Below are 115,022 nucleotides of genomic sequence, written 5' to 3' on the forward strand. Positions count from 1 at the left end.
GTTAGAGAATGTTCTAATTTTATTCTTTTACATGTAGCTGTCCAGTTTTCCCAGCACCACTTATTGAAGAGACTGTCTTTTCTCCATTGTATATTCTTGCCTCCTTTGTCATATATTAGTGTGACCATAAGTGCATGAGTTTATCTCTGGACTTTCTATTCTGTTCCATTGATCTGTATCTCTGTTTTTGTGCCAGAAATATACTGTTTTGATTACTGTAGCTTTGTAGTACAGTCTGAAGTCAGCGAGCCTGATTCCTCTGGCTCTGTTTTTCTTTCTCAAGATTGCTTTGGCCATTCAGGGTCTTTTGTGTTTCCATACAAATTGTAAATTTTTTGGTTCGAATTCTGTGAAAACGCTATTGGTAATTTGATAGGGATTGCATCTAATCTATAGATTACTTTGTGTAGTATAGCCATTTTGACAATATTGATTCTTCCAATCCAGGAACGTGGTATATCTCTCCATCCGTTTGTGTCACCTTTGATTTCTTTCATCAGTATCTTATAGTTTTCTGAGTTCAGGTCTTTTGCCTCCTTAGGTAAGTTTATTCCGAGGTATATTTTTCTTTTTGATGCAATGGTAAATGGGATCGTTTCCTAAATTTCTCTTTCTGGTCTTTCATTGATAGTATATAGGAATGCAAGAGATTTCTGTGCATTAATTTTGTATCCTGAAACTTTACCAAACTCATTGATGAGCTCTAGTAGTTTTCTGGTAACATCTTTAGGATTTTCTATGTATACTATCATGTCATCTGCAAACAGCGACAGTTTTACTTCTTCTTTTCCAGTTTGGATTCCTTTTATTTCTTTTTCTTCTCTGAATGCCATGGCTAGGACTTCCAAAATTATATTGAATAAAAGTGGTGAGAGTGGAAATCCTTGTCTTGTTCCTGATCTTAGAGAAAATGCTTTTAGTTTTTCACCACTGAGAATGATGTTTGCTGTGGGTTTGTCATATATGGCCTTTATTATGTTGAGGTATGTTCCCACTATGGGCACTTTCTGGAGAGTTTTTATCATAAGTGGGTGTTGAATTTTTCAGCATCTATTGAAATGATCATATGGGTTTTATTCTTCAGTTTGTTAATGTGATATATCACACTGATTGATTTACGCATATTGAGGAATCCTTGCATCCGTGGTATAAATCCCACTTGATCACGGTGTATGATCATTTTAATATGTTGTTGGATTCGGTCTGCTAGTATTTTATTGAGGATTTTCGTGTCTATGTTCCTCAATGATATTGGCCTGTAATTTTCTTTTTTTGCGATATCTTTGTCTGGCTTTGGTATCAAGGTGATGGTGGCCTTGTAGAATGAGCTTGGGAGTGTTCCTTCGTCTGCAATTTTTTGGAAGAGTTTGAGAAGGATGGGTGTTAGCTCTTCTCTAAATGTTTGATAGAATTCACCTGCTAGGCCTTCTGGTCCTGAACTTTTGCTTGTTGGAAGTTTTTAAATCACAGTTTAAATTGCAGTGCTTGTGATTGGTCTTTATTTGAGATTTTTCTTGTTTCCTGAGGTAAGATTGTATTGCTATAAACTTCCCTCTTAGAACAGCTTTTGCTGCATCCTATAGGTTTTTGGATCATGGTGTTTTCATTGTCATTTGTCTCTAGGTATTTTTTTATTTCCTCTTTGATTTTTTCAGTGATCAATTGGTTGTTTAGTAACATATTGTTTAGCCTCCATGTGTTTGTGTTTTTTACAGTATTTTTTCCCTGTAATTGATTTCTAATCTCATAGCATTGTGGTCGGAAAAGATGCTTGATATGATTTCAATTTTCTTAATATACCAAAGCTTGATTTGTGGACCAAGAAGTGATCTATTCCTGGAGAATGTTCCATGTGCACTTGAGAAGAAATTGTATTCTGCTGCTTTTGGATGGAATGTCCTATAAATATCAATTAAGTCTATCTGGTCTAATGTGTCATTTATGGCTTGTGTTTCCTTATTAATTTTCTGTCTTGATGATCTGTCCATTGGTGTAAATGGGGTGTTAAAGTCCCCCACTATTAATTGTTGATTTCCCCTTTTATGCCTGTTAGCATTTGCCTTATTGAGGTGCTCCTATGTTTGGTGCATACATATTTACAATTGTTCTATCTTCTTCTTGGATTGATCCCTTGATCATTATGTAGTGTCCTTCCTTGTCTCTTGTAACAGTATTTTAAAGTCTATTTTGTTTGATATGCGTATTGCTACTCCAGCTTTCTTTTGATTTCCATTTTCATGGAATATTTTTTACCATCCCCTCACTTTCAGTCTGTATGTGTCCCTAGATCTGAAGTTGGTCTCTTGTAGACAGCATATATATGGGTCTTGTTTTTGTATCCATTCAGCCAGTCTATGTCTTTTGGTTGCAGCATTTAATACATTTACATTCAAGGTAATTATCAATATGTATGTTCCTATTGCCATTTTCTTAATTGTTTTGGGTTTGTTTTTTTAAGTCTTTTTTCTGCCGTGCCTCTTTTGTTCTCTTCTCCTGTGGTTTGATGACCATCTTTAGTGTTGTGTTTGGGTTGCTTTTTCTTTCACGTGTGTGTATCTATTGCAGTTTTTGGGTTTGCTGTTCCCATGAAGTTTTGATATAGCAGTCTATATATGTACAAGGTTGCTTTAAGTTGCTGGTCTCTTTGCTGCCTAGAGAAGTTCCAGCATTTGTTGTAAAGCTGGTTTGGTGTTGCTGAATTCTCTTAGCTTTTGCTTGTCTGTAAAGCTTTTGATTTCTCTGTAGAATCTGCACGACAGCCTTGCTGGGTAAAGTATTCTTTGTTGTAGTTTTTCCCTTTCATCACTTGAAATATATTGTGCCATTCCCTTCTGGTGTGCAGAGTTTCTGCTGAAAAATCAGCTGATAACCTTATGGGGATTCTCTTGTATGTTATCTGTTGCTTTTCTCTTGTTGCTTTTAATATTTTTTCTTTGTCTTTAATTTTTGTCAGTTTGATTAATATGTGTCTCATCATGTTCCTCCTTGGGTTCATCCTATATGGGACTCTCTGAGCTTCCTGGACTTGAGTGAGTGTTTCCTTTCTCATGTTAAGGAAGTTTTGGGCTATAATATTTTCAAATATTTTCTCAGGCCCTTTCTCTTTCTCTTCTCCTGCTGGGACCCCTATAATGAGAATGTTGGTGCATTTAATGTTGTCCCAGAGGTCTCTGAGACTTTCCTCATTTCTTTTCATTCTTTTTTCTTTATTCTGTTTTCTGGCATTGATTTCCACCACTCTGTCTTCCAGCTCACTTATTCGTTCTTCTGCCTCAGTTATTCTGCTATTGATTCCTTCTAGGGTATTTTTCATTTCGGTTGTTGTGTTATTCATCTCTGTGTTCTTTAAATCTTTGTTAAACATTTATTGTGTCTTCCTGGTCTGTGTGTCCATTCTTTTTATGAGATTTTGGATCATCTTTACTTTCATTACTCTGAAATCTTTTTCAGGTAGATTGCCTATCTCCTCTTCGTTCAGTTGTTCTTCTGGGTTTTTATCTTATTCCTTCGTTTGCAACATATTTCTCTGTCGTCTCATTTTGTCTAACTTTCTATGCTTGTGGTCTCCTTTCCACAGGCTGCAGGATTGTAGATCCTCTTGCTTCTGGTGTCTGCCCCCTCGTTGGTGAGGTTGGTCCAGGGGCTTGTGCAGGCTTCCTGGTGGGAGGGACTGGTGCCTGCCCTCTGGTGGATGGAGCTGGGTCTTGTCCCTCTGATGGTCAGGGCCGTGTCAAGGGGTGTGTTTTGAGGTGGCTATGAACTCAGTACAACTTTATGCAGCTTGTCTTCTGATGGGTGGGGCTGTCTTGTTTGGCCTGAGGCTTTCCAGCAGTGGATCTTGCAGGTTGTTGGGTGGGGCCGGGTCTTGGTGCTGAAGTGTGGACCTTCGGGAGAGCTCACTCCAATCAGTATTCCCTGGGGCTTCCACTATCAGTGCCCTTGCCTCAACAGTGAGCTATAGTCAACCTTTGCTTCCCCAGGAGACCCTCCCTAGGTAGGTGTAGCCCAGGTTCCTATGGAGGTACTGCTTTGTGCTGGGTCCCAGTGCACATGAGACCTTGTGTGCACCCTGCAAGAGTGGAGTTTCTTTTTCCCCTAGCCCTGAGGATCTCCTTCCCTCAAGCCCTGCTGACCTTCAAGCTAAATGCTCTGGGGGTTCTTCCACCCAATGCCAGACCCTCAGACTGTCTTGGAGGGCTATTTTTCTGTGGGAGTGTCCCTTTGTAGCCTGTGTGGATCTAATATTTTTTGGTGTGAGGGTTGTTTTTAGTATAGATGTCTGCCACCTCTTTCCTCCATGTATGCTGGCCATTATCCCCTCTGATAGGAGGTGTGACTGATGTTGTGGTGACCAGAGCCTGCACTGGATATTGAACAGGGCCTCTCCTTTGCTCTGTGGTTGTCCCTGCCTGTCAGGGGCAGGGTCTGCTCCCTAGTTATTGGAGTAGAGGTCCTCAGATCTGTTTCTTAGCTGGGTTTCCGATCTGTGGTGCAAGGTAGTTGGGATTGGAGCACTCCCACTGGGAGAGAAGCCACTGTTCACCTGTGGGTGTGGTCTGTTGTGTCACCTTTCACCCATTGTGCGACCTCTCATATTACACTGTTGTTGGCACTGCTCTCAGCCCCACCTTAACCATGGGCATGCCAGCAACTGGCCCTGGTGTCTCGCAGACGTTGCTTTCACCAGGCCACCAGCATAGCTCCACTGAAGTCAGGTCCCAGGATTGCAGTAATTATGGATCTGGACCCGCTGTGGGCACGATGGGAGCATCTCAGACTCTGGCCTGGCCCAACCCTCATGTGTATGTGCCCACAAAGTCTACAGCTGCTAAAGCTAGACCCATCTTGGCTATGGGAGCACTCATTGTCCATTCAGATGTTCTGTAAGTGCTGGGTTTACAAAGCTGGTCACAGGGGTGTCAATTTGTGGTTTGCCCAGCTGCAAGGAGAGATTTCAGCTTTTCCTCCTTAGTTGCACAGCCCCTGGGGCTCAGCTGTGGTTTCAGCCCCACCTCTGAATGTGGGCCACCCACAGGGGTCTGTTCCCGAGGCTGCCACGGAGCACACAATTCCTCCCCGGCAAGGAGGGGACATGGAGGTGATGGTGGCTGGGTTGTGAGAGTGCCCGCTGTGGTGGGGACAGTCTTCAGAGGAGGAGGTGGCAGCAGCTGGGGTCATAGGAGCCCGGGTGGGGATGGGTTGTGCCGGGGAGCCTGCAGCCACGGGCACAAGAGAGCAGGCCCCGGCAGGAGCCCTTCCTAGTGCCTGGGGAGGCAGCAGCCGGTGTGTGGGGAGAGGCTGCAGTGGTGGCCCCACCCCTTGCGCATCACTCAACAAAGGCACTTCACTTCTGTGGCAGTCTGGGTTTCCTACACAAGCATTCCAGGTTGCAGAGCTCCTCACTCCCGTCCCCTCAGGCTGTCTCCTTGCAGCCAACAGCAGTCCCCTCCCTGGGTCTGCTCTCCAAACCCCACGTTCCAGCACCCAGACCCTGTGCACACCAGCGGACACCCATCTCAGGCTGGGGCTCACAGGGCTGTGGCACGGACCATCTGTGTAGGTCTCACTCTGTCCTCCCTGCCACAGACCAGTTGCTGCACTCTCCTCCGACTGCCGCCGAAGCTCCCATTCTGTCCCAACTGATGTCCCCGCTGGAGAGGGTCTTCCCCAGATGCGGGAACCTCTCCTCTCCTTCAGCTCCCTCCCACCAGGGACGCAGGTCCTGTCCCACTTCCTCTCCTCTTCCTTTTCCCTTCTTCTTTCCTTTGTCCTGCCTGGTTATGCAGGGATCTTTTAGGTGTCCGAGGTCCTCTGCTGGTGTTCAGGCAGTGCTTTGTGAGAATTGTTCCATTTGTGGATGTATTCTTGATGCATTTGTGGGGAGATGAACTGCACATCCTCTGAGCCCTCCAACATCTTGACTCCTTTTTCACTTGCCTCATTTCCGTCTACTGTGTTCCTACTAGGTTTTCATAAGCATTTATTTTCTCTGGGGCTTCTCTGAGTGACTTCACCTTTTTCTTCCAGGTCTTTTCTTGAGTTTGGTCAGCTTGAATTTTATCTCCTCCAGTGATTTTGCTATTTCCCCTAACTTTGCACATCTTCATATGGGCCTCCTTCATATGAAGCAATGGAAGGAATTGCTTCAATGAGTTGTTTTTGGTTTTTTTAAAAAAAAATTTGTGATGAAACACATGCTTCTGTTCTCTACCTGCTTTCTGAAGACCTTTTTCTGGTGAGTGTTCTTCATTAGATGGTAAGTTTTGTTCCTCTTTTTCACACTTTTTAAAAAAAATAACACCTGCTCATAATTATGCTTGAGTTGCTTTTTTAGATCAGACACTCACTCATGGAACTGTAGAACAGCTACTTGCTGGAGGTTCCAATGGAGCAGCAAGTGTAGGTTTCACCCAACCTCCGAGTCTCACAATTCTAATATTCTCTCTTTCTCGGCTGCCAAATAAGTGGACTGTTTTCTGGAAGTGTGGAATGTGTGTGTGCAGTTTCACAGCCCTGGTTCTTCTGATTCTCCCAGGAGTGCCATCAGCCCTGGTCCCTCTCCTTCCCTTTTCCCTTGTTGAAAAGAAGGAACAGGCTTTCACACTTCAGTGTGAGCCCCTCGTGTGGGGAAATGAATGTTTTCTGGTGCCTTCTGAGGCTGGGTGCTGCTGGAACCTGTAAGCACTGGCCATCCTTTATCACTTCATTCCTTCCCCGTGGCCTCTGCCCCCTCTCAGCTACTTCTGGCAGCTTCAACACATTGTTTCCATCTGCAGCTTCTCTCTCCCTCCTACTTACACTGAAAATGCAGGGTTCAGGGCATGAAGTTCATTTTTTGTTTCATTTTTCTGGTTTCTCTTCTGTGACTTCCAAGAGAAGCAGGGAGGGTTGCTATCTAACATGCCCATGTTCATACTAGATGTCTGGTCTTCCAGGGTTGTTTTTTCCTTTTTCTTTCTTTCTTTTTTTTTTTTCCTTTGGTTGCACCACACGGCATGTAGGATCTTAGTTTCCCGACCAGGGGTTGAACCCGTGCCCCCTGCAGTAGAAGCATGGAGTCCTAACCACTGGAGCACCAGGGAATTCCAGGATCACTTTGCTGTACACCAGAAACTAACACAACACTGGAAATCAACTATACTTCAGTTTAAAAAAAAAATTTAAGGAAGGGTAAAAAAAAGACAGAGAGAGACCGAAGACTGGAAAAAAAAAATGCACCAAAAAGTCAGAGAAGTTATTTCAAAAAAACTCCAGGTGATTTACAATATTCTTTTTAAAATTCTTTTTTTTTTTTTTTTTTTTTTTTTTTTTTTTTTTTTTTTTTTTTAAATTTTATTTATTTATTTATTTATTTATTTATGGCTGTGTTGGGTCTTCGTTTCTGTGTGAGGGCTTTCTCTAGTTGTGGCAAGTGGGGGCCACTCTTCATCGCGGTGCGCGGGCCTCTCACCATCACGTCCTCTCTTGTTGCCGAGCACAGGCTCCAGACGCGCAGGCTCAGTGATTGTGGCTCACGGGCCCAGTTGCTCCGCGGCATGTGGGATCTTCCCAGACCAGGGCTCGAACCCGTGTCCCCTGCATTGGCAGGCGGATTCTCAACCACTGCGCCACCAGGGAAGCCCTTAAAATTCTATGTTTTCTAAATATATATTACTTTTACAATGAGGAAAAACTATTGAAAAAGCAACTTGCTCATTATTTTCTCCCACTTGACCCTGTTCTTATTTCGTTCTCTGTCTTGGTGGATGGCAACCCCTCCGGCCACCACAAACTGGGCAGGAATCCTGAATCATCCCATGCCCTCCCTTTCCTTATTCCCCACCCCAAATCGCTTTTGGCCCTACCTCCTAAAGAGCTCAGACTCCCCCACCCTCACCAGGATTGTTGTAACCCTCTGTCCTCTGGGCTCTTGAGTTGGTTCCCATATTCGTCTCCTCATCCCATCTTGAAACCACCTTCTGTATGAGCTGGACCACTCCCAGCCTAAACACTTCCATGGCTCATGGCAGCTGCAGAAGAAAAATCGGTATACAAGTACTCAAGGCCAGCCCCAGTCTGACCTGACTCTACCTCTCCCAGGACACACCTGTCACACTCCTGTGTCTAGGTAGCCTGCATTCTGCATTCACAGTACCTGGAGGTAGGAACAATCATCAAATTATGTAATAACTGGCACACAACAGACTCCAAACAACCAGAGCACATGCCGGCCATGCCAGCTGCGGTGGGCTGACTGGATCTTCCCTGCTGGGAATGGAACAGGTGTAATGCACGAAGCGTACGGGAAGGGATTCAGCCTGGCACCCAGTTCCAAAGAGAACCAGTTCTAAGCCATGCTAGAAAAATGATGATTTGTCCTGGTTTAGGAGTGTGAAAGGGTAGGAATCTCAGATTCCTACACGGCAACCGTGACAATATCCAATCCGTGTTTTGATTGTTTGAATAGCATTTGGTTTGAATAGCATTTTCTGGGTCACCTCTGCACTTTCACTATTTCCTTGGATTCTCTGGTCACCTGATCAAGACAGCTGGAGCAGATGACAGCCCCGTGTTGTAAAAAGCGGAGGGTCTGTCGGGTCAGGGCTTTGTTTGGATACTTTTCCAGTGAAGCTATTCAAATTCACACTCCACTCATCAGTGGATGAAATCAGTCACCTGACTGCTGTTAATATTATTATTTGTTAAATCCTTGCTAATTTTGGAAGCATCTGCTTATTTGTAAGATTCATCTTTTTCTTCTGTGTATCACACATTTTGTGAACTGTTGCTTCTTTTGTTTGGCCCATTTTTCCCTTGGGGTTTCAAGTTTGCTCTGCCTTGGGAGCATTAGTGCTTTACATCACCCGGGATCTTGTTAAAATGCATGCTCTGATCCTGTAGGTCTGGGGCTGGGCCTCCTGACAAGCTCCCAGTGATGTGATGCTGTTCCGTGGGGCCCCTTAAGTAGCAAGGTCTAGATAACACCCTCTCCCCAAACCCCACCATCAGGAAACACCCTGCCTGGTTACTGCCTGTCCTTCAGGCCCCAGCCCGGCCTCATCTCCCCCTGGAAGCCCTCCAGGTCCCCCTGAGATGGGATAAAAACCAAGCACTCCCCCCCTGATGATGTTGGTCAGCTCGGCCCATGTCCTGGCCTGACTGTCACCTGCCAGGAAGCAGGCAGCGGAGGGGGTCGGCACTGTTTCACCAGAATCCTGCTCTATGCCTGGCTTCCGGAATATAATAACTCTTTTCTGGATCAGTGAATGAATGGTTGCTTGCTGTGTTTCTCTGTGCCTTTTACAATCTCACTAAAACATTTTGAATCCTCAGACAGTAAACATCTTAGGTGTACTAGGTATGCGTGTTGAGAGCCACTTCTGTACCTGCGCTTGGCAAAAACCTGTCAGTTTTCAGAATTCCCTGGCGGTCCAGTGGTTAGGACTCCGGGCTTTCACTGCTGAGGGCCCAGCTTCAATCCCTGGTTAGGGAACTGAGATCCTGCAAGCCATGCAGCATGGCCAAAATAAGAAAAAAGAGAAGAAAAACACATGTCAGTTTCACTCTTGGAGAGCTGCTGTGAGCCTCCGGTGAGCTCACCTATGCCCTCCAGCCCCTCCCAGGCGTCCATCTGTGCACCGAGCAGGGAAGGCGCTTTGAACTTTTCTAGCCCCTCCAGGATGGAGACGGCCATGCGAGTGGGTCACACGTGCGGTGGCCCGGGGGGCTGGTCTCATGATTCCTGAGCTGGTCGGCCTTGCGTCATTCATCAGTAAGGCCTGTGTTTCCCTCGTCCCGTGAAACTAGCTCACATGCTGAGCCTCAGGCCTGCTCTTCTAAGGCTTCCATGGGGCAGCTATGTGACTGATGTGGGCAGGGTCCCTCTGACAATCCCCTCCCTATAAGATCCGGATGCTAGCGGCCACCTGACCATGGGCACTCAGGTTTGCATGACACAGGCTATGCTTATCTTTCTGTCCCAGCACTTGCCGTGTTGCCTGACAGGTAGCAGTAACTCAGTTGATGTTCTTTCATTGAATATATGAACAAATGAATGAATGAAAGCATTCACTAAGCTGAAGTCTTCAAAGCAATAGGAGGTGTGAGTAGCAGCAGTTTTTAACATCTTTAAAAGAGAAGAAAGTGAATCCAAGCAACAGAACTCCACCCCCCACCAGGAACAGCAAAATTAAGGCTTTCTTTTGGGTCCTTTATTGGGGAAACCTCAAGTAGATTTTTAAAAAGCAGGTAAATATACAGTCAATCAATTCGTCACGGGGAGAGGAAGAAGGAAGAGGTATTCCCTGCAGCTATGGTTAAAACAAACACGGGGCTTATCTATTTGCTCGGTCATTTGTCCAGTCATTGAAGAAATATTTAGGGAGTGCCAGCTGTGACCGGGTCCTGTCCAAGGCCCTGGGGATTCCGCTGTGAACGGGTCAAGGGCCCTATCTGTGGTCGCGGAACTTGTGGTCTGGCAGAGAGGATTACACTCCAGATGACAAGCCAGGTAACATGAAAATGCCTAAACTAGAGTAAGTCCCCTACACATGAACGAGTTCCGTTCCGAAAGCACGATCGTAAGTCCAATTTGTTCGCAAGTCCAGCAAAGTTAGCCTAGGTACCCAATCAACACAATCGGCTATAGAGTACTGCACTGTAATAGCCCTATTTGCAACAGTGCCCAGGTTGAATAACCCTACATACTAACTCAGTAGAACCTAGTTCTGTCTATACCCTGGAGCTAGCTAGAGTTCTTCTAAAAATGTCAGTTCCTGGGCTCCTTCCTGGACAATGACATCAGAACCTCAGGGGTGAGGCCTTTTGGTTCTGCAGATGCACCTTGTGATCCAATGTGCGTCCCCAGCTGAGAACAGCGGCCTCCACCAGCATCGACCGTAATGGTGGAAATCGTGGGCTGGGGAAGAAGGCTGGTATTTGGGGACTTTTTACATTTCTTGCTATTGCCCAGCATACATTTTTTTTCTAACACCGGCTGCCAGTGGCAGGGGGTGGAGCGGGGAGGAGCCTGAAGACAAAGCGCTTTTTGTGGTCTGCTCAGAGCCAGGGCCTCCCTCTGCGTGCTGGCGGTTTCCAAGTCTGCCCTGGTGCCCAGGGAGCAGGCCAGGGCTCTCTTCTGCTCCCTTTCCAGAAGCCTCACTGGCCATTTACACTTGTCACTATTAGCTTCAAACCCCACAGGAACTGCAGGTGAGTTTTCATTTCATCTTTATGAAAACTATGGAGGTAGAGGGTTAATAATAATCATCAACATCATGCTGTCTTACAGGTGAGAAAACTAAGGGCTAGAAGAATTAGGGGAACTAGTTGGAAAAATGGCAGAGCTGGGATTGGAACGCAGAATTTATCAATTCAAATCCAATGCAGTCTTCACTTTATTCCATTGCTTTCCGGAGCCCATTTGTTCGTTCATTCATTCATTCGTTCAGATGGCATTGAAAATTTGCTCTGTACCAAGTATGGTTTTAGTTGCTGGATAAACAAGTCTTAGAGAGTTCCTGTCCTCAAGTAAGGGGAACAGATCCTCGGGATACAGTGTGATAAATGCCCCCGGAGGAGCATCATGGAAGTCACAGGTCTGAGTAAGGGTCTGTTCATTTATTCACCGCTCTGTTAACATATTGGGGGAGAGAAGGGAGGAAGGTGATGACCATGTGAACCCGAGTCAGTGAAAACTTCTCTTGTTTCTCTCCTTAGGAAGAAGGCAGACATTTTTCTTAAACGGGTTTTAAAATTTTTTCTTGTCACCTCTTGAAAAACACGCGTGTGTGTGTGTTTAACTACTTGTCACTCCACGGGTCACTGTTAGACTTTATGAGGGAAAAGCAGCTTTTGGCTTTTAAAAGGGACGTTTCCATCATGAGAACAGAGTAAGCCAGGTTCCTTGGCACAATCGCTGTAAGGCTATGCAACCAAGGAGGTTTTGCTTTGCATTCCTCACCAGGTATTCTGACTTTTTTTCCACCCTCTGAGGTCAAGAACTAACTGTGAGAATGATTTTTATGTTTTTATTTCTCTCAGGAAACCTCTCTTCTCCAGCCAGGTCCTGTGTTGATCAAACACACCTTAGCTGTCAACACTGATGACTGTGATAATTGGAGATCCGATTCCTCTTCCTGATCCTGTGGCCTGAACTTGAATTACAGTTACTGCTAGGAGCCAAAAGCATTGTTTCATGGAATAAATACAAGCTTATTATCACTCCCAGTTGAATCCAGTTCGAGGCCCTTGAAGATCAGGCCTTCAAAGAGATAAGATTTGTACATAACACATACGTGTGGAGACATTGCCATGGGCAAGTCACTGAACCCATGAGTATCAACTTCCTTATCGGCAAGATAAGGGTTTGGAGAAGACCCCCCATAAGAGGTCTCCTTCCAGCTCCTGGAAGGTCGTGTAACCCCAGGTTTGGATTATCACTGCTTGTGCCCCCCCACCCCCCGTTCATATGTGGAAGCCCTAACCTACAGCATGATGGTGTTTGGACGTGGGATCCCTGGGGGTAACTGGGTCTAGATGAGGTCATGAGGGTGAAGCCTCCTGACGGGATCAGTGTTCTGATAAGAAGAGGAAGACACACCAAAGGGCTCTCTCTCTCTCAGACACACACACACACACACACACACATGCACGCACGCACACTCTCGGTCATGTGAGAGGTCAGCTGTCTGCAAGCCTAGAAGAGAGAACTCACCAAGAACCTAATCTGCAGGAACCTTGATCTTGGGCTTCCAGCCTTCAGAACTGTGAGAAAATAAATTTCTATGATTGAAGCCCCCCCAGCCTGTGCTATTTTGTCACAGCAGCCCCAGATGACTTACACAACTGCACTGGGATTAAAATGCTCGGAGGGAGTTCAACTAAGTGAAGCCTGGACTTTTCACCTGCTCTGCATTTTCGGAGGCACCCCTCCGTTCAACACATATTTTATTCCTGAGCGCTTCCTGGGTGCCCCACCTGTGCTGGGCGCTGGGGACGTAGAGAATAAACACAGTCCCAGCCTGCCAGGATCCTACAGGCCAGCAGGTGCGACAGCCATGGAAAGAAGCCATTAACCCGGCTTTATAACAAATAGAGAAAAGAACCGTGAGGGGCACGGGTCAGGAGAATGAAGGGGAGGTAGGGAGCATTTTCACAGAAACATTTTAATATGGAAGTTAATTCTAAAGCGCTTCAACCAGAGCTCCTCATACTTTTTTTTTTTTTTAATGAAACATGATTATAAAGGGACAGAGGACCAATTATAAAGGGACAGAGGACTGCAGTGGGGAAGCCAAGCCCTGACGTGAAGAAGTGGCGAGGATTGTGCTGGTGGACAGAGCACTGAATGGGGGCTTCCTGGCTGAGGGAGCTCATACACTACACCTGAAGTGGGCCATTTCCAACATCCAGCCCTTTTATTTTTATTGAAGTGTAGTTGACTTACAGTGTAGTGGCAATCTCTGCTGTACAGCAAAGTGACTCAGTTATACTCATATAGACATTCTTTTTTTAATATTCTTTTCCATTATGTTTATCACAGGATATTGAGTATATTCCCTGTCCTATAGATTAGGACCTTGTTGTTTATCCATTCTCAATGTAATAGTCTGCATCTACCAACCCCAAACCCCCAGACCATCCATCTCCCTCCCCGCTTCCCCCTTGGCAACCACAAGTTCATAGCGACACAGGCCTTCATCAGAAAACAAGAAAAACCTCAACTAAACAACCTAACCTAGCACCTAAAAGAATTAGAAAAAGAAGAACAAACAAAATGTAGAGTCAGCAGAAGAAGGAAATAATAACCATCAGGGAGGAAATATAAAATAGAGATTAAAAAAACAACAGAAAAAAATCAACAAAACCAAGAGCCGGTTCTTTGAAAGGGTAAACAAAATTGACATACCTCTGGCTAAGCTCACCAAGAAGAAAAGAGAGAGAACCCAAATAAAATAAGAAATGAAAAAGGAGAAATCTCAACTGATACTGCAGATATACAAAAAAACCATAAAAGAATACTATGAACAATTACATGCCAACAAATTTGACAACCTAGAAGAAATGGACAACTTTCTAGAAACATACAGCCCACCCTTTTTGAACGCACTCCCCTTCGCCGCGGGAACTTGGCTGTGGGCATCCCACGGGGCCGCCTCATTTGGTGGAGCAATTTCAGCAAACACAACCCCAGGCAAGCCTAAGGGAGGGGAGGGGCCACCAGGCAGGGCCGCCTTAGGAAGGGCGCTGTGGGCTCCTGCTTCTCCCTGGGGTCTACCCGGCAGGGAAAATGGTGTGGGCCCAAGGGAGCGCGTGGAAGGGACAGGAAAGGCGGTGACGGACCCCGGGGAACGCGCGGGGAGGTGCGTGGGGGGCAGGAAAGGCGGTGACGGACCCCGGGGAACGCGCGGGGAGGTGCGTGGGGGGCAGGAAAGGCGGTGACGGACCCCGGGGAACGCGCGGGGAGGTGCGTGGGGGGCAGGAAAGGCGGTGACGGACCCCGGGGAACGCGCGGGGAGGTGCGTGGGGGGCAGGAAAGGCGGTGACGGACGCAAAGGCCACACCCACAGCCGGCATCTGCGACGCGGAGAGGCTGTAGAGATGAGCGTTGCTTCACCTGGCGTCCGGCGGGAGGGGAAGCCCGCGCGGATTCGACGTGCGGCCCCGGAGCGGCGGGAGAGCCCGTGTGGACCCGGTCACGGGTACGCGGCGGTGGCGGGGATGGCGTGGGCGCGGCACCGACTGCTCCCAGCGCGCGGAGACCAGAGGCGGCCAAGCGGTGAGACAGGGGGCGCCGCTCCGGGTCGGGAGGGGCCGGGGGCGGGGCGGGACGGAGGCGGGGGCGGGGTCAGGGCCGAAAGGAGACCCGGGAGGCGGGGGCGGGGCGGGATGCTGGGCGGGACGGGACCGCGGGGCCCGGGCCGGGGTCGGCTGGGACGCGGGCCGCGAAGCAGGCCGCCGAGGGTGGGAGCGGCACGCCAGGGGCTCTCAGGGACGAGCCTGAGGGTAGCGGCGCGGCTGATTTCCGGGGACGGAGAGCCTCACGTCGGGGATGCCCTGCAGGGGTCGGACTCCACTCCCCCGGGCCTCCTGCTCGGCGCGTGGGACACCTGCGCCCGCCTCCGTCCTCGTCCCCCGAGGGGGCCTGAGCGCGAACACCACTTGACCCAGGACCTCCCGGCTGGCTGCCACCTGCGCCCCCGACCCCACCTGAGCGGCCAGGGACCGCGCCCCCCAGCAGAGGCTTCCAGAAGCTGCCGCGGGGGAGGGCGAGCTTCTGCTGTGCCCCGAAAACATCGGCAGGCATGGGGATTCCCGGGGGGGGGGCGGGAAAAGCGGAAAGGAGGGGTGGCAGCAGGTAGAGGGACCAGTGAGGGCTGTCAGAGTGACGTCATGAGAACCGCGTGGCTCGGGGACCCCAGGGGATTCTGCGCTGGTGACTTCTGCAGGGTCTCGTCCCTCCCTTTTTTCACTCCGTATATCTTCGGTTCTCCAACAACTCCCCGAGGAAAAGTGTTCAAAACGTTGCGATTCCAAGCTTCAACCTGAGGCGACTCCTGGAAACACCCCGGGCCGGGTGGATGTCCGGAGGGCTGCGATCTGCACAGGAAAAAGGAAAAGAATAGCGGGTGCTGTGATCCCTGCGGGGGTCCAGGCAGTATGCTCTTGGCTTGATAAGGGGTGATTGGGGTTCCGGAAAGGAGAAGGGCGGTCCTACACAGCTGAGAGCTGTGAACATGTTGCAGCTCAGTCCATCTCACCAGTCTCTGAGTTTCAGAAATATTTTCCGTGTCGTTCCATTTAGCGGTTTTGGACTATTACGTACATACGCTGTTGAGATTTTTTGTTTAGTTTTCTTTCCCGAAGGATTTACATTTTTCCTCTTTGGAATATCCTAGAACAGCTGTCATACAGTGTTTCTTTGGTAGTCCCTTACGTTACTTTTTTCTAAATCAAAACTGAAATGCAGCTAGATTTTCTCTTGATCGCTTATGATAGTGAGAGACAAAATGACCCATGAAGATGATAATATCAACCATTTGTGGGATGCCTCTCCTGCATCCAGCATTGTTCTACGTTCCTTCTCTATTCTGTCCTCTGAGGTGTTGTGCCCCTCCCTCCCCCGCCCCCCCGCCATTGGCTCACACCCCAGACCACCCAGCTGCTGACGGACAGAACTACGACAACCGAGTCAGTCTGGTCCAGTTTCCATGCTCTTCCTCCTAAAGATTTCGGCCACTGAAGCCAACAAAAATAGTTTCATAAAGAGTGAAAACCAGCAACAAAGGAAAGGAACTTGGGCGTTGGGTTTTCGTTCTTGTTTCTCACACGTCTTGCGCTCCAGGTGGGGTGCGTATAAGCAGAGAACTGATTCTCAGATGGCAGAAGGTCGAGGAGGGAGAGGCATGGCGTGTGGGTCCCACGGCCTCTGTGTGGTCAGTGCGTGCATGTGCATTTCCCCTCGACCCTCGAGGACCTGGTGACCTCGGTTTAGATACATCTTTATGAAAGGGGGCACGACGCTCCAGGAAGGCGGGAGCCCCGACTGCAGGGTCCCAGGTTCTAGCTGAGTGGCTGTGGACGACTATCGTCCACCTTGTGCACTCCAGCTGCCTCACCCTACAAGGGGGGCGGCCGGGGATCTGGCCTTGAGCATAGGATTTCACACTGCTCAGGGGGGCTTACAGCATTACCCACGCCAAGGACTAGACAATTAGATGCCCCTGTAAATTATAGTACTGGTTTATATTACACTTTTGGCCAGAACTTCTTTTCCAGTCTCCAGATGGACCCTCCCTTCAGCAAATGGGCAACAGTCACTCCAGCCTCCCCTAGGAGCTTGTCACTCACTTCTGTATCTATCACTCGAGTTCATGAAAATTGGGTTTTCTCCCCACAAACGAGTACCTGTGAAGCCTAACTTCCGCTTCAGTTTCTCACTGTCTCGCTGTGTCAACCATGGCAGCGTGATGATGCCGAAAACATATAGGAAACATCTTAAACCGTGGGATAAAAACACCCCCAATCACAATTACAGGGATCAGAACAGTCGAAAACTTTGGACTTTTCCCAATACCTTAAGTGTTTCAAAGTGGATTTCTGCAGCGAAGGGCGGGACCCAGCTCTTGGTTTCTGCAGGCAAAACCTTTCCCAATGAAAACTCCAAGGTCACCACGGATTATCTGCACAAACACATCTGGGGCCTTTAGGAGACTGTCGGAGAAACAGTCTGCAAGTAACAACTTGACAACAAAAACAAACAAGACCAGTTCCAAGTGTCCAGATGCACCACTCTGGACACACCCACCAGTCCTTCCTACGAGCAGTGGCTGTTCATAAAGAAACCCCGGGTACGGTCAGCGTGGGACCTTCACGTGTGCGTTACCATCTGGCCCATCCAGGTTGCAACCCAGAACACAGGGGAGCAGCCCAGAATGGTGACGGAAAGGAGGTCAGAGGGGTGTCCTTACACTCTCGGTTCACCGTTCCCGGCTTCTTGTGGCCCCATTCAGACTCAGATGTCTACACCTTCTGCCAAGCCAGAGTCCACAGACCCTGGATGGCTCTTCCTCCCTACCCATTGCAGACCAGGAAGCTGCTGACGGAGTTCTGATTAGGAAGAGGGTTGAAAGTTTTCGCCCAGGAGGTGCCTTCCCCAGCCTCAGGCTTCTTCCCTCGCCCTCCCTCTTCTTGCTCCAGGGCAGCCCGATGTCCCGCTTGTCTTCACCCCTAGCATCCCTGGCTCCGGCGTCCCGACATCACCAGTGCCTCCCCACAGCACAGTGCATGACCCCCTGCACAAGAGGCTTTACGGGTCACTGTACATACTCGGCCCCTCTCCCTTGCCGAGAGTTTTCCTTTGGTCCTGCTCCTGTCTGCAGGTGGGTCCTCCCTAGGACCCTGTGTTGCTGCTTCACTTTTCATAACTTTGCACTAAAAGGTGAGCTGCCTAAGACCCAGGTCTTTGTCAATTTTGTCCCCTGATGCATTTGGGGGGCTTAAATAGTGCCTGACATCTAGTAGATGCTTCATAAACATTTGACGAATTGAATTGGATTGAACTGAGACCTGTAACTCCGCAGAGCTGCTCTGTCTGGGTTTCTGGCCCCTCAACAGGTGAACACTTCCTCCCGCAAGGTTGGAAGAGCTCTGAAGGGTCAGCCCTTCCACCCTCCTATGGCCTTACAGGATGTGTTCCAGGACATGAAGAGCCTTTGCTTTTCTCGTAGTTGATCAGCTGGCCAGGGTCCTGAACTTCGCTCCCAACTCAGCCGAGTCTCTGGCTTCCTCAAAGCCCTATAGGACCAAGTGCAACTTGCATAAATAATGAAATGTCCGGGTGCTTACTAGCTGCAGGTTGTCTGTACTGGTACATTCCATGCCTTAGCTCACTTAATCTCAGCAGCTCTGAAAATGGTGTTATTCTTACCATTTCACAGATCAAAAATAAAACCCCGAGGGACTTTCCTGGTGGTCCAGTGGTTAAGACTCTGCACTCACAATGCAGGGGGCCTGGGTTTGATCCCTGGTCAGGGAGCTAGATCCCGCATGCCGCAACTAAAGATCCCGCGTACCGCAACTAAGACCCGGTGCAGCCAAATAAATAAATTAATTAAAAAAACCAAAACCCTGAGGTTTAAGGATATTAAATTAGTGGCTCCAAATCCATTAGTGCAGTGTGGGACACTGGTGGAAACCCAGGTCTGTCTGACTCCAAATCCAGCATCTCTGGCCCTTTCATTTCTAAAGGGTCTGCTCAGTATTTTAGTCAGACAGCCTAAAGCAGCCATCCTGAAACTTTTTCATCTCAGGACCCCTCTGTACACTTAAAAGTGACTGAAGACCCAGAAGAGTTTTGTTTCTGTAGGTTATGCATTTGAAATTAAAAGTGAGAACATTTAAAAATATTTGTTAACTGATTTAAAAATAACACTAGAGTATTGCATGTTAACATAAATGTTTTTATGGAAAATAATTTTACTTTCCCAAACGAAATATCTAGTGAAAATAGTGGCATTGTTTTACACTTTTGCAAATCTCTTCAATGTCCTTAGCAGAAGACAGCTGTGTTCTCACAGCGCCTTTTGTATTCAGTCTGTTGCAATATGTTGTTTTGGTTGAAGGACTGGCAAAACTCTGGCCTCACATAGATATGTAGTCGGAACAGTGTGGAGTATCTTAATATCCTTCTCACATAATTGTGGACATCCTTCTTTGATACTATGCCAAAATCCAACAAATGGCAGTTTCTTAACGATGAATTGCAACGTAAGATCTGAAAATGAATGTTTCTTACTCTGTTACATGAAAATGTACTGGTCTATTTGGTACTTGGAATGGGTCTTTTGCCCTTGCATGATTTTGTATCATTCTGCATCCATCATTTGGAAAATGCTGGTTCACTGAGTCATGCAAACCTTCTCAGTATACGGTGGAAAGCCCCACCATACACTCCTGGGAGGATGAGAGTGGAAAAGGCAATTAATGTTATAGTGTATACGTTTTGACCTTGCAAATTCCCTGAAGGGTCTCATGGACCCTCCAGGGGTCCCCTGACCATACTTTGAGAACTGCTGGTCTGTAGTATAAATTGAATGGTCATTGACCACAAAGCCCTGTGAGAGGACACAAAAGAAATAAAAAATTAAATCCAATGATCCTAACACTTAAAAAGAAAAGTATGTTTAATTCAGTATGTGAAATTAAGGAAAGGCAAACAAACAAACAAACAAAAAAGTCAGTGAGCACTTAAAAGCAGTAAGAGAAACGAAACACTCTGGGTCTCATTCTCTGTTTGTGTACATATGCGTGAGTAATGATGACCAATCTATGCAGCTACTCATGACTGCAAGTCACACCCATGCCGTGGCTCCTAGACCAGCCTCCTGTGAGCGGAGCGTAGCTGGAGAGTCTGGGATGACGAGAAGCATGTGGGGAAGAGAGGCAGCAGCGAGGAAGAGAGGCTTGGTGGAGGCCTTGAAGGAAGGGCAGGATACAGTGTAGTGGGGGAGTGTGTCCAGGTTGAGACAGGACTACAAACTGTTCCCTCCAATCTCCCTGAAGAAAGGTGAACACAGCTTGCAGTGTGGGCAGCCAGTCAGAGCCAAGGGCAGGCTTCCGAGGGGGCCACTCCGGGTCTGAAATGGCACTGGACCAGGGTGGCTTGCGTGTGCTGCGTTGGCCAGACTGAGCTGTAAATGTGCTTCTCTGGCACTGTCCAGCTCTGTCATCTCTCCCCTACAATAAACCTACTTCACTGAAGTACACTTTATATGCGTAGAATACACACACAGCTCTATAACTTCCACCCAAATAAAGAACTTCTCCATCGCACCAGTAAGTTTTCCCCGTGCCCTTTCCCGTTGAATATCTTTCCACCCCTGTGCTCAGAGGAAACCACTATTCTATCTTTGTTCACCACAGATTAGTTTTATCCACTCTTGAACTTCATCTAAATGTGATCAATCACTCAGTAGGTATGCATATTGTTTTTGAGAGTTATCCATGTTGTTGCACTTATCAGCAGTGCATTCTTTTTTTTTTTTTAAAATCAGTGAGTATTTTACCCTAAGTATACCGCAATTTGTTTATCTGTTTTCCTGTTGATGGACTTTTGGGTTGTATCTGGGTTTTGACTATAATCTTCTGTGGATACTATGAACACAAATGCATGCAGTTTGTTTTCTAGGGGATAGCCTTGGGATAGAGTTGCTGCGTTGTATGCTAAGTGTATGTTTAACTTTATTGGAAACAACAGCAGAATACACATTCTTCTCAAGCTCACATGGAATGGTCACCAAGATAGAATACATTCTGGACCATAAAACACACTTTAACAAAGATAAAATAATAGAAATTGTACAACATCTGTTGTCAGACTATGATGGAATTAAACTAAAAATAACAGAAAGATATCTGGAAAATCCAAAAATACATGGAGATTAAACAACACACTTCTAAATAACACATGGGTCAAAGGAGAATTCTCAAGAGAAATTTTAAAATATTTTGAACCAAATGAAAATGAAGACACAACTTATCAAAATTTGTGGAATGCAGCCAAAGCAGTACTTAGACAACATTTATAACATTGAATGCATGCATTAGAAAAGAAGAAAGATCTAAAGTTAATAATCTAAGTTTCTACCTTAGGAAACTAGAAAAGGAAAAGCAAATCAAATCCAAAGTAAGTACAAGAAAAGAAATAATAAGAGAGCAGTAAAATAGAAAATAGGAAATCAATTAAACCAAAAACTAGTTCTTTGAAAAGATCAATAAGATAAGCCTCTTGATAAGCCTCTAATCAGACTAAGATAAAACAAGAGAGAACATAAATTACCAATATCAGAAATTAAATTGAAACCATCAGTACAGATCCTATGGACATTAAAAGGATAATAAAGGAATACTGTGAACAACTTCTATGCCCACAAATTTCATGCTCTAGATGAAATGGACGAATTCCTTAAAAGACACAATTTGCCAAAACTCACACCAGAAGAAATAGCCAATTTGAATCAGCCTATATTCATTAAAGAAATTGAATCAATAATTAATAACCTTCCAAAACAGAAAGTACCAGGCCCAAATGGGTTCACTGGTGAATTCTGACAAACATTTAAGGAAGGAATTGTAATAATTCTCTACAATCTCTTTCAGAAGACAAAGGGAATACTTCCAACTCATTCTGGGAGGCTAAAATTACCCTATTATCAAAACCAGATAAAGACATTACAAGAAAAGAAAACTATAGACCAATATCTCTCATGAACATAAATGCAAAATTTCTCAACAAAATATTAGCAAATAAAATCCAACAATGTATAAAAAGAATTTTACACCACAACCAAGCAGGCTTTATCTTAGCTATGCAGGAGTGAATCAATATTCAAAAATCAATTAATGTAATCCATCACATGAACAGGCTGAAAAAGACAAATCACATGATTCTATTAATAGATGCAGGAAAAGCATTTGACAAAATCCACCACACCCACAACACAGAGTTCATGATTAAAACTCTCAGGAAACTAGAAATAGAGAGGAGCTGCCTCAACTTGATAAAGAATATCTACAAAAATACCTACAGCTAACATCGTATTTAATGGTGAGAAACTCGAGGCTTTCCCATGGAGATCAGGTACAAGGCAAGGATATCCCCTCTCACTACTCCAGTACTGGACGTTCTATCTATTCAATAAGACTAATAAGCAAAAGAAAGAAAAGGTATACACATTGGGGAGGAAGAACTAAAACTGTCTTTGTTCACAGATGACATGATCATCTATGTAGAAAATCCAGAAGAATCAACAAAAAAACTTTTGGAGCTAAGTGCTTATAGCAAGGTTGCAGGATACAAAGTTTATCAATTTGACATAAAAATCCATCTTTTTTTATATATCAGCAATGAACAAGTGGAATTTGAAATTAAGAACACAATACCTTTTAATTAGCGCCCCGCAAAATGAAATACTTAGGTATAAATCTAACAAAAGGTGTACAAAATCTATATGAGGAAAACTACAGAACTCTGATGAACAAAATCAAAGAAAAACTGAATAAATGGAGAGAGATTCTATGTTTGCAGACAGACTCAATATTTTGAAGATGTCAGTTCTTCCCAACTTGATCTATAGATTCAATGCCAACCCAATCAAAGCCCTTATTTTGTGCATGTTGGCAAACTGATTGTAAAGTTTATTTGTAGAGGCAAAAGACCCAGAATAACCAACACAATACTGAAGGAAAAGAACAAAGTCAGAAGACTGTCACTACCCGACTCCAATACTTACTGTAAAGCTACAATAATCAAGGCAGTGTGATATTGGTGAAAGAAAAGGCAAATAGATCAAGGGAACCGAATAGAGAGCTCAGAAATAGACCTGCATAAGTATAGCTAACTGATCTTTGACAAAGGAGCAAAGGCAATACAGTGGAACAAAGATAGTCTCTTTAGCAAATGGTGCTGAAACAACTGGACATTCACATGCAAAAAATGAATCTAGACACAAATCTTATACCCTTTACAAAAATTAACTCAAAACTATAAAACTCCTAGAAGTTAGCGTGGGAGAAAACCTACATGGCCTTGGGTATGGTGATGCCTTTTTAGATGCAATGCCAAAGGTACCTTCCATGAAAGAAATCATTGATAAGCTGGACTTATTAAAATTGGATACTACTACCCTGAAAAAGACAATGTCTAGAGAATTGTAAGACAAACTGCAGACCTTTAGCAATCTGGTGAAGGACTGTTATCCAAAATATACAAAGAACTCAAAACTCAACAACAAGAATACAGACAACCTGTTAAAGTGGGCCAAAGACCTTACCAGACACCTCACCAAAGAAGATATACAGATGACAAATAAGCATAGGAAAAGATGCTCCACATCATATGTCATCAGGGAAATGCAAATTAAAACAAAAATAAGATACCAAAACACACCTATTTGAATGACCAAAATCTTGAACACTGACAACACCAAATGCTGACAAGGATGTGGAGTAACAGGAACTCTCATGCATTGCTGGTGGGAATGCAAAATGGTCCAGACACTTTGGAAAATAGTTTGGCAGGTTCTTACAAAACTAAACATATGCTAACCATACGATCTAGCATTTGTACTGCTTTGTACTTACCCAAAGGACTTGAAAATTTATGTTCATACGAAAACCTGCACCCAGATGTTTATAGCAGCTTTATTAATAATTGCCCAAACTTGGAAGTAACCAAGATATCCTTTAGTACGTGAGTGGATAAAGAAACTAGTATGTTTAGACAATGGAATATTTCAGTGCTAAAAGGAAGTGAGCTATTAAGTCATAAAAAATACGGAGGAACCTTAAATGTATAGTACTAAGTGACAAAAGCCAATCTGAGAAGACTATACACTGTATGGTTCCAACTACATGACATTCTGGAAAAGACAAAACTATGGAGACAATAAAAAATCAGTGGTTGCCAGGGAGTGGGATGGAAGGATGACTAGGCAGGGCAGAGGGGTTTTAAGGCAGGGAAATTACTCTGTATGAGTCCATAATGATGAATATATGCCATTATACATTTGTGCAAACGTGTGCAAAACCGAGAGTGAGGTCTAATGTAAACTAGACTTTTGGTGTTTATGATGTGTCGGTTCATTGTAATGATGTGTAGGTTCATCAGTTCTAACAAACATACGCTCTGGTGGGGATGTTGATAATGCAGGACAGGAGATATATAGGAAATTCTGTATCTTCCCCTCAATTTTGCTGTGAACCTAAAACGGCTCTAAAATTTTTGTGTTAATTAAGAAAAAAAAAAAAAAAAAGATGTCTAGTATGTTTAGGTCCCAAGACATTAAGGTGTGGTCGAGACCATCCTCTGCTCCGAATGCCTTTCATTTGTAACCCTTGCTGGAAGAAGGAAACCAAGGTTGGTGAGGTTGGTCTTTATTACCTTTAATTGGATGATTCCTTCCCTGTTTCTGATCTTCCCCCTTCCCAGGGTCCTGTAGATCCTCCTGTTTCCTGGGCTCTGCCCCTTGAGCAGCCTTCTGGCCCCTCATCTCAGATCAGCTTCATAACCCCACTCCCCTCGCAGGGTGCTGCCCCCTCCTGACTTGCCGTCTCTTACCGTGGAATCAGTGGTTTGCGCGTTATCCACGTGTTCACCAGAGACCTGTGAAGAAGCCCCTCTGGGTCAGGCTCTGTTCCAGGCGCTGGGGTCCCAGAGGTGCTCACAGTGAGGGCCTGCCTTGGTGGAGCTTATATCCTGCTGAAGGAGACAGACAGTAAACAGCCCCCCAAACAAGGAAAAGAGTTTGGATGGGGAAAAGAGCAGTGAAGAAGGGCCATGGGGAGTGACGGGTGGGTCCAGGGAAGCCCTCTCGGAGGAGCCCCCTTTGTCTGCAGATGTGACCGTCAGGAAGGAGACATTGATAGCCTCAATCACCGGTCTCAAGGGTAGTCTGAGGGCCTTTTGATGTCCTCTTCTCCGTATCTTTTACATCTCCTGCTTGTTTTCCTCTTTCACTGTACCGTCCTTCTAACACCCCAGCATCCTGGGGCTCTCCACCAGTCTGAACTCACCATCTCACTGTGCCCCCAGGGATGCGCCGCCCCCCAGCCCTGTGGAAGCGTACCAGGAAGCCACATTTTACCCAAGGGCACTTGTTAACCCCCCAAGTTAGAGCTGAGGAGTCTGACAGTAGACTCTCCACACTTAAGTAATCGGGAGCCCAACTCCATTGACGTAGACGTTAACCTCAAGTGAACAGCTTGTGTTGAATTATATCCTATTTGGAATTGACTGGGTTGTCCAGGGATTTTCAAGCCTTGAATATATACAATTTTAAAAGGTGGTCCTGGTGTGGTAATGACTCAGACCCCTAGCAAAAGCAAACACAAATCTTTTCTGGAGAAAATTATTTTCACTAGCCTCAAGACAGTCTTCTATACAGTTTTTAAAATGCACTCTCCAGTGCACATCCAGGAAAACAGCTTCCAAGCATTTCAGACAAATCAGGATCATCAGAGGTAGGCTGTTTACTAGGTAGGCTGATTATGAGTAATGAACTAAAAGCAGTCTTTGAGATGCCTTCAGGAAACAGAATTTTATAAAAAGTCATTAACAGCTTTGAAAAAGAACCCAATAGAATTTCTAGAAATAAAAAAATACACAGTAACAACAGCAACAAACTCAAGGGACAGGTTTAGCAGCAGATTCCATAGAGCTGAACACATAATTAGTGAACTGGAGGGAAAGTCAGAAAAAGCTACACATGGAGCAAATAAAGACAAAGGGTGAGTGACGTTAGGGAGACCTGGTGATAAGGTCTCACAGCTGCGGAAGGAGAAGAGGGGAAGTTCGTTTCCAAAAATTTCTGGACATTTCAATGCATTTAATCTCCAGCTGTATGATAAATAAGAAAAAACAGAATTGACTTCATTGTAAAGACGTTAAATCTAATTATGTAAAAAAAATATTTTTAAGTCTTAGCATTTTATGTGCTACAGCTTTTTGAGATGGAGAATTAAACTTAGGAAGCAAGGTTATTCCCAGACACAAGTAGATGGAACTTAGGGACCATGACTATTAAAATACTATTATTAGAGGCCCTGGAGTTGTCCTGTTGCTGTGATTTAAGCGAGTAGATAAACTCACAGAGGGAGTAAGTGTGGAGTCACTTGGAATCCTGGAGAATCCTCGCTCACTAACTGATGAACTTTGTGACATTTGATGTTTCGCTTTGCCATTGGCAAAATGGTTCAGATGTCTTCCCTTTAGCCTATTGTGCGGTTGAAAAAGATTTCTCAGTGAAACGTCCGGAACAGAGCATGTCCCGTGGTGGGGGGCTCCAGGGCTGGAGGGTGGTAACTGTCACAAATAGTCAGCTGAGTTCAAAGTGCATGTGGAAAGTAAACATGAACTTATTTACAAAAGAGAAACAGACTCAACAGACTTAGAGAACAGACTTATGGTTACCAGGGGGGAAGGTGGGGTGGAGGAGGGATAGATTGGGAGTTTGGGATTGACGTGTACACACTGCTATATTTAAAATAGATAACCAACAAGGACCTACTGTATAGTACAGGGAACTCTGCTCAATACTCTGTAATAACCTAACTGGGGAAAAAAAATTGAAAAAGAATAGATACATGTATATGGATAACTGAATCACTTTCCTGTACACCTGAAACTAACACAACATTGATAATTAGTATACTAATTACTAATATACTCCAATATAAACTAAAAATTTTTTTTAAATATTAAAAAAAAAGTTCATGTGGAAAGTAAACATGCAAGAATCGCTAGGAAATACCTAAGCAGAAGGAAATAAGGCAGAAAGAACAGAATATAAAGTCAGACATGGACACGATTACACATGGGACTTAATATGAGGAAGGAGCATTTCAGATCAATGGAGGGAGATTTTCATTCAACAAACAGTGAACAACTGGCTGGCCAGCTGGAGGAAAATAAGTTTGGATTTCCATCCAAATTTAGTCTAGAGGGATCAAATATTTTACTTAAAAAATAAGAAAATATGGGGAAAGGGAGGGAGAAAAAGGCCTTTCTAAGCAAAACAAAGCTCAACAAACTGTAAAAAGAAAAATCAAAAAATTTTTAACTGCCTAGGGGGAAAAATTTCATACTCAAAAACAAACAGGGAAGAAGATTTTTTATTACCTACAATAAGGAACTAATAAATATAGGATTGTAAAAGCTATAATACACAATTTAGAATTATATATCCACATGTACAGTAGATGTCCCTTTGTGTAGAAAGCAGGGGCGCTTTACACTATATTTATATATGCGAGGGTGTCCCCTCCCTTCTCAGCTCCTTGCTATTTTGGTTGCTTCGCATCGAAGTGTTTTAAGGAAAGCCTCTTCTTTTTTTTCTTTTAACACTCCACACTTCCAACACAAGGGGCACGGTTTCGATCCCTGGTAGGGGAACTAAGATCCCACATGCCACATGGCGGTGGTTAAGTAAAAAACAATAAAGAGAAAAAGAAAAAAAAAGAAAGAATGCTTAATTGAGACCTCAGAGTACCATCCCCTGACCAGCCGTGCCAACTTGGATTGATTTGTAGTGACTGTGGACACTGTATTGAAAAGGATTCTATGATTTCATCCAGACTCTGGGAAAGATGCTCAGTTTGGAACTTCCCTGGTGGTGCAGTGGATAAGACTCCACTCTCCCAATGCAGGAGGTCCAGGTTCGATACCTGGTCAGGGAACTAGGTCCCGCATGCATGCCGCAACTAAATTTGCCTGCCACAACTAAGGAGACTGCGAGTCGCAACCAAGGAGCCCTGGAGCCGCAACCAAGGAGCCGCCTGCCACAGATAAGACTCGGCACAACCAAATAAATAAAAATCAATCAATTAATTAATATTAAATTAAATATTAATATTTAATAATATTAATAATTAATAATATATAATTAATAATATAATGTTAATATTATATTATTAATATTAATATTAATATTAATATTAATATTAAAAAAGAATCTTGTAAAAAAAAGAAATGCTCAGTTTCATTAATGATATCTGTCAGGGATAGGGAGGAGGTAGAGTGCAGTGGGAAGCATGGATCTATATGCCTCAGTGTCACCTGAGGGCTTGTTAAACCACAAACGGCTGTGTTTTAATAAGTCTGGGATGGGGGCCCCAAAATGTGCATTTCGGAAAGCCTCTTCTTAAACGGCAGTGCTTTCCCAAAGTAAGCAAGTAAGGTGAAAATCAAGCAGTAAAAAATTATCCTTGAAAAGCCTTTTTTTTTTTAATTTTAAAAATATATTTATTTATTTATTGGCTGCTTTGGGTCTTCGTTGCTGCGTGTGGGCTTTCTCTAGTTGTGGCGAGCAGGGGATACTCTTTGTTGCAGTGCGCAGACTTCTCGTTGCGGTGGCTTCTCTTTGTCGCAGAGCACAGGCTCTAGGTGCGCAGGCTTCAGTAGTTGTGGCACGCAGCCTCAGTAGTTATGGCTCGCTGGCTCTAGAGCGCAGGCTCAGTAGTTGTGGTGCACAGGATCAGTTGCTCCGCGGCATGTGGGATCTTCCGGGACCAGTGCTCGAACCCGTGTGCCCTGCATTGGCAGGTGGACCCTTTTTTTTTTTTAATATAAATTTACTTATTTATTTATTTTTGGCTGCATTGGGTCTTTGTTGCTGCGTGCGGGCCTTCTCTAATTGCACTGAGCGGGGGCTACTCTTCACTGCAGTGCATGGGCTTGTTGTTGCGGTGGGTTCTCTTGTTGCGGAGCACGGGCTCTAGGCGCGTGGGCTTCAGTAGTTGTGGCTTTCAGGCTCTAGAGCGCAGGCTCAGTAGTTGTGGCTCACGGGCCTAGTTGCTCTGCGGCATGTGGGATCTTCCAGGACCAGGGCTCGAACCCGTGTCCCTTGCATTGGCAGGCAGATTCTTAACCACTGTGCCACCAGGGAAGTCCCTGAAAAGCCTTTGAAATGAAACATGCACAAACACAGCTCAGGGGCAGGGGAGTGGGGCATGTCAGTGAATACAAAATGCATCCGGGTCTGTTTTGGCAAAATCTCAGGATTACCAGTAGACAAGCCCAGCAGTTCTTCTAGGAATTTATTTATTTACTTGTTTCACATAAGTGAAACATTCTATGTGAGAGGTTTTCATTACAGAGTAGTAGTCCTAACAAAAGGTGGAAAAGAAACAGCTGGTAAATTGTGGTCCACCCTTGCTGTAGGATGCTCTGCAGGTGTGGAAAGAATGAAGAAGAGCTCTGTGTACACAGGCAGCTCACTCTCCAAGGTATCTTGAGAAGCAAGATGTGGGTCAGAGCGAGAGGATGTTACGGTTTGTTAAAGTGTGGGGGGAAGATACTCTTATTTGTTGAATATGTACAGAGAACTTCTGGAAGGACACCCAAGAAATGAATAACCTTGGTTCTCTATTGGATAGAGAGGATGCAGGAGTAGGGAGGTGGTTTATCACTACCTACCTTTTAATATACGTTTAAAAATTGAACTATGTACATGTATTATCTAGTCCACAAATTATTTCTCAAGGCTACTATAATCAGAAAAAAAAGGCTAACAACTTAATAGAAAAATGGGCAATGTATGTGACTAGATAGTTCCTGGAAAAAGAAATATGCGCAACATAGGGAACTCTACTCAATGCTCTGTGGTGACCTACATGAGAAGGAAATCCAAAAAATAGGGGATATATGTACTGCTGTACGTATAAACTAGCACAATATTGTAGAGCAACTATACTCCAATAAAAAAACAATAAAAAATTAAAAAAACAATAAAAAATTAAAAAAAGAAATAGACACAAATCACAAATGGCTTTTAAACTTATGAAAGCATGCCAAGGCCATCACTTTAATGAGAGAACCAATTAGAACAATACTAAGATTTTTTTTTCAACAATAGATTAGTATAGATCAAAAAGTTGGATAATACGGTGTGTTGGGAAGGTTATGAACAAATAGGCATTCTCATATGCTGATGGTGGGTGTGTAAACGGGTATAACTTCTCTGTTGAGCTGTGGGAAATATCTGATAAAATTCAGAATTCACATACCCTTTAATTCAGTAATTCACTTCTGGGAATTTGTTTTAAATCCACCCCGATATTTATGCCAAGATGGATGCACAAAGGTGTTCATTGCGGCATTATTAATAGCAGAAAAGACTGAAAATAACCAAAAATGTCCTTCTGCAGCCTATTTAAAGAATAGGTTCATGCAACAATAAAATATGTGGTTAAAAGATCCACAATCCAACAGTAAAAGATGGTTCATCGAACAATAAAAGAATAGAATAATAAAAGAATAGAACAATAAAACAATAAAAGAATCCAGTGGTAGACTAGAATACATGAGTCACGTAGAGCAGGCCAAGTCTGTGTGTGCTTATGTACTATGCTCTCCGAGATATTATAAATAACGTAAAAGGTAAGTTGTGAAATACCATGTACAACATGATATCTTGTGTGTAAAAAGGATGAGGGAAATATATATGGGCTTGCGTAAGCAGAGAATAGCTCTGAGTGCTTTAGGGACAGTGGCGGTCTCTGAGGAGGGAACTCTGGACCTGGGGGTGGGGGGCACGTACCTGTGGAGGGGACTCCTATGAAACAGGCTTGCTGCGGGGCGAGGGGCTGTTAGAGGAGAGCTTTGAAAATGAGCCAGTGGCCCAGGGAAACATGAGGTTGGGAGGGGGAGTGAAGCAGAGGGTATATTATTTTTCAGTGCACGTTTATTTTCAAAATTTTAAAAGTAATGTGGCTTTATAGTATGCTCAGGGAAATGCAACAGCTTGTTCATTTTTATGTGTTTCCAGTCTTTTTATATGTATCAATGTCCACTGGATGTTCCTGCTTTTTCACTTACATGCATTTCATGTACATTTTTCATGTGTATTACAAGTAATGTTTGCCCCTGATACCTATCATTTTATACACTGAGATATCACCCACATCCTTCAGGATGACTACTATAAAAGTTTTAAAGAACAGAAAATAGGGGGCTTCCCTGGTGGCGCAGTGGTTGAGAATCTGCCTGCCAATGCAGGGGACACGGGTTCGAGCCCTGGTCTGGGAAGATCCCACATGCCGCGGAGCAACTAGGCCCGTGAGCCACAATTACTGAGCCTGCGCGTCTGGAGCCTGTGCTCCGCAACAAGAGAGACCACGATAGTGAGAGGCCCGCACACCGCGATGAAGAGTGGCCCCCACTTGCCGCAACTAGAGAAAGCCCTCGCACAGAAACGAAGACCCAACACAGCCATAAAATAAAAATAAAAATAAATAAAAATAAGCAAAATTTTAAAAAAAATAGAAAATAATGTGTTGGTGAGGATGTGGAGAAATTGGAACACGTGCACTGTTATTAGGAGTGTAAAATGGTACAGCCACTATGGACAACGGTATGATGGTTCCTCAGAAAAATTAAAATAGAATTACCATATGATCCGGCAATCCCACTTCTGGTATATACCCAAAAGAACTGAAAAGATATTTACACACCCATGTTCACAGCGGCATTATTCACACTAGTTAAGTGGTGGAAACGACCCAAATGTTCATCAAGGGATGAATGGAGAAACTAGATGTGGTCTATCTATACATGTAATGGAATATTATTCAGCCTTAAAAAGGGTTGAAATCCTGTCACATGCTACAACATGGATGAACCTTGAGGACATTACACTAAGGGAAATAAGCCAGTCGTAACAAGACAAACACTGCATGATTCCACTTATATGAGGCATCTGAAGTAGTCAAAGTCTGGAAAGAGAAAAGAGAATGGTGGTTACCAGGTGCTGCAGGGAAGGAGATGGGGAGTTGGTGATTAATAGGAGCAGAGTTTCAGTTTTGCAAGATGAAAAAGTTCTGGAGTTCTGTTGTGCAATAATGTGAATATCCTTAACACTACTGAACTGTACACTTAAAAGTGTATATTTTTTAATTTGGTAAAAGGTGATAAAGTTTATGTTGCGCACTTTTTGACCACATTTAGAAAAAAAAAAAAAAACTGAAAGCAAACCCAGAGACAAAAGCTCCATCTCTGAAATGAAGTGAGCTCAAGACAAAGATGAGATACTTGGCAGATGAAACCAACACTCCCTTTAAAGAGCTGATTCATGTGTTTAATGTAATTGCTAGGAATAGTTGGAGAATGACTCCTGAGTATTGCTGTAGAGCAGCTCGGAAAGGCATCCACACTGAAGCGAGCCACGCTCGGGCCGGGTACTGTTCTGAAGTCCCGGGGAAGGATTCCTAACTGAGACCCCTCTCTTCTGTTCCCTCTGATTTAGAAGACAGCAGGCAGAGGGTGGCCTAGAAAAATAAGGCCACACCGTCCACAGGGCATGTGTCCCCAGGCCCCCTAGAGGGCACCGGATGGGATAACTTCTCAGGAGGCCAAGACGGCGGTAGAGGGCGGGTCCCAGCCAAGCCCCCCGTGACACCCCAGGGTACTTGCGTCACGGTGGAAGCCTCTGGGCTTTCTCGGGGGAGCAGAACTGCAGGAGCCAGTGGACACCGAGGGAGGCGACCCTGCCTCTCTGGAACTCTTTTTCCACAAAAGTGACCAACTGCCCTTGGAGCCTTCACTTACCCTTGGGAGGCTGAGGCCTCTGTGATTACAGTGGCTTCAAAAGCTCTGTAAACGCTGACGGATGTCTGCAATGCAAGCCCACATGTGGCGCGGAGAAGCAGCTGTTTGGACGTGGGCCGTCTTCGGGGAAGCCTAACTCCCACCAGAGCCCGGCCTCCTGTAAACCCGAGGACCTGCAGGCCCGCCACCCTGACCACGGGGCCTGGGACCTCGTGCCGCCCTATGTTCCCTGATCAGCCAGGAGCACAGGAGGAAGCCCGCTGGGCTGTGCAAACAGCAGCGGGCAGGAAGTGAAACAGCCGTGGAACGGGGACCTGGACTTCGAACCTGGATTTCCCTGGGACTTGGCTTTGACGTCTCAGAGACTCAGAATATGCCTAATATGCCTATCTTGGCGGTCACCTGACTTTGTGAGACATTCGATTGGGGTCTGGGGCCGCCAACCGTAAAGGGACGACGGCGTCCTCCCTTCAGAGCAAAACCCGCCCGTTGTCGCTGGTCCCCAGGCAGCCTGGACCGCAGAGCCGGAGCTCAAGGGCGCCTGCAGCGCACCTGCCCCCGCGCACCTGCCCGCCCTCCCCGCCGCCGGCCTGCCCCCGGGGCGTGTCGCCCAGGGGTCCGCCCAGTCCTTGCGAGGCTGCCTCGGTCGCCCTGAGCTGCGGCCCAGGGTCCGGAGGGTCCGGAGGGTCCGGAGCCGCAGCTGGAAGATGCGCCCCGCGGCTGCCGGTGAGTGCGGGAGGAGGGAAGGGGGACCCGGCATGGGAGACTCGCCCCCTCGCCCTACCTGGCACCTGGCGCGCTGAGCCAGAGGTGGAGGCGGCACGGGGCGGGAGGGAGGGTCCTCTCTTAGCCCTGGGGTCAGGAAGGCGCCACGCGAATCGAGCAGGGGCAAATCGGCTGGGGTTTCCCGCCGCCCTCCTGCCGGGCGCCACTGCCCCAGCTGCGTGCAGGGCCGGGGTGCGGGCACGTCAGTGACTGGCGTTTTGCCCGGGAAGTAGGTGTTGGCTGAGCGCAGCTAGCACAGCACCCAGTGAGTCCCAGGGGGAGAAGGCTCCCTCCCGCCGAGCGCAGGTGCCGGCAGGGGCGCGCCCCGCCCCCCGCCCCCATCTCCGACCTCCTGGGCCAGGAGGGGGGCTGCCGGGCGCCGGCTAGAGGCACTTGGGGACTCCAGCTGGGGCTCCTCGGGCTGCCGTCAGAGGTCATTCGCCGCAGGTCCACCTGACCAGCCAAGGAAATGATGAAAAGTGCGGAGACAGGGGGACAACCCCTTGTAAGTCACCAGCCTGTGGGTGGGTGAGAAGTGGGGACTCATTAGCATGGACTGTCCCATTGTGCCTTATTATAACCGTTCCGGTAGCATCTTTTTATAAGGCTTCCCCCCGCCCCCCACACCATTCTATCAAACTACTTGAGCCTGAGAAGATTCGGGGGGAAAAGCAGGAAGGAGGAAAGAAAACCTCCGACTCTTTCCCGAGCCGGTTCATCTCCCAGTGGCTCGCCTTCCTGACGGTGGCCTCCGTGTGCCTCTCCTGCCTGCCTGCCTGCGTATGCAAGGCGCTCTGGGGTCCCGGAACCGACGGCCTCTGACACACATTCCCTTCCTAATTGGTTTTGCTGTTTCTTCCTATAATCTGAGGAATCTGGATTCCTCCCAGGGCAAGGCAGCGTATTGTGCAAAAATTAAAAGTTCAAAACTGGGAAGTTCTCTTGGCCTCTCTAGAGACGAGCTCCCCACCTCTCAGTGGCAGGTCATTGCCTCCAGGTGTGTGTTTGACTCTGTGGTCTCCTTCCTTCCTAAGTGGCGTTCTGGTTGTGTGGTCACACTGCAGAAAGTTCTGAGCACCCCCTTTCTGCTCCATCCCCAATGGGTAGGAAAGCCAAATTTTAAGACTTTTTATTTGTGTAAAATATTCAAGTTTTCTACAAAACCATTTATTTGTGAACAGTACTGTCTCTGGTAACTTGTGTGCATCGTAGGATAAATGCAAGGAGATACGTATCTCTTTTCTTGGGAGAAAAGATCTCCCTTAGGGCACTGACTTTCATTACAGCTATTTTGGAAGAATTTTTTTCATTATGCCTGTATTATATACTTATCGTCCAACTTTACTGCTCACTTAGTGGAAAACGCTGAATATGATCAGGTGGCTTTCCCTGCACCCACAGCTTTTCCGCATGCAGCCTAGTAATTCATTTATGAGCTGTGTGGTCCTTTCACATCAAGGTTTGAGGTCACACCAGGTTTGCATATATCCGGCTGCGTGGCTGTCAGAGAAATTACTCACAGAAGCTCAGCGCCACATGGCTTTTGATTCTGTGAGCTCAAGATTAGGTAATGCTCGTGGAAGCAGCGTTTCCCTCGATGCTTCAGTCAAGCCCCAGGTCTGTCCCAGGTAGGGGCACAGCTCACAAGAAGGACATTCAGACTAAAGGGATGAAGTAAAGTAAGCCACCGCCACCCTTCACAAGCTGGAGGAAGCTTCCCAGAGCAGTCACCCTAATTCCTCAAAGTTAAGGGCGTTGGCATGTGAACTTTGGAAGGTGGGTTACCTTGCAAACCTGCTGAGGTGTTCAGCTGTGACACTTCCCAGCCCTACTGCCAAAAAGCCTCCGTCAGCAGGACAGGGACAGCCGTGGACACTGGGGCCAGCAGAGCCTGGACCCACAAAGCAGCTGCACCCCAAGTCTGGCTTATCCACCCCTCAGGGACGAGAGGTGCAGGCGTGGCCGCCTCAAGGCGGGGGAATGTGGGTTCCTGTGGGGAGGTGGCCAGTGACAAATCTCATCATCCACTTCACGTGGAAGGAAATCCCTCCAAAGTGTGTCCTTATGGGTTCAGAACGGCCCTCTGCAGCGCCCCTGGATTGGATGGGAGGGGGATCCCGGAACCCCCCGTTACCTGTAGCCTGCCTTCGTGTACACTGGCTTCAGGACTGCTTTGTCCTCCAGCCTAAGTGAAGTGTCAGGGCCAGCCTGAGACCCCCAAGAATCTGAGGGTGGAGTGAGGGTAGGACATACACACATGCGCCCTAAAAGAGAGCCTCTGGGGAGGGAGTTCCGGCTTCCTACCTGTGCTCGGGATTGGCCTTTGCTCTAATACTCACGGCGCCTGCTGGGTGGAAGTGCTTAGGATGTGTCCGTGGGCTGATGTCGACTTTATTACCTTATGAGAAAAGGCCGGATCCTGGTCACAGAGCCACAGAAGGTTCGCGGACTCTGTGTACTTCCTCTGCCTTCCCCCTCAACTCTGAAGCTGCTGGACCCCTTCTTCCAGGGCAGGCCCTCCCCCCACCACCTCCAGAGCTGTCTTAGCTGAGTCCCTGAACCCTCGCCTTTCCCAAGACAAATCCTCCCCCGTGCCTGCCCCATCCCGGGTGCAGGGTCCACCGCCAGCCCGTGCCCCATCTTCTCACGCTGAACTGGTCCCAGTGCACGCTGCTGGGCCTGCCTCCCTCCCTCCCCGAGCTTGTTCTGGCTCCAGTCATGGCTTCTGCAGCCACTGCAGGAAACCTGGCCTGGGGTCCGCCGCTGCGCCCCTCACCTGTGGCACAGACGCTTTGTAGCCTTCCCAGGAGCCCTGGAAAATGTCCAGGGAGGGGTGCCTGTGGTCCCACAAGCCCGGGGTTCACAGTGCTCCTTGTGAGGACGCGTGGGCTTTTATTCTCTCCTCGTTGTCTTCCCTGTGACTTCCACCCATGTGTCCTTGTTCACCTGGGGACCAGACCGTGCCTCCCTTGCATGCGGGGAGGAAGGTATCTGAGAGGTGACATCGTGCTCCCTTTCAGTCACCTCCGAATCAAAAGCAACTCTTCACTCAAAGATCTCACGTGTGACATTCAGAAGATCCGAATAATCTCTGCTTTGCCAATTTTCTTCAAATACGACACTTGGATAAAATAGTCTGGCTGTGATTCGACACACAGGACACTGCACTATTGTCTTTGAACCTGAGACTCTTATCGATGCTGAATCCATGTTTCCAGCAGTCAGATCACACTGTTCACTCAGGGCACCTCCAGCGGCGTTTTCCGGAACATCCTGTGACCCTCGCACCGTCCTAGGTATGCGGGCACAGACCTGGAGGGGAGAGCCATGGTGGGCGGCGCCGACAAGGCGTGTGAAGGGCTGACCTGAGGGTGCCTGTGCAGGCTTCACCCAGGAGGCCACAGAGCCGCACTGGAGTCCTTGAAGGAGGGGACAGATGGCCAGGGGTCTGGAGGAGAGCGCCCTGGGGGCAGAGGGACAAACTCGTACCCAGGGTACAGCTGGAAAGGGCAGCCACGGCGGCGGGTCGGGTCAGCACGGTTGGAGCACAGAGCACACAGGAATTTCCAGGACAGCACGCCGGCTTCACCTGCTGTTCTCACTGTGTTTCCTGTGGCTGGTGTTTCCGGCTCGGAGATGTCCCTCCATCCTAGGAACTGCAGCGGCCGAGCTGTCTTAGGCATTTCCCAGCAGGAAGCCATCTCTGCATTACGTTCTAACCATCCTAGGGACTGCATAGTTTGGAAACGAGAAAGAAATAATTGATGTCGAAATACGCACTTGAAAAAAGACCGAGTGGTCCAGGTGAGACAGAGGCATCCCGTTTCACCGGGATGACTACCTAAGCGAACCAGCCGCCCCCCAAGCACCAGCAAATACTGACCCGATATAACCTAACCAGTGCGGGGAACCTCTAGGTGCTAGGCATCAAGAGAGAGCCTAGATCCAGGGCTCAACACGGCCGGACTGACAGACAGAGGTTTGCGTTTCATCACCGCCCGGAGAGAGAGGACGCCCCGGGCTCGGTGCTGGAGGGCTGCGGCTGCACGCTGGGAAAGGGGGCCGGGGACACGCACTGGTCTCCGCTCAGGGCTCTGGGCGGGGAGACACTAGCCCCCTGACACCCCCTGGGTGTCCAGCCATTCAGGTCAGCTCCGACACTCAACACCCACAATAAGCTCCAGAGCCCAGGGGTTAAGGACAGTGCCCTCCACGAGCTGCCCTGTCTTCAGACGCCAGCCACGGGCTTCGGGGGCCGCCCGCACTTCTGACCAGCTGGCTACAAATCTGGGGGTTCCCACAATTCCTGCGGGGTTCAATAATTTGCCAGAACAACTCACAGAAACACTGAAAGCATCACTCTGCTTAAGATTACAGTTGTATTCTAAAGGATACAAGTCAGGAGGACCAGCCAAACGCAGGGACGTACAGGGTGAAGAGGAGTTCCGTGCCCACAGCCCCGGGAATCAGGGCGCGTCCCCCGCCTGGCTCACCAGTGTGTTCCCCACCAGGAAGCCCCCCAAGCTCCTGAGTCCCGAGTTTCATTGGGGGCTTGTTCTGTCATTGGTCACAGGACAGCTTGCCTGCCCTCTCCCCTCCTGGAGGTCGGGGGTGGGGCTGAGGTGTGGGCTGGGTCTTTCTGGACTGGCTGGCCCCTCCCCGGAAGCTATCCTAGCACCCACCCTGAGCCACCTCATTAGCATAAACCAGGCGTGGCCGAAAGGGGCCCCTTATGAACAACAGCCCACACTCCTATCAGGAAATTCCAAGGGTTTTAGGAGTTCTGTGCCAGAAACTGGGATACAGATGAGATATAGTCTTTATTCTACCCCTCTGATAGATAAGCACCCAACACGGGGAGCACGTAGGTTCTCTAGCAGCGAGAGAGAAGAGCTGAGATGCTGCGGGCCTGGGGAGACCGAGGCCGTAGAGATGAAGCAGAGTCTCTGGAGGTCACCCCAGCAAGACTGGCTGGTGGATCCCACTGAGGGCTGGCAGGGAGACGTATGGAATCAGGAAGAGGCCCGGACATCTGACCCTGTCCTGGGCAAGAGGTGGCGCAGGAACAGATTCGGGGAGCCGGGGAGAATCCAGGGTTTCGTCTGGGATGTGCTGAGTGTCAGGCCCTGCGAGACATCCCGGGTGCTGAGAGGGGTCAGCAAGGGGACAGCTTGTCGGGAGCTCAGAGGATGGCCTGGGTCTCAGTTCATCGGGGATCCTGCGGAGAGACCCAGGCTGCACCGTGTGAGCGAAAAGCCAGCAGAGACAACGTGGGAGACACCCCCAGCCCGCCCCGGGAGGGTGGGTGCTGCCCAGGGGGGACATGGACGGGTCAGGACCGTCCTCAGGGGCCTGGGGCTGGCAGCCTGGCGGCTTTGGAGGCCTAGACCAGCACAGCTGCCCTGAGCCGTGGGTGGAAGGTGAGGCCTGGAGGCTGATCCAGAGGACGGTTGTTTCCAGATGCCTGGCCTGAGAGGGGACAGAAATGAGGCAGCTGAGGAGGGTGTGTGGTCAGGTGGGCGGGCTCTTCCTCTCCCCTCCCCTCCCCTCCTCTTGTTTTACCCTCTTCCTTCCTTCCTTCCATCCATCCACCCATCCGTCCTCTTCTTATTTCTTAGGACTGGACATATCAGTACACAAACGCTGATGGGGCCATCCCTGAGGTCCCTTTACGCAGGGCCTTGGGCCATCCCTGAATCTTGGCAGTTTTGGTAATCCTGCACAGTCCTGATCTGTGAGCTATTTAAGGAGTAAAATCTGAAAGACCCGGAGGCAGATTGTCTGTGAAGGGACAGAGCTGTCGCCTAGGCCTCCTGTAACCCAGGAGCGGGGCAGTGCCTTTTCCTGCAGAATTGAGAGGCAGGTTCTGGAGTCGACAAATTCTCTGCAGGGACTTTCTGCCGCCAGGAGCCTTGGGTGTCCCCGCAGCCGTGTCTCTGAGGATACTGACAGCCTGGGGACCTTTTCCAGTGTCACGGGGCGGTTGTGTGCTCACGGACACCAGGTACCGTCCTCAGCACTGCTGACACAGCAGTAAACAAAACAGAGCTGCCCCCGCCGCCCCCCAGAACTTCCGTCTGCTTCCAGGAGCCTCCAGCGGCTCACGAGGGAAGGGCCGCTTCTGTCCTTAGGCCCCTGTCAGGGCCGCCTGATGAGTCCTTGACCTGAGCCTTTGAGGAAGCTCTGAGACTCAACACAGCAGCAAATAGGGAACCTCGGCCTGGACCGCTTTCACATCCTGTTCTTGGTACCCGTTCTTGTGGCCCCACTGAGTGGCCCCGGGCCCTCACCAGCCCACCGCCTCCCGGGGTGATTCCCCTCAGGGCATCCTGCTGACACAGGTGCAGGGATGCCATCCAGGGAAGGCCGAGGAGGAGAGGGTCCGGAGGGGAGGCGCCCAACGTGTCTTGTCTTGTCTGTCCACAGGCACCCTGAAGGCAGCGTTCTTCATCTTCGCCTCCCTGTGTGCCTGGTATTCTGGGTACCTGCTGGCAGAGCTCATTCCAGATTTGCCCCTGTCCAGCGCCGTCTACAGCATCCGGAGCATCGGTGAGAGGCCTGTCCTCAAAGGTGGGTACCACAGTGGGGTCCAAGCAAGGACTCCCAGCCCAGCTGCTGTGGTGAGACTGGGCCCTGACCTCAGCTCTGCCCCTACTGGCCATTTATGTTGATGATGATGGGGAGGGAGAGGGGAGGGGAAGGAGGAGGGGGAGGGGAGGAGGGGGAGGGAGAGGAGGAGGGAGAAGGGGAGGGGAGGGGGAGGAAGAGGAAAAAGCCTCTCTGGTAGTTCCCATACTATTCCAAGGTAGGTACCCCTCCTCATGCCTCATGAGACCCCAAGGCAAACCATGATGTTAAGAAAACAAACTTTATGGGCAAGATGAGTTAAATAAAAATATGTGTTGGAATTAGGAATGAAGTAAATATAAAATATCCACTAAAAATTACACTGGAAAATGTGTGGGACTCTAAAGTAGTCATCTGCACCCTTTTTCACAATCTCATGGTAAATAAGTGTGTTAGTGTATTTTTAACACAGAAATAAACTATACAAAAGGAATTTGCAGAAGTATAAAGAACTGGGTAATGATTTTAAAAATTTGTAAAAAAACCATTTAATTACCTTTTGTGTCCAGGAAAAAAAAAAAAAGAACTTTCCAGAAATCGACTATGATTGGTGTTTTTATTTTAAATAAGGTTTTCACAGTGAATTTGCTTGTAATCAGATAGATTATTGCATATGGATTGTGGACGAGGCCCAGTACCGCGGGGGAGACCCCATGTGTGGAGGGCATGGGAGCTGCCCTCAAAGGGCTTGCTTTCTCATTGTCTCCATTTTTACGCAAAAGGTGAACTTGGTCCTGGTTACAGGCTTGCCTCTAGGAGCTGCCTCTGAACTGGTGTTTTTAGAAGGGCTCGTTTACATGGTTTCTGATTCCCACCAGTGGGGGCCAGGGAGGACCTGTCACCCTCCCCCGTGACTGAAGCACATCAAGCTTTGGGAACCCAAGGGTGGTGGTGAGAGCCGGCCGTGACACTGCATCCTGACACCTGCTGGCTTGGGACCTCCACTCTGGGGGGACGCGTGACTGCTTGGGGGCTGGACTCAGAGTTTGGAGGTTGAGTCTTTGATTCATATTCCAGTGCTCACATGAACGAGAGGTTAAAAGGGGACAGCGTGGTGCATGGGGCCAGGCTGGCTTTGCAGCCAGCCTTACCCCATGCTGTCATCAGCAGTGTGGCCGGGAAGATGCTCCCCAGGGACATATGCCCCTTATCCAGGTGCTGCCCCCCTCCTGTGCCTGCCAGACAGGCAGGAAGAGGGTGCTTTCCCCGCCTTGGGACCAGGCTCCAGGACGAGCTCAGCTTCCGCAGGCTGCAGGGCTCTGGAGACCCTCCGCTACTCCGGCCCTGCCCATTGTTCTACGTTCTGCAGTCCCCCAGGCCACGTGCAGGGGACACATCCGCTCAGAATCGGAAGCAAAGGATCACGTTGAGACGTGAGATCAGTGTTGGGCTCTGAGCAAAATGAACCTCGGATACCGAGGCTCTGAGCACTGAACCCCCGTGGCCAAGGCCCCCCCGAGTGAGACGACCCACTCCCACCTCCTTGGGCTGGCTCCCCTTTATCCAGGTTTAGCTTTTTCCACTTCCTTATCTTTTCTCTTAAAATGGCCCATTTCTTGACTCAGCTGTGGAGGCCCCTGATCTTGGCTTCCGATTTCCATGAAGTTAACTCTTACCCTGCAAGTCCAGCTCTCCTGGGTTCACACCGTCTGTCCATAGGTTGGATGTTGCCTCCCCTCCGTTTCCACGCGATTTTGCACTCATGGGCAAGTCCCACTGGCTCGTGCTCATTTTTTAGACATGGCCCGACTCTTCCTGGTCAGGATCCTTGGGAGCTGCTGGAATCTGCGTGGGCACCAGCTCTCCCTGCTCTGGCCTCCCTGCCTCTCCCTGTTCCTCGTGTTTCATGCGGGGGGATTAGGTCTCACATTCAGTCCCTCGACTTTGTGGAAGGTTCTGTGCTCGCCGCCGGGAAAGGACAGACGCACGGTCTCCCTCCCCCGGCAGGGCTCAGCTTCCCAAGTCTCCCCTCCTCGAACTACCTCTCCCCCTTTTCTCCCCATTGGGCTGCCCCCCGCAGGCCTACAAGCCCTGCACTTGCCCAGCTTCAAGACCCAAGAAAGTGCCCAGAGTCAGTAACGCAGACATCATTGGTCTGATGGATGGGGGAGCTTGCACGTCTGGAACGAGGTCTTGGAGCGACACCCCACCGTGGGCGCCGGAAGCGGGCAGGACCTGGCCGCAGTCTTTGCTCCTAGGGGCAGGGGGGAGTTTGGCAGTTACAGGGGAAATTGGCCTCACATTGGCTCATCGGTTACCAGGGAAACCGGCAGAGGGCCAGGCCCCTCACCGCCCCTCTGATAAGAACAATCACCAGCTGAGCCTGGGGCAAGCATGTAGGGAGGTCAGTCATGTGATTGGGGTGTCGGTGAAGCAGGCCCTGGTCAAGCAGGGGATGGGCAGAGAGCAAGAGGACAGGCACCTCGAGTGGCCTGATCCCACTCCCCGATTCTCACCTCTGTACCAGGGCTGGAGGCAACCTGCCTGCCACGCCATCACTGCCACGGCCCAAGCCTCCCTCATTTTGTTGATTTCTCCCTTTATCTCCACTTCCCTCTCTGACTTCTCTCCCAGCGCTCGGAGGCGTCTAATGACACCTTTCTGTTTGAACACCTAATTGCAGACCAGGCTGTCCTGTTCTGCCAGCCTGCATTCCGGTGCTCTTACAGACCTGGCTTTTGGTGTCACTCAGCACCATGCCCAAGGCCCCGTCGTGCTCTGGGTTGCTTCTCCTCGGAAGCTGCTCACAGCTGCATCACGCCGGGGCACGAGTCCTCGCATTTTCCTCCTCTTTCCCTCTTGGGGGCTGGGAGACGGCTCCGCATTGCCTCTAGCTTATCACCACACAGGTGCTGTGCGGGGAACGCCCTCACAGGTCTCCCTGTGGACCTGGCTGAAATGTTCTTTGGGATTTACATACGCAGGAGTGGAGCCATGGCGTGTGTGTCACCTTCAGGTGACTCAGTCGAGCCCGACGCCTTTCCAGAACGGGCCTGCCTGCCAGGCTTCTGTCTCCCACCGTCCTCACCAACACTCGCGTGTCCCAGCTTTCTGAGTTTGCCAGTCGGACAGGCATAAAGTGGCAGTTCACTGCTGTGATGGGCATTTCTCAGGTTTCCAGTGAGTTTTGGAACACCAAGCCGGGTTATGACTACTACAATCACCCCCCCGCATCCATGGGGGATTGATTCCAGGACTCCCACGGATACCAAAACGCACGGATGCTCAAGTGCCTTATATAAAGCGGTGCAATATTTGCACATAACCTACCCACATCCTCCCGTATACTTTATTTTTTTCTCTTCTTTTTTTCTTCCAATCTGATTGAGATATAATTGACATACAACGCTGTATAAGTTTAAGGCATACAGCATAATGGTTTGACTTACACACATCAGGAAATGATTATCACAAGTTTAGTGAATATCTGTCATCTCATATCGATAGAAAATTAAAGAAATAGAAAAAAAAAATTGTGATGAGAACTCAGAGGGTTTACCCTCTTAACAAACCCTCCTGCACACTTTAAGTCATCTCTAGATTACATACAATGCCTAATACAATGTAAATGCTATATAAATCGTTGCCTGCAGGATGCAAATTCAAATTCTGCTTTTTGGATCTTTCTGGAATTTTTTTGGAATCTTTTCAGTCCCTGGTTGGTTGAATCCAAGATGCAAACCCTCGGAAAGGAGTGAGGGCTGGGCATGTTTCTTTCTGACGGGCAGGAGGACGGACAAGGGACAGCTGAGCGGAAGAACCCAAACTCCCTGGAACCTCTGTGTGGCTTGATCCCGTTCCCTTTGTCTCCTCCGGCCACGCTTCCCCACCCCACACCAGTTTGGAACCTGCTGCCCTGCCTTAGGCCCCTGTCCTGGAGGTGCACTTAGAGATCATACTCAGGGCTCACAAGGCCTGTTGGTCCCGGTGCCAAAGAAAGAAGGGCAAGTAATGAATGTCTGCAAGTTCAGCTTCACAGCTTATTTCTAGGAGAAACAAACTTTATATTGATATGTGTGTGTGTGTGTGTGTGTGTGTGTGTGTGTGTGTGTGTATCACTGAATCACTTTGCTGTACACCTGAAATAAACATTACCTAGAAACCATATATCCAGGACTTCCCTAGTGGCGGCAGTGGTTAAGAATCCGCCTGCCAACGCAGGGGACACGGGTTCGAGCCCTGGTCTGGGAGGATCCCACATGCCGTGGAGCAACTAAGCCCGTGCGCCACAACTACTGAGCCTGAGCTCTAGAGCCCGTGCTCTGCAACAAGAGAAGCCACCGCAGTGAGAAGCTCACCCACTGAAACGAAGAGCGGCCCCCGCTTGCCGCAGCCAGAGAAAGCCCACGTGCAGCAACAAAGACGGAACACAGCCAAAAATAAATTTAAAAAATAAATAAATTTATAAAAAAAGAAGCCATATATCCATATATATATATATATATATAAAACTGAATCACTTTGCTGTACACCTGAAACCCACACATTTTCAATCAACTATCAGCTATACTTCAATAAAAAAGAAACCATTCACTTGCTATTTTTACAATATAGCGATATATTTCAGTATTATTTACATTATATTAAATATATAAAGCTCTTAATTGATATGTTTGCAGGCACAGCCCTTAGCTAAATCATAAAAATGCAGATTGTTTTCTAAAGCTTCCCAACATTTTTGCAAAGAAATGCTCTTTCGCCTTATGGCCCTCTGCTTCCCTGTTACTCAGAGGTTTAATTTCTCATCCAAGTTTAACTTCTCTCTGCTCTCTGAGTTGCGTCGTGTACTTACTGATCAGACCATGTGGCTGGCACAGGAGAGAGTCGGCACACAGGGTTAGTGGCTGGGAAGGTGGCTAGTTACACCTGTGTAGTCGTTCTTAACTGTTCAGCCTCAAAAGCAGCGTGGGTGATGCTTAGCCATGGCTCCGGAAGATATGCTGTCTCTCTCACCCCATAGGAATCTTTCTCCCACTCGTTGGCAATGTTAGCAGACCCTGTTTGCTTCTGTGTTTTCAGCTGGCTTAAAAATAGAGTAAAATACCCTTTCTGGTTTCCTTCCCTACCTCCCATACGAATCTGCTGTCATTCTGTCTCCAAACTACCGTGACCCGTGGGGGTCAGGCGGTACGTGGCGTCCTCGTGACCTTATCTTTTAAGCTCTGCTGGGGCCGGGGCTGTGTTAGACCATCCACCTCTGTGGGTCACAGCACCCCTGTCTGCACGCCCAGCGCTCGGTGAGGACCGAGGTCGAAAGGGTCATGTAGCAAGGGCACTCCGACAGCATCGTGATGACGGCATAGGGCCTGGAAATAATGTCCTTCTCCAAGAGCAGGGAGCTGGTTCAGTGAATCTTGAAGGCGTCCTGCCAAGAACAGCAGGGGCCAGTGAGCAAGTCTGTGTGCTTGTCAGGGAAGGCTCGCCTACATTAAGGGAAATGCAGGTGGCAGGCAGAATGAGTGTGGATCCCACTTTAAGAGGGTTCTCTCTAGATTGAGTACAGAGCTTTCTCCACTTATGATGGGGTTGCATCCCAATAAACCTATAATGAGTTGAAAATATCATAAGTTCAAAATGCATTTAATACACCTAACACACTGAACATCCTTGCTTAGCCTAGCCTACCTCAACCATGCTCAGAACACGTACATTAGCCTACAGTTGGGCAACCTCGTCTATCACAAAGCCTATTTTCTAATTGTGTTGACTATATCCTGTAATTTACTGAATACTGTACTGAAAATGAAAAACAGAAGGGCTGTCTGGGTCCAGCATGGGTGTCAGGGTATCGGTTGTTCACCCTCCTGGTCCTGTAGCTGATGGGGAGCTGCAGCTGCCACTGCCCAGCATCACGAAGACATTGGACCACACATCGCTAGCTTGGGAAAGGATAAAAATGCACAATTCGAAGCACGGTTTTTGCTGAAAACATGTCCCTTTTGCACCATCATAAAGTAGAACCATCGTAAATCAAGCACCATCTGTATACATACTCAAGACATCTACAAACTCAGGAAACAGGGCACACCTAACTTTTAAACAGTATGTTAGTTACATTTTCAAGTACCATGCTCAGTGTGTTTTTAGGTAAATTACTTCTAAATTCAAAGTAATGAGCATTATCATTAAATTTTTAAAAAACTGAAATAAATACACTTCAGTGTTCAAAACCGGGAAAGATTGAGCAGATACCGTATTTATGGCACTTTTTCACATTAATGGTCGGACCCCTTGCTTTAAATTTAGGTAACTGGAGATTGAGAAAAAACATATTGAGTATATTATATGAAAATGTAAGTGAGGTAACATACTATTTGTATATGTTTAATCCATGTTTTCCAACATTGCAGATGCCCTCTGCAGGCATAGAAAAGTCTGGAAGGAAATATACCAAAAGGTAAAACAATGAAGATTCTGTAGAGTGAATATACGTAGGATTTTTTTCCTTCCTTTTGCCTGTCTATTACTTTCAATTTTTTTCTTCAGAAACTAGATAAGAAAAGATAAAATCCCAAGGTCCTTTGATATTTAAAAAATTAGAATCCACAGGAGGAAAAATTGGTAAAAGTAGACCAGAGCTGCAGTAGCACGTGTGCAGAGAGCCCTGACTCAACGTCCCTCTTCCCTTTTGCAGGAGGGAGCAGGGTTCAGTGTCTCTGAGTTTTCTGCCAAAGTAGGTGCAGATTTCTGCCCCACGAGGGGCCAGATGTCCATTCATTCGTTACTGAACTAAGCTTGGGTCTGCTCACCCGCTTGCAGTAAAGCCAGTCTACTGACACCTGGTTGTGGTGAAGGAAAGTCCAGCGTTTATTGCAGATGCCAAGTGAGGAGTCCAGGCAGCTAGTGCTCAAAAGAGCAGAACTTCCTGATGGGTTTCAGGGAAGCATTTTTAAAGGCAAGGTGAGGGAGAGAGTCTTGGAGTACATGATCAGTTTGGGCAGAGTTCTCTGATTGGTTGATAGTGAGGTAAGGGACAGGGTCACATTTTACCAATCCTCAGGCAGCAGTAGTTCTGGAGGCTACATGCTCATGGTCATCGAGTAGTTAACTTCTTCCACTTGGTGATGGTTTTAGCACCTGAAAAACAACTCAGGAATATTTTTCAGATACTGTTATCCATGTCCTTCAGGGAGGAACTAAAGATTCTGTGATTGCCATATGGCTGATTTACTATTTAAATTGTTACCAGTTCGACTGACCCAACTGCTATTTTGGTCACTACATGTTCACATCCTTTCAATCATTAATTCCTTTTTTTCTTTTTTTAATTTTTATTTATTTTTTTAATAAAGTATCGTTTATTTACAACATTGTGTTAGTTTCTGCTGTACAGCACAGTGATTCAGTTATATATATATTCTTTTTCAGATTCTTTTCCATTATAGCATATTATAAGATATTGAATGTAGTTCCCCATGCTATACAGTAAATCCTTCTTGTTTATTTTATATATAGTAGAATGTACATGTTAATCCCAAACTGTAATTTACCCACACACACCCCACCCCCCCACCATAGGGTAGCTTTATTTTTTTTCTCTTTTTTAAACATCTTTTTTGGAGTATAATTGATTTACAATGGTGTGTTAGTTTCTGCTTTATAACAAAGTGATTCAGCTCTACATATACATATATCCCTATATCTCCTCCCTCTTGCATCTCCCTCCCTCCCACCCTCCCTATCCCGCCCCTCTAGGTGGTCACAAAGCACTGAGTTGATCTCCCTGTGCTATGTGGCTGCTTCCCACTAGCTATCTATTTTACATTTGTTAGTGTATATATGTCCATGCCACTCTCTCACTTTGTCCCAGCTTACCCTTCCCCTTCCCCGTGTCCTCAAGTCCATTCTCTACATCTGCATCTTTATTCCTGTCCTGCCCCTAGGTCCTTCAGAACCATTTATTTTTTCAGATTCCATATATATGTGTTAGCATATGGTGTTTGTTTTTCTCTTTGTGACTTACTTCACTCTGTATGACAGACTCTAAGTCCATCCACCTCACTACAAATAACTCAGTTTTGTTTCTTTTTATGGCTGAGTAATATTCCATTGTATATATGTGCCACATCTTCTTTATCCATTCATCTGTCGATGGACACTTAGATTGCTTCCATGTCCTGGCTATTGTAAATAGAGCTGCAATGAACATTTTGGTACATGACTCTTTTTGACCTATGGTTTTCTCAGGGTATATGCCTAGTAGTGGGATTGCTGGGTCGTATGGTAGTTCTACTTTTAGTTTTTTAAGGAACCTCCATACTGTTCTCCATAATGGCTGTATCAATTTACATTCCCACCAACAGTGCAAGAGGGTTCACTTTTCTCCACACCCTCTCCAGCATTTATTGTTTGTAGATTTTTTGATGATGGCCATTCTGACAGGTGTGAGGTGATACCTCATTGTAGTACTGATTTGCATTTCTCTAATGATTAGTGATGTTGAGCATCCTTTCATGTGTTTGTTGGCAATCTGTATATCTTCTTTGGAGAAATGTCTATTTAGGTCTTCTGCCCATTTTTGGATTGGGTTGTTTGTTTTCTTGATATTGAGCTGCATGAGCTGCTTGTATATTTTGGAGATTAATCCTTTGTCAGTTGCTTCATTTGCAAATATTATCTCCCATTCTGAGGGTTGTCTTTTCGTCTTATTTATGGTTTCCTTTGCTGTGCAAAAGCTTTTACGTTTCATTAGGTCCCATTTGTTTATTTTTGTTTTTATTTCCATTTCTCTAGGAGGTGGGTCAAAAAGGATCTTGCTGTGACGTATGTCATAGAGTGTTCTGCCTATGTTTTCCTGTGAGAGTTTTATAGTGTCTGGCCTTACATTTAGGTCTTTAATGCATTTTGAGTTTATTTTTGTGTATGGTGTTAGGGAGTGTTCTAATTTCATTCTTTTACATGTAGCTGTCCAGTTTTCCCAGCACCACTTACTGAAGAGGCAGTCTTTTCTGCATTATATATTCTTGCCTCCTTTATCAAAAATAAGGTGACCATATGTGCATGGGTTTATCTCTGGGCTTTCTATCCTGTTCCATTGATCTATATTTCTATTTCTGTGCCAGTACCATACTGTCTTGATTACTGTAGCTTTGTAGTATAGTCTGAAGTCAGGGAGCCTGATTCCTCCAGCTCCGTTTCTTTCCCTCAAGACTGCTTTGGTTATTTGGGGTCTTTTGTGTCTCCATACAAATTTGAAGATTTTTTGTTCTAGTTCTGTAAAAAATGCCACTCGTAATTTGATAGGGATTGCATTGAATCTGTAGATTGTTTTGGGTAGTATAGCCATTTTCACAATGTTGATTCTTCCAATCCAAGGACGTGGTATATCTTTCCACCTGTTTGTATCATCTTTAATTTCTTTCATCAGTGTCTTACAGTTTTCTGCATACAGGTCTTTTGTCTCTTTAGGTAGGTTTATTCCTAGGTATTTTATTCTTTTTGTTGCAGTGGTAAATGGGAGTGTTTCCTTAATTTCTCTTTCAGATTTTTCATCATTAGTGTATAGGAATACAAGAGATTTCTGTGCATTGATTTTGTATCCTGCTACTTTACCAAATTCATTGATTAGCTCTAGTAGCTTTCTGGTAGCATCTTTAGGATTCTCTATGTATAGTATCATGTCATCTGCAAACAGTGACAGCTTTACTTCTTCTTTTCCAAATTAGATTCCTTTTACTTCTTTTTCTTCTCTGATTGCTGTGACTAAAACTTCCAAAACTATGTTGAATAATAGTGGCAAGAGTGGACAACCTTGTCTTGTTCCTGATCTTAGAGGAAATGGTTTCAGTTTTTCACCATTGAGAACGATGTTGGCTGTGGGTTTGTCATATATGGCCTCTATTGTGTTGAGGTAAGTTCCTGCTATGCCTACTTTCTGGAGGGTTTTTATCATAAATCGGTGTTGAATTTTTTCAAAAGCTTTTTCTGCATCTATTGAGATTATCATATGGTTTTTATCCTTCAGTTTGTTAATATGGTTTATCACATTGATTTGTGTATATTGAAGAATCCTTTCATTCCTGGGATAAACCCCACTTGATCATGGTGTATGATCCTTTTAATGTGCTGTTGGATTCTGTTTGCTAGAATTTTGTTGAGGATTTTTGCATCTATGTTCATCAGTGATATTGGCCTGTAGTTTTCTTTCTTTGTGACATCTTTGTCTGGTTTTGGTATCAGGGTGATGATGGCCTCGTAGAATGAGTTTGGGAGTGTTCCTGCCTCTGCTATATTTTGGAAGAGTTTGAGAAGGATGGGTGTTAGCTCTTCTCTAAATGTTTGATAGAATTCGCCTGTGAAGCCATCTGGTCCTGGACTTTTGTTTGTTGGAAGATTTTTAATCACAGTCTCAATTTCAGTGCTTGTGATTGGTCTGTTTATATTTTCTATTGCTTCCTGGTTCAGCCTCAGAAGGCTGTGCTTTTCTAAGGATTTGTCCATTTCTTCCAGGTTGTCCATTTTATTGGCATATAGTTGCTTGTAGTAATCTCTCATGATCCTTTGTATTTGTGCAGTGTCACTTCTCCTTTTTCATTTCTAATTCTATTTATTTGAGTCGTCTCCCTTTTTTTCTTGATGAGTCTGGCTAATGGTTTATCAATTTTGTTTATCTTCTCAAAGAACCAGCTTTTAGTTTTATTGATCTTTGCTATTGTTTTCTTCATTTATTTTTCATTTATTTCTGATCTGATCTTTATGATTTCTTTCCTTCTGCTAACTTTGGGTTTTTTTTGTTCTTCTTTCTCTAATTGCTTTGGGTGTAAGGTTAGGTTTTTTAGTTGAGATGTTACTTGAGGTAGGATTGTATTGCTCTAAACTTCCCTCTTAGAACTGCTTCTGCTGCATCCCATAGGTTTTGGGTCGTCGTGTTTTCATTGTCATTTGTTTCTTGGTATTTTTTTGCTTTCCTCTTTGATTTCTTCAGTGATCTCTTGGTTATTTAATAGTATATTGTTTAGTCTCCATGTGTTTGTATTTTTTACAGATATTTTTCCTGTAATTGATATCCAGTCTCATAGCATTGTTGTTGGAGAAGATACTTGATACAATTTCGGTTTTCTTAAATTTACCAAGGCTTGATTTGTGACCCAAGATATGCTCTATCCTGGAGAATGTTCCATGAGCACTTGAGAAGAAAGTGTTTTCTGTTGTTTTTGGATGGAATGTCCTATAAATATCAATTAAGTCCCTCTTGTTTTTATGTATCATTTAAAGCTTGTGTTTCCATATTTATTTTCATTTTCGATGATCTGTCCATTGGTGAAAGTGGGGTGTTAAATTCCTTTACTGTGTTTGTGTTACTGTCGATTTCCTCTTTTATGGCTGTTAGCATTTGCCTTATGTATTGAGGTGCTCCTTTGTTGGGTGCATAAATATTTACAATTGTTATATCTTCTTCTTGGACTGATCCCTCGACCATTATGTAGTGTCCTTCTTTGTCTCTTGTAATAGTCTTTATTTTAAAGTCTATTTTGTCTGATATGAGAATTGCTGCTCCAGCTTTCTTTTGAGTTCCATTTGCATGGAATATCTTTTTCCATCCCCTCACTTTCAGCCTGTATGTGTCCCTAGGTCTGAAATGGGTCTCTTATAGACAGCATATATATGGGTCTTGTTTTTGTATCCATTCAGCCAGTCTGTGTCTTTTGGTTGGAGCATTTAATCCATTTACATTTAAGGTAGTTATCGATATGTATGTTCCTATTACCATTTTCTTAATTGTTTTGGGTTTGTTATTGTAGGTCTTCTCCTTCTCTTGTGTTTCCTGCCTAGAGAAGTTCCTTTAGCATTTGTTGTAAAGCTGGTTTGGTGGTGCTGAATTCTCTTAGCTTTTGCTTGTCTGTAAAGGTTTTCATTTCTCTGTCAAATCTGAATGAGATTCTTGCTGGGTAGAGTAATCTTGGTTGTAGGTTTTCCCCTTTCATCACTTTAAATATGTCCTGTCCCTCCCTTCTGGCTTGCAGAGTTTCTGCTGAAAGATCAGCTGTTAACCTTATGGGGATTCCCTTGTATGTTATTTGTTGTTTTTCCCTTGTTGCTTTTAATATTTTTTCTTTGTATTTAATTCTTGATAGTTTGATTAATATGTGTCTTGGCGTGTTTCTCCTTGGATTTATCCTGTATGGGACTCTCTGCGCTTCCTGGACTTGTCAATTATTAATTCTTGAGCCAGGCTTTTGTGACTCAGGGGAGCCCTGGGAGACTACAGCTTTTCTACAAACAAGAGGCAGGCAGAGGCCTCTGTGGTGGCGGTGGGGGATCTCTCTCAGGAAGGCCCCATAGGGTCCTGCTCGGTTACACTTTTGTTCAACAACATTGATGGAGCAGCTGCTTGTGCTGCACACAGACTTGATGCTGGGGTTACAAAGTAAAAATAAATAGACAACATCCCTGTCCTTATGGAGAAGCTTTTAAAGAGGAAATTGCAGGATATTAGGCAGTGATGAGGGCTAAGAAAAAGAAAATAAATCAGGGCAAGCTGGGCAGTGCAGGGTGGGTTGGGGCTTTGGTTAGTGATGGGGATGAGGTAGGTAAAGGGGAGGAAGATGTGAAGGGCTAAGCACGATGTTGGGATGCACAGGCCCCAAGAACTCTGTGTCCTCCTGGGCACCAGGACTGGGTGTGCACCTGCATCCCTGTGTTCACCAAGCAGTTCAGCCCCGGTCCAGCTCAACCCCCAGAGCACTCGGCCATCACAGCGCTACCTGTGTCCTGATTCCCCCCAACAGGGCCTTCCGGCCACTCTGCTGGCTGTGCTTCTAGCCAGATGTGCTAAAACAGAGGAGCGCAGTGACCCATAAAACAGCACGTCCCCAGTCAAACTGCGGGAGTGAGAGCACTTTCTGATTTTTTTTTCTGGAGACTCGGGATTTAAACTGAACCCAGCGCAGGACAGTGGGTTCTGTGGGTGACAGAGGACAGTCACACCTGTGAAAGGGGGGAGACACGAGTGGTAGTGATTGGCAACGAGGCACCCAGCAGTGGGAGATACAGAGGGTACCCAGCGCCAGCTGACCCCAGTCCTCCCCAAGTGCTGACCCCTGTCACTGGGCATGACATCTCCAGGGCCTGCCAGCACTGACATAGCAGCCCAGGCAGAAAAGCTCAGCATCTCAAGCTCGAGGGAAAGGAGAGGGGTCAGCCATGGCTAGAGTGGTTGTCAGGGGTGTGTGTGTGTTTCAGGAGTGTAAATGCAGAAGCTGGATAGATGCTCCATAGGCTACTTCTTGGTTCACCAGCACTCTTAGACCCAACTAATCTTTCTTTAATTGGAATACAAAAGACTATGCCTTGCAATCCAAGAATGGCAGTCATGACGATCAAGAGTGATTTCCAACCCTTCTGAAATTGTTCCGCCTACTCAACATCCCCTCCCTTTGGCATATTACTATTTGAAGGCAAAAGCAGGTTAAATTAACTTTGTGTCTTCCCGGTTTTCCCCCACTGCTACTGGGACTTGCTGGTGTGAATTCTTGGGACAGAACAGCTGCCGTTCACAGTCAAGCAGTGGGTTCACCTGATCAATAGTGCATGACGCTAACTGTTATATTCCTGTTCGTTACAGCCCCAGCCCCAAAAAGGCAAAAATGTGACCACTGGACCCCGTGTCCCCCAAACACCTACGCCTACCGGTTGCTCAGTGGTGGTGGCAGGGACAAGTATGCCAAGATCTGCTTTGAGGATGAGGTGTAAGTACTACAGTGGGAAAAGAAAACCTAGCTCTCCCACTTGGTCCTTTCCCTTCTCTGAGGCTGACCAAGCAGCAAGTCTGCCCCAGGAGAGAAAGGCTTCTTCTTGACCTCAGGCAGAGGCTGGGGGGCATCCGAGGGGAACTGAGAATGCCTGCCATGCCGAGGGTGGGGAGATGGGACCCGTAGATTGGTTTTATGTGTCCCGTGTTGAACTTTCATTTGACAGCAGTTAGCAGAAAACTCAGTACATATTTTGTACTCTAGCCCTTCAAAGTCAGGGAAACATCAGAACTCAGCGGACACGGCTGTCCTTGCATCTGTGTTTTGATCCTCACCCTCACGGGTTAAAGCCGGTGTCGTCTCTCCCTGCAGCCCCACCCCCTACGTAGCTCGGTTCAGGTTCTGTGCGACTGCCTTATCCTTGACAGCCCAATAAACCCTGGCACTTGGAAGTGTCCTAGCTCAGTGTATTCCATGGCTAGGGTTGCCATAACAAAGTACACAGACAGGGCATTTTAAACAAAAAACATTCATTCTCTCTCAGTTCTGGAGGCCGGAAGTCAAGATCAAGGTGTGGGCAAGGGCTGGTTCCTTCTGAGGCTGCAAGGGAGAGTCTGTCCCATGCTCCCTCCTTGGCTTGTAGATGCCGACTTTGCCCTGTGTCTTCATAGCGCCGTCCCTCTGTGTGTGTGTCTCGATCCAATTTTCCCCTTTTAAAAGGGACACCAGTCATTTTGGATTAGGGTCACTCTAAAGACCTCATTTTAACTCAGTCATCTCTTTAAAGGTCTATATCCAAATAAGGTCACATTCTGAGGTTCTAGGGGTTAGGACTTCACCATTTGAACTTTGAGGGAACACAGTGCAACCCACAACACCGAGCTTAAGGATGGTTTGGGTGATTAAGTAATGATTACAAATGAGAGAAAATGTGGTCTGTTCCTAACCCTGAGTAGGAAGTCATTCCCAATTATCCCACCATTTGCCCCAAACCAGGCACACCTTCCCTTGTTTTGTTGGTTGGCTGTTGCCCACAGCACTTGGCACTTGCTGCATTTCCACCCCTCCACTCTCAGTCCCTTGGTCTCTGCACATACCTTGTTCTCCCAAGGAGCGGGCAGCGCGCTCAGAGAGGGGGTCGGATTCAGCTTCGTACACCTTACACAGTCCTGGCATATCCCCTCATTCAATATTTGGGAGTTAGGTAGAAAGAGCCCCTTCACTCTGCAGGTCCATCATGTCTCTAAGGCTCCCTTTGCTCTGCCAGACAGTTTATTGATAAACATTCATCCACCGATGAACTCCAGAGGGTGAGGCACTCAGCAGAGGGACCATGACGTGGAACACGTGGCTCCTGCCCAAGGAGCTGACGTCACAGTTCAGGCTTCTCCGTCTCAACCCCATGGACACCCTGCATGGTAGGGGCTGCCCTGAGCATTGCAGGGTTAGCAGCAGCCCTGGCCTCCACCCACTAGATGCCAGAGAACACCCATCCTCCCCCCCAGCTATGACAACCACACAGGTCCCAGACATTGTCACACGTCCCCTAGGTGGCAAAATCCTACCCCTCACCCCATTAAGAACCAGTGGTATAGTTGGAGAGAACAAACAGAGTTTGCAAATGTCCATAGTAAATGCTGTATGGTAATTGTGTGTGTGTGTGTGTGTGTGTGTGTGTGTGTGTGTGTAATTTCAGAGGTGATGTCCTGATGAATGGGATTGTCAGTGAGGTACATTGAAAACTGAGCCGGATCCCTTGGCAAGGAAGAGGCGGGAAGACCTGGGAGGGGTGGGGACAGTGGGAGGGGGTCACTCATCCAGAATCACATCGCCAGAAGGGGATTATTCAAGCTCAGATCCCAGAGCCCGGGATTTGCCCTGCTCCACAGTGCCTGACACCTTCTCCCGACCATGGCATAGGAGCTACTGCATCTTACCTGGTACAAACCAACTCACTTATACTTTAACTTCATAGAACTCTGTCTGAGGTAGGTACCATTATTATTCCCATGATACAGATAAGGCAACTGAGTCACAGAGAGGTTCAGTCACTTGCCCCTCATCACACAGCTGTTAGTGACAGAGCCAGGATTCCACCCTGGCAAACGTAGGGTCTGCTGGGTGGACCAACTTGAATCCAATAGTCTAAAGGAACAACTAACCCTCTATACGAATGTGTAGAACCAAAGGTAGCTTGCCTGCTTCAAACAGTATTCTAGATGTTTTTCAGAATTCAGTGCAGAATAAAGCAGGATAAGCACAAACAAAAGCAAATTAAAAGGAACAGGAATCAATGAGCCAGACGCCAAGACACTTGCTGTGGTTTTAGCGTTGTGTTTCCTCCTAACAGGTCCCTGGAACAGAAAGTATGGGTTGCAGAGATCTCGTTGTTTTACAAATAAAATATACAGGTTTGGGAATTCCCTGGCAGTCCAGTAGTCAGGACTCCACGCTTTCACTGCCAAGGGCCCGGGTTTGAGCCCTGGTCAGGAAACTGATATCCCACAGACCACATTGTGGGGCCTTAAATACACACACACAGGTTTATGTAGAAAGACAAGAGGTTTTTTGCCATTTGCTTCATCCCTACAACCAGCATGTCCTGGGCGCCTGCAAATGTACCTCCCCCAGGGACAGCCCCCTCCATCTGTCAGCAGAGTCTCCCTACTCACTCACACCCATACCTCTAAACAGCGGGTTTACATTACAACTTCCTTGTTTCCTGTTTTCAGCATTATCTGCTGCCTTGCCCCTCGGGAGGTCAGCTCTTTTCCACTATTACACAATTCCTGTCCTCTTTCCTTACCATTGTCCTGATTAAGTTACTATACTGTCATCACGGTTTGAGCAAAATTCATCATTTACATGATTATGACTGTGAAAATAAAATTCAGAGAGTTTACTTGATAGGAATATTTTACCAAGGGAGAACCCAACTCCTGGCAAACAAGATTTCCAAATGGAAGGCGGTTAGGCGGCGTGGCGCTCCGTGGCCACGGCTCGGCTTATAAAGTTTGAGTAAGTACAGTGTTTTCTAGTGTGATTTGTTACTAGAAACTTATGTGCCTTTGCATTGCATGAGCTGACTTGTTCATAAGTGCAAGGTCATGCTGACATAAAGAAAGCTTAGGTTTTGTTTAAGGTCAGAGTCAGCATTTGGGGGACATCGGGGCAGTTTTAAGTTTTGGTTGTGTGACTGTGAAGGTCCACCTAGGGATATATTCAAACTGTGGCCTCCAGTTTCTTTTTTTTTAATACTTATTTAATTAATTTATTTATTTGGTTGTACCGGGTCTTAGTTGCGGCAGGCGGGCTCCTTAGTTTGTGGCATGCAAACTCTTAGTTTCGGCATGCATGTGGGATCTAGTTCCCTGACCACAGATCGAACCCGGGCCCCTTGCATTGGGAGCGCAGAGTCTTAACCACTGCGCCACCAGGGAAGTCCCTCCAGTTTGGTTTTTTTCTAACGGGACTAAGCAGATGTTCTTCAACTGAAGCATGTTGTGTACAATAGTTACGTTTTGTTCGTTTATTGTTGGCTCGCTTGGTTTTCCATGAACTTACATCATTTTAATCCTTAAACTTTCCTCTGGTTAAAATAAATCTCTCACATCAGATATTTACCAACTTCATCTGTGAAGCTTCTGTCCCTCTCCAGTCAGCCAGGTTACCCTGCAGCTACTGTGCGGCTGTCATTCGGGGACCCCTCTCCACCGCCACTCTGGGGGTGACCTTTGCCTCCCTCTCTGTTGTTGGAGTCCTTGTTTCCTGGATACGGTACTTTCCACTTTCTTAGTTTCCACCCTTGTTCTGCTGGAGCACATCTTCCAATAACATCCTGAGAAAAGGGTACAAGGGGAGGTAATATTTTTAAAGATTCTTCATGTTTAAAATGTATTCATTCCCACCAACGATTAACTGATAGTTCGGCTGAGGATAGATTTCTCAATTATAAACAGCTCCCACTTTGAATTTTGAAGTCTTTGGCCTGGAATTAAATGACTCTCACTCTGGCAGTGTTCGAGTGTGGTGACCGTGAGAATGCACTTCTCAGGTTTCTAGTGGCAGGTAGTTCATTGACCAAGAGTTCCAGTTGCTGCATTGTGAAATCCATAGTAAGTTTGCTGGAGGCCCGGCTTCCCCTGGCTCCTCCTAGCCAGTGACTGAGACCTGTTACAGAAAAAATATGCATGACACTTCGTGCAAATGGTCAAGCCAACTTTATTCAAGGGGCAGTAAGCGTAGGGACCACTCCTGTGGGGTCTTGTAGGGGAGAGAGATTGGATTCAACTCCAGACACATCATGGGCAAGAATTTACAGCCAAGGAGCAGGGTGGAGATTGTGGATAGAAAATTACTAAGAGGAAGCATCAGGGTTGAGGGGATTCTGGCTAAACAGGTTAACAAGATTCTGCTGAAGGCGGGATGGGGCAATCAGACACCACCTGGAGGGCGGAGGCGGCTTAAGAAACTGATTGAATATGGACGGTGATCAAATATCAAAGGTGGGGCTTTCTGCTTAAACTGACTTAGCAGAGTTCTTGCTAAAATTGGACAATGCAGAGATGAACAGAAGTCCAAAAGTCAGGTCTAGTTTAAAAAGAGTTTGAGGGGGCCTGGGTAGAGTTTAGTCAAGGAGAGAATCCTTATCAGAACCTTGAGATACCAGGCAGCCCCATTCCTGGGCCACACAGGCTCAGCTGAAGCCCAGCTTGCGTTCCAAGATGCCCAATGGCCTTGCCGAAGTCTCCTGAGACTGCCTGGCAGCCTAGGACATGCCCACCCCCAGCTTTTTCCCTCTCCTCCCCTTAGGGTCAGGCTTGAGTTGGGGTCTGACAACTCGCCCTGCTTAACCCCACCCCTCTCATCTTCTCTCATAGGTATTTCCCCTAATAAAAATTCTAGTGCATTTAACCCTGTTTTGGCATCTGCTTTTCAGAGGACTCAGATTAACACAGTGAGAATGACTGTTTCCTCACAGTCTGTCCAGCAAGGCATGTTGACTAATATTTTGATTTTTGCCATTCTGAGAGAAGAAAGTTAGTCTTCAGATTAGTATTTTATTGCTCTTGCTGTGAGTGAATCCAGGGTCTTTTCATGCTAAGAACGGCTGTACAGTCGGCCCTCCCTCTCCACAGGCTCCACATCTGCGGATTCAACCAACCATGGATCACATACTATGTTTATGATCCACGGTTGGTTGAATCCACTGGTGCAGGTCTTACAGATACGGAGGGCCGGCTATGGAACTTGAGCACCCGTGGATTTTGGTATCCGTGGCAGGTCCTGCAGCCAATGTCCTGCAGATATGGAGGGATGACTATATTTATTTTCTGTGAACTGTTTATATCTCCTGCCCATTTTTATTCCTATCACTGGCCTTTTTTAATTGATTTATAAGATTCTTTATGTATTAAGGTAGTTAGCCCTTTTGTGTTATAAAACTGTTCTCCATATTTTGTCTTTCCTTTTTTAGGTGACATTTTTAAATATGCTTATGCTTTAGTTAATACCTGACCTTTAACAAAGCAAAGAAAATACACACCATATAGTGAAAGCAAAAATTTAAAAATTTGAAAAGCAGCAAAACCAGAAAACAACCCAATTATGAAGGTATCACAAAGAACAAATATATCTCACATATATTAAGTGGCCTGTAAAAATGCCAATTAAAAGGAGGCAATTCTTAGATTGAATCACAGCACGTAAACCCCAAATTATGCTGTATATTAAAAATGCATACATACAAGAGAGTTGAGGTCACAGGGCAAACCACCACCCTGAAAACTGGAGAGACAGGCAGATTCATCAAATCACAGATCACCCGGAGCAGGGAGCTCAGCTGGATCCAGCGTCCGGTAGGAACCCTTAAAGGGTAAGTGACTAATTGCTGGAGACTGAGCTTGGATGAGCTTGAGAGATTAACTCCTGGAGGCCAAGCCCTGGAGGAGCTCCTACACCTTCCTGAGTTTCTCCTCCAGGAGCCCTACCAGGCTTTCAGAGGGAAGACTGAAGAAAAAAAATCCCCTCGTGCTTCTGGCAGTGGTAATGGGAAAGTAGCCATTTTTGAAATACGTCCACAGTGTTCTGTTCTTCTTAGCAGGCCTGCCTTCAGGGGAAACTGTTTTACCAGAGTCTAACCAATGAAGGTTTTACCAAAGACTAGCCAACCTGGGAGAAGGAAATACCCAACTCCAGGCCCCTCTGGCCTTCCTGTCTCCCCTAAGGAGTGAAAGAAAAAAAAAAAAAAAACCACTTGTGAAGGCCACAGCTCAGGGGCACAGGCTCACTAAAAGACTGAGACCTGATCCCAGGACTATGGAACACTTCCTCATTCCTGACGTCTTACTACCACATAATAGGGCTCCTGTAAAGTAACAAGGGATCACAGCTGAAAAGAACTGAAAGTCTCAAACCCAATGTAAAAGAGTCTATAGGGATACCCAAGAAAGAGAGGAGAAATGTTAGCCTCTGACACCTACAGCAAATAGTAAACAGAGCCTAACTCCCGGCCACGTGAACATAACATTCACACTAAAGACCTATTTACCAAGTATACCATGTCTGGCTTTCAACAAAAAATAACAAGACATATTAAAAGTAAAAAACCACAGTTTGAAGAGACAGGGAAAGCATCAGTACCTTGCCCAAATATGGCAGAAATTTTGGAATTAGCATACCAGGAATATAAAACAGCTATGATTAATATGCTAAGAGCTGTAATAGAAAAAGTGGACAGAATACAAGAACAAATGAGTAATGTAAGCAGACAGATGGACACCCTAAGGAAGAATGAAAAAGAAATGGTGGAAATTAAAAACACCATGACAGAAATGAAGAACCCCTTTTATGGGCTCATTAGTAGACTGAACACAACCAAGGAAAGAATCATTGACCTTAAGGATATGGCAATAATACCTCCCATACTGAGAAAAGAGGAAGAAAAAAAAGAATTAAAAACCTGAAAAATAAAAAAGAACAGAATATCCAAGAACTGTGGGACAACTACGAAAGGTATAATACATGTAATAAGAATACCAGAAAAAGGAAGAGAGAAAGAAGCAGAAATATTTGAAGTAATATTGTTGAGAACTTTTCAAAATTATCCACAGACCCCAAACCACAGATCCAGGAAGCTCAGAGAAAACCAAGCAGGATAAATACCCCAAAATGTACACCTAAGTAAATTGTATTCAAACTAGAGAAGATTAAAGACAAAGAGGAAATCTTGAAAGTAGCCAGAGGCAAAACCAACAACAACAACAAAATAAAACGAAACAAAAAAACACTTTACTTATAAAAGAACAGGATAGGAATTACATCAGGCTTTTCTTCAGAAACCATGCAAGCAAGAAGAAAGTGGGGTAAAATATTTAAAGCAAAGTGGCTGTACCATTTTACATTCCTATAAGAGTATGAGAGTTTCAATTTATCTGCCACTATATTCACCAGCGCTTGGTATGGTCAGTCTTTCTAACTTTAGACATTCTAATAGGTAGGCAGCAGTATCTGACTGTGGTTTTAATTTGCATTTCTCTAATAACTAATGATGTTGAGCCTCTTTTCATGTGTTTACTTGCTGTGTGTATATCTTACTTTGTTAAGTGCCTATTCAAATCTGTTCATTTTTAATTGGGTTGTTTTCTTATTACTAATTTTGAGGTTGGTTTATATGTTTTGTATTCAAGTTCTTTATTAAATATATGATTTTCATATAGATTCTCCCAGCTTGTTTCATGTGTTCTTCTTCTCTTAACAGTATTTATCAAAGAGCAGAAATTCTTAATTTTAATGAAGTCTAATTTATCAATTTTTTCCATTTATGGAGCATGTTTTTCATGTCATATCTAAGAATTTTTGTCTAACCCACAAAATTTTTCTTCAAAGCGCTCCAAAGTTTCTTCCAGACTTCTAGAAGTTGGATAGTTTTAGGTTTTCCGCTTTATATGATATACCCATTTTGAGTTAATTTTTGCAAATGGTGTGAAATATGAATTGTAGTCATTTAAAAACATGGCTACTTAATTGTTCTAGCACCATTTTTCATAATACTGTCTTTCTCTACTGAATTCTTTTTGCACCACTGGCAAAAATCAAGTGACCATATACGTGTATATCGAATTCTGGACCCTCTGTTCTCTTCCATTTATCTGTTTGTCTGTCTCTTCACTATATGCAGTAATTTTGATAACTATAACTTTACAGTAAATCTTGAAGTTCAATAATATAATTTCTTCAATTTTGTTCTTTTTTTTCAAAATTATTTTGACTATTCTAGATTCTATTTCCATATGAATTTTTGAATCAGCTTATAAATGCCTACACAAAAGCCTACTGGCTTTTTTCTTTTTTTTCTTTTTTTCTTTTTGAGATTGCATTAGATCTCTAGATAATTTGGGGAGAACTGACATCTTAGCAATATTGAGTCTTTTACTCACCTCAATTTATTTAAATCTGATTTGTCTCAGTAATGGTTTGTAGTATTCAGTGTATGCATCTGCAGATACTTTTGCCATATTTATCACTAAGTATCTCATACTTTTATGCTATTGTATATATTTTTTAATTTAAAATTTAAAAGTTAAAAAAATTAAGTTAAAAATTTCAATCGTTAGTTGGTAGTATATAGAAATACAATTGACTTTTTTTTTTTTTTTTTTAAACTGGGATAACAGTGGTTTTAGCAGTGCTCTTTTTTTTTTTTAATTTTATTTATTATTTATTTATTTATTTATTTATTTATTTTTGGCTGTGCTGGGTCTTCGGTTCGTGCGAGGGCTTTCTCTAGTTGCGGCAAGTGGGGGCCACTCTTCATCGCGGTGCGGGGACCGCTCTTCATCGCGGTGCGCGGGCCTTTCACTATCGCGGCCCCTCCCGTTGCGGGGCACAGGCTCCAGACGCGCAGGCTCAGCAGCTGTGGCTCACGGGCCCAGCTGCTCCGTGGCATGTGGGATCTTCCCAGACCAGGGCTCGAACCCGTGCCTCCTGCATTAGCAGGCAGATTCTCAACCACTGCGCCACCAGGGAAGCCCACAATTGACTTTTATATAATGATCTTGTATCCTGCAACCTTACTAACGTCACTTATTAGTTCTAGTAGCTTTGTTGTAGACTCCACTGGATTTTCTACATAGGCAATCATGTCATCTACGAAAAAAGAAAAAAAGGCAGTCATAACACTTCTTTTCTAATCTGCATGCCTTTGACTTTTTATGAAGATAACGTATCATTGATTCTAAAACTTGACAGAGGATGCATGCACTCATACAGATGCACACACACACACACACACACACACACACACACACACACACACACAAGATCTTCAGTAATATTTCACATTTCCAGGAAGGTCAATCTTCTTCCTGGTTTTAGGACACAATCCCCTTGAAGCTGGCATTTCATATTCTCCAATTTAAAAGTAAAAATTAAGTGAGGTAGTTTAAGGGATTTATTTAAGGAGATAAGCAGGGTTACATTTTGTGGTTGGATAAAAGCATCTCCAGGTGTCCGCAAAACCTCCGTCAGAGCACTGATGGGGAGAGGACGCAAGGAAGCTGATACCAGAGTTGGGTCAGACCCATCTCTTATTCATCCACCTCTTGTACCTCATTTTATTTCCAGCCAGCCGGTTTGAATGTGTCCTTCATGTTTGTCAACGCTTCTCTTGTGTTCCTCTCATCTCATCAATTGTCGAAGCCCAGCAAGTATACATCTTCAGTATCTCTTCACTTTGCCATCTCCTTTCTCATCCCACTTCTCATCTCCTTGTTCATGGTCTAGTAAGCTTCATCAGACTATGAAAGTAACTAGGTTTTGTGTGTGTGTGTGTGTGTGTGTGTGTGTTTGTCTCCAGACTTTCTGGCTCCTATTCCATTCTACTGGTTGTTGTACTCCATATTTATAAAGTGGGAGAATGAATGCCCACCCATGAGGAGCTTGAGGATTCAGTGAGAGAATGTTTGCAAAGAGCCTGTGCTAAACAAACACTGGTGTTTCTCTCCCTGGCCATTTGTATAAATTATAAGACTAAATGCAGTTTCCAGGTTCCCTGAGGGACTCAGGCTGTAGAGATGTGTGGGGATGGATGTGTGTGGAACGAGTGTAGGGGTGACTTTCAAAGGAGCTGGGTCAAGGCCAGTGCGTATCTACAAGGAAATGGTAAGTGACAAAGGATGGACGGTGATTTTGCCAAGAGAGGATCTTACAGGGCAGGGAGGGCTACTAACTGCTTGGTGAGAAAGGAGTTCTTTGACCGATGCTTATCTACATTTCAGGCTCATAGGAGAAAAGACTGGAAATGTTGCAAGGGGAATAAATATTGCCATTGTCAACTGTAAGTTATTAAATGTTTTCTTTAAAACTCCTCTAAAAGCTCTGTGATTGGATATTCAGTGGTACCTTGGGTTTCTTTATGATTTTTGCACACGATCTAGTCTAGGTTTATATTTTAATGCATTTTAAGAGTATATATTTAACTATTTTTTACAGTGCCTCACTTTAGAGATTTGTGGTTCTACCAAAAAACTGAAATCAAATATAAACCGATTTTAAAAAAACAAAGAAGGACCTGCAGAAGTCAGGGCTAAAACCAGATCAGCAGACCTGGGGGTACAGACACCTTGGAGTTGGGCCTCACGTTTGCTCTGATTCCTGGTGGCCCAGCAGAAGGTGACACCAGTTCCTACCTTTGTCTGATAAAAGGGACTCAGGGGAAGCACAGCCTGGCCTCCGCTTAGGCCTGGAGAAAGAAACATCTGTCACTGTTGCCAATGGCAATAGTAAGAACTGTAGTAGGTTTAGGGAAAGGGTTTCCCTTGGTGTCTGTCCCGATGAGCAAGGTGAGCACATAGCCCAGTGACAGAGGGCTGCAGGAACCTGAGGAAAATGTGCCTGGTCTGCAGGAAAAGCTACAGGGGGCAGCAGAAAGAGCTTCTTGCCCTTTCTGCCCACCTCCCTTTACTTTGCCCTGGCGTTTGTGGGAAAAGGCAGGTGCACTGGGAAAGAACGTGGGCGTGGATCCAACCGGAAGCAGGCGGGAGGGGTGCCCTGGGCAGCCGGTGTGAGCCCTGCCTTCCTGACCCGAATCAGTGGGGCCCCCTCCAGGGAAGGCGGTCCTTTCCTTCAGGTGGGACCACGGCAGTCATGCTTCCCGGGAAGAGACAGACGAGGAACACGCTGTTTTCAGAATGTGCCCTGAGTCCCCACGTACCTTCTTTTAAAAACTGTTTCTCTCATTTCCAGATGTGACTGGGAAAGTGACAGCAACACAGTATTTTGATATGTACGAAGGAGGTAAGGAAACTCTTTTCCTCTTAAAATTAAAATGAATTATACACATAAATTAGGATTAAAAAAAAGCACAACCAAAAACGTCAAACATTCTTATTTTGGCTACCAAAAAATTTGCCGGAAGCAAATATTTTCTAGAACTGTCTTACATAAATCCTCGTAGTCTCTGAGCTCATGTATTAAAGTTTGAAGGCATTATCTAGAAAACATCTTTTCTTTGATCACACTTGTCCTGGATCTTTTCCTTCTGCCCCTTCGTCAGATGATGGGAAAGAGAAAACATCTCTTTCTTTTTTTAAACCAAACATGTAGAATAATGTGATCAGCATCCAGCCCTGAACGTCATCATAATTACTGCTGTGTTCACGGCGCTGGGCGTGGTACACACATTCCTGGAGCCCAGGGTGTCCATCCTCCTCCAACTGTCCCTCCATTCTGGACTCTGGATCTTGACTGCAGTTGCTTTTATTTAACACTGAGAATTACCTAAAACAAATCTTTGTAAACATAATGGAGAGGAGCAATTAGAAGTGCCCGGATGCACTCGGGAACGATGCCGTTAATCATAACTACAAATACAAGCCCCAGTGGTAAATAACAGGGTTTGAGCTGAGCCTTTATTTTCTCCCTGTGAGAAATGGAGGGGTCTCTTAGCAAGGACTTACCCATCCCGGTGTGGTCTGTATGTCTCGTATTTCTCATCAGTGTCCTGGAGCCACTCGGCTCTTAGAGGGTCGTGCCCAGGTCCGGTGCTTTCTTATTAATTGCAAAGAAAAGCCCACCTGTGTTGCCAAAGTCGTTGCCGGTTGGTTTCAAAGCTGATCACTAGAATCTTTATGATCCGATCATGCTGCTTGCCTCACATTGCCCCACCGTGGAACCCACAGGCCATTTACTGCGAAAGCGCTAAAGCATCATTTGCATGGTCGAGAGACAGTTCTAGAATCAGAGGATTCAGAGCCCAGGGCACAGAAGCTGAGAGCAGAAGCACAGCCTCTGGGGCCAGAGTGTCAGCTGACAGAGAAGGTCCTAAGACTGATTTGCATTGACCCGGCAGATAACTCTGGACCGATGACGAATTTTATTCAGAGCGCTCCCTCGAAGTCCCTGCTCTTCATGGTGACCCACGATGATGGTAGCAGCAGGTGAGCGCACAGACTTGTCACAGCAGGGGCGAGAGTCAGGGAAGCCAGCGGGGGGAGGGCAGAGCACCAGGCCTGTCAGGGTCTCTCAGTACATCATTTAGGAGAGGACAAAGCTCCAAGGAGCGGGATGCTTCTTCAAGGAAAAGGAACGGGAAACCATGATGAACAGACTGCATTTCTAGAAAAATGACAAGCTGGTGGAGCACATAAATCCTAGAAACTAAGGAATATTTCCAGGTAGCAAGACAAAGCCACCACTGACCATAAATAAAATAGCAAAGCTAACCCTTGGCCAAAGAGCTAAACCCAGGGTGGGACTTATACACACACACACACACACACACACACACACACACACACACGCACGCGCACACACATGCACACATACACAGTGCTTTCACTAGGGGGAAAATGACCTGGTCAGTGCTTCTCCAAGTGTGCTCTCCTAAGCAGACGTGTGCGTCTTCACTGCCTAACTTCCGAGAACGTCAGAGTGCGTATTGGCATCATGAATTTCCGAGATGGGTCTACTGAACATGGCATTTCCCAGATTTGTTTGAATTCAGATCTTATTCTTTTTTTTTTTTTAATTATTATTTATTTATTTTTGGCTGTGTTGGGTCTTCATTTCTGTGCGAGGGCTCTCCCCAGTCACGGCGAGCGGGGGCCACTCTTCATCGCGGTGCGCAGGCCTTTCACTATCGCAGCCTCTCTTGTTGTGGAGCACAGGCTCCAGATGCACAGGCTCAGTAGTTGTGGCTCACGGGCCTAGTTGCTCCGCGGCATGTGGGATCTTCCCAGACCAGGGCTCGAACCCGTGTCCCCTGCATTAGCAGGCAGATTCTCAACCACTATGCCACCAGGGAAGCCCACAAATCTTATTCTTAAAAGAGCATCTTCCCAGATGGAAGTTCTTTGACATGTGCTTTGAAAGACTCAGATTTAACCCATTTAGGAAAATCTGAACTTATTTTTTCTTTTCCTTTCTGCCCACCTCCCTTTACTTTGCCCTGAATTGCACCTTTCTACAACGGTAGGATTCTTTAGGTTTTGTTTTTGCTTTTTTTCTTTTTTGCTACTGACTTTTTTGAATATGAAAGGGACAGTTTTGACATTTGTTTTCATCTTTCAGCAACTTCTGTCCGCTTTATTTTGTGGTCAGTAAACAGGAGAGCAGCAAGGACCGAAAACTATGTTGGCTGGGGATGAGGAAGACTGAACCCCAAGACCCAGGGCTTTTCAGAATCGAGAATTACAACTCTGTGCCCCAAACTGAGTCTAAATGAGTCCTGGAGGTGGCCTTATGTGTAACTAGAGATGTGACACGCTCAGCCAGCGTGCGTGTTTCCCTCCTGCCTTGCACCTCAGGAGGGCAGGCGCTGCTTTAGAAACCTGTCCTAGGACAGACTGTGTCCTAGCACCACATACCCGAGTCTGCAGGTGAGACATTCACACTCTTCCCCCTTTGCCCCGCAGACTGAAGGAGGACGTTAAGAGGGCCATAGAAGCCCTGGGAAGTAAAGAGATCAGGAACATGCGGTTCAGGTCGAGCTGGGTATTTCTTGCAGCAAAAGGCTTTGAACTTCCTGCAGGAATTCAGAGAGAAAAGGTGAGTGGTTGCTGAACATCCCTTCCTGAAAACCAGTTACCATATGTCCTAGCAATTCCACTAATAGATACATAGCCAAGAGAATGAAAACATACGTTCACACAAAAACTTGTACAAGAATGTGCTATTATTCATAACAACAAAAAAGCAGAAACAACCCAAATGCCTGATTAATAGATTTTAAAATGTATAAATAAAATATGGTATATCCACACACCGGAATATTATTAAGGCACATACAGAAATGGAGTACTGGTATATGCTATGACATGGACGAACCTTGAAAACACACTAAGTGAAGAAAACCAAACACAAAAGGACACATGTTGTATGATTCCATTTATATAAAATTTCTAGAATAGTCAAAATCCAGAGACAGAAAGTAGATTAGGGGCTGCCTAAAGGCTGTGGAAGATGGTGAGTAGATTCGAATGGGTATGTGCTTTCTTGTTCCCGGGATGAAAATGTTCTAAAATTGAGTGTGATGATGGCTGCATGTCTTTGTGAATATACTAAAAACCATTGAATTGTACACTTTAAATGGGTGAATTTTATAGGATGTGAATTCTGTCTCAGCAAAGCTGTTATATTAAAAAGAGATATAAAACTAGGATTCCAAAGTTTAGAATGCACATTCTTCTTCTTTTTAAGCATTAGTTTAAGGTGCTCCATTATCTGTGAAAGAATTGAAGATGGAAAGCCTTAAAGTCAAATCAATCTGAACAAGGAACAAGTGTTCCTTCTGAGCAAGGAACACTCCGATTACCCTGAAAAAAATATATAGTCCTTCTCCCAGAGAATTGAAAACCAGACTTGAGAGTTGTCCCGTCCCATATGGCAGCCACTCGCCAGATTTGCAGATTACATTTAAATTGATTCAAGTTAAATAGAATTTACAATTCAGTTCATCAGTCACGCTAGCCACATTTCAAGTATTCAGTAGCCAAATGTAGCTAGTGGCTACTCTGTTGGGCACGTGGATTAAAGGACACTTAAACCATTGCAGAAAGTTTTCCACGTGTTGAATCAAGTTGCTTCAAATACTGAGTCACATTGAGAGGCAATCACGTACCCTGAGTAGGTTGTAACAAATCCCATCCTAGGAAGTGATTCTCTTTTTTATGACTTTGCTCATAGCTGGCACACTAACCAGCTAGTTGGTTAGATGAATGGATAAATTAAATCTTTTTCTTTCCTTTGCACAGGTCAACCACTCAGATAATGTGAAGAACAGGTATCCGGGCTGGCCTGCAGAGATCCAGGTAGAAGGCTGCATACCAAAAGGACCAAGCTAACGTTGCCCGGCCTCAATAAATGTGCTTTTTATAGACAAATGCGTCCCGAATGGACCACAACTCTTATCCAACTGTCAATATTTGATGAGTATTTTGGGTTTGTCGTCAACCAACCGACCAAAATATTTGCCAGTCGTGTAAAATCTTGTCACACAGACTTTTTTACGCCAGTGTTTATAGAGTGAAGGTAATGAGCCGGACAGCTGAAATGCATGGGAATTGTTCAAGGGGATGCAGTGACTTCACCTTGAAAGGAGAGGATGGGGGGGAAGCAGCCACTGCTTGTGCAGCTGCGGAGCCATTTTACGATTGGATCTATGTTTGACCCCTGTGGTCCAGACAGCTCTGCAGAGAGAAAACCTTTATTCCCCGATCACCGAGCACACCCTCCTTTTGGACGGTCACCTCTCAGGATAAGCAGCAGTCAGAGGGCTTAGCCACCTTCCTGGGTCAACCCCAGGTGAGCTCTTGAGCTCCCCCTGCAGGTCCCTGAACTTATTCATTCCACAAATCTGGGTGCGCCTAACTTGGGCACCAGCGGTGCGGTAGTGAGGAGATTCCGTGTCCGCCTCCATGCTGGGGTGTCACTCCAGTGGCCGGTGGGACCTTGTCTAACAGGGTGGGGGAGAAGGATCTCTGACAGGTGAGCAGGGTCTGCTCTCGGGAGAGCCACTGTACACCCCAGGCTTCCTAGGAGATACATCATAGATCTACGGACCAAGATACCCAGGGACTTGGGGTTAAGAACCTCAAGTCATTGCCAAGTGCCCATTCTAACCTCCCTCCCAAGCCTGGCTACCAGAAATGGTAGGAGACTTTGATACCAGCTTAAGAGTGCTTCTCTGAGTCTCCAGTTTCTCATCTATAAATAGAGGGATTGGGATAGACAAATGATTTTCAAGCACTTTTATCGGCAGGCCTCCTTTGAAAAACATGGTAGCACGTGGCACCCTGAATTTCAGCACCCTTGCAGGATCAAGCCACCCAGATCTCAGTGGCTGACAACAGTGCTGAGGTCTCCTTCGTGTAGTAGGCGACTCGCAGGGCAGCCGAGGCTCAGCTCTGGGTGCCCAGAGCCAGGCTGAAGGAGGGTCCATCTCAGGCATGGAAGCCAGAGAGAGCAGAAGTCCAGAGGTCCCCCAAAGCTCCTGCCAGGGCACATGTGAGCCCTCATCCTTGCACCCCTTTGCCAACCAGGGGGGACATCAACCTTGTGGCAGTGGGGGGTGACTGTCGGCCCCTCAGGGAGCCTGGGCCTCTCTCTCTGCAGAGGGGTCTGCAAACCACTGGATAGGATCTTGGCTGGGGCCCTGTTACGGGCTAGATTCTGTTCCCCCCCAAATTCATGAGTTGAGTCCTAACCGCCAGTACCGCAAAATGTGACCTCATGTGGAAACAGGGTCATTGTAGGTGTCATAAGTTAAAGCAGGGTGACCCTCATTCAGTATGACTGGTGTCCTAACAAAAAGGAGATGTTTGGACACAGACAAGCAATCAGAGAGAACTCCTTTCTGGGTTCTGGATCACCTTGGAGGAGGCCTGGAAGAGGCGTCTGGAGAGCATTAGGGCATCGCTGAAAAGGCAGCAGCACGGAGACCCCTGAGGGGTGATCAGGAGGACCACAGAGGACTCTCCTCTGTAGGGGACTGTCACAGTGGCTGCATGTCATTACACGTTTGTCCAAACCCATTGGATGTATAACCCCGAGAGAGACCCCAACGTAAACCGTGGACTCCGGGTGATAGTGTGCGGTCGTGGATTGTGACGAATGTGCCCCTCGGGTAGGGGGTGGTCAACAGTGGGGTAGGCTGTGCATGCGGGGAGGGCAGGGCGTCTGGGGGAGCTCTCTGTACCTTCCCCTCAATTTTACCGGGAACCTAAAACTGCTCTAGAAAATAAAGTCTATTACCAGAAAACAAAACAAACCAGAAGTTGCCAAGGAAACCGAGCCTTGGATGGGCAACCACCCCTGAACATCTGTCCTAATTACACAGACCCCGGGGAGGTGACCCTAAGCCCTCCCCGCCCCCGTGACCTCTCCCAGGTGTGCAGACCTGCCCCTCCCCGCGGTGGGTTGCGGGGGTGGGGGGCAGGCCTGGAAGGGCAGCCCCTCCCACAGGGAGGGGAGGGGCTCTAGCCTCTGCCCTGGAAAAGACAGGCACTTCTTGAGCTCTCAGCATCCCTATTTCCTAGATGCTTGGACTTCTGACACCACAAAATCAGGAACACGGCTCGTTCCTGACAGGAAACTGTGTCACCAGCTAGGACCCTCCATCGCGCTGCCCACCCCAGGCCTGCCCTCCTAGCATCTGCCCTGAGGTGGGTCACCATCGTCACCCTGATTGGAGAAGTTGGGGCCCAGACAGTGAAGAGTCAGGGGGTTTCCACCCCCAAGCGGCCTCTGCTACTTTGCCCCACTGGCACAAACAGACACTTAGGACTCTTGCCTGTCCACAGACCCCTTGGTCCCTCCATCTCCTTAATCCATTAATCAGGGAGACATTGCATGGTCTCCTCTGTACGACTGAGAAAGCAAACTCAGAAGGAGAGGTCTGGCCGAGGGTGGGTGCATTCTGGCTCCAGATGGCTCGGGGCTGTAAGAGCACTCAGGCCAGCCCTTCCTCAGAGGGTCAGTGGGCCGAGAGGGATGAGGGGCTCTGGCCGGGGATCGTCATCAAGCTCCCCGCAGCTCGAGACCCAGCCCAGCACTTTGATGCCATCGGGATGAGGGGCGTGCCGAGCGGTTGCTGCTCTGGCCGGGGGTGCGGGGTCCTCCTGCTGCCTCCACGGAGGTGGGTGTCGCTCTGTGCGGTGCCTTCACTTGTAACTTTCCTGGAGCACAGACGCACCCGCCCTGTGACACAAGACATTGGCGGTGAAGTCGGCTGCCCAGTTCTTCCCTCCATCCTTCACCTCTGCCCAGGGCCTCTGGATGATCCGGGCAATAGATCCCGCAGGACACAGACCCCGGAGACTCTCCCTGTAACTTACTAATGCCAGGGTTTGAAAACCATTTTTTTAGCCTCTAAATTTCTTCTTTAAAGGGAAATTTGCCTACAAGACAAGTGAATGAGCAAAGAACTGCTCAGGCTTTAGTTTCTAATTTATAATATTATTTTTTGTTTTGGAAAGGATCGCGGGAGTGAAGCCGAAACTGAGTCCGGCTTCCCCCGTCCCGTGCCAGCCCCTCATCCCCGGGGGCTCCTCGGGGTTCCCCACACTCTGGTGATGGGAATGCCTGACTCATCCACCCCCTTTTAGTCACAGCGCCGCCACCGGCGCCGGGAGACCTTTGGGGCCCCCTGGGGTGCATGCCTGTAGTATTGCAGGTGAAGTAACCCCAACCTAGGACCAGAAAGTGGGGCTAGCTCAGGGCTGAGTTCCCAGCAAGAACTCTCCGAGAGCACAGAGACCAACCGAGTAAGAGGGTACGCACTGCACAAGTGGGTTACTGCGGGGAGCTGGGAACGTCCCTTTTTGGCGTGTTCAGAGCTTAACACGGGGAGAGAGTGACAGCACAGAGAATCTCAGAAAGTCCTGCTGGAGAGCGCTGTGCTAAGTGACCGGATCTCCAAGGGTAGTCCGACTCCCACCTCTCTGAGAACATGTTAGCAAAGCAGAGTCTCGGGCATCTGATCCCGGGTGTGGGTGGCAGGGCAGCCCCCCGTGTGTTTACAAGCCCACCAGGAAACTCAGACGCAGACTGTCACCCGGAGTCTGAGGACAACTGCGTAAGTCACCAGGAAGCGCACTGAGTCTTCAGTTTCTTTTCTGTGGCAGGCCATTAGTTTCATTTCTCTTGCTGCTGGAAAAGGGGGCAGCAAGGGGAGGAGCCGTTTCTATAAAAGGGAAGCGGAGGAAGGGAGAGAGTTGGTGTTTCGCCGGGTCTCCACTCTGCAGGTGCTCAGGTAAGAGCCGGGTCGGGGCAGGGAGGGATGCTTCACCACGTCTTCATGCAGCAGACACGCTTTCCTTTTGAAAGGATTTTCTGGTAAGTATAGCTTGGGCCAGAAGGCTGGAGACAGAAAGACAGGCGTCTGAAGCTGCCTGTGCTGGTGCTGGCCTCCAGCCATCCCTGCAGGCAGAGAGCACGTTCTAGAAAGAGCAAGGGGGCCCGTCTCCCCAGATCTGGCCAAAGGCCTTGGGGACACAGAGAAGTGGCTATGGGAACTTCCGTGGAAGGTACACATCTTGGGGTGGGGAGAGAGCTTTGTGCTCTGTGATGTTGTGATTTATAATAAGAAATATATTAACTATAGTCACCGTGCTGTACGTTACATCTCAGAGCTGATGACGCTGTATCGCACTTTTGAAAGTTGCTAAGAACGTAGATCTTAAAAGTCCTCATCACAAGAAAAAAATGTAAGTATGAGGGCAGATGTTAACTCATCATGGTGACTATTTCACAATACCTACAACTGTAGGAAAAAAAGAGAAATATATTATTTGGTCTGTGTCAGTTCCTGACGCGGCGCTCCTAAAACCCTTGGGAGTGAAGAGAGCATTGTCTTCTGTTATGTTAATGAAGGGACTTCAGGTCGTAGTGTTATGTTAATGAGATGGGAGCCGGTTGCCTGGGGAAGCGATCCTGTGACCCGAGGGCTGAAACTTTCAGTCCCACCCCCAGCCTCCGGGAAGGGAAGAGGGGCAGGAAGTTGAGTTCAGTCACTGACGGCCAATGATTTAATCAATCAGGTCTATGTAATGAAGCCTCCTTAAAACCCAAGCGGGTTTGGAGAGTTTCTGGTGAGCATGTGGAGATTTGGGAGCGTGGTGTTCACAGGGAGTATGGAAGCTCCCCACGCCTCCCACGCCTGCCCTCTGGGTCTTTCCATCTGGCTGTTCTTGAGTTAAATCCTTCTATAATAAGCCTGCGGTCTAGTAAGTAAAATGTTTCTCTGTGAGCCGCTCTAGCAGATTATTCAACTCCAAGGAGGGGGTCATTGGAACCTCCGATTGATCTATAGCCAGAAGCACAGGTGACAACCTGTACCTGCTAGCCATTGGCATCTGAAGTGGGCAGTGTCGACTGGGAAAAAAAAACGCACAACGTGAGAGTTGTGAGTTAAGTTTTATTGGGGGCAGAATGAGGGCTACAGCCGACCGTCAGCGACTGCAGTGGAGGGTGACTTCATCCTTGTGGAGGCAGGTGGCAAGTGACAATTTGTAGCTGACAGCAGGATGGGGTGGGAGCTGCTGAGTAGGGCTGAGCCCCCTCTGATAGCCCTGTGACACCTGATGCCATGTCCTGGTAAACAGTATCAGAATTGAGTTAATTGCTTGGTGATGTAGAAAAACACACGCATTGGAACCGGCATCAGAATTGAAGCCCCAGAGCCTGGCCTCAGAGCTTCAGGAGCCCTCTTGCCCATGGCAGTGGTGGCCACCCTCCGTGGTGTCTTGGAAAGCTGGCTCTTCTGAAGGGCGAGGACACCTGATTTCTAGCATTTGCTGATTCCCCTTGTAGCATGTGCCGGTACATGATTATGCCTTCAAAGTTTTACTTGGAGAGAGACAGGTACTGATGCCAAGTCTGCCCAGCAAAGAAACGTTATGTTAGTGTCCTAGGGCTGCCATGGCAAAGTACCCCAGACTGGTGGGCTTAAATATCAGAAATGTATTCTCTCCCAGGTCTGGAGGCTGGAAGCTTGAGGTCAAGGCCTCAGCAGTGTTGGTTCCTCCTGAGACACTGAACAGAATATCTCAGGATGCTGAGGTCACGCAGCCAGCAGGAAGAAATAATCCAGGCCACATGGTCAGCCGTGCCCCATGACCCATTCTGGCAGATTTTACAGGACAAGCAGACATTGAGCTCTTTCCCGCCGGCTCACACGGAGCCAGGGGCTAAGCCAAGGGAAGGTATTGACTTGGATCCGAGAGTAATGACATCTTTCTTCCTCTTTCCTGGAAACTGTGACGAAATCTCAGTGAACCAGATTTTTGTTGTTGTATTCTGCTTTTAGGAGAAATTAATTTCTATTTACTAGGGAAGGAGATGAAATATCCCCACAGGTCTGTGTGAAGGGTCATGCAGATTCAGCACAAATCTGTCAAAGGAGGAAGCTTTAAATGAATTGCAGGGTTCTCCACGACGCGGGCGTGAGCCTGCCCAGCTGTGGAACATCCCAGCAGGGTCCAGGGCTGGTGCAGGTCCTGGAGGCCAGACCCAGGGGCCGGGGGAAGGTCACAGGGAGCTGGGATCCAAGCCCCTGGGACCAGCGACTCCTCTGGGACTGACTGAAGCATGTAGAAAGCTGGAAACACCGGAGAAGCAAAAACAGTCCCAAGGAAGAGGGCCAGGGAGGAGGGGCTGGTCTTCAAGACAGTGTTTCTGAACTCTACCCATGACTAACGGTAATGCTCTGCCTTGAGGTTTCAAAATCGGAATGGTGTTACTGTTTCCTCATTATCGAAGTAACACACTATTCATGAGAGTCCTGAGTCTGTGGGTTTCTAGCCGTGGGACGGTGTCTCGGATGCTTAACTTGTCGGAACCTCACTTCCCGTCTTATAGAAAAATAGGGAAAACAGAAATGAAATCCGACAGCACGTGTGCACGTGAAGAGCACAAAGGAGACACCAGTGTGGTCGCCGAGCCCCTGGGAACTCCACCTGAGCCTCTTCCTGGCCTCGTTCCCTGCCCAGCCCTTCCCAGCCCGCCTGGCCACGTGTCTGGCCAGCTGTCCCATCACCCCGTCCCCATCCCCGACTCCTTCCTCAGCCTGTTTCCACCCACACCCACCCTCATGATGCTTCAGAATCTCCCCTTCACTCTCATAGCAGATGTTGCCAAATTTTCTCCTTCCTGGGCACCCTGACTGTCTCAGTAATTGGTTCATGGTGCCCCGACCAACAGACACGCCTAATAGTTCTATTGATTCATGAGTTAGGTCCAAAGAACTAAGTAATAGTAGGTAACGTGGTGGCCAACAGACATCCCTGTGGATCCTGGGAAGTTCTGATGACCCCAAGTGTAGCTGCCGGTTTGCTGAGGTTCGCCAGGATGCCTGGGTCCCCAGTTTGGGAACACAGTTTTACAGCCTCGTCTGAGTCCCTTTTTTCACCTGTTCATCCCTCATGGGGCTTATCTGTGATGTTAGTAATCTCATCACAATTTGGGGGTGTCTTCCACAGAGGGGGCGCCGTCACCATGGTCCCAGCTGTCCATGTTGGGGTGAATTCGCTCTCCCAGCTATTCCAGGGCTGGGGGGCCTGGAAGGTGGTCAGAAACGAGGGGATGGTCCAGTCTGGGGGGAGGTGGGAGACTGGGCTCGGCTGCACGGCTGTGCCGGTGTGTGTGGCCAGGCCGGCCGGCAGCTCTGGGCTTCCTGACGTGTCCTCAGGTTGAGCCACAACCCCAGCTCTGCCCTGTGAGCGTCTTGCATCTGCCTGGGACTGAGTTACATCCTTTTGTAATAAACTGTCCTCTGCCGGGACGGAGATCAGCACAGCCTCCATCCTTGCAGGTGATGGAGGACACACAAAGGGGCCAGGGATGACTCACAACGATTCTCTCCTTCCCCTTCAGTGGTCTCTCCATCCATCTCCTCCTCCCATCTCCCTCCTCCCATCTCCCTCCTCCCATCTCCCTCCTCCCATCTCCTCCCATCTCCCTCCTCCCATCTCCTCCCATCTCCCTCCTCCCATCTCCCTCCTCCCATCTCCCTCCTCCCATCTCCTCCTCCCATCTCCCTCCTCCCATCTCCTCCCATCTCCCTCCTCCCATCTCCTCCTCCCATCTCCTCCCATCTCCCTCCTCCCATCCTCCTGCCGTGGTCCTCTCTGCCAGTCCACCCTTTGTCCACTCCTGGGCTGCTTCTTCCCCTGGGCTGCTGGTCACGCTCTCATATGTGGACACAGCCCTTTGCCCCTGCACAGATCTAGGTGGGGAGTAGGGGCAGGCAGGGTCCCTCTAGAGTGCTTTGGGTCCTGCCCCGTGAGAGGGAAGGCAGGAAACCCCCTCTCTGCAGGTGACCTCAGTGACACTCGTGTGGGACGGGCCACCTCTCTCCTGCCCACAGCTGCTCTTATGCCCTCAGCCTCTTATCTTTATATTATTAAAGAGCGCTCGGGGCCCCTCACTTGACAGGAGCCTGCTGCCCCATCCTGCCACACAGATGCCCTGACACCAATACTCCTCCACGCTGCACCTCCCAGCCTCTCTGTGGGACCACTGCCTCTTCAGCTGCAGCCTCGCCACCCCCCCACCCTGGATCCTCCAACTCCCACCCCCTCCCCCCAGAAAAGGCAGAGGACATACAGACTCGCCGAGACTAGTTCTTCCATGCCCTGCTCTAAGTTGTTTTAAAAAATGCCACAGTCAAACCATAACACTAGAATAATCTTTGTTAAGGCCTTGGGGACAGGAGCCAACGCGCAAAGCCAAGCCAGAGGCAGCTAGGACCGCCCACAATTTGTCCTGAGCCTCCTGACTCCCAAGGCCAAGGTTGCGTGGGAGAGATGGTCTCTTTCCCTCTTTGACAAAAAGAAGCACTCGATTCACCAGGAGAGCAAACTCCTCCAGCTGGGCCCTCTGCAAAGGAATCTCTTGAGTTTTTATATTAAGGAAGTTAATATAATTTTACTATAATTTCCTTATATTAAGGAGATTAAATAAATCCCTGGATATGTTCTTTTTTTGGGGGGGGGGTGGTGAGAGGAGTGGGCCGTGCCACTCATCTCAGTTCCCCGACCAGGGATTGAACCTGGGACACAGCAGTGAAAGCACCGAATCCTAACCACTAGACCACCAGGGAACTCCGCTGGATATGTCCTTTAGGGCAATTTTATTAATTAAAAACAAAAAAGCAGAGATATTTTGCATGAGATCATATTTTCTCTTGATACTTGCTGGAAGGCTAGGTGTTTTGTAAAACGAATGATTTCACTGGGGAGTATGGTAGCATGGGAGACTGTGAGATACGGAACACATCAAAGGCTAAACCTCAGGGACTCAGAGAAATGAAGAACGGGAAGATGCAAAACAGCTGTAAAAAACCCAGATTTATTTTTGGTCCCCAACCAGAGGGAGGGGCTGTCTGAGAGCCTTTTCCTCTAAAGCTGGCTTAGGCCACGGGGCACTCCAAGGGCTAGGTGCCAGCGGTTCCTGGCCGGGTAGTGCCTGCATCATTCCCACGCAGCCCCAAACATCGGGATCGGCTGACGGGCTGGCTGTGAGGTTGGCCTTCCAACCAATTCCCTCATGAGTTTCTGCTGAGTGATCTCACTGCCCTTCATCCACAAGAGGGAACAGAAGTGCTGGCTTAGGATTTGAACACAGAGGTAAGGGCGCTCCTTCCACTTGACAGCCTTCGCAGGGCTCCCCAGGGAGCAGGGCCAAACCTGGGGATCCCCCTTCGCTTACAGTCTCCGGGTCAGTGGGGCTGACCACTCAGAAGAGTGCAGGTAGAAGACCTTCTCTGCCTTCTTCCAGCCCAAACCCAAGTGTCAGGTCCAGCCCTAACAATGCCAGGAAAGGCCAGGGCACAGCCCAGACAGGACGAGGCAGAGAGGCCAGCCCCCTCCCAAGAAAGGAGGTGCCCCTGGGCTGGGCTTTCTGAGCCCCCCAGGAGAAAGGGGTGCTTCTCCCAGTTCCCTGAGCTCATACTGACCTCAGGACATTTGCACTTATGTTTCCTCTGCCAGGAAGGCTCCTCCCAGGTCCTCAAATGTTTGCTCCTCTGCTCCTTCATTTCCTGTACACGGACACACCCTCAAACAGAACCCCTACCCCCTGACACCTGACCCCTGGCTCTATAAGCCACTACCTTTCTTCCAGACACTTCATCGTCACCTGGGGTTATATCGTTGTTGGTTGGCTTATTTGTTTGGGGGGTGTCCCTGACAGAATGTATATACTAGAAGCAGGGACTTTATCTGGCTTGATCACCACTGTACCCCTATGGCAGGAACTACCTGGCACATAGTAGGTCCTTGTATTAGTTTGCTCAGGACACCATAACAAAGTGCCACAGGCTGGGCGACTTAGACAACAGAAATTTATTTTCTCACAGTCTGGAGGCCAAGAGTCCAAGATCAATGGGTCATTAAGGTTGGTTTCTCCTGAGGCCTCTCTCCTGGGTGTGTAGACGGCCGTCTTCTCCCCGTGTCTTCACGTGCTCTTTCCTCTGTGCACCTCTGGGTCCTAATCCCCTCTTTTCATAAAGACAGTCAGATTGGATTAGGACCCACCCTAGTGGCTTCATTTTACCTCAATCTCCCCTTTAAAGGCCATATCTCCAGTACAGACACACTCAGGCCCTGGGGGAACAGGACTCCAACATAGGAACTTGGGGACACAATTCAGCCCATATCAGTCCTCAAAGCATACTTGTTGAATGAATGAATGAATGAACAAATCACCCTCATTTTTAAAAACACGTCAGTGGCACACACAAAGTTGTGAATGTGCACATGTGCCGTCTGAGGAAGGCAAACTGTTAGGCCCAGCATTCAGAGATGATATAAAATATGAGAAGCTAGGTTAGGACCAAATTTTTTGAGAACTCTATTCTGAAAGAAAACATGACAGGTTTTTAGAAAGGGCAGTGACATGATGAGACCAGGGGTTTAGAAGGAAAAGGGCCACAATGTGTGCACAGGGGCCGCTGTCACGTAGAGAGGACGGATGGAGGGCTGGACTGCAGGACCGCAGCTGGACACGGGGTACAAGTGGACGCCCCAAAGGCCAGCTATGGAGGAGGGGCCACCTCAAGACTCCAATCCTCCCCACTGGTTAGTGCCCTGGGGCTGGCATAAAAAATTCCCCAAGCTCGGACGCATAAAACAAGACATTTATTCTCTCCTGGTTCTGGAGGCCGGAAGTTCCAGGTCGAGGCGTCGGCAGAATTAGTTCCTCCTGGAAGGGTGAGGGAGGATCCCTTCCAGGCCTCTATCCCAGCTTCTGGGGTTCCTGCCCCCCTTGGGGTTCCTCGGCTTGGGGCAGCATCCCTCCAATGTCTGCCTCTGTCGCCCTCTGGCCGTGGGTCTCTGGGTCTCAAATCCTCTCTGCCTGTCTCTTCTTGGATTTCGGGCCCACCCTCATCTCCAAATTCTTATCAGTTACATCTGCAAGTGGCCTTTTTCAAATAAGGTCACATTCATGTGTCCAGGTGGACATGCATTTGGTAGGGGGGGTGGAGCCATTCAACTCACTGTATCCATTCTGCTCCCAGTGGAGGTCATAGCAGGAAAGGGTTCATGACCCAGAGTCGCTGGCTGCTCTCTGGGCCCTGACTTAGGCCAGTAACTGGACCTCTGCGCTTCAGCTTCTTGACCTGGAAAAATGAAGATTAGGAGCTAACACGTAGGGTTGTTGTGAAAATGAAATGAGCATCTTAGAGCAGCGCTGGGTGAGGCCGGCACTCAATACCGCCAGCTCTTTCTAGGGTGCTGACTACCTGATTATAGGCCCCATGGAGAAGCAAGAGACCCAAACAACCATTTCTCCCAGGCTCCGCAGCAGGTTCACCTAGTCTGTGTGGGAAACAGTGATGGCAGGGCAGAGATCGGCTTCACACGGACCCAGGAGGGGCTGCCGGTCATCTCTCCACACCTTACAGTCTCCCGTCCAGTCCTGAACCTCAGGTGACACGGAGCCCATCAGAAGTGACAGCGGGACATTCAAAGTCTCCCGTGGAGGGCTTCCCTGGTGGCGCAGTAGTTGAGAATCTTCCTGCCAATGCAGGGGACACGGGTTCGAGCCCTGATCTGGGAAGATCCCACATGCCGCAGAGCAGCTAGGCCCGTGAGCCACAACTACTGAGCCTGCGCGTCTGGAGCCTGTGCTCCGCAACAAGAGAGGCCGCGAGGGTGAGAGGACCGCGCACCGCGATGAAGAGTGGCCCCCGCTTGCCACAACTAGAGAAAGCCCTCGCACAGAAACGAAGACCCAACACAGCCAAAAATAAATAAATAAATAAATAAATAATAAAAATAAAGGAATTCCTTTAAAAAAAACACTCTCCCGTGGAAGCGTGGAGTTCGCTTGTCCCCAGGCCCTGGGGGCCCATGGAGACCCCGCTTGTGCTCTGCGCCTGCGTGTTGCCATCCGCCCTCCTGCAGACGGGGCCTGTGCTGGGCTACCGGCCTCCCCTGTGTGCAGAGGGTGGGTTGTATGGGGTTGGGCAAGGCAGAGCTGGAAAAAATGCAGCCCTGAGGAGGTCTGCTGGGGGACGTCTGGGCCACGTTCCCAACTTGTGTCTTTGTAGAGCTTGCCAGGAAGATCGGAGGTGCTGAGCAGTGGTGACCGCACCCATCAGCTCCCCAGGCGACAGCTGGTGCCTGAGCCCTACGTGCAGCCCAGTTTCCTCCCAACACCGTCCAAAAGAAGAAATGAATTCCTTCCAGCAGCAGCCACTACGGCCACCGGGCGCAGCACCTGGACAGGTGATGTACCCGCCAAACTGGCAGGGGGGAGGGACGGACCCGGTTTTCCTCGCCAAGGACTTCAATCTGCTGAATTTGAACCATCAGCAGCCAGGAGGAAACAGGGACCAGCAGATGTCCAAGGTAAGTCGGGTGCAGGTATGGTCCGGAAGGGCGCACCCCAGCACCCCCCGGGGGTTGGCGGGGGCGGGGAAAGGCAGGAAACAAAACCTGCAAGTCTGGTCCAGCCCCAGGAGCACAACTGGGGTCCCCCTCTCTCCTGGGCACTTCCAACAAGCACCAGGGACAGACGCAGTCTCTGGGGGCAGCAGTGGCCTTCCTGGACGTGAATCTGGGGGCTCCTTCCTGGGAGCTTTGCCTCCAGCTATGACTAACGCTGTCATCACTGCCAGCCTGCCACCCCCACCCTACCCCAGCTCGGCAGCCGCGGGCCCGCTCCTCTCCTCCCTCCGGCTGGGAACGCCTGCCCCTTGGCGCCAGATGGCCTGCTCAGACGGGCACCTCCATCTCCAGCCCCAGCCAGATATTCCCCCCAGCAGCGGAAGCAAAGCCTCCACAGGAAGAGAGCACGGGGACCTCCCTGCAGGCACATCCAGATCCACCCCTCGTCCCTCCTGTTTCTAACCCAACATCAGTAGATCCATCAATTCGGCCACAAATTCCCGAAGGTGGTGGGAGCCCCATCCGAGGCCAGGACTGTGAAGTCTGTTGTGACTCTTCCAGGGGCCCGAGAACAACCTGTACAACCAGTACGAGGAGAAGGTGCGGCCCTGCATCGACCTCATCGACTCCCTGCGGGCCCTGGGCGTGGAGCAGGACCTGGCCCTGCCCGCCATCGCTGTCATCGGGGACCAGAGCTCGGGCAAGAGCTCCGTGCTGGAGGCCCTGTCGGGGGTCGCCCTTCCCAGAGGCAGCGGTAAGCTCTGCCGGGCCAGCCTCCTGCAAGCCACAAGGCATCCCGGGGACCAGTGGGCTCAGGGGAGGTCGCTGGGAAGGCCCCCGGGAGGGGCAGCTCCCACAGGCCCTGGACGGCTGCATCTGGAGTGCATGGTGTGGGCAGGGGGCCGGGGGGCAGGGCCCTGGATGTTCCTGCTGCCCCTAGTTTCTGAGTCCTCTTTCACCTGTCAGTAGCCATCGCTGGGCCTGTGTCAGTCGGTTTCTTTCTAGTTATCTTTCTAAGAGTGTAGAAGCATTTCTTCTTTGCTCTTGTTAATTTGTGAGTTTCAGGTAATATGTGAAGTCTTTCTGAAGAATTTTCTCAACACTTTGAGAAGCTATTAGCCAGGATCATGCTGTGATAAGACACAATGTTTCCTTTAAAAAATTTTTTTTGTTTGGCCATGCTGTGCAGCACGCAGGATCTAGTTCCCCAGCCAGGGATCAAACCCACGCTCCCTGCGTTGGGAGTGCAGAGTCTTAACCACTGGACCGCCAGGGAAGTCCCTGTTTCCTTTAAACATTTTTTAAGTGTGTGTAGAGTTAAAAAGCTGTTGTACATTTCTGATTTAATAAAATAATTATAAAGGAAAAAAAGAAGGAAAGAGATGGCATCCTGTAGTGGGTAGAAGTTCCCCTGTCCTGGTTCCCTCCCTCATTCCCATCTCCTGCAAGCACTGCCCATCGGTCAAACCCAACCAGAACCCGGGGGGCCAGGGCTGCCTCCTGGGCACAGAGGCGGGAGTGGGGATGCCGGAGGGCTGCCTGGGCCCTACACAGCCGCCAGTGAGAACGCCTTGGCCGGTGCCTCCTCCCGACCACAGGCAGCTGGTCCTTTTCTCCAGAGTCTCCTGTGAGTTTCCCACCAGCCCCAGGGCCTGACACGTGATGGAGTCAGAGTGGGGACAGAGCTCCTCCTCTCTGCCCTGGGTTCAGCATTTTGGGGAGAGAAACAACAGAGCAGAGAGTCTGGAGGCCACTGTGGCCATGGCAGTCTTGTGAGGCAGGCAGGTGGCCCTGGGCATACCCGCCTCGTAGGACAGTGCTGTGTGCTCCCTCCGCGCCCGAACGGGAGAGGCTTGGAGGGGCCGGACAGGGTCAGGTGGATCCCGCCGCTTCACATCCTGCCTGTCCTGGCCCCGGGCTTCCACCTGGACCACGCCCCAGGCCTTTCTATGGCCCGGGGGAAAGTGTTGGGGTTTGGACTAGGCCCTAGAGATTTCAGACGAGGCCTCTGGGGACACCGGGGAGAATAAGAGCAAAGGGCACCTGTGAACGCTTCTTTTTAAGGGAAACTTAGGATGTTTGGGAAACTCTCTCTCAGGAATCATAACCAGGTGTCCGCTGGTGCTGAAACTGACAAAGCAGGAGTTCAGGTGGGCCGGGAAAATCAGCTACCGGAAGACGGAGCTCCAGCTGCAAGACCCCTCACAGGTGGAGAGGGAAATACGTAAAGGTAGGGCCCCGCGGGCGGCTACAGGTGGGCTCCTTCTAACCCAGTCATCGTCGGTCATCGGGGCCTCTCCAGCTCCACAGCAAGCACCCGTCTCTTCTTTCCAGGCTTTTCCATGTGCCAGCCCCCCTGCCTCAAATGCCGTCCCTCACATGCTGTCCCTCCTCCTTGCCTGCCTAATTCCTACTCTTTCTTTGGGTCTCAGTTTACCTGCCCCTCCTCTGGGAAGTGTCCCCTACAGGACTCCCCGCCCCAGCTACCCTGGTCACTGCTGGGTGTGTGTGTCCCAAGGAGCTGCTCTAACCTAACGTGGCTGGGTGCCTGTGGCCACGTCCCTGTCCCCGTCCGATGCAGCTTCCCCCAGCGCTGACCCGCCCCCCCCCACCCATCATTTCTGGAAGCATAGCCAACACTTGAGATTAGCCTTAGGTAACCACAGAATGATCAAAAGGCTCAGTTGCTCCTGGAATCCACTTCCGTACCTGCTCAGAGGGGACCCTGGAGGTCACCCCCTCGCAACCCTGCCCCCCAGGTCCCTGAGCATGCGCACCCCTTCCCCCAGGCTTCTCCCCCTTCCTGCTCTCAAGCTGGGCTCAGCCAGGCAGGCGAAGATTAACCCTGATCATAACAGGAAACTCTGCAACCACAGCTTCCGTTCCAGGGAGATGGGCTTCTTCCTTACTAAGCAATAAACATAGCATCTGGGGCTGGGGTTTTCACATGACTCTGCGGGCTCAGCACCCCGAGAATCCTGTTGTCTCAGCTGGCTCACCAGAGGGATCCCTCCCAAAACAGAGAAGTACTGCCCCAATTCTAGCATCCACCCCTCAAAACAGAAACTTCTTGAGACCCTCAAGTGGCAAGTTTCCTAGCTTCAAATGATAAAAGCTCTGCACCCTCTGTGCCGGCCATGCCTGTCCTGGGGTGCCTCGTGCCCCGCACATCCTGCAGCCCTGTCGAGATCTGCCCAGACTCTCTCTAGCCATGAGCTCTGTGGGCAGGACTAGGAGGGCACCATGGGTGCCAGCTTGGGTGAACGTTCTGTGTAAGGATGTATAATGAGCATCTTTAGAATAGTGTCTTGGAACTCTGGTCCACTGCTGGTGGGAGGGTAAGTTGCTGTAACCACTTTGGAAAACTGGCACAATATCCACTAAGGCTGGAGGTGTGCACACCCCATGATGCCCAAAAACTCCGGTCCTGAGTATACCCCCAGCCAAAAGGTGTACCAAAAGTCAGGTTCCAGAATTTTCATAGCAGCACTCTTGCGATCACCCCCCACCCCGCCCCCCATTGGAAACCACCCAATGTCCATCAACAGTAGACTGGATCAAGGCACAGGGTGTAATAACACATGGTAATGAAAAGGAAGAGCCCTCAGCTATAAGCACCAATATAGGGTCCAGCCTGTGAAACTCACCAAGCCACGTGCCTAAGACAATGGGTACTTTCCTGTACGTATGGTACACTTCAGTACAAAGTTACAAAATCATATCTTAGGTAGTGACCCCGAATGATAATTAAGGCAGGAAAGGTTTACAAAGGAACAGGCTGGTTGTCATCTCCCCGACCCCAACTTCTATCTCTAAAGAATTAGGCAATTAATCAGGGCTGTGCCCTAAGTTGCCTGCCTATTTCTCACATCAGGGCTGTCCCCAAATATGGGTGAAATATGTAGCTGCCCACAGGTTTCACTGCTTCTGCTAGGTTGGGTTGTTCATTTGGACTCTCGGTTTTTCTCCTCTCGGTCTCTGTAGCCCAGGATGTCATAGCTGGGAATGGAGTTGGCATTAGCCACGAGCTCATTAGTCTGGAGATCACCTCCCCTGAGGTTCCAGATCTGACCCTCATTGATCTTCCCGGCATCACCAGGGTGGCTGTGGGAAACCAGCCCCATGATATCGGACTGCAGGTGAGCCTTTCTGGAACTTGGGAATGGGTCCCACGCTAAGTTGGGGAGACTTCTGAGGTCTCTGCCGGCAGCCCCAAGGGCTCTGGCGCACCTTCCCAGCCCTCACTCTGAGTAGTTGGGGAGGAGACTGGGGTAGGACCATCTAGGGTTGGGGCCTCATACTCAGATTCTGACAAGGGCCTGGCAGGTCATGGAAACAGGCAAAGTTGACTCAGTGGCACTGGAGGTGTATAGGCATTGACGCCCTGCCCAATGTTGTCCTGTGAGAATGCTGGCCCAGTGTTACCACTATCCTGATATTTAAAAGAAGCCGGAAATTGGATTTTTACATGGGATCTGCCAATTTTAGCAACAGTTTTTTAAACTAGCGCTACGTAAGTCAATCGGAACACAGACTGTTATCTCTGATCAGGGGCAGAAAGGCCACCACAATGCACAGAAATGAGAACTGCAGACCAGCAGTGACCCAGTACAAACCGACAGCTGCTGAGCCTTGGGCTTCTTTGCCAAAGACCTTCCCCCCTAAGGTTGCCTGAGGACACAGTCATCACTGGGATGCCAGAGTCACACATGATCTTTGGGCTGGGTTCACCCCAAGAGCAGCCTTCTCAAGCTTTGCCAGGCCAGCTCACATAGAGGCCAAGGAGACAAGGATGGTCTCAGGAGCGGGGTTGGGGTCCAGGGTGTAAAGGGGCAAGGCGGAGGACGGGGAGAAAATGATACCCTCCTGCCCTAGGACTGGGGTCACTTAACTGCCCTCTTCCTTTTTACGGGAGGCACTTCCAGTGTTGGGAACTCAACCATAGCCCAACTAGGATTGTCAGTCCCTTCTGGATGGGGTCTCTGCTAGCTCCACTGTCTTGGGCAGTTAAATTACTCTTTCTTCCTATATCCAAATCACCATTCTCTGTCTCTCTAGGAGCAGTGTAGTTAGGTCATTTCCCTTACTGCGTTAAGGGACTAATTCCACACTTCTTACCCCGCTTCATTCAGCAAACGGGTGGGATTTCCTAGGGTGTGAGAAAGATGCTTGCCTGGGGTCAGAGCACGTTGCTTCTTCCTGCCATAATCTCAGGAGTATCACAGGGAAGGTCTGTCGATGAAGGAGGGCTCTCATCTAGCCATGGGAATCAGGGAGTCTTTGAGAAAGAAGAAATATCAGTGATGAGCTTTGGAGGATAAGTAGGACATCAACAGAGAGCTCAATAAGGGCAAGTGGGTAGACATTCCAGAGGAAGGGGACAGGTTAAGCCAAAGCCCAGAAGTGTAACAACTGGGTCATGCTCTGGGATGTCTAGCCGTGCTCTTGGGTGACCAGAGACGTGTTCTTCCTTTGTGATTCCTTGGCATCAGATCAAGGCACTCATCAAAAAGTACATCCAGAGGCAGCAGACAATCAACTTAGTGGTGGTCCCCTGCAACGTGGACATCGCCACCACGGAGGCACTGAGCATGGCTCAGGAGGTGGACCCTGATGGAGACAGGACCATAGGTAAGAAGAAAGAACCAAGCTTCTAGAGGACAGGAAGCCAGGGAGAGACCCCTTATGTATTTAGAAGGTCCTGGAATGTAGCTCTGTTAGAGGCGCCCACATCCTGCCTTAGATCCAAGTGCTGTTCCCAGGGAAGCTCCACGGGCTCGGGGTGAAGTCGAGCACAGCAGGTGGGCCACCCTCACTGACAGTCAGGGTTAGATGTGTGGCCAACATCTGGAGGTTCTTTGCCCTCCTTCCTATTGTCCCTTATTTGCATTCTTGAACCATTCTGGATGGGGGAGGAGAAATGCCTTATTTGCTCTCCCACAATGGTCCAGAATGGAGAAAGTGGCCCATCAGCTCTGCAATTCCACAGGTAAAGTTCTTGTGAATCCTTGGTGCATGGAAAAGACTTTCCTAGGGCCTGTATGAACATACTCAGGGAACATACTTCCAGGCTTACATTGGAGCACAGATGTCTGCAGAATTTATATTCAAGCAGAACGCTTCCTGGGGCAGATGGGTTCCCTTAAATTTCTTTCTTTTTTTTTTTAAAGTCACTCTGGAAGGCATTATAGGGGACTTGGTTTAAGAGCACAGACTGCCTGGGTTTGAATCCTTGTTCTACCACTTACTGGCTACATATCCTTGGGCAAATAATAGCTGCTATTTAAAAATTTTTAATATTATTATTCAATATCACTTTTCTCCCAACCACTTCACCTACCCGTCGAGTTTGCCTTCCTGAAAATTTGCAAGTCATTTTCCTCTACTAAATGGATACTCAGTATATCATTGCCTTTTCCACTTTTTCCTCAACAAATGCCTAGTTTTCCAGTAAGGATCAAAATAACGCTAGGGGAATACAGCTCAAGTGTAATGTGTTATTATATGCCAGACTACACTTGTGCCCTGTTAGCTGCTGACTTCTACAGGTGTCTAGAACACATTGAACCAGAGAGAAAACGCAGGTTTTGAGTCACCAGTCATCGTGCAGTTATAAGTCATTAGGGATGTCTTATTGATGACCACAGAAGATAATATCATCTGTTCAGTAGACTGATCTATTTGGATATCAGTGTCTCCATAGAAATTGAGTAACACCAGTAGTAGTTTTCTGTTCTTCTCATTAGCCACAAACTCTAATAACCAAAAGTTCTTGCTAAATATTAGCTATTATTGTTATAAATTCAGCTAAGTACTATAACCATAGAGTATACACGATCTGGCCTTAGTGTATTCCAAACAGCATTATAACATCAATGCAAACTTTCCATGCATTCTAGGTCAAGTACAGAAATAGAGAACAGTGTGCTAGGTTTAAAAAGGAAATGGAATATACACTCATGTACACAGCAGCCTTATTCACAACAGCCAAAATGTGGAAGCAAACCAAGTGTCCATCAAGAACACAGTCACTTGGAAATCAAAGCTTTTGGTCCAATGTGAGCAGGAAGGAGTGAGGGCAGGAACATGAGAGAGGAAGGCAGGGAAGATATCAAAGTAGGTACCCAACCAGAAGGGGCAGAGTGAGTCTGTGACAGGAGACATTAGAGAGAGGGCACAGACCCTCCTTACAGTAGGGGATGACGTGTTTTTGGAAGCATGGTGATGGAGTGGGTCGGTTCCGATGATGTATGCTGCCTAAGTGTCTGGTACCCAGCAGGCACCCAAGAGACATTTGTTACATAAATTACACTAGGCAGTAAATGAGTTGAGTGAATGGGTGAGTGAAGAAAAGTACAAGTAAGAGGAGTGACGATGTAATGAATGAATGAATGAGCTGTCAGGCGCTGGGCAATCAAGGCTGCAAGAGGCTTTGCTGGTCATGGCCAATAAAAGATCCCGTAGCCTAGCAGCATTCAATATATTTGAGTAGAGAACCAACCTCTCCAGTGCCCTTCTCTAATCACCTCACAGGAATCCTGACCAAACCAGATCTAGTGGACAAGGGCACTGAGAAAGGTGTCCTGAAAGTCGTGCAGAACCTCACATACCGTCTCAAGAAAGGCTATATGATAGTGAAGTGCCGGGGTCAGCAGGAGGTCACGAACAAGCTGAGCTTGGCCGAAGCAACCAAGAAGGAAATGATGTTCTTTCAAACACATCCGTACTTCAGGTAAGATTCTTTAGGACAACCTTGGACTCCATGGAAAGCAGCCCCGCCTACCAGAATTGGCCTAGATGATTACCAAATTATATATAAAAATTATACAATTAGCATAACCTACCCTCGTCTTTATTTCGGTGTTAAATTTATTGGCTTACTTAAACAAACCAGTTTTTCTTGGACTCTGATGATGACACTGATTAAAAATTGTAATAGGGTATTTCATAAGGCAGAGCACACTTTGGTTTCTCAAAATGTTTTCACTTGCTTTCTCATTTTGAGTCCCACAGAATCTTGAAAAACACTGGGATTTTTCCCGTTGAATCGGGTACTTCTTTCCTTTCACTTTATTTAGGAACTTGCTGTTCCTGAACAGCAAGTTCAGGGGGGAGAAGGGTAATAAGATATAGAGGTCACTCCTGCTTTAAGGAGAGACAGTGGGAAAATGGTGAATTTTTGCAGACCAGGTTTGCTACTTGCTCTGTGCCCTTGGGAGATGGCTCAGCCTCTCTGAGCTTTTGCTTTCTCATCCTGCTAATGCTTCACAGGATTGCGGTTAGGATTAAATAACACGGCACACGCACATGTTCTGGCCAGCACTCTGTAGATACCACCCTGGTTCCTTCTTTCTCTCTGCTCCTGCCCTGAATGGAAGAAACAGATCATTTTCAGTAGTGTTAGGGGTCACAGGGAGAGAAAACTCTGCTCACCAAGCAGAGAGAAGATTCTGTAACAATCACACCCATGGTTCTCAACCCTGAGGGAGCAGTGGAATCTGCGAGAGAGTTTGTTAAAATCCAGCTGGCTGTGCCCTGTCCCAGAGCCTCTGAGGTCTGGGGTGTGGCCCCAGAATTTATGTTTCTAACAAGTTCCCAGTTGAGGTCGACGTTGCTGACCCAGGGACCACACTTTGAAAACCACTGTTCAAGGTCTCTGGGAAAGTTAAGTCTTGGATAAAAAAGTGTGCTGAAGGGCTTTGTTGTTGAACATCTGAGATTTAATCCTTGTGTGCCCACATGCTGGGACTCAGCCCTTGCAGGAAAGGCACTCACAGTAGCACTGGAAAAATGATCCTACTGGGTCCTTCGTGAATTTGTGTTAACAGCAAACGCTTAGCAACCAGACCACCTGGTGTGCGACCCTGGGCGAGGTACTTAACCTTCTGGTGCTTTTGCCTTTCTTTAAAATTGGTTGTTCAGGGGCTTCCCTGGTGGCGCAGTGGTTGAGAGTCTGCCTGCCAGTGCAGGGGACACGGGTTCGAGCCCTGGTCTGGGAAGATCCCACATGCCGCGGAGCGACTGGGCCCGTGAGCCACAACTACTGAGCCTGTGCATCTGGAGCCTGTGCTCTGCAACAAGAGAGGCCGCAATAGTGAGAGGCCCGTGCACCGCGATGAACAGTGGCCCCTGCTCGCCGCAGCTGGAGAAACCCCTCGCACAGAAACGAAGACCCAACACAGCCAAAAATAAATAAATAAATAAAAATTTAAAAAAAATTTGGTTGTTCAGTGATTAAATATTTGTAAAGCCCTTAGAATCATGTAGGCGCTTAGTAAGCACCGTGTAAACATTTTTTTAAATTTAATTTTATTGTGGAAAAAACATTTATCATGAGGTCCACCCTCCTAACAAATGTCTAAGTGAACAATGCAGTATTGTTAACTATTGGCACAATATTTTTCAGCAGAGCTCTGGAACTTATTTATCTTCCATAACAGAAACTTTTTGCCCTTAGATTAGCAACTCCTCATTTCTTCCTCCTCCCAACACCTGGCCACCATTCCCAGTCTCTGATTGCATGAGTTTTAGATAGCTCACATGAATGGAATCATGTAGTATTTGTCTTTCTGTGACTGGCTTATTTCACTTAGCAGAATGTTCTCAAGGTTCATTCATGTTGTCACACATTGCAAAATTTCCTTCTTTTTAAAGGCTGAATTATATTCTATTGCATATATCTACCACATTTTTTATCCATTTACCTTTCCATGAACATTTAGGTGTTTCCACACCTTGGCTATTGTGAATGGTGCTACAATGAACATAGGAGTGCTAATATCTCTTTGAGATCTTGATTTCAATTCTTTTGAATAAATGCCCAGAAGTGAGATTGCTGGATCATATGGTAGTCCCATTTTTAATTTTTTAAGGTACTTTCTTACTGCTTTCCATAGTGGCTGCACCATTTTGAATTCCCATCAACAGTATACAAGGGTTCCAATTTCTCCACATCTTTGCCAACACTTGTCTTTTGTTTTTTTGATAACACCATCCTAAAAGATGTGAAGTGATATCTCATTGCAGTTTTGATTTGCATTTCCCGGATGAGTAGCTGAGCATCTTTCCATGTGCCTGTTGGCCATCTGTATGTCTTTGAAGAAATCTATTCGAATCATTAGCCCATTTTTAAATTGGGTTATTAGGGTTTATTTGCTATTGAATTGTAGAGTTCCTTATATAGTTTGGAGATTACCCCCTTACCAGTTAGATGGTTTGCAAATATTTTCTCTCATTTTGTAGGTTGCCTTTTCCTCTGTTGATTGTTTACTTGTTGTGCTGAAGTTTTTAGTCTGATATCATCCTACTTGTCTATTTTTACTTTCGTTGCCAGTGTTTTTGGTGTCATATCCATGAAATCATTTCCAAGATCAATATGATGAAGATGTTCCCTCATGTTTTCTTCTAGGAGTTTTACAGTTTCAGGTCTTACATTTAACCCTTTAATCAATTTTCAGTTGACTTTGTGTCTAGTGTAAGATAAGGATCCAATTTCATTCTTTTGCATGTGGATATCCAATTTTCCCAATACCACTTGTTGAAGAGATTATCCTTTTCCCATTGTGTATTCTTGTCACTTTTGCCAAAAATCAGTTAACTGTATAGGCATGGATTTATTTCTGGGCTTGCTATTCTGTCCCATAGGTCCATATGTCTGTCTTTATGCTAGCATCATACTGCTTTAATTACAGTAGCTTTGTAATATATTTGAAAACAGGAACTATGATGCCTCCAGTTTTCTTCTTTATCAAGATTGATATTGCTATTCTGGGATAAATATTTGCTATAAGAAAGAAAATACTAATTCGGGCAAGTCACTTAACCTCTATGATGTTATATTTGTTTTGCTTTTCCTGAAAAGATGACTTACCTCATGAGTTTATTGGGATGACAAAAAGAGAAAATAAATGTAACCTTCCCAGCACTGTGCTTGCCTAGGTATGAGCTTGCTCCATAATTATCAACTGTCTGCATTCGCTGCCTGGCTTTTCTGATGGTGTGTGTTGCCCCAAGGAGCTGAGCTCACCTATCCACTTACAAAGCCCAGTATTGGAAAATGATCACATGGACCCTTTTTAAATTCATGTGTGCTCTGTCTGGTTTCAGAGTTCTCCTGGAGGAAGGAAAGGCCACGGTGCCCTGTCTGGCAGAAAGACTGACCACCGAGCTCATCTGGCATATCAATGTGAGTCAATGGGTTGAGTTGCAAGCTCTAAAAATGGCAGCCTGTCCAAGTCACTTTCTTAGTCATGGGTTGACTAAGACACTCCAGTGAACTGTCCAAACCAGCAGACAACAAGCACATTCTGAAAACCAAATCTCTCCTGGTCAGAGGCTCATGAGAGAGACCCTGAAATGGGAAAGCAATAACTGCATAACGTTGAAACAAAGAGTTGAATCTGTCAATTTGGGGGAAGCAAAGAAAGAAGGAGGAAAACTCTAATACCAGGTTAGCTGTGTAAAAAGGAGTGAATGCTGAGTTAGCAAATTTTTAAATAGGTTGTTAACAATTCACAGTATAAAAAACATTTTCCCAGCTTCAAACTTATGGGAAATAAATGTTCAGTTTTCACCGATTCTCAAAGATAGACAACCACAAAGTTCTCATGATGTCATTGAAGATAGGGGAACCGTGGCTGAGTGCTTATTGAGAAGGAGAATATTTGTAGCCACCACCCCTACCGTCGCGGGCTCTGGGAGCATGCGACAGCCGCCATATCTGCACACCCCCTATGAAGAGGATAATGGCCAGGACACACTGAGGAAAGAGGCAGCAGGCATCCATACTAAAAACAGCCCTTGCACCAAAAATATTAAACCTGCACAAACTACACAAGGACGCTTTCACATATAATTAGCCCTCCAAGACCTCAGTAGATAATCATTTCTCCTAAACTCACAGAGTAAGAGAAACATAAGTAAAATGAAGAAGGAGAGGAACCATTCCCACTTAAAAGACCAAGAGAATTCCCCTAAAGGAACAAACAATGAAACAGACCTGTTCAGTCTAATAGACACTGAGTTCAAAAAGGAGGTAATGAAAATACTGAAGGAACTAAGAAAGGCTGTCAACAGAAGTGCAGACTACTGTAAAAAGGAACTCGAAACTATAAGGAGGAGCCAAGAAAAATTAGAAAATTCATTTGCCAAGACAAAAGCTGAGCTCAAGGCAATGAATAGCAGAATGAATAGTGCAGAAGAATAACTAAGTGACCTGGAAGATAGAAAAATGGAAATCACCCAATCAGAACAATAGACAGAAAGCCAAATGAGAAACAGAATATTTGTCATGCTTGCTTCAACCTTTTACATGAGGTAGAACAACATGAGAAGATGGAAAATTAACCCTTAGAGCAGAGATGATCCCAGGGGCTGGACTCCAGTCCATGCTAAATTGCATGTCATGCAAAAACAATGCATTCTTTTGAACCAGAAAACACATACCAAAGAATATTTGGTTGCAAGGGGCCAGTGGTTCTCAAACTGTGTGTGCACAAAAGTTACCTGGAAAGTTTGTTTAAATTCAGCTTCCTGGGCCCCTGGCTGAGTTTCGGAGTCAGTGGGTCTGGCGGGGGCAGGGCCGGTGAATTTGCTTTTCTCAGCTCCCAGATGATCTGAGGAACACACTTTGAGGAGCACTGAGTCTAGTGGAATCCCCTCAGTTTGCAGCAGAGAATTCTGAAAGACATATCCCTGTCTAAAACATATATCCCCTGTCTAACTGAGAAAAACATCTTTTTTGCAAAAACACTTTGCATTTTGATAATTTTTTAATAACATAGCTCTCAACATTTAAATATTTCATTTTAAATTTTGAATTTGTTTTGTACTATTTTAAATTAACTTAAAAAATTTATATCAAGACTTAATTATGATAATTTGAAATATCAGGGAAAAAATTACTACATTTCTGCCTAGAGATACAAGTACAAACTGGAGAGAGAGAGAGAGAGAAAGAGAGGCTGAGACCTTATCAACTTCTTGGTACCCTAATCCACAAACTGCCTCTAAATCTCAATGAGCTCATCCTGCCTGGCTGGCTGCACCAACGTCGTTCACACAGGTGTCTTTACCTGCAGTGTTTACCTGCTCGGGCTGTACAGGTGGTGAGCGGGATGCAAAGTGGAGCTCTACTGCTTACCAGCTCAGCAATGATATCAAGCAGTTTGGCTCTGAGCCTAAGGTTCCTCTCTTGTGAAAAAGAGGCAATGAAGACACATGCTTTGTACTGCGGTGCAGGGCTTCACTGCGATGTGAAGGGCTTGGAATGATGCTTGGCCCAAAGATAACCCTCCTTGGTGCCCCTCTGCATCCTTCCTGCTCCTCCTCTTTGTTAAATTGTTGTTAGCAATGTTGACTGCTTAGGACTGTACCCAGCCTGACAGCGACACACAGACATAGCCTCTACCAAAGCACCATTTATCAGTTTGTAATGCTCAGGTGACCACCAACATAACATTTTACTAAAGAAATCTTCCATTATATTCAAGCGTCAACTACAAATTGGCACTTGCCATCTACTTCTACAAGGATTAAATCAAGCGCTGCTGCAGCTGCTGTCTTTGTACACTCCCTGAAAGGAGTTCAGGGTGGAGATCAGGAATGATGCCCTCTGTGCTCTGGGAAAAACTGGCAGAACAGGTCTTCAGATAGTTAGATATTCTCAGAAGATTTTATGAGCCCAATTCTTGTATCTCCTCATATCTAGAAAGGCACTAAAATCCTTCATGGTGACGTCTGCTCCTTGTGACTAGCAGTAACCTTCACGAGACTAGCAGAACCTTCTGCAAAAAATATGTGCTTGATGGCATGGACTCCCCTTTACCAAAATCACATATATACTGACTTTCCCCCCTAACTCTTTGGAGCAGTTTCTCAGAGCTATCTGAGATGCTATCTCCCAGGCTATAGTCCTCATTTTGCCCCAAATAAAACTTAACTCACATTGTTCATGTTGTGCATTTTTTTAAGTCAGCACAAGGATACTTTTTCTCTCAATGAAAAGCACTGAGCCAAACAAAACAAAAAAACAAAAACAAAAACTGGCCCCCATCTGATTCCAACCCGCTCTGGTCACTTGACAGAACTGCAAAATTCTTGACACTAGATGGTTCAAGCTGTAGTGCATAACATTGCATCCAAAGCCCTTCTTGAGCTCTTAACAGGGGTCCATCTCAACAAGCTTCACAAAATAATAGAAATTCCGGATCCCCTTGAATGCTTTCAAATGAGACTCTGCCCATACACCTAAGAAATTTGTCAGCTAATTTCATCAAGCTGCAGCATTTCATTGTTTGCTCTTCTTTTGTTCAGAAATCGCTCCCTTTGTTAGAGAATCAACTAAAGGAGAGTCACCAGAGGGCGACAGAGGAGCTGCGCCAGTGTGGAGACAACATCCCCAGCAATGAAGCCGATAAAATGTTCTTTCTGATTGAGGTGAGGATTACTGGGGACCCCATGTGACCCTCAGACACAGAAACTGGCTTCTCCTTAGATGGTCGCATCCTTCCTGGTGGCCCTGCACATCTTGAGGTGGCCCTCCCTATATGTGAGCTTCCCCGCCTGTGGCTTGTGGGAGCCCTGCCCTGCCCTCCCTGGGTCTCACCTGGGAGATGAAGTGGCTGGTGGGTCATCGGACCCCCTTGAAGCCCCAGCTCCCACACCACACTCAGCTGTCCCAGATCCCAGCTCTGTAATATGATTACAGCCCAGAATGATGCTTTTATCTCATTTTTCAGAAAATTAAGGTGTTTAATCAGGACATTGAAAAGTTAATAGAAGGAGAAGAAATTGTACAGGAGAAAGAGTCCCGCTTATATAACAAAATCAGAGAGGAGTTTAAAAGCTGGATACTCGTACTTGCAGACAATACCCAAAAAGGTAAGTCTGGGGACAGGGCTCCCGCAAAAGCAGCATCATGTTTACCAAGACCAGAAGCTACTTCCGGCACATGAAAAGTGTGCGAAGAGCTGACTGTGCCCACACGAGGGACCCCTTAGTATCTATAACAGCTTCCCACCCATCAGTGTGGTGCGCTGACCTCACCAATTCAACAGAAGACGATTCCACCACCTACTTCCAGCTTTCTTCTTGCTCCTTTGCTCTGAGGCGAGGCAATTTCACTTACCCCGTCTCTTCCCTCCTCTTCACCCTTAATCCAAGACCAGAGAGGTCAATGCTTTGACAAGAAACTCCTTGCTTCCCCAGGCAGAATTCCAACTTCCATTCTGCTGCAGCCCAAATGCCAATAGGGTGTGTGCCCATGGTGTGTGTGTGTGTGTGTGTGTGTGTGTGCGTGTGTGCGCGTGTGTGTGTGCACGCATATGTGTGTGCATCTTTGTTTTGGCACTTGATAAAAACAGCACTATTCCTTCCACAGTAGGAGTCCTCCAGCTGTAGTCTGGATGTATTCTTGGGAGAGCTGTAAGTGCCATAAGAATTTTTGAGTTTCTATTTTCATTTAATTAATCAGATTTTTTTCCTACCAATTATAAACATTCAACTTCTTTCTTGGGTTGATGACTCTCAACTGAAACACGTTTGAATAGAATAAAATTTTGGTTCTTAAAAGTCAGTATTTCTCAAACTTGCATCATCAGACCATGAATATTTTTTTCATTATAAAAAAACTCTGTTTAGAAACATTGTCATAGGGTTCATTGGGTAATCAAGACTTGAGAAAAAGTCCCTATCTTTAAAATGTCCATGAAATTATTAGAATTTACCCTGGTGGTTTGTTTTATGTTGCAGTTAAGAATATCATTCATGAAGAAGTCTCAAAATATGACAAGCAGTATCGAGGCAAGGAACTTCTCGGATTTGTCAGCTACAAGACGTTTGAGACCATCATGAAGCAGTATCTCGAACAACTGGTAGACCCAGCACTCAAGCTACTCCAGAAGGCCGTTGGTGAGGAACTCTCATAAGTGCCTTTCAAATGATCATCCCAGTACCTCCCATAGTCTCAATGCCTTGAGGGAGAGATTGGAATGGAATTACCAAACACAGCCTGCAGATGCTTGCCCATCTGGGGGGAGGACAAGAGTGTGTATGAACTTTATCTACCTCATACCTAAGCCTGGACGCCGCTGTATGAGGAACAGTCTGTTGCTAACCCTGTAGAGAACACATACCCAGGAAAGGACCAGAAATTGATAGGACCTGCTCAGGGTGGTGGTGCATTTGGCATCTCCCTTTATGGGGATTATGTACCATCCCCACCTTCTCTCTTGGTCTGTAGATCTGGGGAGCTCGGCCCTAGAATGGGGTCATTGTATCATTATGTATCCTCCCTGTGTCTTTAACCCATTTCATTCCTGCTTGCATTTTACTGATGCTTTGTTCTTTCCTTGATCAGAAATTATATGGCAAACTTTCACTGACACAGCCCAAAAAAGTTTTGGTGGATTTTACAACCTTAATCACACAGTCCAGGTAAGTGCCCACAGCTTACTTGTTGGTAGCCTGTACTACTGGCTGATTTATCTGGGTTTAACCTTTAAAAGAAGCTGGATATTTACTATCATTTGGAAACATAAGGCCAGGGTTATAATGGCACGGTTGCTGGGCTGGTGACTCCAGGAGCATCTGTCATTTTGCTTCTGCTCTGGAGAAATGCCTGGGAGAAATGAAACGGAGCACGTGACCTGGTTACCCTTTCTGCAAGATCTTCTGCAGCCTGGCAGGACATAGGCTGGATGGCGATGACCATACCTAGTGATGGGCTGGTATTTTTGAATCTTATTCTTGCACAAAGGACTAGTCTTACTCCAAAATCTTTATACGTTTGACTTAAAATATTGCCACAGCTGTGTGGGTTTTCACTTAGCAAGTTAGTTATTGAACCCTTCCCTCAGGAAAGGGAAGAGAGGGGTGTTTGGCTCCCACCTGGGCTTAGATAAAAATCATCTTCCACCCAGGCCTAGACGGATGCGTCAGAAGCTCATTCCACGGGCTCAGGAGAACAAGAAAAAACATTTGTCATTTTTTCTATAACAAAAGAGTTTCTCCTTTCACCTCTTTGGCCAGTTGGTGGAAAACAAATCACACTTCTCCAACTATCCCAGGGGCTGTGTCTGAGTCCTGGGCTGGGTGACGTGCCTGGTCCTTGATCACCATTTCTCCAGGCTGGCAGCTTTGAAGATGTATGTGTCCTTCCTGGGCCTTAGTGGTTGGTCCCCTGGGTGCCCCATGCTCCTGACTACAGGACTGGTCCTCGTGAACGCCTCCCCAGCCCTGCCAGGGCGCAGAGCACTCTGATGCAAACACAGGCTGTTCTGTGGCCGAGGAAAGTCCAAGGGCCTCTGGCCCCCTGTGCCATCCTGGGATGAGTAAGGTCTGGGCACGGCTACCCGACACCCACCCAGACGCACTCCCCCTGGGTCTGTACCCTGTTCTCCTGAGCCACATCAGAACCAAGGGTCTTGTGTCCTCCCGTGCAACTCCTCTTGGGAAGTGATGCATAGCCCGCTTCTACTCTCAGGCCCCAAATCTGCAAGGCGGGGTGTGGTGCGGTTTGTCACGTACGTGGTTTTGGCCACATACACTCCTAAAAAGGAAGGAAAACCTGCCCTTGCGAAGCTCACAGTTTCTCCCTTCTCTCAAATTACTGTCTCTCCCTTCAATGCACAAAAGTCTGTTTGAAACTCAAAAGCCAAGAAGTGAACCCATTCCACTATGTCCTCTCTCCCTTTCCCGGGATGCCTTTGACCGTGTAGGTGACACGGGAGTCGCAGGATTTCTGGGAAACACGGATATGGAGCTGTTATCCCACTGTGCTCATTAGCCCTGGAGACATTCTTGAATGCTTGGATTCAAGCCATCTGCAGAAACAAGAGTGATGGGCATGAAAATGTAGAATAAACCATAACTGAGGAAGCAGAAATACGGGGATGTGGGAGGAGATGAAGGTCGGGGCAGAGAAAAAGAACAGGCGTGTGATCCCTTTGGCAGCACGTATACTAAACAAACACACACACACACAGACCGGCAGTAGAGAAGGTGAGCCTGGCACAGGCAAGGGGCAGAGTCACAAGGTAGGACAGGTGAGGAAGGCAGCAGAGGGTGAAGGGGGACCTCCTGAAAATCGCCATTTAAAAGTCTCAGGCCTTCTTTGACCTCGGATTATTTTTAACTCCGTGTTCAGCATAATAGTACTTCCTAGGCTGTTTAAACAACGGGGTGGGGGGGGGGGAAGAAAAAGAGAAGTAATATGTTTCTCTTTCTTATTCAATTAGAGCAGGATTGAAGAGATAAAAACAAAACAAGCGGAAACAGCAGAAAATCTGATCCGTCTTCAGTTCAGGATGGAGCAAATGATTTATTGTCAAGATCAGATTTACAGCGTGGTTCTGGGCAAAATTCGAGAAGAGATTTTTAACCCAGTGGAAAAGCCTCCACAGAATCTTCAGTCGAAATCGTCCCTTTTAAATGATCCGCCTTCAGTTTCCTCCATTGTTGAGATTTGGGTCCACCTGAATGCGTATTTCTCGGTGAGCATGTAGGGGGTACAGGGACAGTGCACTATGGTTCCTGCCGAGCAGAGAGCGGGGTAACCGCGTTGACAGCTGCTTAGCTGAGCAAACAGGGAGAGGTCACTGCTGTGTACCAAGCCCTTTGGCTGTGAAAAACTACTCATATATAATCTCATTATAGTTTTATCGTAATCTTACCAAAGCACTTTTAATTTGCCCCCAACTCAGGTTTCCCGTGTAGCAGAGAATGCACTCAAAATTAATTCCATCTCCAAAGTTCTCTGTATTTTGTGCTATGCATAAATTACAAAATTACTATTATCAGAATACAGCAAAGCACTAACTTGACTGGTTATAGTTTAGCTTCCCTTCATAGTTCAGAAGGCACTCAGCTCTTGAAGTGCCTCAAACGTGCGAGTTCCACAAAGTGGGCATGAAAAAGGCTTTCCCTAGATTTTGCGACCCAGACGGCTTCATGGTTTCTAACACTCCATCCGTGGACTAAAGTATTAGGGCGCATAGAGAAGGAGGTAGCTTTTCAACTGCAAAGAAGCCCAACTCCTGAAGCCCTTTCTTGATCCGAATAGAAAGTAGAGTTACCCAGGTGTGGGGTCCAGCTGTCAGGCAAACTGGAGATGCTGATGAAAGGAGGGAATGAGGCGAGCACTGACACAGGTCCCGATCGGCTCCCACATGGGACCCAGGGTTCACAGCTGGGAGGTCTCTCCAGGGAGGAGAAGCGGGAGTGGGGGTGGAGCTCCCAGAAGGGCTGGGATGTCCAGAACGTGGTATGGGTTTGCGAGCCTACAGGTGGGTTCTTCGTGCCAGAGGGAATACCTGGGCAGGGAAAACTGGGCGACCCAAATCGATCTTTCCCTTGGTTTGGTACTGACCACTGGCGTGGAGGTGGACGGGACATCAGGACTCAGTAAGTAGACCATGCATGCATCCAAGAACTTTTCTCTGCAGCCACAGGCCTTGGGCCCAGACCCCTCCAGCTGACCCTTCTTATCCCCTCTTCCAGGAAACCAGCAAACGTCTCGCCAACCAGATCCCATTCATAATTCAGTATTTTATGCTCCGAGAGAATGGTGATTACTTGCAGAAAGCCATGATGCAGATACTACAGGAAAAACAGCACTATACCTGGCTGCTTCAAGAACAGGGTGACACGACAGCCAAGAGGAAATTCCTTCAGGAGAAAATTTACCGGCTGGTTCAGGCACGGCGAGCTCTCTATGAATTCCCCCATTTAAAGGTGTAAATTCCAAAAGAACACCAGTGCTGCTGGGTTTTGCTATGCGCATGATTGTAAGGGAGTTGGTACAGGAAGTGGTTTCTCATTTGGGGCCAGACTTTTCTGTTGCTGTCTGTGTCCATCTTCACTGTGCTGCACTCAGCACCTGAGTTTATATCTGAAGCCCCGTAACCCACAGAGCTGTCACCTCTACCAGGAGGTCTTCCTCGTCCTCTGTGAAGAGGGGGCTCTCCAGCCCTTGGGCCCCAGAGCCCCCAGTTACAGCATTCTTAAATACTGCTGTCATTCTTTGTTAATTTTTCACCCCTCTGCATTAGACTATGAGACCTCAGAAAGGTAAGGTCAGTTCATATTCTTTTGTATTTTCAGAATCTGGCATGGTGCCTGGCACATAGTAGCCACTTAATAAATATCTCATTGAACCAATGAATGATGGAGATTACCTGAGGCTATGGCTTAAATCCAGACTTTGGTTGTTTGGAATGGTGTCCCTTAGCTGGTCACTTTCTGATAAATTCAGTCATGCCACCTGCTTCCCATCATTTGCTGTGATGGTGTTTCCCAGCCCCTGGGGAGAAAAGAGGCTGAGTGATGATTATTTTTAATTTGTAGTTTCTCTAATTGCAGTGAACTCCATTGCTGTGTTAAGTCTTAAAGAGAAATTTAATAAGGAAAAACATTTTTTTAAAAAACATAGAGATTCACACCAGTGGTCATCTCTAGATTGGAGGATTATGGTTAATTTTATTTTCTTCTTCAAACTAAGCTAATGACCTCACAGGAATTTTAGGAAGGTTAAGTGAAACCATTTCTACAAACTATGTGTCCCAAAGCAGGTGTTCAAAAATGCCAGCAATTTTTCCCTCCAACAAAGACCTCTTTTTTTCTTTACCTCTAGGTCTGTAGAGAAGCCCTCAATTCTAAAGCTCTTCCAGACAGTTCTTATGTTTAGTTCTTTGATACTTTTTGACAATTTTTGTATATGGTGTTAGATAAGAGTCCTTTTGCGTATGCATATCCAGTTTGCCCAGCACCATTTTTTGAAACGACTGTTCTTTCCCTATTAATCTTGGCACTCTTGTCAAAAATCATTTGACCATATATGCAAGGACTTGTTTCTGGGCTCTGTTCTATTGCATTGGTCTATATGACTGTCTTTATGACATTACCACACTGTTTTGATAATTGTAGATTTGTTGTAAGTTTTGAAATCAGGACATGTGAGTCCTCCAGCTTTGTTCTTTTTCTCATGTTTTTTTTTTTTTTTTGGCTATTCAGGGTCTCTTGAAATTCCATATGAATTTTAGGATGAGTTTTTCTATCTTTGCAAAAAAATGTCATTGGAATTTTGATAGAAATTGCACTGAATCCATAGATAGCTTTGGGTAGTATTTGCATCTTAACAGTATTAAGTCTTTCAATCCATGAACATAGGATGTCTTTCCATTTATTTGTGTCTTCTTTAATTTCTTTAAGCAATATTTTATAGTTTTCAGTGTACAAGTCTTTCAATTCCTTAGTTAGTTACCAAGTATTTTGTTCTTTTTGATGCTATTGTAAATGAAATTGCTTTCTTAATTTCCTTTTCAGATTGTTCATTGTTAGTTTACATATATGCAACTCATTTTTATGTGTTGATTTTATATCTTGCTACTTTGTTGAATTCATTACTAGTTATAACAGTTTTTGTGAACTATTTATGGTTTTCTACATATAAGGTCATATCATCTGTGAACAGAGATTATTTCACTCCTTCATTTCTGACTTGGATGCCTTTTATTTCTGTATCTTGCCTAACTGCTCTGGCTAGAACTTCCAATACTATGTTGAATAAAAGTGGCAAAAGTGGGAATCCTTGTCTCACAAAGTTACTCTGATTTTAAAGAAATTTGTAATATTGAACCTAAAGATTATGAGAAGACACTTTAAAAGACAAAACATTGGTTTCACTTTAGGTATCATACTTTTTTTCTTTTTGGCTTTTCCCCCTCATTTTATGAATTGGGTCACATGTACAAATAGTAGCAGAGCTGAAGAAAAGAATCAAATCCCTTCATATAATAAATGCTGTTGTGAACAATCAATTCTGAGAAAAATAAAATCTGATGTTTATTATTTGTTTCATAAATTGTATAGTCAAAGCTTCCCCTAAATGTTTAATACATTTCACTCATGTGTACACATACACAGCCTCAACCAAAGCTTCCCATTTACCACCTCAGGACTGACCCCAAAACCCAGGTGTGAGGCATCCAGGAAAGATGCTTGGAGCCAGGTGTATGAGTTTCCTGGGGCTGCGATACAAAGTACCACAAACTGGATGGCTTAAAACAACAGAAGTTTGTTCTCTCCTGCTAAATGCACACAATACCTTGTCTGACCTGTTGATTCTTTCCCTAGATTAAAAGAAGTAGGAATGAAGAATTATGTAGTTAGAGAATGACTAGCTCTCTACCTCCAGTAGGCAGACCACTTGGGCAAGATGACATATGAAGAAAGATCATGAGGCGTCAGCCAGCCTGCACGCAATGGAAAATGATGCAGAGCTTGACTTCCTGCCTTGATGATTCACTGAGATTCTTTCCCCTTTTTCCCTTTAAAAACTGTCATGGCTGAGCAGAATCTTCAGAGTTGGTTTTGGGGACATGAGCCCACCTTCTCCCCAGATTGCTGGGTTTTCTGATTAAAGCAACTTTCCTTTCTGCCAATATTTGCCTCTTGAATATTGACTTCTGAGCAGTGAGCAGCCAAATCTGAGTTCAGTAACAAAGCTACTACACTTGGCTTTCCAACAGGTCAAAGCATAGAGCTAACTTCTCGACAAACACCTTAAGATCTCCACAGCTTAACACAGTCCAAGGGTGTTTCCTGCTCACATCACAGTGATCCAAGGTGGCTTGGCAGGGTTCGGAGCCACGCTGTCCCTTAGGGCACCAGCCTCCTTCCACCTAGTGACCCCACCATCTCAGTGGCCTTTGATCCTCCACCACACCCTCTACATCTGGCCAGCAGGTGAGGCAAGAGAGATTGGTGAGGATTGCAAGGAAGGTTTCCAGGAGCTAGGCTTGGGAGTAGTGTACATCACTATTCCTACCCTCTATGGGCAGACGTCAGGCCTGTGGCCACACCTAACTGCAAGGCAGGCTGGGAAATGTGGTCCAGCTAAGCAGGAGGAGGAGCAAACAGGATTTGGACGTTGCCACACCCATCCCTACATTGATGGAGAATACTCCTTGAACAAAACACAGGAGTAAAGAAATAGACATGTTCCCTGCTCTTCCATCTTATCCCAGGCTCACTCACACACACTCACACACACACACACACACACACTTGTTTCCTCCTCCAAATGCTACTGTGGATCTGGGGTTTGTTCATAACAAATGTGGAAATAAAGGAAGACTACCCAAATGAGAATGTCGATGAAAAAAAAAAAAAAAGCACAACCTAAAAGTTGAGAGTTATGTTTTATTTGGTGGACATTCTTAGGACTTCAACCCTGGAGAGACAGCATCTCAGATAAAGGCTGAGAAAACTGTTCCGAGGAGGTGAGGGGGAAACCAGGATATATAGGACTTTTCGCAACAAAGGGCAGGCAGTTGGAACGTCAAAAGATTGTTAATTAAAGAAAACCAGATATCTCAAGTTAAGGAATTTAGCTCTTTGTATGGGAAGAGGCAAGGGGCTAGGCTCACTGAAATCATTCCCTTGATATGCACCTCAGCTATCTGGGGCCAGCGTCCTGTGCTTTCTCATTCATCCTGCGTTTCCACAAGCTGCACTGTCGGATGGCTGCAGTCTGATGACTGCTAGATGGGGGGCATTTCTCGTTTCCATCCTGAGTTCCTTCGGGGCTCACCGTTGGGGTGGCTGCAATCGCTGATGACTGTGACATCCTTTGTTTACTGATGGCAGGCAGCATTCTTAGCCCACAAGAACTAGCAAAGTTACTTATTCACAGCTGGCTATAGCAAGAGGGCCCACCACCAGGGCTTACATTCTGTCAGAGACTCAACGGGCAGGCAGAGGAGTGGGAAAGCTTTATAGTGGAAAAAAAGGAAGGCTCAGATTGCTCTGAGAAACTGCTCCAAAGAGGTAAAGGAGGAGCCAGGATACTTGTGAACATTTTTTGCTGGGAAAAACATGTCATCAAGCATAAAAGGATTACTGCAAATCACAAAGGACAGATATCTTAAGTTAATGATCTCAGTGCTGTTCTATGTATGGGAAGATGCAAGAATCTGGGGTCATTGAAATTTTTCCTTAGATAGGTATCTTAACTCTCTAAGGGCTGGTATATCCAAAGCAGAGTATGCCTCCTGTTTTTCTCCATCCTGAATTCCCCTCAGGTGCACTGTGGGTGGGCACCCACGGGGACCAACGGCTTGATCCTTGTAGAACTGGAATGGCAGGCAACATTTTTTTCTTTAGAGTCCTAAATTAAAAGTAGGGACAAAAAAGTAGGGACTCGGGCTTCCCTGGTGGCGCAGTGGTTGAGAATCTGCCTGTCAATGCAGGTGACACGGGTTCGAGCCCTGGTCTGGGAAGATCCCACGTGCCGCAGAGCAACTAGGCCCGTGAGCCACAACTGCTGAGCCTGTGCGTCTGGAGCCTGTGCTCCGCAACAAGAGAGGCCGCGATAGTGAGAGGCCTGTGCATCGCGATGAAGAGTGGCCCCCGCTTGCCGCAACTAGAGAAAGACCTCGCACAGAAACGAAGACCCAACACAGTCAAAAATAAAAAAAAATAAAAAAAATTAAAAAGTAGGGACTCTATTTGATAGGGACAGAGTAAAAGGACAAAGTAGGTGCTTAAATAGCTAATCCTACTAGGGGATTATAAGTAAAGAAAAAAGTATGGGAGACCCCTGTAAGTTAATGATCAATCAAGAAAGTAGGTTTTCTTTTTTTGTTTTTAACTTTATTTATTTATTTTTAAATTTACTTATTTTTGACTGTGTTGGGTCTTTGTTGCTGCACGCGGGCTTTCTCTAGTTGCGGCGAGCAGGGGCTACTCTTCGTTGTGGTGCGTGGACTTCTCATTGCGGGCTTCTCTTGTTGCGGAGCACGGGCTCTAGGCGTGCGGGCTCAGTAGTTGTGGCTCGCGGGCTCTAGAGCGCAGGCTCAGTAGTTGTGGCGCACGGGCTTAGCTGCTCCGCGGCATGTGGGATCTTCCCGGACCAGGGCTCGAGCCCGTGTCCCCTGCATTGGCAGGTGGATTCTTAACCACTGCACCACCAGGGAAGCCCAAGAAAGCAGGTTTTCTTAACCACAAAACCAAGTATGCTTGCTTAGCAACAAAACCAGGCAACAGAAGCATGAGACATGCCCCCAAACAATAAAACAATGGTGGCATGAGACCCACATCCTGCCCAGTGAGCTCAGTAACTTAATGATTCCTAGGACATGCTCCTCTGCACACACTAAAAACAAAAATATAGGGAAAAAGTGACATTATACTAAAACCTGAGATGATTTACCATTTTTAGCATATGTTACTGCCTTTTTCATCATTTCCCTTGTGCCATGACAGTCCTGGCTTGACCATGTACGGACAAGAAAACTACCCCACCTGACATGGAGGAGGAGCTGATGATGGAAGCACGACACCTACTCAAGAATGAGGAAGAAGGTGGCCTTTTCCCCCTCCCACTTTCTCTATGATCATAAAACTGTAGCCCACTAACTTCTTGGGGACGCAGAATGCTCTCACCCACCTGCCTGTGAGCCTCACAAGTGTCCTATTCTAATGCATCTCTTCTTACCTATCACTTTGCCTCTGGCTGAATTCTTTCTGTGCTGAGACATAAAGAACCAGAGCTCCTCGGAGCCCCCCAGACACCACCTAGCAGTTTCATATTAACCCAATTGAAACCATGCCCCCCTAGATTTGACAGAAACTGCTAACTAGCAGGAATTCTTGAGCCTGCCTTGCAGAACAACAGATAGGGGGTAGCTTGTAAAAACCCCTCAGCTTGTAAACTGCCTTCACCAATTAAGCTCCCTTTAGTTTTCTTCCTTCCTTCCTCCCTCCCTCCCTTTCTTTCTTTCTTTTTCTCTTTGATTGCACACCTTCCCAGCTACACATAGCCCAGTTCTACCGGAACCTGGCTCAGGTCCTGTACAGAGTGAGCCAGCTAAGGCTGGTTGGGACCACTGACCCTAAACCTGGGCTTGTGCAGGTGTCCAACATATGGCCTTTTGAGGCCAGAGGGCTGGAAAACTCCACCTTCCCACCATGTTATGCGCCTCCATTGTGAATACGCAGAAGCCAGTGATAAATGGAATATTTGTTGCCCTGTCAGGAAGCAAAGGGTGTCACAGTCACCAGCAATTGCAGCTACAGCCTATGGTGAGCGGGTGAGCCCTGAGGGAACTCAGGAAGGAAAGAATACCTGCCATCTAGCAGCCATCAGACCCCAGCCACTCCCGAAGGTGAACGCTAAGGAAACTCAGGATATAAAGCACAGGATACTGGCCCCAAATAGCTGAGGTGCAAATCAAAGGAATGATTTCAGTGAGCCCAGACTCTTGCATCTTCCCATACATAGAAAAGCACTAAATTCCTTAACTTGAGATGTCTAGTTTTCTTTTATTAACAGTAATCATTTGTTCCTACTACCTGCCCTTTGTTGCAAAACTCCTATATATCCTAGCTCCCCACTCACCTCCTTGGAGCAGTTCTCTCAGGGTTACTTGAGTTGCTGCCTCCCAGGCGTGAAGTTCTAAAACTTCCCGCCGAATAAAACATAACGCTCAACTTTTAGGTTCTGAATAATTTCATAGTCGACACATGTAACCCAGATGCGCCTGCGCAAGACACTGATTACCTCACCTTTTCCCCCGCCTCCAATCACCTTTCCCCAACTCTAAGACCACCCTGCTTATCCCATAAATATCTCAACCTCCACGTCTTCTGGGAGGCAGGTCTGAGACTTGTTCTCCCTTCCCCACGCTTGACTGCCTTGTGAATAAACTCTTTCTCTGCTGCAAACAGACGTGGTTCCGGTAAAAAAAAAACCCCGGTCCTTTGGGGCTAATTGTTACAGGAGTTATTGTTTGACTTCCTGGATTGTTGGTAGATAGCTATCTGACTTCCTACACATTGGCCTAAGGCAGGCTATCTTCCTTGGTTGGCTACTGTTAACAATGGATTGGTTTCCTGGGCAGGTTGCTTCAGCCTGTTCTGTTTTCAGACTTCTGTTTTCATAGATGATCTGACCATTGACTGTGTGTATATTAAGTGTCTCACAGCATACCTTACCTGTGGGACCTTCCTTTCTCCTCTGCCTCTGGGCACTGCAGATCTGCTCCTACAGGTGAAATCTGCTTTGATCAAAGTCTGGGGATCTGCCTGTGCTTGAATACGATCCCTCCTGAAGCCGAATCCAGCTTCTCTACCCCAACACTGAATTAACTTTTGAAGACAGAGTTTTGGGTGAAGTAGAAAAGAACAGGTTTATTGCTTTGCCAGGCAAAGGGGGCCACAGCGGGCTAATGCCCTCAAAACTGTGTATCCCAACCTGGAGGGGGTAGTGAGAAGTTTTATAGTAATGGTTCAAAGTGGGCGTGATCAGCTGGTGGACATTCTTCTGATTGGTTGGTGGTGAGGTAAGTGGGAATCAGCATCACCAACCTTCTGGTTCCAACAGGTCTGGGGTCTACATGCTTGTGGGCAGCACACAGTTAACTTCTCCCACCTGCTGGGGGTCTCAGTATCTGCAAAACAGCTGGAAGATACTGTTGTGTGTATCCCTTGATGGGAACCAGGACCTGCCCCAAGGCTGCACTATTGTTTCTCTTGACTGTTCCTCCCTTGTCTCACAACCCCTCCCTTCCCTAATTAGCATCTGTTTGAACCTGCCCAGTTGGAACTCAGGGAAGGTCATGGAGGCTGAATGAAACCTGTTTTCTGTTTTCTGTAATCAAGAAATGGGGGAGGGCTTCCCTGGTGGCGCAGTGGTTGGGAATCTGCCTGCCAATGCAGGGGACACGGGTTCGAGCCCTGGTCTGGGAAGATCCCACATGCCGCGGAGCAACTAGGCCCGTGAGCCACAGTTGCTGAGCCTGCGCGTCTGGAGCCTGTGCTCCGCAACAAGAGAGGCCGTGATAGTGAGAGGCCCACGCACGGCGATGAAGAGTGGCCCCCGCTTGCCACAACTAGAGAAAGCCCTCGCACAGAAACAAAGACCCAACACAGCCATAAATGAATGAATGAATAAATAAATAAAAATTAAAAAAAAAAAGAAAGAAAGAAATGGGGGACACAGAAAGGCTTTTGTGCCCAGGAGCTCCACAGCGCCCTGCTCCATATCACTCCCTCCCCTCCCTTCCCCTGAGATTCCACACTGGGGTGGAGGTGGGGTGGGGGAGGGATATTCTCTCCAATCAATGGTGCAGTGATAATGCAACAGAGAAGAACAAAAATCTGACTCCAGGTTGGATCTGTTTCTTTTACTTTGACCTTTGCTTTCCACTGCTTTTGTTCTGCCTAAAGCTATAGGCATACATAAGGGCCTGCCTCAGGGAACTCTGCCCCTCTGCCTGAATGTTAAACCAAAGTGCCTTTGTTCAGCTCACTGGGAGACACCCTGACCTGTCCACCTGTGGATGGCTGCAGAAAAGAAGAAACTAACACATCCCCTCCGCGAGGCTGGCCAAACCAGGAGATGTTTTTTAGGACTTAGGGCCTTTTTACTTCACTTCCTCACCTCCTCCCCCTCTCTGTTCTATAAAAGAAACTGGCATCCAGACCCCGGGAAGATGGTTTTCTGGGGACACTAATCCACCATCTTCTGGGTCTGCCGGCTTTCCGAATAAAGTTCCTATTCCTTGCCTCAGCATCTTGTCTCCCAATTTACTGGCCTGTCGTGCGTGCGAGCAGAGCGAGCTTGGACTCGGTAACGCTTCCTGACTACACACGCACAGAAAGGCTCCTCGGGGGTCAAAAAGGGAGGGAGACGGCATCCCAAAGTAGTGATGTCATCCTACCCATAGGCCTCTTTGCTAGAATCCATCTTGGCTAAGAGATGCACCAAATACGGTCTCAGAGCCAGGCAAAGCAAGATGATTGGCCAGAGGAAACCCGGAAGAAATGCCCCATGTAAGTGATTCAAACTAGCACTAGGGCGCAACTCTCTCTCTGAGCCCGCAAGTGTGTGCCTATTCACGCGTACTCTTTTTCCTCCTAATAAACACTTTTCTTGTTTCACTACTTTCCGCCTCTTTGTGGAAATTTATTTCTACAAAGCCAACGGTCCAGGGGCCTTTTCACTGGCCACTGGCCCTTGTGGTCTAGTGGCTAGGATTCAGGGGTCTCACTGTCACGGCCTGACTTCAGTCTCTGGACAGGGAACCAAAATCCTGCTTCAAGCCGTGGCAGGCTGAGGCCACCCGAGATCAAGTCCATCTCTCTGAGCTCCATTTACTATTTGATTTATTTTTGCAATATTAGAGATCATATGTGTAGAGAAACTAGCCCAGTGCCTGACATGGTCACTCCACAGATGCTCCGTAACCCAGACATGACAGTTTTAACACAGAGATACTGCGTTGGGCTCCCTCCGCTTCCTATTCCATAAAACACGGAGCTTAGCTGCAGGCAGCGGAGGGATGAGCAGCCTGGGTTGGAATTTGAAGAACTGGTGGAAAGAACAGCCTGGGCCACTTCCTGTTACCCCCTGGGAGAGGTCCTGGGAAGGCAGGGAACACGTGCTGTTGCCTCCTTCATCGTTAAAGCAAACTTTCACCAAGTGTTGATCACCAGACGAATGCCAGACAGACAGCTGACCCTTATCCAGGAAAAAGTGATTTTGGAATGGCCCCATGTACACTAACCCTGGTCCCAGGGCCACCAACTCAGCTCCAGCAGAGTGACGGACGGACCCTGTGTTCCTAACAAGCTCCAAGGTGAAGCCAACACTGCTCGCCCGGGGACCAGCCTTTGAGAAGCCGGGTCTATGGCGCCAGCACAGAAGAGAAAACAAAACGCGGCAGTGACGCCAGACACTCGCGCTTCAGGCGGGATTTAGGGGGCGCTTGGCCGGGGAGCGCAGCTCTGCGCTTCGGCCCGGGCAGCGTCAGACCCGGGAGCATTACCCCGGCGGTTCCCGGTTACCCCGCAGCCCCGCGTGCCGCTGGGCTCCGGAAGACCTGCGTCCGGGCCTGATGCAACGTCCCGGCAGCAGCGCAGCGCACCCAGCGGCGTGCGGGCTCGACGCCTTTGCCGGCCCGGGGGCGGACCCTTAACCCCGCCCCTCCCCCTAGGCGCCACCCCTTGCCCCGGACTCCGCCCCCTCCTCCTCACGCGGCGTCCTCCGCTCCAACGCGCTCCGCCCCCTCCCGGTACCGCCCCCTCCTCCTCCGGGCTCCGCCCCCGCCTCTCCCGCCCCTGGATTCTGGAGTGGCGGCCGCTGGACTTCCCTTTCTCAGAGCAAAGAAACCGAAACCGAGCTTGAATTGACTGGGAAACGCCAGATCAGAAACTGAGCGGCTTAGGGTAACTCTCCGAGGTCACGTGAGGACCACGTCTGCAAGACCAGAGCCAGTCCTCCGACTCATCATTCTTTCATTCATTCTAGAAACATTTATTGAAATACTATGTACCAGGAACTGTGCTGGACCCCAAGTACGACAGCAAACATCACGAACTTGTCCGCGCCCTTGACGGCCTGGTGGCAGACAGGGCGTTCAAAATGGCCAAGACAGTGTGACAAGGCCATGGTCCTGGGGAAGAGGGGAGTTGGGGCGTGGGGCTCCCAGAAAGCAAGTGCACTAGGCCTGGAGAAGGACGGAGGCAGGCTGCTTTCTGGGAAGAAGCCCATCGCGCAGGTGGAGGAGGAGCGCCCTGCATTGGAAGCTCTTGCATAGTGAGGCGGCGTCGCATTCAGGCAATGGGCCACGCCAAGCTGAGCGCTCTGGAATGCCTCCACCCCTCCCATCCGTGCAGTGGGACACCCGGAGGCACAGGGCGACGCTCGCTTCCCACAGGTGTCTGAGTAAATGCACCGGTTTGCAGGTGCGGAGCCATGCCTGGAAGCTTGTCGGGCCTGGTTTCCCATAAGCACCAGCTCACCTCTCTTCTGCAAGGCCAGGCCAAGCAGGTGATGAGAGGGCTGGACAAGGACCAGAGAGACCTGCAGAGCCCGGGGCACCTGTGACTGCACAGGCAGCAGGAGTTCTGGGGTCAGTGTGATTGTTTGGCCCCTGATACGCTCTCCCGTGGATGCTGTGTTTTTGCCAGACACGTTTTAATGGAGTTAAGAAACGTTAGTAAGAGGGTAGGGCCAGGCGCATGCTATGGTGGGATCCCCAGGGGCTGAGATGGCTGTGCTCAGTCCAGTTAAACTCAGCCTATGATTACTAAGCACCTACTGTTGCTGGGTGGTAGGCACTGGAGGAATCCAAGCTTGATGAGAACTTTGTCGAGGCGACAGCCCCACTGAGGAGGTAGCTACATGCTCCACTATTTAGAACATCCATCTGAGACGCAAAGCATCTGTGCCTGAGCTAAGCCAGGGGAAGCGGAGGCTGGAAGAGGTGTGACCCAGGCTTAGAAGGAGCTCCCTAGGGCAGCTGCAGAGACAGGGAACATGCCGCTGGGACTTAGCAAGGGAGGAAAATGTCTCCAGGAGCCCAGGGGGACAGATAGGCCAGCAGAAGTGGGGTGCTGAACCTGGAGGACAATTCTCAAGGGCTAAGAGTTTGACACTTATCTGTTAGAATATAGAGTCATCAATGTCTCTTTAGTAGGGAAAGAATCATCAGCAATTCAGGTGAAAGGCTGTGAGCTTCCTGAGAACAGGAGCTGCATCTTGTCAATTTTAGCATGGAGAGAAGGTGCTACAGAGCACAGGCTTGGGAATAAAAGCCTAGATTGCAATCTTAGCTCCCCCACTTCCTAGCCAAGGGGCCTAGTAGTAACCTAACTCCTTGGCCTCAGTCTCCTCATATGTAAAATGGGCCTGTCAATCTTACTTCCCTCACAGGGTGGTGGTGAAGGTGAGCTAGTCTCTCAGGCTGGCACCCAACACATACTGTGGCCTGGTGCATATGAGCTATTACTGTGTTATTATTCAATTATACCCCAAACACGCCCCTGGGCTCTTGAGGGAACTGCCATCTAATGTGCATATTGGAAGCAGCAGGTACCAAATCCCTGGCCGGGAGGCAAGAGCGGGAGGAGTGTGAAGCAACTGGGCACCAACATTAAGGATGCACTTGACCTACTGAGAGTGAGCAGCTCCTTAAACCCTGCACCCCAGGCACCTCACTCACTCACCTGCCCCTAGTCCTGGCCCTGGCGCTGGCTTTGGCCCCAGCCAGTTTTCACTTTTGCTAGTGGCTCTTTCTGAATTCATGCCCAAACAGGAATGACAGGGAGAGCCTCATGTGGTTTCAGGAAGTAGGATCATTCCTCAGAGTTAAGTCTTCACTCTTCTTTATAACTAGGAAGTAACCGAGGCCTGGACAGGTAAGCAGCCAGGCAAGTGTTCCTGGATAATTATTGGGGAAGCGTGTGTTCTCCCATCAGACCACCCTGGGTGGGATTGCCCAGACCCCAGCAGTGGGCCCTACAGAGCACGGCAGCCGTCAGGCCAGGGAGCTGCTCTGTGGGGCCTCCTCCCCTCCTTTTGGGTGCCATCATATTGAATTTGGTTCCATCCAAGCTTTCCCTGTGTGCGTGAAGAATGTCCCCTGCTATATCAGTAGACGAACGATGTTGCAGCCATCAAGCCATCAGCTACTGCAGCTACGGGAGACTGTGCATCCTGAGGGGATTCAGCATAGAGGAAAAGAGGATACTGGCCCTAGATGGTTAAGGTGCGACTCAAAGGAATGATTTCTATGAGCCCAGACTCTTGCATCTTCCCATACATAGAAAAGTGCTGAAGTCATTAACTTGAGATGTCTGGTTTTTCTTTAATTAACAGTAATCTTTTGATGTTCCGACTACCTGCTTTTTGTTACAGAAACTCCTATACATCCTGCTTCCTCCCTGACCTCTTCGGAGCCGCCCCTCAGAGCCATCTGAGAAGCCATCTTCTGGGGTAAGTCCTCAGTAAGTCCACCCAATAAAACGTGATTTTCAATTTTTAGGTGTGCAGTTTTTTTTTTTCTTTCAGTCGACACCTGACCACAGCACTTGGAAAGGGAGCAGGTCCTGGGTCTTTGTGTGGAGTGAGGGATGTTCTTCCTAATAATAGGGGTCTTTGTAGGGAGGAGGCTTGTTGTCAGGGCTCGTTAGCTGAGCACAGGGGAAGGGAGGTGCGGTGTCAGCTCCTTCCAAAAGGAAAGGTTACTGCCCCCTACAGAGCCCTCACTGGGAGGGGCCACTTTTTGGTCTACTTGACCCTGCCACCCCTCCCCTCCATCTTCCACCCACTTCCATCCTGAAGAAAGCAAATGAGCTGAAGTCCAGGGAGGGCTTGAAGAAGATAAGGAGAATTCAGAAAGGAGGATGATGTGGGTCTGAGGGGGGAGGAGGAATTGGGGTGGGGAGCTGCCATGAGCTTAGAAAGCTTAAGAATCCGTTTTGGTGCTGGAATGTTCCCAGTGAACCTAGGGCAGGGTTTTAAGACACCCAGTTATCAAGCATCTGTTCAGAAGACCAGAGGTTAAGGGACCGGCTAAGTTCAAAGATACGTTCAGCTTTGGATGACTCAGGACTGTCAGAGCAGCGGTTCTCAAACCGTGCCAGAACCATCAGAAGGGCCGGATAAAGCTCAGGTAGCTGGGT

At 47.3% G+C, this 115,022-nt stretch overlaps 2 protein-coding genes and 1 non-coding gene across 8 annotated transcripts; all 3 read left to right on the top strand.

The window, feature by feature from the left end:
• Positions 1 to 14,587: 14,587 nt before the first annotated feature.
• On the top strand, positions 14,588 to 69,555 carry FAM3B (FAM3 metabolism regulating signaling molecule B). Of its 2 annotated transcripts, none has more exons than XM_057545667.1 (8): positions 14,588 to 14,758; positions 39,773 to 39,916; positions 53,538 to 53,661; positions 63,942 to 64,000; positions 64,909 to 64,959; positions 66,014 to 66,101; positions 67,578 to 67,710; positions 68,916 to 69,555. In XM_057545667.1, exons 1-8 carry the CDS (start codon positions 14,701 to 14,703, stop codon positions 69,003 to 69,005), a joined length of 747 nt encoding a protein of 248 aa, XP_057401650.1. In that variant the 5' UTR covers positions 14,588 to 14,700; the 3' UTR covers positions 69,006 to 69,555. The 2 variants fall into 2 exon arrangements, with proteins under 2 accessions (XP_057401650.1, XP_007172783.1); XM_007172721.3 differs by lacking the exon at positions 14,588 to 14,758 and adding an exon at positions 32,973 to 33,307.
• On the top strand, positions 18,445 to 18,517 carry TRNAV-CAC (transfer RNA valine (anticodon CAC)). The gene has a single exon. It is a non-coding gene; the product is annotated as a tRNA-Val (tRNA).
• A 3,279-nt stretch (positions 69,556 to 72,834) lies between the features above and the next one.
• MX2 (MX dynamin like GTPase 2) lies at positions 72,835 to 103,379 on the top strand. 5 transcript variants are annotated; one of them, XM_007172718.2, is made up of 15 exons: positions 72,835 to 72,913; positions 81,215 to 81,392; positions 81,480 to 81,515; positions 82,116 to 82,308; positions 83,653 to 83,784; positions 85,539 to 85,693; positions 87,047 to 87,185; positions 89,088 to 89,286; positions 92,661 to 92,739; positions 95,868 to 95,990; positions 96,293 to 96,434; positions 97,305 to 97,463; positions 97,912 to 97,988; positions 99,791 to 100,045; positions 101,052 to 103,379. In XM_007172718.2, exons 2-15 carry the CDS (start codon positions 81,339 to 81,341, stop codon positions 101,289 to 101,291), a joined length of 1,983 nt encoding a protein of 660 aa, XP_007172780.2. In that variant the 5' UTR covers positions 72,835 to 72,913; positions 81,215 to 81,338; the 3' UTR covers positions 101,292 to 103,379. The 5 variants fall into 5 exon arrangements, with proteins under 5 accessions (XP_007172780.2, XP_007172781.2, XP_007172778.2 ...); XM_007172719.2 differs by having other exon boundaries at positions 81,483 to 81,515; XM_007172716.2 differs by having other exon boundaries at positions 81,215 to 81,515.
• Positions 103,380 to 115,022: the final 11,643 nt, after the last annotated feature.

This window comes from Balaenoptera acutorostrata, chromosome 4, assembly GCF_949987535.1.
Source record: "Balaenoptera acutorostrata chromosome 4, mBalAcu1.1, whole genome shotgun sequence".
NCBI lineage: Eukaryota > Metazoa > Chordata > Mammalia > Artiodactyla > Balaenopteridae > Balaenoptera > Balaenoptera acutorostrata.

Coding starts and splice junctions, on each gene's coding strand:
- FAM3B (XM_057545667.1), top strand. CDS start 14,701: ATGGCGTGGGCGCGGCACCGACTGCTCCCAGCGCGCGGAGACCAGAGG. Junction 64,960..66,013: donor TTTTGATATGTACGAAGGAG/GTAAGGAAACTC, acceptor TTGACCCGGCAG/ATAACTCTGGACCGATGACG. Junction 66,102..67,577: donor CACGATGATGGTAGCAGCAG/GTGAGCGCACAG, acceptor TTTGCCCCGCAG/ACTGAAGGAGGACGTTAAGA.
- MX2 (XM_007172716.2), top strand. CDS start 81,339: ATGAATTCCTTCCAGCAGCAGCCACTACGGCCACCGGGCGCAGCACCT. Junction 96,435..97,304: donor TGCAGACAATACCCAAAAAG/GTAAGTCTGGGG, acceptor TTTATGTTGCAG/TTAAGAATATCATTCATGAA. Junction 97,464..97,911: donor GCTACTCCAGAAGGCCGTTG/GTGAGGAACTCT, acceptor TTCCTTGATCAG/AAATTATATGGCAAACTTTC.